This window comes from Oncorhynchus kisutch, linkage group LG3, assembly GCF_002021735.2.
Source record: "Oncorhynchus kisutch isolate 150728-3 linkage group LG3, Okis_V2, whole genome shotgun sequence".
Lineage (NCBI taxonomy): Eukaryota > Metazoa > Chordata > Actinopteri > Salmoniformes > Salmonidae > Oncorhynchus > Oncorhynchus kisutch.
Genome location: NC_034176.2, coordinates 40354099 through 40498277, shown reverse-complemented (window position 1 = coordinate 40498277; position 144179 = coordinate 40354099). Strand labels below are relative to the sequence as shown.

The window sequence follows — 144179 nt, the reverse complement described above, 5'->3', positions numbered from 1 at the left end:
AGGGAAGTGGTGAACACACCAGATACTGTCTGGTTTTCTGATCTACACCCCTACCTTGTTTTAAGGTATCTGTGACCAACAGATGCATATCTGTATTCCCAGTCATGTGAAATCCATAGATTAGGGCCCGAATGAATTTATTAGTGACTGATTTCCTTATATGAACTGTAAATCTGAACATGTTGCATGTTGGGTTTATATTTTTTGTTCAGTATATTTACATTATTACAGTTTTCAGAAAATAAGATGATTATGTTCACAGGATCCAGCTCTATGGTGGAATGTTTGTGTGTGGGTACATGTGTGGGTGTGTGTGCATGCGTGTGTGGGTGTGTTTTGTTTGTCAACATTGACTCACAGCACACTTAGCCCTTTATAGGCCAGATAGAGGCTGAACACATGAAAAATCAAATCAAATCAAATGTTATTTGTCACATGCGCTGAATACAACAGGTGTAGTAGACCTTACAGTGAAATGCTTACTTACAGGCCCTTAAGCAACAATGCGGTTTTAAGAAATATAATTGTTAAGTAAAAAAAAATAGATAAGTAAAAAATAACAAATAACAAATAACAAACAAATTAATGAGCAGCAGTAAAATAACAATAGCGAGACTATATACAGGGGGTACCGGTACAGAGTCAATGTGCAGGGGCACAGGTTAGTCGAGGTAGTTGAGGTAATATGTACATGTAGTTAGAGTTAAAGTGACTATGACGGTGGGGATGGTGTTCTTGGGGTCATAGAGTTGAGTTGATGCCAAAGAGCTCCATTTTGGTCTCATCTGACCACAACACTTTCACCCAGTTGTCCTCTGAATCATTCAGATGTTCATTGGCAAACTTCAAATTGGCATGTATATGTGCTTTCTTGAGCAGGGGGACCTTGCGGCCGCTGCAGGATTTCAGTCCTTCACGGCATAGTGTATTACCAATTGTTTTCTTGGTGACTATGGTCCCAGCTACCTTGAGATCATTGACAAGATCCTCCCGTGTAGTTCTGGGCTGATTCCTCACCGTTCTCATGATCATTGCAACTCCACGAGGTGAGATCTTGTATGGAGCCCCAGGCCGAGGGAGATTGCCAGTTCTTTTGTATTTCTTCCATTTGCGAATAATCGCACCAACTGTTGTCACCTTCTCAGCTGCTAGGTGATGGTCTTGAAGCCCATTCCAGCCTTGTGTAGGTCTACAAGCTTGTCCCTAACATCCTTGGAGAGCTGTTTGGTCTTGCCCATGGTGGAGAGTTTGGAATCTGATTGATTGATTGCTTCTGTGGACAGGTGTCTTTTATACAGGTAACAAACTGAGATTAGGAGCACTCCCTTTAAGAGTGTGCTCCTAATCTCCGCTCGTTACCTGTATTAAAGATACCTGGGAGCCAGAAATCTTTCTGATTGAGAGGGGGTCAAATGCTTATTTCCCTCATTAAAATGCAAATCAATTTATAACATTTTTTACATGCGTTCTTCTGGATTTTTTTGTTGTGATTCTGTCTCTCACTGTTCAAATAAACCTACCATTAAAATTATAGACGGATCATATCTTTGTCAGTGGGCAAACGTACAAAATCAGTAGTTGATCAAATACTTTTTTCCCTCACTGTATGTCTCAGATTCACAGTTTGACATTAGCGTTCAGATATTACTCAGAGAAATGACAAACACGTCTTCAATCCACAAACCCCTCAATAACTCAATACTTCTTATTTAATATGAAACTGTGTATACTTTACTCACCAGCTCTCCATCTCCCGGGAACGCCGCATAGCAGAGATAAGACAGATCCAACATAATTTCATAATCTCCATGCATCTCCCTCAAGGGTAAGCTAACTTACTGCACAGAGCCCAGAGCTGCCCTCATATTAGCCTGCAACAGAGCTCTCTCTCTCTCTCTCTCTCCCTTTCTCGTACTCTGTCTCTCTTTCATTAGGACCCCTGAGAGAGGAAGAGAGAGAGAAAGAGGGAGCTGAAATGGCCCTGTCTGGCTGAGCACACTGCTGCTGAGTGCACCCTCGGTCTCAGCCTTCCTCTACACTGACTCCCCCCTCCCTCTCATCTCCCATGTTTATTAGTGTGTGTGTTTCTTTTTAAACCCCCCCTTTTAAATATTCAGTCTCTCTGACTGTGAAGTCTAATTAGTAGTGGGAAATGGGGAAATGACTTCAGAATATTCTGACCCCTACACTAAAATTCTTACTAGATAATTGGTAGCTGTAGGATCAAGTGGGATGAAAACGTACATGCAGTATCTACATTCCAATTGAGTTCTACTGGATGAATAACATTTGTCCAAGACTGATATATGTGTAATTTTGATAAGACCATTATTAAAATTGTTTTTTTTCTTCAAATAAAGACATTCAGATTTAGAGATGACATGTAGGATAGGAAAGTAGCAGAGCTGCATGTCACCACAAGTGGCCGCCCGAAATAAGACTTCAGATGTTACTCTTCGGTTTTACCAGAGGGTGGTGCTCAGTTCCCACACACAAATGCACACGCACACAACATAGTCCAGACATAAAGAACTTGTAAAGTAACAAACTGAGATGAAGAGGAAACCCCTCCATTTGTTAAAGTCATATTTATTGATGCACACCAAAAACGTGGAATGTGGCTGGTGTTGGGAAAAGCAAATCTCTGTCGGTGCTGTAGGGGGTGCTATATAGCAAATCTCTGTCGGTGCTGTAGGTGGTGCTATATAGCAAATCTCTGTCGGTGCTGTAGGGGGTGCTATATTTAGAGATGGAATCCGCATCAGGGAAACAGCGCCACTGTCCGCCCCGGCACCTTTGTTATTGTTTTTGTTTTGTGGATGAAAAGGAGGTGAGAGCTTCGAACAGAGTGCAACATTTCTTTGCAGTACATATTCTGCTGTTCTAACGTGCGTGCAATGTCCGAGAGGGGGGAAAAAAGTGTTCCTTGTTGTAATATCCCAAACGGACTTGGGCATTTACTGCTATTAATAACTGGTTACCAACATAATTAGAAGAGTAAACAAGTATTTTTGCGTCATACCCATGGCATATTGTCTGATATACACATGGCTGAACTACTGTTTCAGCCAATCAGCATCCAGGACTCAAACTACCCGGGTTTATAATTTTCTTCATCCCCTGGTCAACACTGTGCTGTTCTTCATTGGCACAGTCACACATTACATAAGTGTAATCAAACAAAGCGATGATTCAGTCCATTCTTAATACAGAGACTATAGCGGAGTGTTAATGTGCTTTTGTGCTCAATATAGGCAGTGTTTACTTGGTCTGTGTTCGACTGGTAAAACAGTTTGTGTGAAAAGGAGCCATTGAATGCCACCGTCAAGAAATGTAAAAACATATTATTCAAAAAGTATACAATGTATTCCATGTGACTGAGTTGTTCTTGAGAAAGAATCACACAAAAACAGTGAAACTCTCTAAACTCTACTGTAACTTGATTGAAATGTGAAGAACGCTTGGCTTCATGAAAGCCACGTCACAGGTTTTACTACACCAGTAATACGCTCGGCGTTCGACGTCACCGGTCTTCTAGCCATCATTGATCCATCTTTCATTTTCCATTGGTTTTGTCTTGTCTTCCCACACACCTGTTTTCAATCCCATTCATTACCTGTTGTGTATTTAACACTCTGTTTCCCCTCATGTCTTTGACAGAGATTGTTTTATTGTCAGTGTTGTGTTTGTGCGCGACGGGTCCTTGTACCCATGTTTGTTCATGTCTGTACTTTTAGTGTAATGGAGCATGTTCCGTGGACATTTATTAAAAGACTCCATTTACACTCCATTTTGACTCTCCTGCGCCTGACTTCCCTGCCACCGATACACACTACGCTGACAGAATCTCTGACCAAAAAATATGAAGTCAGCAGGAGAGGACATTACGCTCATGGAGGTGGAGGAACTTGTCCGGGAACAAGCGAAGGTGATTGACTGTTTGAGCACCGTAATGGATCGCATTGTCCAGAATATGGATCGCTGGGAGAGACAGGGAGTTTCTCCAGCGCCACCACCACCACAACCGGAATCTCCCTTGAACGCTTTTTCTCCTCCGGAACCGAAGATCCATTTATCCCTACCCACGGGATTACAAAGGAGATACTGCCGGCTGAACTTGTATCTGGCCACGATCTCCCCAGTACCATCTGACCGTGAGAAGAGTTGTGCCCTCCTCTCATGCCTTACCGGGAAAGCCCTGGAATGGGCCAGCACTGTGTGTAGAGGAGGATGCGGCATTGGACCATTTTGAGGAGTTCACCCGCCATTTCCGGATAGTATTCGACCATCCACCCGAAGGCAAAGCGGCGGGTGAGCGCCTCTATCATCTGAGGCAGGAGACGAGGAGTGCACAGGAGTTTGCTTTGGAGTTTAAGACCTTGGCTGCCGGCGCTGGATGGAGCGACAGGGCTCTGATCGACCATTACCGTTGTAGTCTACGCGAGGACGTCCGTCGGGACCTGGCCTGTAGACACCACCCACCCCTTCGAACAGCTGGTGGACATGTCCATCAGGCTGGACAACATGCTGGCTACTCGTGGATGTCTAGATCGGGGTCTGGTTGTTCCATCCTTCCGCACCCTCTCTCCCAAACCTATGGAATTGGGAGGGATGGTGTGCAGGGAGACCGGAAGGGGTTCCCGCTCGAGCACCATTCATGGTCGCAGAGGGCACACTGCTGGTCGGTGCCGGGTTGGTTGCTCTGGGAATAGAGAAGGCAGGCAGGGCACTCTGGGATCACCCCAGGCGAGTAGGCACCATTCTCATCCAGAGCCCTCTGTTGCACTAATGTTTGTCTCGGTCTCTTTTCCAGATTTTTTTTTTCTCCCTGCATTCCCAGTATATGGCGCTAGTAGATTCAGGTGCGGCTGGGAATTTCATTAATAAAAGTTTAGCTCATAGTTTAAGGATCCCTATTCATGCCTTAGATAGTCGACCATTAGGGTCAGGGTTTATCAGGGAGGTAACAGCACCTTTGTGTATGATAACGCAGGAGGGTCACAAGGAGAAGATGAGTCTTTTCCTTATTGATTCTCCTGCGTATTCTGTGGCGCTAGGCCTACCCTGGTTAGCTTGTCATAACCCCACTGTTTCTTGGCCACAGAGGGCTCTCACGGGGTGGTCGCAAGAGTGCTCAGGTAGGTGTTTAGGGGTTTCCGTTGGTACTACTACGGTGCAAAGTCCAGACCAGGTCTCCACCGTGTGCATTCCCCCCGAATTTGGCTCTAGCCTTCTGTAAAAAGAAGGCGACTCAATTACCACCCCATCGATTGTGCGATAGATCTCCTGGTAGATGCTGCATATCCCAGGAGTCACGTGTATCCCCTGTCGCAAGCGGAGACTGTGTCTATGGCGACATATGTCTCTGAACCCCTGCGTCAGTGGTACATTCAGCCATCCATTTCACCCGTCTCTTTGAGTTTCTTTTTTGTGAAAAAGGATGGCGGTTTACGCCCGTGCATTGATTATCGAGGTCTAAATAAAATCACAGTGAAATATAGTTACCCGCTACCTCTAAATACGGTTATTGAGTCAATGCACGGGGCACGCTTTTTCACAATTGGATCCCAGGAGTGCGTACAATCTGGTGCGTATTCGGAACGGTGATGAGTGGAAGATGGCATTTAGCACCACCTCAGGTCATTATGAGTACCTTGTCATGCCATATGGGTTGATGAATGCTCCATCAGTCTTCCAATCATTTGTAGATGAGATCTTCAGGGACCTGCACGGGCAGGGTGTAGTTGTGTATATCTATGATATTCTGATATACTCCGCTACACGCACCGAGCATGTGTCCCTGGTGCGCAGGGTGCTTGGTCGCCTGTTGGAGCATGATCTATATGTCAAGGCTGAGAAATGCTTGTTCTTCCAACAATCCATCTCCTTCCTAGGGCATCGGATTTCCAATTCAGGAGTGGAGATGGAGAGCGACCGCATTACAGCCGTGCGTAATTGGCCGACTCCAACCATGGTAAAAGGAGGTGCAGCGTTTTTTAGGGATATCCGGGGTTTTGGTCAGGTGGCTGCTCCCATTACCTCACTGCTAAAGGGGGGCCCGGTGCGCTTGCAGTGGTCGGCTGAGGCGAACAGGGCTTTTGGACACCTGAAGACTCTGTTTATCTCGGTGCCTGTGTTGGCTCATCCGGATCCCTCTTTGCCATTCATAGTGGAGGTGGACGCATCCGAAGCTGGGATAGGAGCAGTGCTCTCTCAGCTTTCGGGTACGCCACTGAAGCTTCGCCCCTGTGCTTTCTTTTCGAAGAAGCTCAGCCCGGCGGAGCGAAACTGTGATGTGGAGAACCGAGAGCTGTTAGCTGTCATAGAAGCCTTGAAGGCGTGGAGGCATTGGTTTGAGGGGGCTAAACACCCTTTTCTCATCTGGACTGACCACCGCAATCTGGAGTACATACGGCAGGCGAAGAGACTGAATCCTCGCCAGGCAAGGTGGGCCATGTTTTTCACTCATTTTGTGTTTACTCTTTCTTACAGACCAGGCTCCCAGAATGTTATGGCAGACTCATTGTCTCAGCTGTATGACACAGAGGAGCGGTCCATGGATCCTACTCCCATACTCCCAGCTTCGTGATTGGTGGCGCAAGTAGTGTGGGAGCTGGACGCGAACATTGAGCTGGCATCACGTGCAGAGCCCTCTCCCCCTGAGTGTCCAGCTGGTCGTCTGTACGTTCCGTCTGCTGTCCGCGACCGATTGATCTATTGGGCTCACACGTCACCCTCTGGTCATCCTGGGATATAGCTCGGACAATGCGCTGTCTTGATGGGAGGTACTGGTGGCCCACTTTAGCTAAGGACGTGAGGATTTAGGTGGATTGTATTTATCATCATTAGTCATTTAGGTCAACATTGGATCATTCAGAGATCCTCACTGAACTTCTGGAGAGAGTTTGCTGCACTGAAAGTAAAGGGGCTGAATAATTTTGCACGCCCAATTTTTCAGTTTTTGATTTGTTAAGAGTTTGAAATATTCAATAAATGTCGTTTCACTTCATGATTGTGTCCCACTTGTTGATTCTTCACAAAAAAATACAGTTTTATATCTTTATGTTTGAAGCCTGAAATGTGGCAAAAGGTCGCAAAGTTCAAGGGGGCCGAATACTTTCGCAAGGCACTGTATATAATATTGAGTCTAATTGATGACATCACAGAGCAACCTGGTTCCATTTTATATTATTATGTATGTAAATCCAATACTCAATTTAGTATGATAAGTATTAATTTGTGGATGTCCATCACGTATTTCATATTAATTACAATTTGTATTATATGTTACGAAACTTGCAAAACTTACTATATACAAAACTTACTATATGTTACACATTTGCAAGACTTATTTTACGAATTCTAGCTAGGTGACTAAAGTTAGCTAGCTGGCTAATGTTAGCTAGGCTAAGCGTTAGGGGTTAAGGTTACAGTTAAGTTTAGGAGTTAGAGTTAAGCTTAGGGGAAGTGTTAGCTAAAAGGGTTACGTTAGGGTTAGGGGAAAGGTTAGCTAACATGCTAAGTAGTTGCAAAATAGCTAAAAAGTAGTAAGTAGTTGAAAAGTTGCTAATTAGCTCAAATTCAAAAGTTCAAAAATCCGTCATTCAAAAGTCCGTAACGGGTTTAAAATTTGCAATCTTCGGGTTGCTAGACGTTCGCATTATAATCCCCCCCCCCATCCAACAACCCTACTTTTGTTTTTCAGTGTAATTTATTACATCACAAATGTTGCAACTAATCATCACAAATGGAATCCCAGAAAAAAATAGAGAATATCTGAGAAATAAAAACAATGTTTCACATCAAAGGGCTTGAAATGGGATACACTAAAGCAGGGATGGGCAACTTTGACGGCAGTGGGGGCTAAAAAATAACTTATTATGAAGGGCCGCAGTTGCTTGCGGATCTGCGTACCCACATTTTTAGGATATCCGAGTGAGACTGAGAAACAAAATTAATGCGGGCCCCCCAGCCGGTAATTCGACCATGATAACAAGTTTAGATAGCTGGCCGCTAAACTAACTTTGAAATCAAAAAAATGTTAGCTGACATGGGCTAATTTACTGACTGTAAGTGACTGACATAAGAGAAAAACTGCTGATGCACAACCAAATTTCACCTTGTGTATTCTACTATTCTAACTCGCAACAGTATGTTGAGACTGAGTTCCAAATTTTAGGGAAATTGATCCGAGTTGCCCATCCCTGCCCTAAAGCAATCGTTACCAGAGATACCTCTCTAGTCATGCAAGTACTGTCTTCCTGTGACCTGGAAACATTTAATAACTGTTGGTATGTCAGTGAAATCACTCCATTAAAACCCCCCAAGAGCTGTGTGCTGACTGTAGAAATGAATGGATGTTGACCTCCTGCCTCCTAATTTGGTACTCACTTCCTGTGAAAGGTGTGTTGGCATGGCAACACACCCAGCTCGTCTTTGACTTTGAAGTCTTCCAGGCAGGCAGCACACGTCTGCTGTGAGAGTGACACGGGCAGAGGAGATAAGAGACAGGATAGGACAGGTTTAGAAAGCAAGAGAGAGAGAGAGAACAAGAGAATGAGAGGCAGAGAGTGGCGCATGGGAAGAAAGAGGAGACAGAAAAAAGGATGGGTTGAGGCAGAGAGCGAGAGAGAAAAAAGGGTGGGAGAAGAGAGGTGTCGAGTTTGAGGTGGCATCAGATATGTTTGATTATGTCCCTCTATTAAGATTTAGACAAACCTCATCATACCTATTCACAATCAATAACAAACGGAAGAGATACACTGCTCAAAAAAATAAAGGGAACACTCAAACAACACAATGTAACTCCAAGTCAATCACACTTCTGTGAAATCAAACTGTCCACTTAGGAAGCAACACTGATTGACAATAAATGTCACATGCTGTTGTGCAAATGGAATAGACAACAGGTGGAAATTATAGGCAATTAGCAAGACACCCCCAATAAAGGAGTGGTTCTGCAGGTGGTGACCACAGAGCACTTCTCAGTTCCTATGCTTCCTGGCTGATGTTTTGGTCACCTTTGAATGCCGGCGGTGCTTTCACTCTAGTGGTAGCATGAGACGGAGTCAACAACCCACACAAGTGGCTCAGGTAGTGCAGCTCATCCAGGATGGCACATCAATGCGAGCTGTGGCAAGAAGGTTTGCTGTGTCTGTCAGCGTAGTGTCCAGAGCATGGAGGCGCTACCAGGAGACAGGCCAGTACATCAGGAGACGTGGAGGAGGCCGTAGGAGGGCAACAACCCAGCAGCAGGACCGCTACCTCCGCCTTTGTGCAAGGAGGAGCACTGCCAGAGCCCTGCAAAATGACCTCCAGCAGGCCACAAATGTGCATGTGTCAGAAACAGACTCTATGAGGGTGGTATGAGGGCCCGACGTCCACAGGTGGGGGTTGTGCTTCACAGCCCAACACCGTGCAGGACGTTTGGCATTTGCCAGAGAACACCAAGATTGGCAAATTCGCCACTGGAGCCCTGTGCTCTTCACAGATGAAAGCAGGTTCACACTGAGCACATGTGACAGAGGTGACAGAGTCTGGAGACGCTGTGGAGAACGTTCTGCTGCCTGCAACATCCTCCAGCGTGACCGGTTTGGCGGTGGGTCAGTCATGGTGTGGGGTGGCATTTCTTTGGGGGGCCACACAGCCCTCCATGTGCTCACCAGAGGTAGCCTGACTGCCATTAGGTACCGAGATGAGATCCTCAGACCCCTTGTGAGACCATATGTTGGTGCGGTTGGCACTGGGTTCCTCCTAATGCAAGACAATGTGGCTGGAGTGTGTCAGCAGTTCCTGCAAGAGGAAGGCATTGATGCTATGGACTGGCCCGCCCGTTCCCCAGACCTGAATCCAATTGAGCACATCTGGGACATAATGTCTCGCTCCATCCACCAACGCCACGTTGCACCACAGACTGTCCAGGAGTTGGCGGATGCTTTAGTCCAGGTCTGGGAGGAGATCCCTCAGGAGACCATCCACTACCTCATCAGGAGCATGCCCAGGCGTTGTAGGGAGGTCATACAGGCACGTGGAGGCCACACACATTACTGAACCTCATTCTGACTTGTTTTAAGGACATTACATCAAAGTTGGATCAGCCTGTAGTGTGGTTTTCCACTTTAATTTTGAGCGTGACTCCAAATCCAGACCTCCATGGGTTGATAAATTTGATTTCCATTGATAATTTTTGTGTGATTTTGTTGTCAGCACATTCAACTATGTAAAGAAAAAAGTATTTAATAAGAATATTTCATTCATTCAGATCTAGGATGTGTCATTTTAGTGTTCCCTTTATTTTTTTGAGCAGTGTAGTATTCTTACCCCATGGAGATTCAACTTCTTAGGATCTCCTTTTAAAACAACCTCTCTGTAGCCAAACCTCTCACCCTGCGCATGGTGTCGTAGTTTACTGTTGGTGAACAAACCATTTAGAGAGGGTCTACTGTATATCATTAGCAATAGTATTTTGTACAAGCAGTCCCAGCCCCCTAGAGACATGCCTCAAATCAACCACTGTGCTTTTATTGGTTGGAGCAGTAAAGGTTCAATCCCACCAGTCGAAAATCAATTACATTGGTTTCCATTTCAAATGATGGTATTGGGCTCCCGAGTGGCACAGCGGTCTAAGGCACTGCATCTCAGTGCTAGAGGCATCACTACAGCCCTGGTTCGATTCCAGGCTGTATCACCACCGGCCATGATTGGGAGTCCCATAGGGCGGCGCACAATTGGCCCAGAGTCGTCCGGGTTAGGGTTTGGCCGGGGTAGGCCGTCATTGCAAATAAGAATTTGTTCTTAACCGACTTGCCTAGTTAAATAAATACAAATACAATCCCTGAATATAGCATTAAGGCCATTCCATCCCACCTAAGGACAACTCCCGATTGAAACACTAGCCCATGCATCCTGTGGTTTGACTGTTTGGCTTTACACTCTAGCCATTAAGGTAAATGAGGTCCGGAGAAATATCTAAGACCCCTCATGCACCCTTTCCCCCAGTTCACTACATGATTTTAGGCCTGGGATAACTCCTTGCATATAAAGCAAGTATCCTCACATTGTTGTATATGGCACAATGTTAGCAGTAATCAACAATAACAATAAACTGATCAAAACAACTACTTTCATGTTTTGCTGGGCTGTATACAAGTGTAAAAAACACAGCCATAACAAGGACCCACAAAATAACCACCATAACAGACACAGTTAATGAAATGGTCAAGATCTGAGTTGGAAAAAGTGTCTGTGTGTGTGTGGTAAACAATTTGGCTTTGACAATGTGATTCGTTATCGACAGGTAAATATGTACATGGCCATACAGAGAATCACATACCCAGTTTGAATTCTTATCAGTTCATATTCAAAATGGCAGTTAATTAACAGTCTATCGTTCACACTTTCTCAATAAGTATTCACGCAGTTTTCATAACACTATCAAAACTTCTCTATTGACTACCCTCTCTCCCCCCCTTTCTCCTCTGATGTATAGAACTACAAACTATACTGAACAAATATATAAACGCAACATATAAAGTGTTAGTCCCATGTTTCATGAGCTGAAATAAAAGATCTCCGAATTTTCCATGCGCACAAAAAGTTTATTTCTCTCAAATGTTGTGCACAAATATACTTTAGTCTTCCACCATTAAACAATACAGAATATACAATACCATTATGTTGAACCCTGCTCCCCTTGCTCCAGTGACGTCGGTCCTTACACTGTGGCAGGCAGCTTCCTGCCGCCTTATTTCCTGTCCTTCAGACACAATCATCCCCTCAGCTTAAAAATCAGGGAGTTCATTGTCAACAGAATAAAATGTCTCTCTTTCTCACTCTCTCTCTCTCTCCCCTCACCCCTGTATTCACTTGGTGTCCTTGTCACCTCTCTCTCTGTCTCTCTTTCTCTCTTTCTCTCTCGCTATGAAAAGGTACCACAGAGGTGAGCATGTGGACCACTCTGTGCAGCTGCAGAATGTCTGTGTACATGTCTGTCATGGGTGGACGACTTGTCGGAGTAGACCAGGCCCAGACCACAGAAGCACCCTACACAGGGGGTGGGAACAGGGTTGAGAACATAGCAGCACTTTCAGCACAGTCTCAGTGAAAAGGATTATGAGGCTTGCCAGTGCCAAGAGTTCAGAGGCATGTTGAAGAGGGAATAAAGGCATGGTTTAGACTAACTACGCACACACAACTGGGAAGACCCTGCCATCCCAGCTAAGGGTCAGGGTTGCCAGTGCTGCAGCTGTGTCCGCCTCTGATACAAGTCAAGCAGAGAAACTACAGGTACACACACACAAACAGAGAGAGAGAGAGACAAACGCACACACACACACCTTACTGTCTCTCAAATAAATGACAATGAAACACATCTCGGCTCCTTGGAAAAGTTCATGGCTAAAACATGACAGTTTCCAGACATCTCCAACTCAAAGACAACGGTACAGTAGACCGTGAGCTGTTCCATTCAGACTGAAACAAGGTTTGTCTACTAAGTTTTTGTTGGAGGCAAAGTTAAGAGACTTGCTAGATAACTACATAGATAATACACAACACAGTGGTGTCTAGGCAACTGGTCTATTTTATACAAGGCATAACCTGATGTCTACAATGGATCGTTTGATAGAACAGAGAACAGAAGAGATAATGTCATTGATAAAAACGCAATTTAAGCTGCTCGATTCATTTCAATTCCTTTCTTGTTTTGCCATACAATAAACCATATTAATAAGTGAAAAAACAATCTGACAATGAAAAATGAATATTGTCACACATGAATGTCAAGAGGATGATGGAAATTTGCTCAAAACAAATGAGGATGTAGTGCGCTTGTCCGGTAAGTGCTCTGGCCTTTCCCACTTAATCACTACAGTGGGGTTTCCTTTAACAGAAACACAAAGACCTTTACAATGCCCCCCCCCATTCCTCACAATAACCCCTCACTACTGACACACCTGCTTGTCAAAGACACACATCTACATATTTTTTTACTATATTTGTATGCACCATCTTCTCACTGCATGAAATCCATGCAGAGAAGGTTGGTCTACCCATGTGTGAGTGATTGTGTGTGTGTGTGTGTGTGTTCTCTGCAGCTTCTCAAGTGTGTGCTGTATGTAGCATTCAAGCCAGTCGATGACCAGCTCAAAGGTAGCGGGGGTGAGAGGTAGGTAAGTGAGACAAGAGGAAGGGGAAGACAGGAGTAACTGTGGGGGAGAGAAGAAGGTTGACCCATGGAGAATGAACAAGACACGGACAGGCTGACAGAGAGGTCTTTGTGTGAGCCAGGTCACATGACCCCTGCCTGCAAGTCTGAACTTAATTTCACAACACGCAATAGGCAAATATTCAGCCTAATTGTGTGCAGAATCGTTTTTAGCAGTTAATCAGGGATTTCATTTTGTTCCTGGAATTGACCTAATTGACCGCTGATATTTCGATTAACTCTTCAACGAAAGAAAACAACAATGAAATCTCTCTCTCTACCCCCCCCCCTCTCTCTCATAGCACTTCCATGGACTGGAATCAATACCCATGCCTCTTAGCTTCATTTACTCAGAATGAGAGGGGATCCTTCATTTACTGAAAGGCTTGGTGTTTCAGGTTTATTTTCTCCTGTCAGATTACTCGACTCTGCTGGAAGAAATCCATACCAGACACTGTGATGTCTGTCTAATCCTCCACACACACCACACACACTCCCTTACTCACTGACTTGCACACCAGCTCCAGTATCTCCTCTACAGCTGAACTCTAGGTGGACTAGGCTTAGTGTTGTGAACGAGACCAGGTTGATTGTCTTTGTTTTTGGTTAGTCTCGTGGCAATGTTTCTGTGTAGTCATAGCAGTCTCATCGTGAGTGGACATGTCAAAGGAGAGTGGAGAATGTTAGGGAACAGTAATGAACTGGAGAGATAATTGTAGGTTGCTCTAGGTCTGAACAGACACTAAGTGACTCATCCAGCCATTATACATTACATCTCTATGAATAATGATGACACACACACATTATTAACAGAGAATGAGAGCATTTATCATTAGTGTGTGTGTGTGTGTGTGTGTGTGTGTGTGTGTGTGTGTGTGTGTGTGTGTGTGTGTGTGTGTGTGTGTGTGTGTGTGTGTGTGTGTGTGTGTGTGTGTGTGTGTATGTGTGTGTGTGTGTGTGTGTGTGTAATCAGAGGTTGTTTCATGAAGGGCGGGGTGGTGGGGAGTAAAGTAGAGAGAAAGAGAGGGACAGAGAGAGATAAAGCTCTTCACAGATAGTGTTCTAGTCTGTGTATTCATATCTGTTCACATAACATCACTTGTGTCTCCTCTGCAGACTTGAATGTGGGTCAATTATGAATGCCTCTGTGTGTGTGTGTGTGTGTGTGTGTGTGTGTGTGTGTGTGTGTGTGTGTGTGTGTGTGTGTGTGTGTGTGTGTGTGTGTGTGTGTGTGTGTGTGTGTGTGTGTGTGTGTGTGTGTGTGTGTGTGTGTGTGTGTGTGTGTGTGTGTGTTTTATGAGAGGAGCCCCCCATGACCAATGACCTATTTTGCCACTCTCCAGAGGCACCCCATTGCCATGGCACCAGAGCCACCGGATGCAGGGGGAACTCTGCTTTAACAGTCTCATTCTAAAACTGTCCCCCTGCTCCAACAATCCAGAACTACTCCTCTATTCTAACATTCTAAATCTAGAACTGTGCCCTAGTTGGCACTAATGTCCTCACTCTGAACTGAGCGGATTTCTCAATGAGCCATAAGTGTGCAAGACACCATTACCATTTTCATAAACGGGGTACTGTGTAGTAGTGACTTTTGTACATTGAATGAGAGGTTTAAGAACTACACTGACACCGAGTCTGTACCACTGCCTCCTCCTACAATCAAGTATCTAGTATTAATCAGCTCATATGAACACAAGCACTCATCTGTGCTGCTGGTTTTCAAGAAAAAAATAAACGGACGACAACAAACACCAATAACCAAACGCAGGTCGGTCTGTGTAGAGGAAACTTTAGACACTATACAGACACACGCATAGACACATGGTGGATGCCAAAGTTCCATCCTCTGGACCTGCTCTTAGAAATCTTACGATCATAACTATTCTCATTTAGGGGGCATGTTAGAATTTCTATACCAGCTGTATACAGTCACATATTTCATTTACTGATGGTGAATACTAGTAGCTACAGTGCCTTGCGAAAGTATTCGGCCCCCTTGAACTTTGCGACCTTTTGTCATATTTCAGGCGTCAAACATAAAGATATAAAACTGTATTTTTTTGTGAAGAATCAACAAGTGGGACACAATCATGAAGTGGAACGACATTTATTGGATATTTCAAACTTTTTTAACAAATAAAAAACTGAAAAATTGGGCGTGCAAAATTATTCAGCCCCCTTAAGTTAATACTTTGTAGCGCCACCTTTTGCTGCGATTACAGCTGTAAGTCGCTTGGGGTATGTCTCTATCAGTTTTGCACATCGAGAGACTGACATTTTTTCCCATTCCTCCTTGCAAAACAGCTCGAGCTCAGTGAGGTTGGATGGAGAGCATTTGTGAACAGCATGTCTCAGAATAACATGTGCACACCAATATATAGTTATATATTTTATAAATGATAAAAATTAGAAATTTTATGTAAAAAATGTAATACTACTTGAACTAGCCAAACACTGGACGGACCACTGAGAGTCTGAAGAAAAGGTGTGAATTCCAAGCATCTTCATTGTCCAACCAAACCACTTTGAATTTCACCACAGTTATTTCTTAAAACATCAAGGAGATTACATGAAAGTTGCAGCGCTATGGCAAGGATCATGAACAAGCAAGCAAACAGCATTAATAAGAAAGCAATTAGATTACATGACAAAATAATAAAGGGTTTAATTATTGAAAAAGCAATAGCATGTCAAACCCAACTTGAGTGGCCCCCTAACAGGTTTAGTCGATAGCAAGTGCACTGCATAAATATAATGAGTGTGTGAATAAATAATTGATGGATAGATTAAACATGTAAAATGACTACCAGTTTAGAGCTGCAATATGTAACCTTTTGTGGGACCTGACCAAATACACATAGAAATGTGAGTTATAGATCAGTCATTCCAGTGGAGGCTCCTCAGAGAAGGAATGGGAGGACCATCCCCCTCAGTGAATTTCATAAAAATGTCAATTGTAAAACATAAAAAAAATATGGGTGAATAAGAGTAATCCAATATGCTGTAATAGAAATAAGGCCATGCTCATGAAAAGAAAAATCATCCTCCCTCATCTTAAATGGCACTGACCGCCACTGTGTCATTCTCATGGAAAGCAAGTCTAAGAAGCAGTAGATCTGTTCTGTGTGCTATTTCTATGCTATCCATTCTTACATTTCATTTTTGCATCTTTTACTTTCAGATTTGTTCACCAGCTTCAAACAGCTGAAAATACAATATCTTTGGTTATGGAAAATATATTTCACAGCGGTTTAAAATGGTACAATGATTCTCTACACTATACTTGCTTGCTTTTTTAAATAAACTGAAATTAGGTGAACTACAACCAGGAAATGGCGGAAATCCGACCATCACCCCTGGTGAGACAAAACCGTGGCTCATCAGTGAAGAGCACTTTTTGTCAGTCCTGTCTGGTCCAGCGATGGTGGGTTTGTGCCCAAAGGCGACGTTGTTGCCGGTGATGTCTGGTGAGGACCTGCCTTACAACAGGCCTACAAGCCCTCAGTCCAGCCTCTCTCAGCCTATTGCGGACAGTCTGAGCACTGATGGAGGGATTGTGCGTTCCTGGTGTAACTCGGGCAGTTGTTGTTGCCATCCTGTACCTGTCCCGCAGGTGTGATGTTCGGATGTACTGATCCTGTGCAGGTGTTGTTAGACGTGGTCTTCCACCGCGAGGACGATCAGCTGTCTGTCCTGTCTCCCTGTAGCTCTGTCTTAGGCATCTCACAGTATGGACATTGCAATTTATTGCCCTGGCCACATCTGCAGTCTTCATGCCCCCTTGCAGCATGCCTAAGGCACATTCACGCAGATGAGCAGGGACCCTGGGCATCTTTCTTTTGGTGTTTTTCAGTCAGTAGAAAGGCCTCTTCAGTGTCCTAAGTTTTCATAACTGTGACCTTAATTGTCTACCGTCTATAAGCTGTTAGTGTCTTAACGACCGTTCCACAGGTGCATGTTCATTAATTGTTTATGGTTCCTTGAACAAGCATGGGAAACAGTGTTTAAACCCTTTACAATGAAGATCTGTGAAGTTATTTGAATTTTGAAGTGTTTAAGGTTAAGTTTGGGCACTAACTTGAGGTTAAGAATTGACTCCGCATGGTTAAGGTAAGTGTTAAGATTTGGGATAAGCTTAAAACAAAAATATCAAAAACAACTTTCTATTGCTGGATTCAAACTTGCAACCTTTGGAATCAGAGGCAGATGCTTATGACCATCCGCCATCCCCATCCACAATGCCAGAGCAAAACCGAAACCTATTTGAAGGTAACAGCGCTCACTGTTGCCCCTAGTGGCAGGATTCGACATCATCACCCGACGTCCTCAGACATAGATGTACGTCAAATACTGATTTGTATCACAGGTGACCTGGCTGCTTATGCTCATTCCTTTAGATGTCCTTCCTGGTGACCCATTAGAGCAATAATGTTATTACACTATGTTGGGGATTAATCAGAATAGTTGGGTAACATAGATAAGATGTTTTATTTTTATTGCATGCTTATGTGAGATATGTCATTAGAATGTCTATTTTTGGATAATACTGTTGGCCGGTTGCAGTTAACTGTTCTCTGTCAGGGTTCAGTTACTTGGGCCTCAGAGAGGGGAGAGGTCAAGCTTGTCTTCATATGTAAACATATCTTTTAAACCATGTGAAGGGATGATTGAGGGGGGAACCAATTATCTCTTGGCTCCACAATGTCTGTGTGCCAGTCACTGTGTCTCTGTGAGCTTGTCCAGAATGGGAGTGTCTAAAATGACAATTGATATATATCCTAATGTCTTGGTACTATGTTGTAGCAAGAACGAGAAGTAGAACCTCGTTTTAGGAGAGCAAACTGAACGATAATTTATAGCTAATGCTGTCTGGCTATGGAATACTCCTCTCTCAAGTAAGGTCTTCCTTTGTAATGTTCCTAAGATCTGTTATTCGTCATGTGAGTTGAGATGGGTGTGTCTTGGCTATAAATGATACTAAGAACTGTTTTGTAAGGACTCTCAGAGAATTCATTTATAGACACTGAATTGATCTGAGAGTCACAGGGTTGTGATGGAGCTCATATAATTAAAGATGGACTTTATGATAACTCTGACTTGTGTGGTGGTTTGGTCTGATGATTTGGTAAATACAGGAAATTTCCACTACAACTATTATAAAACTATTATAATATTGTGATACTAACAATTACTTTGTGCGGCATAGTTCGTACAGATTATGCAGCCCACATTGATTTACATTGCTTTATCTAAAAAAACAACTATGTATGATCTGTTAAAGGCCTATTTAAAAAAAACTGTAGTTGTACTTGTAGTTGATTCCCTTCCATGGTTGAGACAAAGATGGCACCATTCTTAGCCTTGTTTGTGGACAAGAAATGTTGCAGGTTCTCATTTTCCTTGAATGTCTGTAAGAAAAGGCCATAAGCAAGGGAGTTGATAGTCAAAACCAGTCATATTGTATTCAAAAGAGATACTAAGAAAAAGTATTAATTTAAAGTCTGATTACAACTTCATGGTCACTCCATAATGGTGAACATTCTCTGTTAAAGCTTCTTGGGATAATGCCTATCTGACATCACTGTGGAACCCCTTGTACATTCGACTGGAATGGGCCTCCGCGGGGAAAGGGGAACGAGACATTCAAATAAAGTTTTTTAATTGCAACCATGGGGAGAGAATTCATCAGTCCTCTCGAATCAGCCCAGAAGAAGCATAAATGCACTTTATGAAGATGGAAACTGTTTTGCAATGAGTGTTGGGAGTTGTCAGGGTGTAGTTTAACTCAAGAGCTTCACTGAAATTCTGTCTTGATCAGAAGCATCTCTAAAATTTGAAGCTTGTATTCCCTGCCCTCTAGTGGTGGATTTTAGAATGTGCAGTATGTGGAAGTCTTCAGACCCAGTCCCAGACCGTATCCTTGACCTTATCCCTAGCACTTGACTCCCCTATAGAGGTGTGAAAGGACTGGGCCATACCTGTGGTGAGGTTCAGGGGCAGGGCCATCTGCTCAGCTGTGGTTTTGGTCAGCAGGTTCTCTATGGCCATCAGAAAAGTCAACGGCTGCATCCACAGACACGGGCCCCAGATAGGGAAGGAATCTCCTGCCTCATTGGCCTGAAACAAGAGAACACATAAGTCTATTAAAGAGTGTTTGGAACATGTAAGATGTTTACTGATGGTAAATGGACAAAAAGAGCATTAGACAGACAAGCCAGCTTTGCTCAGTAGCGCCTCTGACATGTAAAAGTTCTCTGCCACCCTGGCAAAGTCTGACATCTACAAATTTGATGAACCTCCGATGAACAGCATGCTGCAGGATAGATCACCTTTATTTAACCAGGTAGGCCAGGTGAGAACAAGTTCTCATTTACAACTGTGCCCTGGCAAGACAAAGCAAAGCAGTGCGGCAAAAACAACACAGAGTTACACAATGGAATAAACAATCGTACAGCCAATAACACAATAGAAAAATCTGTATACAGTGTGTGCAAATTAAGTAAGGAGGTAAGGCAATACAATAGGACAATAGTGGAGAAGTAATTACAATTTAGCAATTTACAATGGAGTGATATATGTGCAGATGAGGATGTGCAAGTAGATATACTGGTGTGCAAAAGAGCAGAAAAACAAATATGGGGATGAGGTAAGTAGTTGGTTGGCTGGATGGGCTATTTACAGATGGGCTGTGTACAGCTGTAGCGATCGGTAAGCTGTTCTGACAGCTGACGCTTAAAGTTAGTGAGGGAGATATGTCTCCAACTTCAGTGATTTTTGCAATTCATTCCAGTCATTGGCAGCAGAGAACTGGAAAGGAGGTGTTGACTTTGGTAATGACCAGTGAGATATACTTGCTGGAGCGCATGTTGCTATGGTGACCAGTGAGCTGAGATAAGGTGGAGCTTTACCTAGCAAAGACTTATAGATGACCTGGAGCCAGTGGGTTTGGCGACGAATATGTAGCGAGGACCAGCCAACGAGAGCATACATGTCGCAGTGGTGGGTAGTATACGGGTGATTGACAGAGTCGAAAGCCTTGGCCAGGTCGATGAAGACGGCTGTACAGTACTGTCTTTTATCAATGGCGGTTATGATATTGTTTAGGACCTTGAGCGTGGCTGAGGTGCACCCGTGACCAGCTCGGAAACCAGATTGCATAGTGGAGAAGGTACAGTGGGATTCGAAATGGTCGGTGATCTGTTTATTAACTTTCAAAAGACTTTAGAAAGGCAGGGCAGGATGGATATAGGTCTGTAACATTTCGGGTCTAGATTGCCTCCTCCTTTGAAGAGGGGGATGACCGTGGCTGCTTTCCAATCTTTAGGAATCTCAGACGATACGAAAGATCCTTCTATATCAGATACATTTGGTTTGCAATCACATAAAAACAAAATACAGAACATTTCTACTTGTTGGAGAGGAGAACAGGCACTGATGGAAAGCTGTAAAGGTCAAGTTTTGAGAAATCACATTTTGGATGATCATCCATGCACAGCTACGGGCTGCTAATGTTCAACCAGTTATTTTGATGTAATATTGGTATATACGTCTTGGGAGACAAAGTTTGGGGTACAAAATGGCCGAATTCCTCTTTGTGGTTTCAACATTGAGTATGAATGCATATAACCTTATATTGGTGGAAGTAGAGTGGTGCCTGATGGGCACCACTCTACGTCCCCCTGACTCTGTATACTTCAAATCAAAAATACAATTGTATTGGTGGCAACACATATTTTGCAGATGTTATTGTGGGTGTAGCAAAATGCTTATGTTCCTAGCTCCAACAGTACAGTAATACCTAACAATAGACGGGAAAAAAGGAATCAAGAAATATTAGAACGAGCAATGTCAGAATATAAATATACACTGGTATACAAAACATTAAGGACACCTGCTCTTTATGTGACAGACGGACCAGGTGAATCCAGGTGAAAGCTATGATCCCTTACTGATGTCACTTGTTAAAATCCACTTCAAATCAGTGTAGATAAAGGGGAGGATACAGGTTAAATAAGGATTTGTAAGCCTTGAGACAATTGAGACATGGATTGTGTATGTGTGCCATTCAGGGGGTGAATGGGCAAGGCAAAATATTTAAATTCCTTTGAATGGGGTATGGTAGTAGGTGCCCGGTGCACCGGTTTGTGTCAAGAACTACAATGCTGCTGGATTGCTCAAGCTCAACAGTTTCCTGTGTATGTTAAAAATGGTCCACCACACAAAGGACATTCAGCCAACTTGATACAACTGTGGGACGCATTGAAATCAACATGGGCCAGCATCCCTGTGGAACGCTTTCGACACCTTGTAGAGTCCGTGCTGCAAAGAATTGAAGCTGCTCTGAGGGCAAAAGGTGGGGCTGCAACTCAATATTAGGAAGGTGTTTGGTATACTCAGTATACACTCAGTGGACAGTTTTTTTTAGGTATACCCATCTAGTACAGGATACTTTGCCTCCAGAATTTCCTTAAATTCTTTGGGGAATTCTACAAGGTGTCGGAAAAGTTCCACAGGGATCCATGTTGGTCCATGTTGAAGCGATGGCAGATTGGATGGCGGTACATTCATGCTGTGAGCAGTCCTTTCCATCTCATCCCAAAGATGTGCTATTGGGTTGAGGTCTGGGGAATGCGCAGGCCACTCAAGTAAACTGAAATCGCTGTCATGTTCCAGGCAATGTTTCTCCCCTCCTTAATTGTCCAGGGTTGGTGACCGCTTCTTCTTGTTTTTACCAGATAGGGGTGGAACCCGATGTGGTTGTCTGCTGCAATACCCGACCCAAGCCCGATCGGCCCGACATTATACATAGGGTTAGGACCGGGTAGGGCCTGTTTTTCATCAATAACTAGGGTATGTTCAGGGCTTGGGTATCACTAAATTGTTCATAAACATTTTGAAGCTGAGCCATTTGCTCGTGCTCTGCTACGCAGTACAGTCATATCTGACTAAGATCATAACATTGTGTCAAACGAGCTTCAACCTCGTCAAATATAAGAGAGATTATTTCACAGAAAAGAATAAGGTTCCTTGAATTTTGTCGGAGTTGAGTGACGAAAAGTAGCTAACAGCTCTCTCGTCTCTTTATTGAGCAGAGCAGCCCAAGCAGAGCCATTGCTCTGGATACTCACAGACTCAGGGCCGCCATTAGCTGCTCCTCTCCAACAGAGGAAGTTATTTTTGATTTCGGTCATTCCAGGTCTTACATTAAGCAGAAGCAAATTGGGCTTGGGTAGGGTAGGGCCTGAACCTTGCGGGCATGCCCGTAAAGGGCTCTAATATGAAGTGGGTAAAACAGTATGTAAACATTATTAAAGTGACCAGTTTTCAATGATTATGTACATAGGGCAGCAGTCTCTAAAGTGCTGGGCTGAAAACCCGGTGGTAGCCAGCTAGTAACAGTGACTAAGGTTCAGGGCAGGGTACAGGTTGTCAGTGATGTGCACGCCGAGGAACTTTAAGCTTTTCACCCTCTCTTTCATATTTTTATTGACTTCCCTATAAGACAGATTTCTCAGACCTCCAAACCATCAGTGATGTCTCAGACCTCTAAAGGGAGGTTCAACTGTACTGCCTTTTGCTATGGAACCCTGACTTGTTCATCAGTCATGTTTTTGACTCTCTCTCTACTGCATCTGCTGTCTGCTGTCTGCATCTGCTGTCTCGACCTCTGAATGACCCTGCTGGTCATCTATGATCGTTTGAACATCTTGAAGAACAATCTGGCCTTAATGGCCATGTACTATCTCCACCTGGCACAGCCATCAGAGCCTGGTTCCTGTCCAAGTTTCTGCCTTTCTAGGGAGTTTTTTCTAGCCACAATGCATTGCTTGCTGAATGGTTTTTTTAGGTTGGGTTTCTGTAAAGCACTTTGTGACATCTACTGATATAAAAATGGCTTTATAAATATATTTGATTGAAATTTGATTAATGTACAAATAATTCTACAGCCAGACAGTGTTAGGAAAATAATAACTTTCTCTGCTGAACTTTGAATACTGGGATCTATACTGCACAGAACTATAAACACAACATGCAACAATGTCAAAGATTTTACTGAGTTACATAGGAGGAAATCAGACAACTGAAATAAATTAGGCCCTAATCTATAGAGTTCACATGACTGGGAATACAGATATGCATCTGTTGGTCACAGATACCTTAAAAGAAATGGGCCTAACAATGGGCCTGAGGATCTCGTTACAATATTTCTGTGCATTCAAATTGCCATCGATAAAATACAATTGTGTTCGTTGTCCGTAGCTTATGTCTGCCTATACCATAACCTTACCGTCACAGTGGGGCACTTTGTTCACAACGTTGACATCAGCAAACCGCTCACCCACACAACACCATACTCGTGGTCTGTGGTTGTGAGGCCAGTTGGACGTACTGCCAAATTGTCTAAGATGACGTTGGAGGCGGCTTATGGTAGAGAAATGAACATTCAATTCTCTGGCAACATCTCTGGTGGACATTCCTGCAGTCAGCATGCCAATTGCACGCTCCCTTAAAACTTGAGACATCTGGCCTTTTATTGTCCCCAGCACAAGGTGCACATATGTAATGATCATGCTGTTTAATCAGCTTCTTGATATGCCATACTTGTCAGGTGGATGTATTATCTTGGCAAAGGAGAAATTCTCATTAGCAGGGATGTAAATTTGTGCACAAAATTTGAGAGATAATTTGAGAGAGAAATAAGCTTTTTGTACATATGGAACTTGGATCTTTTATTTCAGCTCATGAAACACTTTACATGTTGCGTTTATATTTTTGTTTAGTGTAGAATGCAAGTCTCCATACATACCCTATACCAACAATGTTGACAATGTTGAAAGGTTTATGACCCACTACTCAAATAGAATAAAAGAGAACCTGATATAATCAGAGACTTCTAGGTGTTGGAAGCTTTGCGGAGGTAGCCATACAGTTTGGTGTTGAAGTTGGTGAGCTGTCTGAGGAAGCTTCTGTTGGAGATTACACCATTGTTGTCCTTCACGGCACAGATGGCATCCACCGGGTGGATGTTTCAGCATTGGGTTCTGTTTCAGCATCAGGTAGGCCAGAACCAGGGTGGCTGAACGGCTCACCTCAACCGCACCGTGCACCAGCACTATACCTCAGGGAAAGATGGGGTAGAGAGCAGTGGAGGCTCCATAGAGGAAGGGGAGGACCATCCTCAGTGAGTTTCATAAAAATAAATGTAAAACATTAAAAAAGTTATTTGAAGATAAAACTAAATATAATCACATCACCAAATAACTGATTAAAACACACTATTTTGCAAAGGTCTTCAGTAACCTCCTCAGCACTCTGTAGGGTAGCACCATGGTGTGCATGGAGGACAGCTATCTTCCGTCCTCCTCTGGGTACATTGAATTCAACACAAAACCTAGGATGCTCACTGTTCTCACCCCCTTCCATAGACTTACACAGATATTATGACAACTTCTGGAGGACGTCCTCCAATCTATCAGAGTTCTTGCAGCATGAACTGACATATTGTCCACCCATTGAATGGATCAGAGAATGAATTTAGTACTGAAAGCATAAGCAACAGCTAGCTAGCACTGCAGTGCATAACATGTAATGAGTAATTGACTCAAAGAGAGAGAAAGATAATAGTTGAACAGTCTTCCAAAATAAAGGAGAGGCAAGAGATAGTGAGCAATTTGTTTTCACTTTCACTTACTTAGCTAGTAAATGCAGCTAGCTAGTTCAGCCAACTGAAACACCCTGCTCAACAGAACGATGCTATGTTAGCTAGCTGGCTATGACTATCCAACACAACACTGGAACTCTTCCAAGTCAAGGTAAACTTCTGGTTTTATTCATTTATTGCCACCGGGGCCCGCCGGTGTAACTGCTTACGCATTAGTAAACCCAATACAATCATGCAGTAACGTTACAGTGTACAGTCAATACACTGTAACATTACTGCAGGATTGTAGCGGGTTTACTAACGCGCTAGTTCTATTAGCTATGCTGACTATGACATTACTTTAGCTAATATGGTGACAACGATGTAGGCTGTGTGTAGCAGTTTGGCTTGGAATGTTTTTTTTCCATCTGGTTACATACAGCTGATGTGTTGTGCATTTAAGTCCACCAGCGAAGGGAAGAGTTGATATGAGTGCACATGCGAGAAGGAATACAACGTGGCTGCTATGAAAGTGAACTGTGTTTACGCTTGATCGGGGTGTATTCATTCCTATGATTCTGTTGAAAAAACATTTCTTATAAGGAACAAAACAGGGATAAACCTATCTGAATTTGTCTAATAGAAACTGTTGGACTAATGATTACACCCTATATCAGCTAGATGCAGGCAAGAGTGTGCACGGCGGTATTGAATGTCACAGTCAGTGCATGTGTCTATCACCGCAAATTTGTCTCTCAACCTATGTGGACCTACGTTGTAAACTTTCATTCATAGGCTAGGTTATAGTAACCTCATGATGGGTATAGGGAAAATGTTAGTATCATGTAGTAGCCTAAACCTCTCTCTATTACATTGAACTGGGTGAATGGAATATGAATGACAGTCATCCAATATGCTTTAATATAAATAAGGCCATGCTTATTAAAAAAAATCTTCCTCCATCTTAAATGGAATCTACCGCCACTGGTAGAGGGTAGAAAGGGGGAGGGGGAGAGGGGAGAAAGAACATGGATTTTGCACACTAAGCACAGTGTGTTCACTTCTCCTCTGGAAACTTTTGCCTCCTTTTAGATTGGCCTTTCAGTGTGTTGCAGATAGAAATGTCATGTTGGCGAAGGAAACAACTCTTTAATGTACATTTCATCATACACTTGGCCATACCACACTTACTATACAGGCATTCCCCAATGTAACAACTTCTTACTCTGTAACAAGCTAGTACTTACAATGCTAGATGGAGTATCACTATTGAACTCACAAATTTTGCAACGTTCCACTTTGCTGAACCCAGAGGGCCCAGTGTGTGAATTCAGCGCAGTCTGGAAGTTGACAATCATGTAAAATATACAGGAGTCGTGGGCCTCCATGCCAAGGTACTTGATGTTCGTGCCCTGGTATGTCTCCGCCCCTTCTTGTCATTTACTGTGGTCTGCGTTCAAGACATGGGTGACACGATGGTTTGCCAGCTGGGCGACGTTCATAGCACTGTCGTTATGAAAACCACAAGTTTCAAGTTTATTAAAAAACATATTTCACAACTATGAAAATACTGTAGATATTTATACATGTTGAGGACAGGTCTAGAATAAACAAATAAATACGGTCTACAATGGACAAGTCATATCCAGGGCTGTGTAGAAACTCAAAGTTCTAGACACTGAAGCCTGGAGTTGATGCTAGATCTATAGAGAGATTGCCAGTTATTTGCTCTTATACAATCTGATATTATACAGAATTCACACTGCTGACGTCCACTTTGTGAACAGTGACCAGATTGGCCTATGCACTTTCACGATACATAACTCTGCTTTAGAGTGCATGTTACTTTAGGGCCCAAGTGCTTAAAAAAAGATTTACAATCCGCTCTCCTCACACCTGAGCCTTGTCCAAAACATGCCTTGGATTAATCTGTGGATCAATTCTTGTCCATTTTTCCTGACCATATTTTCCAGTCAACCAATATAAAAAGGACAGGTATTGTCACTGCACTTACTGGTCTCCAATGTAAAGTCTGCGCCACACTTTGTCTGCATGGGTGATGATGGCTTTCCCAGTGAAGCGCAGTCGTTCAATGTATGTCGTTCTGTCCTTGAGCTGTTCTTGTCTATTGATTTTCTGTATTGTCATTCTGTATTGTTTCACGTTTTGTGTGGAGCCTAGAAAGAGTAGCTGCTGCTTTTGCAATAGCTAAATGGGGATTCTAATAAAATACCAAAACACTGCCAGCCCTGGTGAAAGGTCAATCTCCACCTAACGAGGAGGGTGTCTGTCGTTCCAGAACAGGTGTAGTTGAGGTCAAATCTTTTTGTTTGGCTTCTAAAGTAGACAAATCTCTGCTACAATACCTCCATAGGTTACATAGAAATCCAGTTTCTCAAAGTGGTTTGAAGCCCGGTCCGACAGTTGTTGTTGTAGCTGCTGCCACCTTTCAGTGGAACTGGTTTTGGAAAGGGTAGTGTAAGGCTAAGCTAATCATTAGAACCATATAGGCTCCTATGGTTAAGATTAACTTAGCCTTAAAATGCTTTTGAGAAACTGGGCCCTTTAAAGCAGCAAAACTATTGATTGTAGATTAGTTTCAAAGGAATCCTGATGAGGAATAGAATGAACAAGTGTAGGATTAATAAAGTTGGTTTGCTTCAGTGAGTCTTCAAAGCCTTCTGACACACTGTCCCACAAATCAAATTCAATGAGTGTTCAAAATTGCTCAGCAAGAACATATGTGTTCACACCTTTTTAAAAAGATCTGAATGCTAGTAGTCAGGCAATGATATGTGCGCAGACATACACAGCAGTCTCAACTTCACTAAAAGACATGACATTTTTCTCATGGCTGGTTATTCTGAAAATAACATTTTTTAGGGAGGGAAACTATTCACAGAATTATCTAAATGGCATGTGCTTTGTCTCACCATCAGCACCCCTTCATTCAAAAATGTCCGTCATTCTCTCTCTCCCACCTATAAGATGACGAACTCTTGTTAATTGTGAGTGTTTACAGTATGTTTTCCAAAAAGACTACAATTGCATAAATACAACATATTAAAAAAAAGTCCTGACATTTAATGCAAGTCCTCAGTTTGAGCTATAGTCACTTCTAAAATCAGTCAGGCAAATATTTCCATCTAAACGTTGGAAACATGCACTTAATCAGAAACCTCTGTAGACATGACCTTTTACAGGTCTGTTACACACACATCAATCGAACTAATACGCAATAATCTTAACACACAAAAAAAAATACCAGCACATGGGAAAAAAAAGTTACTAATATGACAAACATAACATTTTGTTCCATGCAAAGCTTTAGAGATTGTTTATTTTTTAAAGATTTGAAAAAGCACCTGCCGATATTATGGCACTTGTGATTTATAAGAACCGATCACAGTCTAGGAAATCGTTGATCCAACCTCCTCATCCAATACTTTGACAATGCATCCTTCGTTTCCTCCCTCAAATAGTCACTGGTCCGAGACTGGATTGGTCAAAAATATGTGGTAGAATGGTCAGAGATCAGTTTTCCTTTTCATCCTTCTAAAAACTGATCCTAGATCTGCACTTAAACTGTCTACCACCAGTCAATGGAAATAGCATTGTGAAGAAGTTGTAGACCAACTACAAAACAGTACATACCAGGGTTGGGATCAATTCCATCTATTCAGAATGTGATTTGAAACTTGCTCAATATTTTAATTGTGCCAATTCTCAATTAAGTGGATTTCAATACATTTCTTTAAAATCGACCACATTGAAAAGCAATTGACCCTACCTTTGTATATCCTGAAGTGTCAAATAAACAGAATACATTACCCAGTACCGATTTGGAAGGCTGTGTGTGTGTGAATGCACCATTTGATTTCTGCTTGCAATGAGAAGTGGGTGACAATGTTGGGGTGAGTGATAAAGGGGAAATCTCATGGCAGTGCCATTAGTTCACATCATCTAAGAAAACATGGTGAATGGAACACATGGCCTTTAACCACAGATCTAGGATCAGATCAGCCTACTCCAAATCCTAACCGAAAACTTATCTGATCCTATACCAGTGATTAAGGGGAAATGTCTACCTACTTCGAAAGGAACATGGCGACACTACATTGCACGGGCATAAGTATGACATAAGACGCTTTAAGCAGTCATGGACACTAATGTCGGGTTATGAAAACTAACCCAACATCATAACTTGATATGTACAACCATTCAATTTTCCATCATGACTACTTTGAAATGGCATCTTATGTATGTTGTGATCACACCTGCATAAAGTATCCAAAGCTAGCCCGATTCCAAACCAAACCCTTGTTGACAATCAGCCAATCTAAACCTTTCCGATCCGGGAGGTATAGACAACAAACAAGGACTTAGAATTCATTGGAGTCCTAAGGGACCGGTTTAAATCTGAAATAAGGCCCACAACCTGACTGTGGAAGATTCAAATGTCACAAGAAAAGAACAGTAAGACCCGTCCATATACATAACTGGTTCAGTTCAGAAGGCCTTTTTCTCCAGCCGGTCCAGTATGGCCTGGATCCTCTGCACAGCCTCCTTCCGGGCCTGCCTTACCACTTCCTGTCCCTGAGTCTCCACTGAGTCCAACACCAGCAGCTCCTTAGTAAGCAGTTCCTCTAGGTACCTGTAACTCTTGTCCGATTTTTTACCCACAAACTCGTCCACATCCTCATGGAGCAAAAGCACCCGGGCCATGACCTGCTGGACTTTGGCCAGGCTAGGGTTGTGGATCACTCCCTGATGCTGGGCTGGAGCTGGGATTGGGGGTGGAGGCTCACCCTGGGAAGGCTTTGGCTCCTGCGCCCCTCCTCGCCCTGGTTTATTGTACATCTGGGGAGGTGAGCTGAAGTCGACAGGCTTGCCATTGGTGGGGTTAGGGGAGTGGGCCAGTCTGGGTTTGGGTCCCACCTGTGGGGCACGCTGGTGCTGGTGGGGTCCTGCATAGTGCTGGTCCTGAGGAAGTAAAAAAAGATTGTCTTAGACCAAGGGTGGGCAAACAAACTTGTTGGCTTGAGGGCCACATGATTTTGAAATTCAATTTGTTCCTCAAAATACATGTGCAGGCTAGAAAATACACTACTAAAAGTATGTGGACACCTGCTCGTCAAATATTTCATTCCAAAATCATGGGCATTGATATGGAGTTGGTCCTCCTTTTACTGCTATAACAGCCTCCCCTCTTCTGGGAAGGCTTTCCAGTAGATGCTGGAACATTGCTGCAGGGACTTGCTTCCATTCAGCCACAAGAGCATTAGTGAGGTCGGGCACTGATTTTGGGCGAGTAGGCCTAGTTTATTTTACTAGGCAAGTCAGTTAAGAACAATTTCTTATTTACAATGATGTCCTACACCAGCCAAACCAGGACGACGCTGGGCCAATTGTGCACCTTCATAAGGGACTCCCAATCATGGTTGGTTGTGATACAGCCTGGAATCGAACTAGGGTGCCTGTAGTGACGCATTTAGCACAGACATCCTTAAACCGCTGCGCCACTCGGGTGCCCAAAAGTGGTGGTTCCACTGGGGACAAATCAGGTTCTTCCACAACGATCTCGACAAACCATTTCTGTATGTACCTCGCTTTGTGCACAGGGGCATTGTCATGCTTTAATTGGCACTATGCATTGAGGGAGGTAGCGTTCTCCTAGCATCCGTCAAACCCAGATTCGTCCATCAGACTGACAGATGGTGACGTGTTCTCTGAAGTGATGAATCACACGTTTCCACTGCTCCAGAAGCGCAATGGTGGCAAGCTTTACACCACTCCAGTCGACGCCTTGTATTGTACATGGTGATCTTAGGCTTGTTTGTGGCTGCTCAGCTATGGAAACCCATTACATGAAGCTACCGACGAACAGTTCTTGTGCTGACGGTAGTGAGTGTTGCAACAGAGGACAGACAAGTTTCACACGCTATGCATTTCACTCGGCGGTCCAGTTCTGTGAGCATGTGTGGCTTCACGGCTGAGCCGTTGTCACTCCTAAAAGTTTCCACTTCAAAATAACAGCACTTACACTTGACCGGGACAGCTCTAGCACGGCAGAAATTTGACGAACTGACTTGTTGGAGAGGTGGCATCGTATGACGGTGCCATGTTGAAAGTCACTGAGCTCTTCAGTAAGGCCATTCTACGGTTTGTTTGTCTATGGAGATTGCATGGCTGTGTGCTTGATTTTATATACCTGTCAGCAACAGAAGTGGCTGAAATAACAGAATCCACTCATTTGAAAGGGTGTCCACTAACTTTTGTATATGTAGTGTATATTAGGATGATTATCATTTCAACCTACACTGAACTAAAATATAAAAACGCATGTAAAGTGTTGGCCCATGTTTCATGAGTGGAAATAAAAGATCCCAGAAATGTTCCATAGGCAAAAAAAATGTATTCTACCAAATTGATCACAAATGTATTTATATCCCTAGTAGTGAGCATTTCAAATGTTCCAAGATAATCCAGCCACCTGACAGATGTGGCATATCAAGAAGCTGATTAAACAGCATGACGAGTACACAGGTGCACCTTGTGCTTTGGACAATAAAATGTGCAGTTGTCACATCACAATGCCACAGATGTCTCAAGTTGAGGGAGCGCGCAATTTGCATGCTGACTGCAGGAATGACCACCAGAGCTGTTGCCAGAGACTTAAATGTTCATTTATCTACCATAAGCCGCTTCCAATGTCATTTTAGAGAATTTGGCAGTACGTCCAACTGGCCTCACAACCGCAGACCACGTTTATGGCGATGTGTGGGCAAGCGGTTTGCTGATGTCAACGTTGTGAACAGAGTGGCCCACGGTGGCGGGGGGTAATGGTATTGGCAGGCATAAGCTACAGACAAACACAATTGCATTTTATCGACGGCAATTTCAATGGACAAAAATACTGTGACGAGATCCTGAAGCCCATTTTTCTTTAATGCATCTGTAACCAGATGAATATCTGTTTTCTCAGTTATGCGAAATCCATAGATTAGGGCCTTATGAATGTATTTCAAAATTGGCCTATTTTCTCATTTGAACCGTAACTCAGTAAAATCAATGAAGTTGTTGCATGTTGTGTTTATATTTTTGTTCAATATATTTTTTAGACATTAAAATGTGTCCTGGAGTGTTTTTCTAAAACCCAAAATAACAATTGTAATATTTACTAGCCGGTGGGATGTGGCCTGCGGGCCGTAGTTTGCCCACCTGTCTTAGACGACTAGTGTATAATGAATGAATATAAGTTATTAAAATTCAGACCCAAAACAGCTACGGTACCAGAGGAAGTATTGAGCTTTTATCTGACATATCCCCATTTCTTCCAAGAAGTAAATTAGGCCCACTTGGATTTTATTTCAGAAACAATATGTGCAAATAAAGGAGGTGAGACAAAAAGCCACTTTAGGTCATTGAGATGCATCCCGTGTGTTCCACATGTACCTTGGCTTCATAGGAGGATGGGGCTCCAGTGCCTGTCCCTGGCCATGCTGGGGGTTGTTGGGGGTGGACAGGGGTCCCATAGTGGCTGTCTGGCTGCCACTGCTGGTGTGAGGGCCCATACCCACCCGAGTGGGCCCAAGCCTCAGCCTGCGGCCTATGGTGAATGGCCTGTCCAGTGGAGTATGGGGGGTTTGGTGGCAACGCAGGACCACCTTCCCCATAGTGCGAGTAAGACCCAGGAAGATAGCCAGAGGCCTAAAGAAGATCAAGGTATAAAATAGAAAACAAGATCCATTATACCCAACTGCCTTTACATCAGACACCATTAAACACTGCCCTGTACTGGTTGAATAAACTTACCCCTTGACAGTGTGGTCCAGGATAGTGGGGGTGCTGATGTTGGTGCTGGGCGTGTGGTTGTCCTGACCCCCCTGTGCTCTGCTCTGGTCCTGGGCAGCACTGGCTAGGGTACTGGCCTGGGGCCTGCCTGGGAGGCATCTGGTCTGCACAGTAGAATGGGTTGGACGGGTGGAAAGAACTTGCCGGATACTGGCCTGGACCAGGGTTATAGACACTGTGGCCATTTGGATATGCTTGCATTGCCTGGACAGGGAGCGAGGGGGAGAGAGAGAGAGAGAGAGAGAGAAAGTGTGTGCCTACATCCGTAAGTATGTGAAAGTGCATGCCAGACTACCGGTCTGTTAAAGTATGTGTGCGTGACAAAGTGTCACAGAAGGCCGAGAGCACTTTAGTCTTGAGATAAGGAATTCATTCCCATATATAGCCTTGGATTTAGAGGGCCTTTGCTATGACATAACATGAGGCTGTACTGCACCTGTGGGTTGTAAGGTGGCTGCACGTCAGATCCTGAAGGATATGCATTTGCATAGTGCCCTGCTGTGGAATGTGACTGGGGGTACCAGTAGTTTGAGGAGTAACCAGGGTATTGGGAAGCATCCTGTAAGCATACGGGGAGAGATTTATTTACCTGGCCTCCAAATCAGCACAGTTTGAACTAGTCATATTGACCTGAGTAAACCGTAACCCTAGACTTGTTTGACCAAAGTATCCAATAGTCAAATGCAGCAAGACTGACACTGATCGAATGTAAAAATGTTTCCTACTGTATTACATAATAGCTAGCTAGCAGCCATCACACAACATTAGCTAGTTTTGATAAGAGCACCGACGCTCGTTCTGAATATTAACACTTGCTTGCCGTTTGGTTTTGTAAACAAAGTAAAGTATCTTTCATATCAGCCTAAATTACTACACAACTTAATAGGATTAGGGTTCCCACGCTGACATGTTTCCATGTTACAGTGCTTGTTTATGGAAAAACAGAACATGTAAGGCCCTTGGACTATAAGAGGTAATGCAGGGAATGACTGCCCCCAGGTCTGAGGTAAACACAGGCTTATAAAAGTTTTGTTCTATAAGATAAAAGTCATGTTAACTGACAGATATTATGAATTATGAAGCCTTTGTGGGTTCAATTTTTTTTTATATAACTGCTTCAAAACTCACAAAAAAAGGTGAGGTTAGCTGATGAAGATTCTCATAGTACAAAAAGTATAAGATCTACGTCTGTGTATCCCACACTCCTTATTTTCGCCGTTTATCCCAAAAACCCTACAAAAAACAAATGTACCCTTAGGCTTCGTTCAAAACCATGGCAGAGTTGGTGCCTACAAAAATAAGCCATTACTATTGCTCTCTATTCTCATCAGAAACAAATGTGTTGACGTTAAGTCACCGATGGTCTATTGCGGTGTTCAAAAAAACTGGGAACTAGAAGAAAAAAAAAGAAGCTTTGACTGGGCAAAATATTTTTTTACTGTCATCCAACTTGGAATTCCAAACAGGAAACTCGGGCATCTTTCTACAGCTTTATTTATTTTTATTTCCAGGTTTAAAAAATGTATAATTATTAACAATAAATCAATACAGGAAGTACATGTAGGAACACGTGTGTGTATATATAAATAATATACAAAGGACAATTGGGCTAGGGGGTACAATATCACATTACACAAGGACCTTACTAAGGGACATAGATTTATAAAAACAGCTTTTTGTTCATATAGTATTTAATTATATAGTTCAATTTATTTTTGTAAGGTAAGAAAATGTGCTCTTTTGTTTGTAAATGTACATTTGTGAATGTGAAATTTGGCCAAAAGAATAATGAAATTAATGACATAAAATAGTTATATTATTTATATTGTAGGAAAATAATCCAAGCAGTACATCTCTCCACAATAGTGTAAAATCTTCATAAATGTGTTCTGATGTCTTGCCACAGTTTCCTTACATGAATATAATGCCCAAAAAAATGCAACACCATTTCTGGATGGTCATTACAAAAAGGTACAATTTGAGTTGATGTATTCCTTAAACTTCTTCATATAGTGGTTGGCAGGATAATATTTAAGAACAATTTTAAAGGAAACTTCCTTAATTTTGTTAACAAGTAGGTATGTGGCAACATTCAACTTTTTCCAACAGATATTATCACTAAATCCGTTCCAATAAAGGCATGAGAAGGTATAGATACCACATCCTGATTTAACAGGGGTTGTATCGCTCAGTTGTTGAATGGACCAAAATGGGTATCTTTCTACAACTCCTTTTGCGACCTGAATATGACTGACGTCATGATTTGACCTCGTTTTCCCCTCAAGTTCCTAGTTGTCTTGAAAGCCCCATAAAAAAAAGTAATGTTAGGACCCTTTGGTATTGGACTATTAGTTATAGATACCTAGTTAGCTATGCATTGTAGTCTCAACTGTTTGTCTAACTAGGCTATTTATCATATACTACAAACGAGATAGCTAGCTAGAAAATCTCAATGTCAAATATAGCTAAGCAAGCAGTATTGCAAATCTTACTAACTAGCTAGATTGGACGTACTGTCAGAAGACGGCTAGCTAGATAACGTTAGCTGGCTAAAATGTAGGCTAGCTAACTAGCTTGAGCTAATGACGTTAAATGTACACAGTACGAAACAAAGCTTGTTTACTGACATTAACCCGTGTGTTCTAAAATTAAAAACACAAGTACGTGTTGATATGAATTAGCTACACAATGTGACTTACCATAGCGTTACTCCAGTTCACGTTATTATTTTCTGAGTTGTAATTTGAAGGCCAGGCGGCTTTGGGATTCGACGGCATTTGATGATGCATAACCCAAGCAGCGTCCCCAGCACTCCTGTCGTTTGCCATACAAATAATCGTGATACAATTAACTGTCAAATAGGATAGACTGATATTGGGGACAAAACTGCTTTATTGAAACGCTCCAGTTAATGCATTGATCATGGACAGCAAAGTATGGAAACGTTTGAATGACAAGTATTTTATGCTTTGCCCCTTTAATTTTTCGCCCCTCCCTTTTCCCTTTTCACCACGTGCGTCAGTAGAATAGGTCGTTATCAATAAAACGTCACAATAACGTGCAGAGCGTTCGATTAGTATTGTTAAATCAATTTGAACTATTTGGTTGAAATATCATCACCCCTTGAAGAGCATCGTCAGAACTCAACATTTACGATTATTTCATGCAAAACAATTGTTTATATTTTGCTCTATCATAGTTATACCACAGAATTTCTAAACACAGACCACAACGTCGCAAGACTTTCGAGAACGCTTGCGAAACAGACCAGGCAGGGGTTTGGAAGTCAATGAGAGAAGTGAAAAATGATTCCTTTAATTGTTAATTTTCTCAATCTAAAGAACAACCTAGATTCGAGACAATTTCTTAAGTAGTTGAACGTGTTATTACTTCAACCTCGTGAAAGTGAGAAACTGAAAGGTTTTTATTTTCCTCAAAAACAACTTTATAGCGAAGGAGTGCCTTTTGATTTTGACCACCTGCACATGCGCAGTTCGGCGCGTGTTTCTACGCATGAGTTTAGACAACGTCGCCATGACATCGCCAATCTTTAACAATCTAATGTTGAGATGGAATTGTCAATCTGTAAAGCAGAAGCCAGGGGATTAATAAGAACAGTGGTTAAAAAAAGTGGCAAGAGTTGTGGAACAGGGAGAGTAAGGGAAGACACCTGTATAAGATCCAGGAAAAGGTGGGGACGGGGTGGTCCTCAGGCCGAGAGAGAGGGGAGGAAGGAAAGCGTAGTCACAAGGCTGAGACTGGGACAAACAAGGCTAAGTAGCACATTGAAAGTGGTGGGGAACATCCGACTTCACTGTCTCTGGTGCACACTCCAGTCCAGTTGCTGGCGATGATGCACCTTAAAGTTGGTTCAAAATTCAAAAGGCACTCGAAAATCCGAGCAATCTCTTTGCAGGTGCATGGCAACCGTTGAACAAAATAAAGGAAACCGCACACTGCTATTGGTAGTATCACTGATATTTAATAAGCTTAAGTAACGGTATCACGGCCCTCGTCAGAGCTTTTGTGATTTAAAAAAAAATTAGTACCCTTATGTAGACCTAGCCCCACCCACATCCGTTCCACGCATGGAAAGGGGTAGGAGGCAAAGGAAAAACAAATAAGTGCTACCTGATATAACATGCATCTCACAAACACTACAAAATTGTATAAATAAGACGCTTTAAACAATTCCATAAAACCACAATGAGGACACAGCAAGTTATCATTAATCATCGGGTACATCTTACGAAAAACAGAGTAATCTTAAATAGGTACATAATTCACGTTCAAATTCACAACATAACATACATAGACATTTCATCATTAAGTCCTTTAGGAAATAATGTCTGTAGGGTGAAAATCCAAAAACATTATCTTTTGCTCAGAGTATTATTAATATCACCTCCCCTGTCTGATATCTTAACTTTCTCTATGCCACAAAATCTAAAGGTAGAAATTTCATGCTTTAGGTCATAAGCTTATTAAATATCAGTGATACTACCAAGAGCAGTGTGCGGTTTCGTTTTTCCTTCACCTTAAAGTTGGTTGCCAACTGCCATATAAAATCCACAGAAGAAGAATAACATTGCCTACAAGTGTGATCTGTGATTTCTGTTGGAGAAGCAGTTTTTGCGTATCTTTATACTGTACTGTCTTTGGTTAATATAGCAAGTAGCTTTTCATGATCAGTAAACATAAACACTACATAAAGAGAGACCCAATGCAGCAACACATGACAATACAACATGGTATCAACACAACATGACAACAACACTACATGGTAGCTGCACAAAACATGGTACAAACATTATTGGGCACAGACAACAGCACAAAGGGCAAGAAGGTAGAGACAACAATACATCACGCAAAGCAGCCACAACTGTCAGTAAGAGTGTCCATGATTGAGTCTTTGAATGAAGAGATTGAGATAAAACTGTCCAGTTTGAGTGTTTGTTGCAGCTCGTTCCAGTCGCTAGCTGCAGCGAACTGAAAAGAGGAGTAACCCAGGGATATGTGTGCTTTGGGGACCTTTAACAGAATGTGACTGGCAGAACGGGTGGTGTATGTGGAGGATGATGGCTACATTACACAACATGTTGGAAATCAGGAATCCAACAATGAGTGGTTTGGAAGGAATCAGTGGCTAACTGCAAGCATTACAAAGCAATCATTAGCCTGCTATTCAGTGGAGCGGCTGTGTGGTCCCAAATCGAAGGTTAAGGGTCTCTTTTCCTTGTTTAAAATGATAAACATTCAACATTGGTCATGCTGTCAATGAAGCATGATTTGTGTCGCGCTCAAAACAACTTAACTGCAAAATCTGACTTTAGTTTGTTCAAGACAACTGAGAATGACAGACTTTGATGACAAAATTTGCCCATGAAGGACAGCCGCGCCACTTTCCTGTTCAAGTAAGCACAGCACAAAAGGTGAGTCCAAAAATGTCTTGTATGCTGCTGCATAAATGTTGGGTAGTAAGCTGTTAGTAGCCCATGTGCATCACCCTAATAATTTGGTCTATTTTCACCTCTTAATTTTGCTGACTGTTCTGACTTGGTGGTGCACATGTAGCCTATAACCTGAGAAATGTTATCATAGAATATTGTAAGAGTTTTCATTGTCTGCATATATGCCCCCTTTATTTATCCTATGGTGCTGACTTGGTGTACAAGAAGAACGCTGTGAGAACGGCCCATGTTCTGAATTCTGTCGCTGTACATTTCAAAAGTGCTGAACAAATAGTTATGTTGACTACGTCCGTCCTAGCTCGCTCATTAATGTCTTTATCGAAATTACAGATTGCCGCTTATCCACTTGTCATCCACTTATGCCATAGTTTGTACATCTCAATTGTCAGTCGAAACCACATTTGTTTAAGCAAGTCAGCCATATCAGCTATGTTTTTTTAAAGGCAGTAAATGAGGCTGAATGCGCTGTTTTGCTGATAGCCAGGTGTAGCACTGGTATAGCACTGGTATAGTGCAATTATTATTATTATTGTTTAGTGTTCTGTTGTGTAGTGACTTTGCTGGCATGCATCCCACATGTTTTTTTGTGGTCCCACCAAGATTTACATGCTAAAATTGCCACTGTATACCACTATTTAATAATAAAAAGAATCCCCACCCCAATCCAAGTCTGCACTTTCAGCTGATTGTTTCCTTCCAAATCCGTTGCGGTGGCATACAGAGCCAAAATGTTAATAACTTGGTCAATGTCCAAATATTTATGGACCTGACTGTATGTGCGAGTGTGTATATACACACACACATACAGTACCAGTAAAAAAAAAAAGTTTGGGCACACCTACTCATTCAATGGTTTTTCTTTATTTGTACATTGTAGAATAATAGTGAAGACATCAAAACTATGAAATAACACATATGGAATCATGTAGAAACCAAAAAAGTGTTTAACAAATCAAAATATATTTTGTTATATTTGAGATTCTTCAAAGTAGCCACCCTTTGCCTTGATGACAGCTTTGCACACTCTTGGTATTCTCTCATCCAGCTTCATGAGGTAGTCATCTGGAATGCATTTGAATTAATAGGTGTGCCTTGTTCAAAGTTCATTTGTGGAATTTCTTTCCTTAATGCGTTTGAGCCAATGCCAAGAACAGCGCAAGTAAGCAAAGAGAAAAGGTAGTCCATTATTGCTTTAAGACATGAAGGTCAGTCAATCTGGAAAGTTTCAAAAACGTTTAAAGTTTCTTCAAGTGCAGTCTCTAAAACCATCAAGCGCTATGATGAAACTGGCTCTCATGAGGACCACCACAGGAAAGGAAGACCCAGAGTTACCACTGCTGCAGAGGATATGTTCTTTAGAGTTACCAGCCTCAAACATTGCAGCCCAAATAAATGCTTCACGGAGTTCAAGTAGCAGACACATCTCAACATCAACTGTTCAGAGGAGACTGTGTGAATCAGGCCCTCATGGTCGAATTGCTGCAAAGAAACCACTACTGAAGGACACCAATAAAAAGAAGAGATTTGCTTGGGCAAGAAATATGAGCAGTGGACATTAGACCAGTGGAAAGCTTTGATTTTTATTTCCAACCGCCGTGTCTTTGTAACACAGCGGTGGTTCCCACCGTGAAGCATGGAGGAGGTGCGGGGGTGCTTTGCTTGGACACTGTCTGTGACTTGTTTAGAATTCAAGGCACAGTTAACCAGCATGGCTACCACAGCATTATGCAGCGATATGCCATCCCATCTGGTTTGCGCTTAGTGGGACTATCATTTGTTTTTCAACAGGACAATGACCCAACACACCTCTAAGCTGTGTAAGGGCTATTTGACCAAGGAGAGTGATGGAGTGCTGCATCAGATGACCTGGCTTCCACAATCACCCAACCTCAATGCAATTGAGATGGTTTGGGATGAGTTGCACCACAGAGTGAGGGAAAAGCAGCCAACAAGTGCTCAGCATATCTGGGAACTCCTTCAAGACAGTTGGAAAAGCATTCTAGGTGAAGCTGGTTGAGAGTGCCAAGATTGTGCAAAGCTGTCATCAAGGCAAAGGGTGGCTACTTTGAAGAATGTAAAATATATTAACACTTTTTTCCCATATGTGTTATGTCATAGTTTTGATGTCTTCACTATTATTCTACAATGTAAAAATAGTACAAATAAAGAAAAACCCTTGAATGAGTAGGTGTGTCCAAACTTTTGACTGGTACTGTATGTGTGTGATGGAATGTATAGACATTATGGGTAGTATGTGGACAGAATACATAGTACATCTGAAGAATACATGTATAGAATTGTACATGTACAGCAATAGTTGAATAGAATGTACTTGACTAGAATACAGCATATACATATTAAATGAGTAACGCTGTGTGTAAAAATTATTAACGTGACCAGTGTTCCAGATCTATGTACATAGGGCAGCATCCTCTAAGGTTCAGGGATGAGTAATCAGGTGGTAGCCGGCTAGTGACAGTGACAGTTTTTTTCCACCGACACCACACATTGTTTGTCCCATGTCTTCCTGCACACTTCTCACATCTTGGAATCTCCCTCCTACACTCTACTGCAACATGACCATGAGCTTAGCATCAGAAACACTGTTGTGGGTTTGGCACAAAAGCTCTCACTGAATAATTGACACATCATATCATTACTTTATCAGGTAAAGACTCTGATTCAAAAGGACAGACGATGTCTTTTCAGTTTCACCATTTCACCAAGCGGCGGGCGTCATAGACACAGGAAATTTGTCTTAAAAATTAAAGGGCTGCTTATTTAAAGGTATTACATTATTAGAAACATGCAATGTCCTAAATCTAAATCCTTAGTTCCAAACTGCCTCTAGAAGCAACATCTGCACAAGAACTGTTAGTCGGGAGCGTCATGAAATTGGTTTCAATAGCCGAGCAGCCGCACATAAGCATAAGATCACCATGCACAATGCCAAGTGTCGGCTGGAGTGGTGTAAAGCTCGCCGTCATTGGACTCGGGAGCATTGGAAACTCGTTCTCTCGAGTGATGAATCACGCTTCACCATCTGGCAGTCCGACGGATGAATCTGGGTTTGGCAGATGCCAGGAGAATGCTACCTGCCCCAATGCATAATGCCAACTGTAAAGTTTGGTGGAGGAGGAATAATGGTCTGGGGCTGTTTTACATGGTTCGGGTTAGGCCCCTTAGTTCCTGTGAAGGGCAGTCTTAATGTATACAATGACACAATGACATTCTAGACGATTCTGTGCTTCCAACTTTGTGGCAACAGTTTGGGGAAGGCCCTTTCCTGTTTCAGCATGACAATGCCCCCGTGCACAAAGCAAGATCCGTACAGAAATGGTTTGTCGAGATTGGTATGGATGAATTTGACTGGCCTGCGCAGAGCCCTGACCTCAACCCCATCAAACTCCTTTGGGATGAATTGGAACGCTGACTGTGAGCCAGGCCTAATCGCCCAACATCAGTGTCCAACCTCACTAATGCTCTTGTGGCTGAATGGAAGCAAGTCTCCGCAGCAATGTTCCAACATCTAGTGGAAAGCCTTCCCAAAAGAGTGGAGACTATTATAGCAGTAAAGGGGGGACCAACTCCGTATTAATGCCCATGATTTTGGAATTAGATGTTAGATGAGCAGATGTCCACATACTTTTTGTCATGTAGTGTATCTATATTAGATCATCAGAATAAATAGAATGAAAAAAATTCCAATGTTCCTTGCTATTGGTGCTTAAAGGGTTTAATATTTGACAGGAAGTCTTTCCCCGAGCGTGCATTACTTCAAGTGTGCTTCCTGTAGAGAGAATACAGGTTGTTGGAACCTTTCTACTACTAAGTTGGGGACTTTTGTTATGAAAATATCGGAAATTCCGTGACCCGGAAGTGCTTTTTTAGTGTTGCTGAAGAGATGCTTATTAAGACTCTGATCTTATTTTGAACGATTCATGGCTTAATACATTTTATACACAGCGATTAGCTACAATTTAACCGCAGAGATAGCTACACACGATCACAATGAACTACATGCCAGGGACCGCGAGTCTCATTGATGACATAGACAGTAAGTAGGGATAGCGAATGTTAGGCTGAGTGACGGCAGCAGTGTGAGCAAGTCCGCACTGTTTCCAACCTTCGGAAAACAGTGATGATGATCATGATTATTAGATACAGTTACAGTTATATTGTAAACCCCTTCTTGTAACTATTTATTCTCCAAACTCAGTGTTGGGGACAACGATTGGATACTTTGTATCCGCTTGCTGTCGCTCTACTATAAACAGTCATTTTTCTCTTGCAGAAAAGCATCTTGTACTTCTTCGCGATGGAAGAACGCTAATTGGGTTTCTTAGAAGCATCGACCAGTTTGGTATGGCAAATAAACCACCTAACAAATTCTATAGTAGTTTAAACACACTAGTTCACTTGGCATACTAAGTTAGCTCTAGTTTAGATCCCCTATGGATATATTCCATACATTGAGATGGAATTGAGTTTACTAAAATACCTACTACGTAAGCCTTGAAATAATGTGACCTATTCACAAGTAGCTACATTCAGGCAATCAAAGGGAAAATTATATCAACTGCACCATCTCTTAACCTCTCTTTCAGCCAACCTAGTTTTCCATCAAACAGTTGAGCGCATCCATGTGGGCAAGAAGTTTGGGGACATCCCCAGAGGAATCTTCATTGTGAGAGGAGAGAACGTTGTTTTGCTTGGTGAAATAGTAAGTATTCATCCATGCCACCCTCTTGTTCTTTATCAATGATTATTTAGCCTTCCTCGTACAGTATGCCTACACATAGAAATGTGTTTGTGTTAAAGTAGCCTGTTGATTAGGCCAGTTAATTGAGTCTATAGCAGTTTTCCAATATGCTCACATGATTCATTTTGCCTGAAACTTTAGTTGTCACCTCAGTTGCGTGGTTCACACACTGATCACACAGTTGATGATAATCAGTTGCTGGGGTTTACATGTGTGTGCCACTGCGATTGTTCTCCAGTAGGACATGTGTGACATGTAGGTTTACAGTATGTTTAATATGGTGTTTCCCTCTTTAGGACATGGATAAGCCGTGTGACACAGTCTTGCAGCAGGTTTCTATAGAGGAGATCCTAGAGGAGCAGCGATTGCAACAGCAAGCCAAGCAGGAGACAGAGAAAGCCAAGGTGACCGCACTGAAGGACAGAGGCCTATCCATCCCCAAGGCAGATAATCTTGATGAATACTGAAGGCACTTCTGTTCTATTTTCCTCTGTTATACTAGACTTCCCAGTTCTATGTTGAATACGGGATTATTTTGGCGATGGGGAGAAGAATGTGTGGTTTATAGAGGAAGCAGCATCACACTAAATACTGTACGGATTTCATTTTGATAATGGCTCATTGGTGCAAAAGCAAGCAATGATTTATGTGATGCATTTTTGTTAGATTTAATGACTGGCGTAATGCAGGAATTGAGGGTAGACCACACAAACGAAATTGTCTGGAAGACTACATTTCATGCGATTAATCAATTAAATATGATTTTCATACCACAAAACGTATAACTTGTCAATAGCACATAACGATGGGTTCTTTATGTTTGTGTAAACAGACTTAAACTCTAATGGTAAGATTTGTTTTCCAAGTGTTTATTTTAATACGGAGGTCCACTTTGTAGAAATTGTAACAGGACTCTTTACTTGCGTATGACAATGTAACACTGTTCTACTTCATCAAGCAATACAGTTTTGGTTCATTCCTCCAGGCAACCGCTTTAACACAGATTCTCTGGGTGATGTTTACTGTGGCACAGGTTGCCACGGAGCTATGACACTTCCTCACCAGTTGCGTTTCAATTAGCTCAGGAAGTGTTATGGTTCAGGTGCAAGCTGTGCCACAGTAAACCTCTTCAGCTGAGTCTGTGGTGAAACAGTGTACATACAGTAAGGGTCGTTTTTGTACTTGGAGTTGATATGAAAGTATACTGTTTAAGGTTCCCACAATCAAGGTTCAATTGACATTGTGTGGGACATTAGTGTGGGTCAAACGAAAACACCCTAATTGGTTGACAATAGAGCCACCCACAATGCAGGCCGTGGCTACAGGGTGCAGTTGGTGGCTAAAGGGTATGGGAATACTGAGACTTGAACATGGATGCAATCATATGACATACATCATTGTCCATTTTTGTCCGTCAAAAATACAACTCATCTCCACTTTTTTCAGATGTGTTCAGTCTAGTTGCATACTTAAAAAGATGGACAATTTGTGAATTTTTGGTCAGGAACTCTGTGTCATTTATCCGGTAACAGAAGACTCCTATTTAAAAAAGAATTGCGTCCATATGGAATTTTCAGACACAAAATTGTAATGTGGCCATGGCCTAATGCAACACACATTGAAAGTTGGTGATCAACGATGGCCACCGACTGCAGAAATCTGATCTGCTCGAACACGCCCAGTAGTTGAGTTCCTTTCAACTTTCAAGCATGTTGCACATTGACTGAATTTGGATCATATTTGGATCCCTTGTCTTCTTTCTGTGTTATTAGGCCTACTGATGTTTTAGTTTTTTTTTATACCATACTGCTCAATAGTTTCTCCTGTTATGAATAGAAGGAGAAAAGGGAGTGGAGGTAATACAAACACTCCCCCTAGTGTCCCAGGTGATGGTGCCAAATTCCCCAAATAACTAATAACTACACTGATCAAAAATATAAACACATGTAAAGTGTATTAAAGTGTATTTCTTTGAATTGTTCACAAATTTGTTTACATCCCTGTTTGTGAGCATTTCTCCTTTGCCAAGATGGCAAAGTGTTGGTCCCATGTTTCATGAGCTGAAATAAAGGATCCAAGAAATTGTCCATATGCACAAAAAGCGTATTTCTCTCAAATGTTGTGCACAAATTGGTTTATATCACTGTTTGTGGGCATTTCTCCTTTGCCAAGATAATCCATCCACCTAACAGGTGTGTCATATTAAGAAGCTGATTAAACAACATGCTCATTACACAGATGCACCTTGTTCTGTAAACAATAAAAGGCCATTCTAAAATGTGCAGTTTTGTCACAACATATTGCCACAGATGTCTCAAGTTTTGAGGGAGTGTGCAATTGGCATATTGACTACAGGAATTTACACCAGAGCTGTTGCCAAATAATTGAATGTCCATTTCACTACCATAAGCCACCAACAACATTGTTTTTGAGAATTTGGCAGTACGTCCAACCAGCATCACAACCACAGACCACGTGTAACCATGCCAGTCCAGGACCTTCACATCCAGCTTCTTCATCTGCAGGATTGTCTTAGACCAGCCACCGGGTCAGCTGATGAAACTAGGTTTGCACAACCCAAGAATTTATGCACAAATTGTCAGAAACTGTCTCAGGGAAGCTCATCTGCGTGCTTGTCGTCCTCACAAGGGTCTTGACCTGACTGCAGTTTGGCTTCGTAACTGACTTCAGTGGGCAAATTCTCACCTTGGATGGCCACTGGCACGCTGGAGAAGTGTGCTCTTCATGGATGAATCCGGTTTTCACTGTACTGGGCAGATGGCAGACATCATGTATAGTGTTGTGTGGGAGAGCGATTTGTGATGTGACGTTGTGAACAGACTGCCCCATGGTGGGGTTATGGTATGGGCTGGCACAAGCTACGGACAACGAACACAATTGCATTTTATGGATGGCAATTTGAATTCACAGCGATACCGTGACGAGATCCTGAGGCCCATTGTAGTGCCTTTCATCCGCCACCATCACCTCATGTTTCAGCATGATTATGCATGGACCTTTGTCTCAAGGATCTTTACACAATTCCCGGAAGCTGAAAATGTTCCAGTTCTTCAGTCATCTGCATACTCACCAGAAATCAAATCAAATTTTATTTGTCACATGCGCCGAATACAAGAGTTGTAGACTTTACCGTGAAATGCTTACTTAAAAGCCCTTAACCAACAATGCAGTTCAAGCAATGGAGTTAAGAAAATATTTACTAAATAAAATAAAGTAACACAAGAAATGTATTTAACAAAAACGAGGCTATACACAGGGGGTACCTGTACCGAGTCAATGTGCATGGGAAGCTTGGCCCCAGTGATGTACTGGGGGCACTACCCTCTGTAGCGCCTTACATACCAGATGGTGATGCAACCGGTCAGGATGCTCTCGATGGTGCAGCAGTAGAACTTTTTGAGGATCCATGCCAAATATTTTAATTCTCCTGAGGGGGAAAAGGTGTTGTCGTGCCCTCTTCACTACTGTCTTGGTGTGTTTGGGCCATGTTAGTTTGTCGGTGATGTGGACACCAAGGAACTTGAAATTCTCAATCCGCTCCACTTCAGCCCCATTGATGTAAATGGGGGCCTGTTCGGCCCTCATTTTCCTATAGTCCACGATCAGCTCCTTTGTCTTGCTCACTTTGAGGGAGAGGTTTTTGTCCTGGCACCACACTGCCAGGTCTTTGACCTCCTCCCTATAGGCTCTCATTGTTGTTGGCGATCAGACTTACCACTGTTGTGTTGTCAGCAAACTTAATGATGGTGTTGGAGTTGAGCTTGGCCTTGCACTCGTGGGTGAACAGTCCCAGGGTCCTTAGCTTAGTGATGAGCGTTGAGGGCACTATGGTGTTGAACGCTGAGCTGTAGTCAATGAACAACATTCTCACACAGGTGTTCCTTTTGTCCAGGTGGGAAAGGGCAGTGTGGAGTGCGATTGAGATTGCATCATCCGTGGATCTGTTGGGGCGGTATGCAAAATGGAGTGGATCTAGGGTTTCCGGCATGATAGTGTTGATGTGAGCCATGACCAGCCTTTCAAAGCACTTCAATGTCACTAATTGAGCATGTTTGGGATGCTCTGGATTGATGTGTACAACAGCGTGTTCCAGTTCCCTCCAATATCCAGCAACTTCGTACAACCATTGAAGAGGAGTGGGACAACATTCCACAGGCCACAATAAACAGCCTGATCAACTCTATGTTGCGCTGCATGAGGCAAATGGTGGTCACACCAGATACTAACTGTTTTTCTGATCTATGCATATCTGTATTCCCAGCAGTGGTGGTAAAAGTACTCAATCGTCATAAGATACCTTAATAGACAACAACTCAAGTAAAAGTGAAAGTCACCAAATAAAATAATACTTGAGTAAAAGACTAAAAGTATTTGGTTTTAAATATACTTAAGTATCAAAAGTAAATGGAATTGCTAAAATGTACTTAAGTATCAAAAGTAAAAGTGTAAATAATTTCAAGTTCCTTATATTAATCAAATCAGACTGCACAATTTTATTGTATTTTTATTGACATATAGCCAGGGGCACACTCCAACACTCAGACATAATTTACAAACAAAGCATGTGTGTTTAGTGAGTCCGTCAGATCAGAGGCCGTAGGGATGACCAGGGATGTTCTCTTGATAAGTGTGTGAATTGGACCATTTTTCTGTCAAAATGTAAGGAGTACTTTTGGGTGTCAGGGAAAATGTATGGAGTAAAAATTACATGATTTTCTTTAGGAATTTAATGAAGTAAAAGTTGGAAAATATATAAATAGTAATGTACAGATACCCCCCCAAAACGACTTAAGTAGTACTTTAAAGTATTTTTACACCACTGATTCCCAGTCATGTGAAATCCATAGATTAGGGCCTACTTAATTATTTCAATTGACTGATTTCCTTATATTAACTGTAACTCAGTAAAATCTTTGAAATTGTTGCATGTTGCATTTATATTTTTGTTCAGTGTATATAAACCTATTGTAGACAGGCAGAGCATCACCAGTGGTATAAATATTGGTATATAAATATATATATAATATATATATAAATACTGGTAGGTCTATGAGATCATACGATTTTGTATTTCATCATATTTTCATAATTATGTCAATTAAATAGAACTAGGTTAGGTTATCCAAACCATGTCATATGAAAAACAGCATATGACAGCCAGACACGGATACGCTATGGTCGTCACTAGCGTCTATACCAGAGAGGAAGAGGTGGAGAGGGAAAACTGGGCCCAAAATCTGTCTTCTCCAGCAGGTGACGTTTTTTTCCCTTCACTAATCAAGCGAGGAGTTTTTGTATGGAGGTCAATGAGAGAGTATTGAATTTGGTGAACAAAAAAATTGAATTGCTTATTTGCTACGTGTGGCTTATTTGGTCGAATATAAGTTTCGTTATGCTTAGGTTGTTATGAGTGTCCTGATATACGCAGAACATGTGACTTCCGGGCAACTTTGAGAAAAAAAAAACTTTATATCGGAGTTGTGCCTGTTGTTCACCCGATATCTGCCCTCTCATTGGCTAGAATGGTCCCACCTGATCTTGACTCCTCCCAACTGACTTCCATTTTTGAAAAAAAATATTTCCAATGTTTGAGCGGCCACTTGAGTATCTGGTCAATATAAAGGATAATACCTGTCTTTAACCACAAGTAATAAACCCTGCGCATTTCTTAAATGTATCTTTTTAAAATTGCAAACCTTATGCTTAACCTTAAATGAAGACAAAAAAGCACATTTTTGTTGCAAATTTGACTTTTGTGCCAGTGGAATCTGACTGTGGATATAGAAGTTAGTGGAAACCAATACTCTATTAACGTACATACGTCATGGGCCAATTCCGAATGGATGTGTGTGCAACGGGCGGTGGAATGGAATATTGGAACCAATTTGGTGGTTGAAGATTAGCGAACCCCTACTACAAATCACTCAATTTATATAGGCTGTGCATTTAGCCCCCCTGCCAAATGTAACCGAAATATTGACCAGACACACGCGGTAAACTGCTTGTAGCTTCGCCAAACGTGGGGGATATTGTTGGCCAAACCAAAAGAAAAAAACAAGCCCATTTTTTTTATTAAGCCTTTGCACCGAGAGGGGGAGCACCTTGATGTTCTAGTACACTTCACCAACTCCCCCCAGTGCTACTGTGCTGTGCTTCAGCCGCTGTTAGGAATGCGTTACTAAATGATGTAGGTCTTGCCGTGGTCTCGGGCTGTATTGATGGCTCAACCGTGATCTATCCTTTGATGGGATTCCGCGCCAAATTACGCACGAAACACAACGGTCTTCGGAATTGGAATGGAAATGCCCCCCCAACGCTGCATTCGGAGCCGACGATATGAACCATGCCTAGTTAATTTGACAAGGATTTCTCCTTTATCCAGTGTGTAGACCGTGAACGAGTTTGAAATGTATACATTTTATTCGGATTTGGAATAAAACGAAAAGCAATTCATCCGTGAAGAGCGAGGTGTTGCTGTCGATTTCTTTTTTTCATCTATTCAGCAAATATCTAAGAATTTTAGATGGAACTGGAGAATATTGTGGCCAATACGGTACTGCTAAAAGCAAGAGAAGGTAGGTCTTCAAATAGCCTAATACAATTACTGGACAATATTTACGCATAGAAGTGGTTTCGAATTCCATGTGGCGAATGCTACAGTGATGTAATCTACTTTGGCTGAGAACATGATATTTATACAGATGCTATGCTCTTCAATCGAACCTATAATATACATCATCACCATCATCAATATCAAACAGCATGTTTTATTGGTTAATTCTAGGCTTTTAAACCGTATATTATTTATCATTATCTCCATTGATTTCCATAGCCTTATTTCCAGGCCTAATATCAGTTTGACAGCTCTTACGTTACGGTGTGGGCAAAGGTCTCCAAATGCAACAAAACATCTAAATCAAATTGTTGACTGCGTGATTTATGATTAGACTATTGAGCAGCGATGAAACTGTAACCATTCAGCATTGCTAGAACTGGGGTCAAACTCTGATCTGATGATCATTTGCTTCAGTTGGCACATTTATGATGAAGAAATGACGTGATCTGAATCTAAGTTGCCATGGTGGTCTCCGTACAGCGAAATGCAGCCTGTTCCAATTCGCGACCCCAAACAACCCTGCGATTGGACACTTAGGTTCTGTCAATTTCATATTTACCGACTGTTTGCATCTGTGTTCAGCAGGTGGACAGTTTTAGAGTCGGGCTGCTTTGTTGTTGACATTCTTTGATCAAACACATACGCGTATACCTTCACTTTAGACTCGACCACTGATCGAACTGCTGAAATTAATGACACTGCCTTAGGTTACTAATGAGAATGTTTTGGCTCTTATCTCGTGTTAATGCTGCAAGCTTCCGTCTATCTGAATAAATATTACAGAAACTGACGAGGCTGTGTTGCTCTTACTCAGAGAAACACACCCACACACTGTTGTGCATGGTGTAATGTGGCTATGGGTTCTTTGGGCTGCATTGGGTCACAGACAGAGACTGATATTTGCAGTCAGTGTACCACTTCTGTACAAGGGTCCTTTGTTGTTTTGAAATGCTGGTTGAAACCATCTTATTACAGTGTAAAGAAACACCAGATCACAGATGATTCCAAAGAAAATCAGAGCATCAATCATAATCTCTATAGCACAGGTCAAGTATTTGGCAACCAGTCCTCAGGTGAACCAAGAAGATTAAAACCCAGTGGGGAACCGCGAGGCCTAAGGATGTGTGTGTGTGTGTGTGTATATATATATATATATATATATATATATATATATATATATATATATATATATTCTTCAAGGTAGCCACCATTTTCCTTGATGACAGCTTTGCACACTCTTGGCAGTCTCTCAACCAGCTTCACTGGGTAGTCACCTGGTATGCATTTCAATTAACAGGTGTGCCTTGTTAAACGTTAATTTGTGGAAATTCTTTCCTTCTTAATGAGTTTGAGCCAATCAGTTGTGTTGTGACAAGGTAGGGGTGGTATACAGAAGATAGCCCTATTTGGTGAAAGACCAAGTCCATATTATGGCAAGAACAGCTCAAATAAGCAAAGAGAAATAATAGTCCATCATTACTTTAAGACATGAAGGTAGGCAATGAGGAACATTTCAAGAACTTTGAAGGTTTCTTCAAGTGCAGTCACAAAAACCATCAAGCGCTATGTTGAAACTCTCTCATGAGGACCGCCACAGGAAAGGAAGACCCAGAGATACCTCTGCCGCAGAGGATAAATTCAGTAGAGTTACCAGAGTAGGTGAACGGATAATCTCCGCATGTGTGGTTCCCACCGTGAAACATGGAGGAAGAGGTGTGATGATGTTGGGGTGGTTTGCTGGTGACACTGTCAATGATGCATTTGGAATTCAAGGAATACGTAATCAGCAGCGCTACCACAGCATTCTGCAGCGATACGCCATACAATCTGGTTTGCGCTTAGTGAGGTACTGTATATATATATAATATTTATATTTTTAAATGTATATTTCATCTTTACAATAATTGTAATGATCTTCTGATTTAATCTCTTCAGTTTGTATTGGAAAGAGAAGGCTTAATACTAAAAAGAAAAAAATATATAATCAGGATTCTCTTTGGTGGTCTCTAGGTAGAAAAATCTAGCTAGCTCAGCAAGCCATTGGCTAGGCTTTCAGAAGTTGGACAGAAGGCCTCTGCCATTCAACTGTATTGGAGCAGAATTTGGTGTGACAGTGGAATGACCCAATCACATTTTGACTTACAATGGCAAAAAAACAGAAAAGTAATGTGTCTAGGCCAGAGCTCTCCAACCCTGTTCCTGGAGAGCTACCTTCCTGTAGGTTTACACTCCAACGGCAGATGTAATTTACCTGATTCAGTTTATAAACCAGCAAATTATTAGAATAAAATACGCTAGATTAGAGTTGGAGTGAAAACCTACAGGACGGTAGCTCTCCAGGAACAGGGTTGGAGAGACACGTAAACGACAGAGCACAAGAGAAAATAATCAGTGGAGGAAGCAGTAGTTTTCCCACGCTAATGCTAGTATCGTTAGCTAGCTTGTAGTGTGATAATGAAAATGCTAGCTTGTGTTGTAGTACTGTGACAATAGCGATGGCGGCAGCAGCAGCTGCTATCATCTTCAGGGTGGATGTTGTAGCTAATTTGTTAGCTACACCCTTTTCAAGATTCACTTTCAACCTTTGTTTACAAATTATCATCTGGTGAGTGGAACTGTTTTTTTTATGCAGCTCACCTGCTGTTAGGTATCCCTTTGTGAATAATGACTGTGAAACATTGTTCCATTTAAACTTTAGATCACTGGTTAGTGTGACGGAAATATATTTGCAATGGGAAGTAAAAGCTGGTTTGTTCATTTCATTTTATAAATGAAATGGTTGTGCTTTTGTATTGTTATGATTTAATGGGGCCTACTGGAGTGAATGGGCTGCTTATTCTTTATAATTATTTCATGCTCTGTGTGACTGCTGTTACCTGTCTATCAGCCGTGTCTATGTGTTTTACCAAAACTGTCTCTCCTTCAGCGCCATGGAGTGCACAGGTATTACGGTCACTGTCCTTTCAGCAACATAAACCTGTCACCTTCGATGTGACACTTGTTGTTGTCACCAGTAGCGATTTTAGCATGTAAATCTTGGTGGGGCAAAAAAACAAGTTGGATGCATGCCAGCAAAGCCACAACACTAAACAATACATTAATTGCACTATAATGGTGACAAACGGTGCCCACAAACTGTTAGGGCCTTCATAAAGCTGTACCAACAGCAGTCCCAACATCTTACCACTGCTACACCTGGCTATCAGTGGAGCCTTGTCTGGCACCGAAACAGCTCATTCAGCCTCATTTACTGCTTTAAAAAAAACAGCTGATATGGCTGACTTGATTAAACAAATGTGGTTTCTAATGACAGTTGCGATGTACAAACTATGGCATAAGGGGATGACAAGCGGATAAGTGGCAATCAATAATTTAGATTAAGACATTTATGAGCGAGCTAGGATGGATGTTAATCAGTATAACTATTTGTTTAGCATTTTTGAAATGTACAGTGACAGAATTCAGAACATGGGCCGTTCTTATAGTGTTCTTCCTTGTACACCAAGTCAGAACCTTAAGATAAATAAAGGGGGCATATAAGCAAAAAATTAAAGCTCTTACAATATTCAATGATTACAATTCTCTAAAACAGATTATAGGCTACAGTAGAACAATACGTGAAATTAAGAGGGGTAATTAAACCAAATTATTAGGGTGAGGCACATGGGCTACTAACATCTTACTATACAACATACACCTAGTATTACTTCCTTAGCTGCAGTATACATATCTCCCTGGCATTATTACATCATTTATGCAGCAGCATGCAATAACGTTACATTTTTGGACTCACCTTGTTGTGCTGTGTTCACTTGAACAGGAAGGTGGCGCGGCGGTCCTTTTGTGGGCAAATTTTGTCATCAAAGTCTGTCATTCTCTGGATTTATGGTGCTTTCAAAACAACTGGATTTACAATTCCAAATTGGATGACCGTTCAAAATGTATTTTCCCAGTCAGAGCTTGTTTATTCCCAACTTCCCAGTTAACTTGACTTGACTTCAGAGTTCAAGACTTCACAGTTCCGAGTTAACAGTTGTTTTGAGCGTGGTACAAATCATTCTTCATTGACATCATGGCCAATGTTGAATGTTTATCATTTCAAACTTGGAAAAGTGCCTCTTAATCCCAGATTTGGGACCACACAGCCACTGTCACTGAATCCTTCCAAACCACTCGTTGAATTTGCGATTTCCAATTTGTTGTGTAATTTGTTGCGTAATTTGTCCAATGGCCGATGAGCACCGATACATTTGATCTGTAATTTCTCTTCATTATTTATCTTAATTTGACAAGGATTAAAAAGGATTTGCCAGTAGATTGTCGACTTGATTCATGATGATGACTGCTAGCTAAGATTGTGAAAGTATGATTGACATGATCAGTCCGATCAAAGCTACTAAGCTATATAACGTGATTTGACGTCATTTTATCTGTGGCCAATGACCTTGAGTTTTCTTGGATGGGCACATCTAATGTAACATCCGAATGGCTAGAATTTTCAAGGTCTGCTCTTACACTTGGCAGTGACATAAAGTCCCCACGAGTGACAAAACACTGAGCCAATCACAGTGCAACGCTCTGTATTTTCTGCTGGCTTGCCCCACTACCACAGAAAGCACTGAGCTAGGTTGAAACACATGCATTTTGGAGCTGCCTTACTCAAGAAAACAAAAAAGAGACCATGTTTGTATGCAGCTTTATTAACTCAATGATATATCTTATTTTTTACATTGTTTGCAAATTGATATGTGACACATATTAATGCCACAATAACATATTAATGCCACAATAACATGCAAAACAGGCAAGCCCCCCCCCCCAAAAAAAAACAGGTGGGGCCCTGCCCTGAATGACGGGTTGTCACTATTGGTGATGGTGGTGTTATGCTACCATAGGTTGTGTAAACAGTGTGTTTTTTGTTTTGCTGGTCGCATTATTTTATGCTGGGTGTCACGTGTTGTGTCCATGCCGGTTCTATCTCTGTGTGTGTGGCAGCCTGAAGCACGGCCTGTTTGTTTCATAATGTCATTAAAAAGCATTGCTCCTCCTTCACTAGAACTAAAAGGGCCCGACTACAGAATATATAATATCGGACGCATCAAGTGATGCTATGTTTTCTGTTCTTGATCATTTTTGGGGGGGATACAAAGTATTAGAATATTTTTGGTCCCTCTGAATGCCTAGGTCCTATAGTCACGGTTCGCCGCTGTTCAAACCCATGGTATGACAACCCATGACATTCTTGTCGTCCCAGCTGCTCTATACCCGAGCCAGCATACGGGTTTGCAACTTGGCACAGTGTAACCATGGTCTGATACATCGCCGGCAGACGTGATCAACATAGATTTTCCCTGTGAAGAGCTGTGGTATAAGATATTGGTGAAGATGGCGCCATAACAACTGATCAACTGTTGAGCTTTCTTTCATAATTCTTTGCTGATTTCAGTGTGTTGTATATTGGATCCATTGAGTGCTTAGTTGTTTAGATTTGGCCTGGTAATGTTAGAGTTACTAGGGGCGTTATCTGACAGAGCACATAGTGTCAAGGGTTGTGTGAATGCCTGTTGGAGTCTGCGGTGTACAGGGACGCTCCTATCTGTGTGTGTACGCACGCTGGTTGAGAGGTCACAGACCAAGGACATAGCGAGAATGGGGAAGGGAGAACCATGTTTATTCCTGTTTATTTATGCAAGTATGTCTCAGCCAGAGCTGAGCGGAGAGACACGCATTCCCTGTCCAAATTCTCCCAGAGTAACAGAGACAACAGGAAGGCCTAGTTTACACTGCGCTTCCAGTGTTTACGCCAGTGTCCTCACACTTCCGAAATCACTGAAATAAAGTGAACCCTAGCCAAGCAGAGAAATAAAAAGCCATCAATATCCCCTTCCTTCTGCAACGCTGACCAGAGAGAAGGAGAGGCCCTCTTCCAGTACTTGGTAAATGCATCTCTCTGTTCTGCCTTCTTCCTTTTGAAGTAAGTAATCATCACTAATCTGACATGACTGGTTTGGTCTAAGCGTAAACTTTAGCCAATTCAGTTATGTTAGGTAAGTGATCACTCCAAAGAAGGATTTGTAAAAGGGGCCAGAGGATGGATTTGAACATATTCGGGCCTGCTGAAGAGGACTTTTGATGATGTCACAGTTGAGATTCCAGTAAGTCTATCTCACCTCCTCTCTCTCAAACACTAAGCAATAACGGAGTAGCGAGTAAGACCTGAGTGTTATTCAGAATCTGGAAAAGGCTAAACACACACAACAGTTACATTATTACACTGAGTATACCGATCATTACGAACACCTTCCTAATATTGTGTTGCACCCCCCCCACCCACCCTTTTGCCCTCAGAACAGACTCAATTCGTCTGGGCATGGACTCTACAAGGTGTCAAAAGCATTCCACAGGGAAGCTGGCCCATGTTGACTTCAATGCTTCCCATAGTTGTGTCATGTTGGCTGGATGTCCTTTGGGTGGTGGACCATTCTTGATACACATGGGGAAACTGTTGAGAGTGGAAAACAGCAGCGTTGCTGTTCTTGACTTAAACCGGTGCACTTACTACCATATGTCGTTCAAAGGCACTTAAATATTTTGTCTTGCCCAGTCACCCTCTGAATGGCACACACGCTCAATCCATGTCTTAATTGTCTCAAGGCTTAAAAATCCTTTAAATTGACTCCTCCCCTTCATCTAATTAAAGGTTAAATAAAAAAATCTAATCTATACTGATGTGTTTTGAGTACTCAGTGTATATCATGAATGTAGCCTAGTGTTAGCTGAAGTGAAAGGTTGCATGCAGTTTTGATGACAGATTGACTGCGTTGTGGTCATCCAATCTCCATCCTTTTCTCCCTGGTGTCCAGTAATTGTGTCTTTGTGGAGGATGCTGAGGGGATGATGCAGTGAAATCCAAATGTCCATTCAGCCATTTCACCTCTGCTGAGGATCACCTAACAGCTCCTATTACCAGTCACAGACCACAGCATTTCAGAGATGCTGACATGTTGAACATAGAAATGTTAAAGGTACAATCCATAAAAAATATTAAATGTACAATTCACAAGTTCTCTCTCTTCAAATGAAAACACAATGACTGCGCTTGTACTGTTCCGCTGCGTTTTTGCTTTTGCGCTTAAAGACCTTTCCCCTCAGTCCTCCAAAAAGGGTTAAGATAACAAAATGTTTTTACGTTGATCTTTTTAATAGTAGTTTGAACATTAGGAAAGCAGAAGTGTGTGTGAACCCAGTAGGTGTTTTACCTATGACTACCCTGAAAGGGTTATACACGGAGTGTACAAAACATTAGAAACACCTTTCTGATACTGAGTTGCACCCCCTTTTTGGCCTCCGAACATTCCTCAATTTATCAGGGCATGGACTCGACTAGGTGTCGAAAGCGTTCCATAGGGAAGCTAGCCCATATTTGACTACATTGTTTCCCACAGTTGTGTCAAGTTGGCTGGATGTCCTATGGGTGGTGGACCATTTTTGATACAGACGGGAAACTGTTGAGCTTGGAAACCCATCCCCGTTGCAGTTCTTGACACAAACCGATGCGCCTGGCTCCTACTCTGTATTGCAAACATACACAATCCATGTCTTAACTGTCTCAAGGCTTAATAATCCTTCTTTAACCTGTCTCCTCCCGTTCATCTACACAGATTGAAGTGGATTTAACAAGTGACATCACTAAGGGATCATAGCTTTCACCTGGATTCACCTGGTCAGTCTATGTCATGGAAAGAGCAGGTGTCCTTAATGTTTTGCACATTCAATGTATAACAGCGAGAACAGCAGTGTTTCTGTTAAAATACTAGGTGTCACGTTTACTTGATTTTAGGAAGCATTTCTTCAGAAATCCACTTCCTCTCTGTGCTGAGCTGTGGAAGGGAGGCATCTCCATTACAGAGGTGTGTGTGTGTGTCTCTCTTTAAGGAGTGTATGAATTCCTGTGTGTATGTAATTTGAGATAACAGATTAACATCCTTCAGTAGACCCTGAGTTTATTGTGTGTGTGTACGCGCTTCCCCATTCATAACTCTCACATTGGCAGCAGCCGTGGAACCGCAGCTTAAATGAACGCCAACAGCCGTTTTAAATGAAGGCCGGTAAAGGGAAAAGTTTGTTGTTGAATCCAGATGCTTTGTTGGTATTGCAGACTTGTAGCAACTGAACTGAAGCCTAGGTGCCAGCCTGAGATTTTTAGGTTCATGCCTAAACAACAAAACAGTCTAAGGACAGCATTGCCAATCCACTTCTTCTCTGTTTTCAGATAGATACTCCTGCCCTTGTAAGTGAGGAAGGTTAAACTAAGCTATGTTGAATGGATGACCTTTAACCTGAGGCAATTATGTCATGTTAAGCAGCTGCTCTAAATTAAAAGGGTGTTCTATAAACTAGAGCGTAGGGACAAAGTGTTCTAGAATAAAGGAACAAGTGTTCTATCTAGAATGAACGGCAAACATGTTCTTGACCATAGAAAAGTGTTCTTGAATGAAGGAAAATGATTATTTTCTCTCTTCTCACTCTCTCTCCAGCTAATGTCACTTCTCCCGGCTCTTACTGACACCTACACATGAGCCCCCCTCTCTTGCCTTTTACTGTAACCAGCCCTCTCACCCACTGAGCACCTACTGTCACCAGACGTCCATGGAAGTTGAAAAGTAGTTGAAATTTGGTCAGTCCGAATTTGAGCCAGTCAGTAGAGTAAAGAAAGTAGAGTTTAGTATTGGGCAGTACAATACAGTACTGTAAAGTAGGGTTTTAATATAATAGAGCACACTAGAGTAGAGTACAGTAATTTAAAGTATTGTTCTTTACTGTACTGAACTACAGTGCCTTCGGAAAGTATTCAGACCCCTTGACTTTTTCCACATTTTGTTACGTGTTACATTTAGCCTTATTCTAAAATGGATTAAATAAATAAAAAATCCTCAGCAATCAACACACAATACCCCATGCTTGCTAACCCAGCCTGCTAACTGCTAGCTTGCCCTGGTCTACTAGCTGCTAGCTTGTTTAGCTCCGGCCTACTAACTGTTAGCTTGTTAGCCTGCTAACTGTCTGAATCGCCGTGTCCCCAGCCAGCCCAACCACTCACTGGACCCATATGTTCATTTGGCTATGCATGCCTCTCTCTAATATCAATATGCCTTGTCCATTACTGTCCTGGTTAGTGATTACTGTCTTATTTCACTGTAGAGCCTCTAGCCCTGCTCAATATGACTTAACCAACCATGTTGTTCGACCTCCTACATATGCGATGACATCACCTGATTTAAACATCTCTAGAGACTATATCTCTCTCTTCATTACTCAATGCCTAGGTTTACCTCCAATGTACTCACATCCTACCTTACCTTTGTCTGTACACTATGCCTTGAATCTATGCTATCGTGCCCAGAAACCTGCTCCTTTTACTCTCTGTTCTGAACGTGCTAGACGGCCAGTTCGTATAGTCTTTAGCCGTACCCTTATCCTACTTCTCCTCTGTTCCTCTGGTGATGTGGAGGTTAATCCAGGTCCTGCAGTGCCTATCTCCACTCCCACCCCCCAGGTGCTCTCATTTGTTGACTTCTGTAAACGTAAAAGCCTTCGTTTCATGCATGTTAACATTAGAAGCCTACTCCCTAAGTTTGTTTTACTCACTGCTTTAGCACACTCTACCAACCCAGATGTCTTAGCCGTGTCTGAATCCTGGCTTAGGAAAACAACAAAAACGCTGAAATCTCCATTGCTAACTATAACGTTTTCCGCCAAGATAGAACTGCCAAAGGGGGCGGTGTTGCAATGTACTGCAAAGATAGTAAGACAGAACTCTGCAGGCTATCTAAGTCTGTACCCGAATAATTTGAGCTTCTACTTCTAAAAATTCACCTTTCCAGAAACAAGTCTCTCACTGTTGCCGCTTGCTATAGACCTCCCTCTGCCACCAGCTGTGCCCTCGATACCATATGTGAACTGATTGCCCCCCATCTATCTTCTGAGCTCGTGCTACTAGGTGACCTAAAATGGGACATGCTTAACACCCTGGCCATCCTACAAACTAAGCTTGATGCCCTCAATCTCACACAAATTATCAATGAACCTACCAGGTACAACCCCAAATCAGTAAACACGGGCACCCTCATAGATGTCATCCTAACTAATTTGCCCTCCATATACACCTCTGCTGTTTTCAATCAAGATCTCAGCGATCACTGCCTCATTGCCTGCATCCGTAATGGGTCTGCGACCAAACGACCACCCCTCATCGCTGTCAAATGCACCCTGAAACACTTCTGCGAGCAGGCCTTTCTAATCGACCTGGCCGGGGTATCCTGGAATGACATTGACCTCATCCCGTCAGTAGATGATGCCTGGCTATTCTTTAAAAGTGCCTTCCTCACCATCTTAAATAAGCATGCCCCTCTCAAAAAATGTAGAACCTGGAATAGATATAGTCCTTGGTTCACGCCAGACCTGTCTGCCCTTGACCAGCACAAAAACATCCTGTGGCGTTCTGCATTAGCATCGAATAGCCCCCGTGATATGCAAGTTTTCAGGGAAGTTAGGAACAAATAGACACAGGCAGTTAGAAAAGCTAAGGCAAGCTTTTTCAAACAGAAATGTGCATCCTGTAGTACTAACTCAAAAAAGTTCTGGGACACTGTAAAGTCCATGAAGAATAAGAGCACCTCCTCCCAGCTGCCCACTGCTCTGAGGCTAGGAAACACTGTCACCACCGATAAATCCACCATAATTGAGAATTTCAATAAGCATTTCTCTACGGCTGGCCATGCTTTCCACATGGCTACCCCTACCCCGGTCAACTGCCCGGCACCCCCCAAAGCAACTTGCCAAAGCCCCCTCCATTTCTCCTTTACCCAAATCCAGATAGCTGATGTTTTGAAAGAGCTGCAAAATCTGGACCCCTACAAATCAGCCGGGCTAGACAATCTGGACCCTCTCTTTCTATAATTATCTACCGAAATTGTTGCAACCCCAATTACTAGCCTGTTCAACCTCTCTTTCGTATCGTCTGAGATTCCCAAATATTGGAAAGCTGCTGCGGTCATCCCCCTCTTCAAAGTGGGTGACACTCTAGACCCAAACTGCTACAGACCTATATCTATCCTACCCTGTCTTTCTAAGGTCTTCTAAAGCCAAGTTAATTGCCTCGCCTGGTTTACCAACTACTTCTCTGATAGAGTTCAGTGTGTCAAATCGGAGGGCCTGTTTTCCGGACCTCTGACAGTCTCTATGGGGGTGCCACAGGGTTCAATTCTCGGGCCGACTCTCTTTTCTATATACATCAATGATGTCGCTCTTGCTGCTGGTGATTCTCGAATCCACCTCTACGCAGGCGACACCATTATGTATACTTCTGGCCCCTCCTTGGACACTGTGTTAACTAACCTCCAGACGAGCTTCAATGCCATACAACTCTCCTTCCATGGCCTCCAACTGCTCTTAAATGCAAGTAAAACTAAATGCATGCTTTTCAATCGATCACTTCCCGCACCCGCCCGTCCAGCATCACTACTCTGGACGGTTCTGACTTAGAATATGTGGACAACTACAAATACCTGGGTGTCTGGTTAGACTGTAAACTCTCCTTCCAGACTCACATTAAGCATCTCCAATCCAAAAATAAATCTAGAATCGGCTTCCTATATCGCAACAAAGCATCCTTCACTCATGCTGCCTAACATACCCTCGTAAAACTGACCATCCTACCGATCCTCGACTTCGGTGATGTCATCTATAAAATAGCCTCCAACACTCTACTCAACAAACTGGATGCAGTATATCACAGTGCCATCCCTTTTGTCACCAAAGCCCCATATACTAACCACCACTGCAACCTGTGCACTTTCGTTGGTTGGCCCTCGCTTCATACTCGTACAAGTCTCTGCTAGGTAAAGCCCTACCTTATCTCAGCTCACTGGTCACCATAGCAGCACCCACTCGTAGCACGCGCTCCAGCAGGTATATCTCACTGGTCACCCCCAAAGCCAATTCCTCATTTGGTCGTCTTTCCTTCCAGTTCTCTGCTGCCCATGACTGGAATGAATTGCAAAAATCTCTGAAGCTGGAGACTCACATCTCCCTCACTAGCTTTAAGCACCAGCTGTCAGAGCAGTTTGCTGCACCTGTACATAGATGGGCTGTTTAACAGATAGGCTATCTACCTACCTCATCCCCATACTGGTATTTATTTATTTTGTTAGTTTGCACCCCAGTATCTCTACCTGCACATTCATCTTCTGCCGATCTACCATTCCAGTGTTTAATTGCTATATTGTAATTACTTCGCCACCATGGCCTATTTATTTCCATAACTTACCTCATTTGCACTCACTGTATATAGACTTTTTGTTTTCTTTTGTTCTACTGTATTATTGACTGTGTTTTGTTTATTCCATGTGTAACTCTGTGTTGTTGTATGTGTCGAATTGCTACGCTTTATCTTGGCCAGGTCGCAGTTGCAAATGAGAACTTGTTCTCAACTAGCCTACCTGGTTAAATAAAGGTGAAATAATTTTATTTTAAAAATTATGACAAAGTGAAAACAGGTTTTTAGAAATTGTTGCAAATTTATACAAAATTAAAAACAGACCTTATTTACATAAGTATTCAGACCCTTTGCTATGACACTCAATTGAGCTCAGATGCATCCTGTTTCCATTGATCATCCTTGAGGTTTCTACAACTTCATTTGGTGTCCACCTGTGGTAAATTCAAATGATTGGACATGATTTGGAAAGGCGCACATACACCTGTCTATATAAGGTCCCACAGTTGACAGTGCATGTCAGATCAAAAAGCAAGCCATGAGGCCGAAGGAATTGTCCATAAAGCTTCGAGATAGGCTTGTGTCGAGGTACAGATTTGGGAAAGGGTACCAAAACATTTCTGCAGCATTGAAGGTCCCCAAGAACACAGTGGCCTCCATCATTCTTAAATGGAAGAAGTTTGGAACCACCAAGACCCTTCCTAGGGCTGGCCGCCCAGCCAAACTGAGCAATCGGGGGAGAAGGGCCTTGGTCAGGGAGGTGACCAAGAACCCGATGGTCACTCTGACACAGCTTTAGTGTTCCTCTGTGGAAATGGGAGAATCTTCCAGAAGGACAACCATCTCTGCAGCACTCCACCAATCAGGCCTTTATGGTAGAGTTGCTAGACGGAAGCCACTCCTCGGTAAAAGGCACATGACAGCCCGCTTGGAGTTTGTGGAAAGGCACCTAAGGACTCTCAGACCATGAGAAACAAGAATCTCTGGTTTGATGAAACCAAGATCGAACTCTTTGGTCTGAATGCCAAGCATCACATCTGGAGGAAACCTGGCACCATCCCTACGGTGAAGCATGGTGGTGGCAGCATCATGCTGTGGGGATGTTTGTCAGTCACAGGGACTGGGAGACTAGTCAGGATCAAGTGAAAGGTGAACAGAGCAAAGTGCAGAGAGATCCTTGATGAAAACCTGCTCCAGAGCGCTCAGGACCTCAGACCTGGCAAAGGTTCACCTTCCAAAAGGACAATGACCCTAAGTACACAGCCACGACAACGCCGGAGTGGCTGAACCCAATTCAACATCTCTGGAGAGACCTGAAAATAGCCGTGCAGCAACGCTCCCCATCCCCAGTATGTCATGGAAAGAGCATGTTCTTAATGTTTGGTATACTCCATGTATGTGGATGAGTGTACACTACCGTTCAAAAGTTTGGGGTCACTTAGACATTTCCTTGTTTTTGAAAGAAAAGCATCATGTTTTTGTCCATTTAAAATCACATAAAATTGATCAGAAATACAGTGTAGATATTGTTAATGATGTAAATGACTATTGTTGCTGGAAACGGTAGATGTATTTTTTATGGAATATCTACAGTGCCTTGCAAAAGTATTGATCCCCGTTTTTCCTATTTTGTTGCATTACAACCTGTAATTTAAATGGATTGTTATTTGGATTTCATGTAATGGATATACACAAAATAGTCCAAATTGGTGAAATTAAATTTAAAAAATGGAAAATGGAAAAGTGGTGCATGCACATCTATTCACCCCATTTGCTATGAAGCCCCTAAATAGGAGCTGGTGCAACCAATTACTTTCAGAAGTCACATAATTAGTTAAAAATAAAGTCCTTCTGTGTGCAATCTAAGTGTCATATGATCTGTCACATCATCTCGGTATATACGCACCTGTTCTGAAAGGTCCCAGAGTCTGCAACACCATTAAGCAAGGGGCACCACCAAGCAAGCGGCACCATGAAGACCAAGGAGCTCTCCAAACAGGTCAGGGACAAAGTTGTGGAAAAGTACAGATCAGGGTTGGGTTATAAAAAATATCAGAAACTTTGAACATCCCACAGAGCACCTTTAAATCTGTTATTAACAAATGGAAAGAATATGGCACCACAACAAACCTGCCAAGAGAGGGCCGCCCACCAAAACTCACAGACCAGGCAAGGAGGGCATTAATCAGACAACAAAGAGACCAAAGATAACCCTGAAGGAGCTGCAAAGCTCCACAGGGGAGAATGGAGTATCTGTCCATAGGACCACTTTAAGCCATACACTCCACAGAGCTGGGCTTTATGGAAGAGTGGACAGAAAAAAAGCCATTGCTTAAAGAAATAAATAAGCAAACACATTTGGTTCCAAAACACATATGGGAGACTCCCCAAAAATATGGAAGAAGGTACTCTGGTCAGATGAGACTAAAATTGAGCTTTTTGGCCATCACTGAAAACGCTATGTCTGGCGCAAACCCAACACCTCTCATCACCCCGAGAATACCATCCCTGCTGTGAAGCATGGTGGTGGCAGCATCAAACTGGTCAGAATTGAATGAATGATGGCGCAGAATACTGGGAAAATCTTGAAGGAAACCTGTTTCAGTCTTCCAGAGATTTGAGACTGGGACGGAGGTTCAACTTCCAGCAGGACATTGACCCTAAGCATACTGCTAAGAATCACTCGAGTGGTTTAAGGGGAAACATTTAAATGTTTTGGAATGGTCTAGTCAAATCCCAGACCTCAATCCAATTGAGAATCTGGGGTATGACTTAAAGATTGCTGTACACCAGTGGAATCCATCCAACTTGAAGGAACTGGAGCAGTTTTGCCTTGAAGAATGGGCAAAATTCCCAGTGGCTAGATGTGCCAAGCTTATAGAGACATAACTCAAGAGACTTGTAGCTGTAATTCTGCAAAAGCTGGCTTTTACAAAGTATTGACTTTGAGGGGGCGAATAGTTATGCATGCTCAAGTTTTCAGTTTTTTTTGTCTTATTTTTTGTTTGTTTCACAATAAATATTTGGCATCTTCAAAGTGGTAGGCATGTTGTGTAAATGTGTTTAATTCCAGGTTATAAGGTAACAAAATATGAAAAATCCCAAGGGGGAGAATACTTTCGCAAGTCACTGTACAGAGGCCCATTATCATCAACCATCACTCCAGTGTTCCAATGGCACGTTGTGTTAGCTAATCCAAGTTTGTCATTTTAAAAGGCAAATTTATCATAAGAAAACGATTTTGCAATTATGTTAGCACAGCTGAAAACTGAAAACTGGCCGCCTTTAGACTAGCTGAGTATTTGGAGCATCAGCATTTGTGGGTTCGATCACAGGCTCAAAATGGTCAGAAACAAAGAACTTTCTGGGGAAACTCATCAGTCTATTCTTGTTCTGAGAAATGAAGGCTATTCCATGCGAGAAATTGCTAAGGAACTGAAGATCTGGTACAATGCTGTGTACTACTCCCTTCACAGAACAGCGCAAACTGGCTCTAACCAGAATAGAAAGAGAAGTGGGAGGCCACAGTGCACAACTGAGCAAGAGGACAAGTACATTAGAGTGTCTAGTTTGGGCTTTTGGCTGGTCTGTGCGGGGTCCTTGATGATGCTGCGGGACTTCCTCAGGCACCATTTCAAGTAGATGTACTGGATGGGTGGCAGCATGGTCCCAGTCATGTACTGGGCCTTCTTCACCATCCGCTGAAGGGCCTTGCGGTTGTGGACAGAGCAATCAGGATGCTCAGTCAGGATGCTCTTGATGGTGCAGCTGTAGTATTTGGAGAGGACCCGTGGTGGCATGCTGAATTTCATCAGCTGCCTTAGGAAGTAACGTCACTGTTGTGCCCTCTTGACAAGCATGTTGGTCCATGTCAAGTCCTCAGTGATGTGGACGCCAAAGAACTTAACTGCTGATTCGCTCTACTACTTGATGTGGATTGGGACATGATCTTTCTTCTGCTTCCTGAAGTCAACAATCAACTCCTTTGTTCAGCCGACGTTGAGGGAGAGGTTGTTGTCCTGGCACCACAATGCCAGTTCACTTACCTCCTCCCTATAGGCTGACTTGTTGTTGGTTATCAGGCCTACAACTGTGGTGTTGTCAGCAAACTTGATGGAGTTTGTGTCGTGCAAAGCCATGCAGTCGTGGGTGAGCAGGGAGTATAGCAGAGTGCTGAGGACACACCCCTGGGGGCCCCTGTGTTAAGAGTCAGTGTGGAGGTGGTGTTGTTGCCAATCCTCACAGCCAGTGGTCTGCCTGTCAGGAAGTCCGGGATCCAGTATACCAATTATAATGGTATACTTTTTTTTTTGCAAAGAGCAATTTCTCAAGCAAGAGGGGGAAATTGTAAACTAGCTTTTATTGGCACAGAGGTTTGGAATTCTCTTTTTTATTGGTCTATTAACAAATTTACCGCCTGGTGAAAATCTAAATATATTTTAGATTCTTCAAAGTAGCCACCCGTTGCCTTGATGACAGCTTTGTACACTCTTGGCATTCTCTCAACCAGCTCACCTGGAATGGTTTTCCAACAGTCTTGAAGGAGTTCCCACATATGCTGAGCACTTGTTGGCTGCTTTTCCTTCCCTCTGTGGTTCGACTCATCAAAAACACATCTCAATTTGGTAGAGGTTGGGTGATTGTGGAGGCCAGGTCATCTGCTGCAGCACTCCATCACTCTCCTTCTTGGTCATATAGCCCTTACACAGCCTGGAGGTGTGTTGGGTCATTGTCCTGTTGAAAAACAAATGATAGTCCCACTATGCGCAAACCACATGGGATGGCGTCTCGCTGCAGAATGCTGTGGTAGCTATGCTGGTTAAGTGTGCCTTGAATTCTAAATAAATCACTGACAGTGTCACCAGCAAAGCACCATCACACCACCTCCTACTCCATGCTTCACAGTGGGAACCACACATGTGGAGATCATCCGTTCACCTACTCTGCATCTCACAAAGACATGGTGCTTGGAACTAAAAATCTAATTCGGACTCATCAGACCATGGGACAGATTTCCACCAGTCAAATGTCGATTGTTCGTGTTTCTTGGCCAAAGCAAGTCTCTTCTTTTTATTGGTGTCCTTTAGTAGTGGTTTCTTTGCAGCAATTTGACCATGAAGGCCTGATTCACGCAGTCTGAGACTGTTAACTGAAATGAACGTATCCTCTGCAGCAGAGGCAACTCTGGGTCTTCCTTTCCTGTGGCAGTCCTCATGAGAGCCAGTTTCATCATAGTGCTCGTTGTTTTTTGCGACTGCACTTGAAGAAACTTTCGAAGTTCTTGAAATTAAAGTAATGATGCACCGTCGTTTCTCTTTGCTTATTTGCTTACAGACCAGCTGGCTGCTGTGTTTACGGACATATTTAATAAATCCCTATCCCAGTCTGCAGTTAAACGACTATCGTCCTGTTGTACTCACTTCCGTCATCATGAAGTGCTTTGAGAGACTAGTCAAGGATCATATCACCTCCACCCTATCTGACACCCTAGACTCACTCCAACTTGCTTACCGCGCCAATAGGTCCACAGACGACGCAATCGCAATCACACTGCACACTTCCCTAACCCATCTGGACAAGAGGAATACCTAGGCTTGATTACCAACAACGACGAGACAGCCTACAGGGAGGAGGCGAGGGCCCTCGGAGTGTGGTGTCAGGAAAATAACCTCACACTCAACATCAACAAAACAAAGGAGATGATTGTGAACTTCAGGAAACAGCAGAGGGAGCACCCCCCTATCCACATCGACGGGACAGTAGTGGAGAAGGTGGAAAGATTCATGTTCCTCGGCATACACATCACTGACAAACTGAAATGGTCCACCCCTAACAGACAGCGTGGTGAAGAAGGCGCAACAGCACCTCTTCAACCTCAGGAGGCTGAAGAAATTTGGCTTGTCACCAAAAACACTCACAAACTTCTACAGATGCACAATCGAGAGCATCCTGTCGGGCTTTATCACCGTCTGGTACGGCAACTGCTCCGCCCACAACTGTAAGGCTCTCCAGAGGGTAGTGAGGTCTGCACAACGCATCACCGGGGGCAAACTACCTGCCCTCCAGTGCACCTACACCACCCGATGTCACAGGAAGGCCAAAAAGATCATCAAGGTCAGCAACCACCCGAGCCACTGCCTGTTCACCCCGCTATCATCCAGAAGGCGAGGTCAGTACAGGTGCATCAAAGCTGGGGCCGAGAGACTGAAAAACAGCTTCAATCTCAAGGCCATCAGACTGTTAAACAGCCATCACTAACATTGAGTGGCTGCTGCCAACATACTGACTCAAATCTCTAGCCCCTTTAATAATTAAAAATTGGATGTAATAAATGTATCACTAGTCACTTGAAACAATGCCACTTTATATAATACCCTACATTACTCATATCATATGTATATACTGTTCTCTATACCATCTACTGTGTTTTGCCTATGCCGTTCGGCAATTCGCTCATCCATATATTTATATGTACATATTCTTCCTCATTCCTTTACACTTGTGTGTAAAAGGTAGTTGTTGTGAAATTGTTAGATTACTTGTTAGATATTACTGCATGGTCGGAACTAGAAGCGCAAGCATTTCGCTACACTCGCATTAACATCTGCTAACCATGTGTATGTGACCAATAAAATTTGTATGATTTCTTGCCATAAAATGGACTTGGTCTTTTACCAAATAGGGCTATCTTCTGTACACCACCCTGACCTCACAACACAACTGATTGATTCATTCAAACAGATTAAGAAGGAAAGGAATTCCACTAAGTAACCTTTAAAATGCAGACCTGTTAATTGAAATAAATTCCAGGTGACTACCTCATGAAACTGGTTGAGAGAATGCTATGAATGTGCAAAGCTGTCATTGAGGCAAAGGGTGGCTACTTTGAAGAATATCAAATATCAAATATATTTTGATTTCTTTAACACTTTTTTTTGGTTACTACATGATTCTATATGTGTTATTTCATAGTTTTGATGTCTTCACTATTATTCTACAATGTAGAAAATAGTAATAATATAGAAAAACCCTTGAATGAGTAGGTGTGTTTAAACTTTTGACTGGTAATGTATATAATATACAGTAACACAGAAACATCATGTTTTTGACTGCACTGGGCCTTTAACTGGCTGTGACTCCTTTACCAAACACTAATCAATTATTTTAATGAAAGATGCATTTAAACAATTACTTGTTAGTATTGAATTAAAGCACTAACAAATACCTACAAAAACATACATAGCATTAAGACTTGGCCCTGTCTGTAAAAAAAGATTGACTCATTTACCACGTGACCTTGACCAAATGTAAATACAGTATCTGTCTCATGCAGGAAACACAACTGTAGTGCTGCAAGCACCAACCATGCTCCAGCTAATTGCAGTTAGAATGTGAACCATGCACTATCAAGCTGCAGTTTTTTTTTTTCGACAGATGATGTAGATGGATCTGACCTCAGGCCTAGTTTATGAGAAGCCTTTGTTGTAAGGTGAGAAAAAATGCTGCTTGATCGTATTATAGCACAAGTCTCAGCAAACCAGAAGTGCAAACAAAACGCTTCATGCTCTTTAAAGATTGAGTCAGTGGTCGGCAATAGGCTTGTGTGTGCTTATATCGAAGTACAGTTGAAGCTTGGCAGCTTTCTCAGTTTTCCTTTTTGTAACATTGGATTTGGCAGTCCTCTCATATCTTTAGAGGGTGAGTCAACGAGGGCAAATTGAAGTGAAGTGAGCAGGTTATTGAATTGAAATCCACCTCTGTGTCAGACATCATTAGCCACTTTTTCAGTAGTTTTTACTAAACAAGCTTATTCTCGTGTCCTGTCTTCCACGATCACTTATCTGGGAGGTCAGTGACAGTCAGGGAAAACCGCAATGAACACGTATTTGCTATCCAGTGCATTTGTGAGGGAAAAGAGATGAGAGGATGCTATTAGACGGAATTTTGACACCGCCATCAAGTAGTGTGTCAATGATCTGTACACACGCATGCGCACAAAGCTTGGAGTGTGTTCCCTCAGGGCTTCTCTCGGAGGGCTGAGCCATGACATAATGGTGAGGAGTTTTTATTGGGGAGACAACTGAACAACATTAATGGGAGGGGAATCAAATCCATAAGAGGAGAGTTGAGGACCAGGCAGGCCAGCCAGTTTCCCCTCTGGGTGGTTAAGTTTGTTTGCATGGCGATAAAAAGAAGACCAAGGGAAAAGGGTTTCCCATACGAGCTCTCTCTCACGCATAGCTACAGAGCAATGACTATCCGACTCTTACTGGACAGCCCCCACCCTCCTAAAGTTGAAAGGTAGCTCGAGTTTACTACTTTGCTTGGAGAATTGTCTCTTATGTGAGTGCCTGTCCATGCATCTCTGTTTAATCTCTTTTCGACCTAATGAATATTTGATGTTTGTAAATTGGAAACTGCTCGACTCTGACAAGAGTTTCACTTGTGTACTTTCGCTGCACACACACACACCAGAAAAGGGAATGAACATGTATCAGTTATGGGGTAGATGTTGACCAACGCTGGCCTTTTGGTGTTGTGAAATTTGGGCTATTTTCCCAGTTCACAGACCTTATCAGAGTTCTCTATTTAAAGGCTGTTTTTGGTATTTCTGAGTCCCTTGGTATGCCCCAGATCCATTGCTCATTTTAGAGCTCCCAGCACGACATGAGACATGGTAGAATAAGGGAGAAGAGAGAAGATGAGGGTTACAGGTCAGATGCTTATGAGGGGAGGGTAGGAGAGTGAGTGAACAAACGAGGAGAAGAGATGAGAGGATGAGCTGGTAGAAGAAAGAGGATGGATGAGATGAGCATTCAGAGGGAGGAAATATGTGTGTGTGTGTTTACAGAGGAAAGGAAATGGGGAACAGCTGGAAAGGAAGCAGAGAACCTAGAGAGGGCTATCGTAATCACTTTAACCCTGTTTCCGGGATTGCTGTGTGGCGAGTTGCTTTGATTTTGTCTTGTTGGTCTGTATTTTTGTATCTCTCTGTGTGTGTGTGTGTGTGTGGCTGTGCTGTGCTGTGCTGTGCATTTGTTTGTGTGTTGTGCTTGTGCTGTTATGTTTGTCTGTGTTGGAGACCGAGAAATAGAGTAGGCCTATCTGCTTGACAAAAACCAGTTGGACAGAATCAGTGCTAGCCTAAGATTGGATCAGTTCAAAGGTTTAGTCTGTACCATTGTTCCTATTGCAGGGTTCATAGCAGTAGGCCTAGTGCTGGCTGCCCCTTTGGACTGTTCTGTTACTCTCCTGTAGCTGTATAGCATGTGTCACCCAGTGTGCCCTCAGCTGTGAGCTGTCACACAGTTGCTTAATATGTAGCTTCAGCCCAGAGAGTGAAGCTTGGGTGATGAGCATGTTTTCTCACATTACGTGTGTGGTATATTTATAGAACAGGAAGCTTGTGGTACCTGACTCTTCCCATACTGGAAGTGTAATCCCCCCCTCTTGTTCTCGCTCTCTCAATCTATCTCACTCTCTCTCTCTCTCTCTCTCTCTCTCACACACACACACACACACACACACACACACACACACACACACACACACACACACACACACACACACACACACACACACACACACACACACACAGACAGAGAGTGTCTAAGATAGACCAGCATCAGAGCACGGTGTTTGTGTGATCAGGGACCGGTCTAACCACCTCTGTCAGGGATCTCTCTAGGAAGGCCTATTCATGACATCACCCTTGTTTTTTTACTCAGTGTACATTGTACTTGTAGTGATCATGATTTGTATTCAGTTTATTCTCACTTACATATCATGCTGCAGAGTGTAAAACCTGTCTTGTCGTTATTATTCCCCAGTATGTTTTTGTATTATTCCATTGTATGATCTCAATTTGAAAAATGTTCTCACAAAACTCAAAACATAGGTCATTGTCAGTGTACCAAGCTCTGCTTCAAGTTTTAGCAGCATATACAGTGTATTAGGAAAGTATTCAGACCAATTGACTTTTTCCATATTTTGTTACATTACAGCCGAATTCTAAAATGGATGATTTTTTTTCTCTCCTCAATCTACACACAGTACCCCAATAATGACAAAGGAAAAACTATCACATTTACATAAGTATTCAGGCCCTTTACATTGAAGCAGCTTTGGCAGCGATTACAGCCTTGAGTCTTCTTGGGTATGACGCTACAAGCTTGGCACACCTGTATTTGGGGAGTTTCTCCCATTTCATTTGCAGATCCTTTCAAGCTCTGTCAGGTTGGATGGGGACCGTCACTGCACAGCTATTTTCAGGTCTCTCCAGAGATGTTCAATCAGGTTCAAGTCCGGGCTCTGGCTGGGCCACTTTAAGACATTCAGATACTTGGCCCGAAGCCACTCCTACGTTGTCTTGGCTGTGTGCTTAGGTTCGTTATCCTGTTGGAAGGTGAATGCTCATCTTTCCCTCGATCCTGACTAGTCTCCCAGCCCCTGTCGCTGAAAAACATCCCCCACAGCATGATGCTGCCACCACCATGCTTCACCGTAGGGATGGTGCCAGGTTTCCTCCAGACGTGATGCTTGGCTGTCAGGCTAAAGAGTTCAATCTTGGTTTCATCAGACCAGAGAATCTTGTTTCTCATGGTTTCAGTCCATAAGGTGCCTTTTGGCAAATTCCAAGCGGGCTGTCATGTGCCTTTTACAGAGGAGTGGCTTCCGTCTGGCCACTGCCATAAAGGCCTGATTGGTGGAGTGCTGCAGAGATGGTAGTCCTTCTGGAAGGTTCTCCCATCTTCAGAGGAACTCCTGAGCTCTGTCAAAGGGACCATCGGGTTCTTGGTCACCTCTCCGACCAAGGCTCTTCTCCCCCAATTTCTCAGTTTGGCCGGTCGGCCAGCTCCAAACTTGATGAAGGGCACTGTGTTCTTGGGGACCTTCAATGCTGCAGAAGTACCCTTCCCCAGATCTGTGCCTCGTCACAATCCTGTCTCGAAGCTCTACAGACAATTCCTTCGACCTCATGGCTTGGTTTTTGCTCTGACATGCACTGTCAACTGTGGGACCTTATATAGACAGGTGTATGTGTGCCTTTCCAAATCATGTCCAATCATTTGAATTTACCACAGGTGGACTCCAAGTTGTAGAAACATCTCAAGGATGATCAATGGAAACAGGATGCATCTGAGCTCAAATGAGCTCATAGCAAAGGGTAAGGTATTGTTTTTTTCCGTTTTTTTATACATTTGCTAAAATTTCTAAAAACCTGTTTTTGCTTTGTCATTATGGGGTATTGTGTGTAGATTGATGAGAATTTAAAAAATGTAATCCATTTTAGAAATAAGACTGTAACGTAACAAAATGTGGAAAAAGGGAAGGGATCTGAAAACTTTCCTAATACACTCTATGTATTGCATTGAACATAATGATTTATTTTGTGTTCTTTACTCATCAATGAGCAGAGCCAGGAGTTTTTCTTAGTCAGGTGAGGTCACATTATCAGGCTATAACTTGATGGGACTGGCCCGATCTATGAAAGATATTTATTCTATGACCCCCACTAAGTAGTTTAGCATGTGCCACTGAGAAGAATAGTCCTGTGTGAATGCTACAGCCATACGTACGTCATTGATGTTTGCATAAAGCACACTAATAGATGTTACAGCTGCTTGGAACATCCCATTATTATTGTGACGATATAAGACATTTAAACACCAGGTCCGTTTATTCGCCATAAAAGTGCAAACAATGACATCACCTCAGTGGAACTGGGTAGCAATGAGCTCTTCCTCCCATAGTCCCCATTCACTCTGATGGTTAGGCAGAGCATTTCTCAGTATCCAACACACACACACTCTTTGTTTGACTGGAAGGATAGAGATCTCTTATCACTGCTTAATGTCCTTCTGTGGATAAATATTTGTTTTGGCTAACCACTGGATCCCTCAGAGTCAACAACACTCCCTTGATATCACGTTAATCCAATTTACTAACCTGGTAATTCACCCTGTTAGTCTCCCATTAGCAGTGTGTGTAGATGAGACCTGAAAGAACTCTCTCTATATGCTCGACCTCAATGCAAAATATTTTTCTGGATCAGACAGGATGACATTGTTGAGAGCACTAAACCTTGTATTACAACAGTATTGACTTCCTGGTTGTAAGAAAGACTCGGGTCACACATGACTTCCTCACAGTACTGAGGAAGGTGGTGGCTTCACCTAGCTCTGCTGATGGCCTTGCTGCTGGGTCTTAGGTTCAAATCAAAATCAAATCAAATTGTATTTGTCACATGCGCTGAATACAACAGGTGTAGACTTTCCAGTGAAATGCTTGCTTACAGTACGTGCCCTTCCCAACGATGCAGAGTTAATAAGAAAATAATTAAATCATTTCTCTAATCTGGCTCCGGTGGCATGCATTGAAATGCGTGGCTTTCTTTTTGGCAAAATTACTACGAATTAACGGACTTCTAAAATGAAGGTGTGGGATGTTCCTTGTATGACAAGAAATAACTAGCAGGGCTTTGTCCTCCTGCAGATAGCATAATCTGTCAGTTCACAATTCACCTGTGGTAACTAGAGGTCGACCGATTAATTCGAATGGCCGATTTAATTAGGGCCGATTTTAAGTTATAACAATCGGAAATCAGTATTTTTGGACACCGATTTGTCCGGTTTTTAAAATATTTTTTTTACACCTTTATTTAATCTTTATTTAACTAGGCAAGCCAGTTAAATGGCTGCAGGGGCAGTATTGAGTAGCTTGGATGAAAGGTGCCCAGAGTAAACAGCCTGCTCCTCAGTCCCAGTTGCAAATATATGCATATTATTAATAGTATTGGATAGAAAACATTCTGAAGTTTCTATAACGGTTTGAATGATGTCTGTGAGTATAAAAGAACCCATATGGCAGGAAAAAACCTGAGAAGAAATCCAAACAGGATGTGAGAAATATGAGGTTGGTCGATTTTCAACCCAGCCCCTATTAAATACACAGTGGGATATTGGTTATGTTTCACTTCCTAAGGCTTCCACTAGATGTCAACCGTCTTTAGAAAATTGCTTGAGGATTCTACTGTGAAGTGGGACAGAATGAGAGAGGTCTGGCAGCAGTCACGCGCTGGTCACACGCATTTCATATCAGAGGTAGCTGCGTTCCTTTGCTTTTCTGAAGACAAAGGAATTCTCTGGTTGGAATATTATTGAAGTTTTATGTTAAAAACATCCTAAAGATTGATTCCATACTTCGTTTGACATGTTTCTACAGACAGTAACATAACTTTTTGACATTTCGTCTGCAACTAGGGAACGTGCTTCATGACTTTGGATTTGTTTACCAAACGTGCTAACAAAAGTAGCTCTTTGGACAAAAATTATCGACATTCGAACAAAACAAACATTTATCGTGGAACTGCGATTCCTGGGAGTGCATTCCGATGAAGATCATCAAAGGTAAGTGAAAATGTATAATGCTATTTATGACGAATGTTGACTACCCAATATGGCGGATATCTGTTTGGCTGCTTTGTTGTCTGAAAGCTGTACTCAGATTATTGCATGGTTTGCTTTTTCCGTAAAGCTTTTTGAAATCTGACAGCGGTTGCATTAAGGAGAAGTGTATCTATATTTCCATGTCTAAGAATTGTGGCTCTCTGCAATATCACCGGATGTTTTTGGAACTAGTGAAGATAACGCGCCAATGTATACTGAGATTTCTTTATATAAATATGCACTTTATCAAACAAAAAATACATGTATTGTGTAACATGAAGTCCTATGAGTGTCATCTGATGAAGTTCATCAAAGGTTAGTGATTAATTTTCTCTATTTGTGCATAAATACTTCTTCCCCCCTTTTTCCTCTCTCTACCCTACTGATGTTACATTTGCAAAAACCTTGGTTAGACATAGAGATTCCAGGAACATCAGAAGGTGGGGGGAAATTAACTTTATTCTGGTAATCCGACCAATTGAACATATGCGGTGGTACTTAATGAATAGGATGTCAGTCCGGGGGTCATCTGAGATATCCTCATCAATGATAAGATGACATAAACTCTACAGTGGAAAGTCTACACATCAGAGTTATCGGATTCACATGGAATTGTTGTTCAATTTAAATGTTTGAATATGAAATTATTCGTGATGGGATGAAATGTGATTTTAGCTTCTAAAATGTGAGATTTGGGTTTTCATAAGATAGGTCTCTGCTCAATCAGTGGCTCGCCCCTGTGAAGGGACATGTGCTATAAAACTTTTCAAACACGCCCTCCTCTCCCTTCCTATATAAGCCCTTGACGACAATATAACCTCCTGTTCCGAGGATGTGAGGACGACGGTCCGATGTCAGAATGGTTCAGAAAATAACTACAGAACGAAGCCAACATCAGTGTGAGCTTTGGTTGCGAATGGTATGAACTTTGAACTCTTATTCACTACAGAAGTGATACCTCCTAGCCGTTGAGTTAGCAACAGCAGTTGCAAACGCAGGTTAGGAAGGAACAGACAGAGTATCCCGTCTACCACACAACGACGTTACTACAAAGTATCCAATTGATCACCAGAGACATTCTTCAAAGGACTCGGTTTGGCAACATGGCCTTCTGAGCGCAGCTCAGAGTAAATATCTATTTTATTTTCCTTTTCCAAATGGGCGGTAATTTACAATGCATAAGATACTGTATTTTTGATAGCACAGCTTCACCCTTTGTTCCTCAGTCTTCCCGCTCTTTCACTCAAACCCAGCCCTTTTCTTTTGTGTAACAAGCTGTCATATCTGTTCCGCCCGCCAGGGACGTTTTCCTTTATAACGTCATTTTTAACCAAGTTATGATTTAATTACGTGTATGTGTAATTCTGTGTGATTAGTTAGTATTTAGTAAATAAATAATTAAACCCAATTTTGTATTACTGATTCAACTTGTTTGCCAGGGTTCGTGCAGATAACCAAGAATTTACAACTTTCAGATGAGACTAAATTAAGGTGACGATTAATATTGACTGCTATTGATGTAAAATATTACTAGGTCTTTAAGAATTTATTCGGAAGATAACAGCTCTATAAATATTATTTATTGGTGCCCCTACTCTCTAGTTAATTACATTTATATGATTAGCTCAATCAGGTAATATTAATTACGGAGAAATTATTTTATAGAATAGCATGTCATATCACTTAATCCGGCATAGCCAAAGACGCAACACCTCTCTTTGGCTGGAAAAATGGCTGTGTTTTTCTGTGGCTTGGCTCTGACCTAACATTATCATTTGTGGTGCTTTTGGTGTAAAGCCTATTTGAAATCGGACATTTTGGTGGGATTAACAACACGATTACCTTTAAAATTGTATAAAATACATGTATGTTTGAGGAATTTTAATTATGCGATTTTTGTTGTTTAACTTTGGCGCTCTGCACTTTCACTGGCTGTTGTCATATCAATCTCGTTAACTTCTTAGGGCTGCAATCCCGTTTTAATTACCTAAGGCTCGTATTTATGTGTGTTATCATGTTATAACTAAGTCTATGATTTGATAGAACAGTCTGACTGAGCGATGGTAGGCAGCAGCAGGCTCGTAAGCATTCATTCAAACAGCACTTTTGTGCGTTTGCCAGCAGCTGTTTATGACTTCAAGCCTATCAACTCCCGGCTAGCTAGTTAGCGGGGTGCGCGCTAATAGAGTTTCAAGTGTCACTCGCTCTGAGACTTGGAGTGGTTGTTTCCCTTGCTCTGCATGGGTAAAGCTTCTTCGAGGGAGGCTGTTGTCGTTGTGTTTCTGGTTCGAGCCCAGGTAGGAGCGAGGAGAGGGACGGTAGCTATACTGTTAAACTGTCAATACTAAAGTGCCTATAAGAACATCCAATAGTCAAAGGTTAATGAAATACAAATGGTATAGAGAGAAATAGTCCTATAATTCCTATAATAACTCCAATCTAAAACTTCTGACCTGGGAATATTGAAGACTCCTGTTAAAAGGAACCTCCAGCTTTCATATGTTCTCATGTTCTGAGCAAGGAACTTAAACGTTAGCTTTCTTACATGGCACATATTGCACTTCTACTTTCTTCTCCAACACTTTGTTTTTGCATTATTTAAACCAAATTGAACATGTTTCATTATTTATTTGAGGCTAAATTGATTTTATTGATGTATTATATTAAGTTAAAATAAGTGTTCATTCAGTATTGTTGTAATTGTCATTATTACAACAACAACAACAAAAAATGTCCGATTAAACGGTATCGGCTTTTTTTGGTCCTCCAATAATCGGTATCAGCGTTGAAAAATCATAATCGGTATACCTTTAGTGGTAACATGGCGGCTCAACACCAGGCAACAGAAAGAGCTGGCCGCTACCAACCGAGAGATTGTTTGTGAGGACATTACCTCTGCTCTCGACTTGTAAATTAGTCACTCGAATTGCTTACTTCTAAAGTGGATGCCTATTCAACTAAAGTGGAAAGTCTGGAGAAGACAGCCAATGCGACAGAGGTGTGACCTGGAAACAGCATAAACTAAGGGCAAATAAATCTCATAAAAGACTAAACGGAATATTTTATTTTAGCTCATAAAACATGGGACCAACACACTTTACAAGTTGCATTTATATTTTGGTCCAGGATATTAACACTGTGTTGACATCATGCCAATTTAATGAACAATGGTCAATATATTAACTTGTCACAAGGACTGGGGCTACTTCCTTGTGGGGCTACAGTGCATTGAATTCATACATGGGCAAAATATAGCTATATTAGATGGAAGCTATTCCCCTACATGATATGTTTTGCTACTGCTAAGGAGAAATGGCCAGTCCCGTATGGGCTAATTTCTTTTTTTTTCTTTTTTTCTTCCTGTTGATTGCTGTCCCCTTTTTTTTTTAGGACAGGCTATTTAATTAATCTCCCTGGAAGGACTTGGCCTATAGGCTATGATGAACAATTGTGAAGATCTACTGTACAGTACCAGTCAAATGTGTGGACACACCTACTCATTCCAGGGTTTTTCTTTATTTGTACTATTTTCTGCATTGTAGAATAATAGTGATGACATCAACACTATGAAATAACATGTATATGGAATCATGTAGTAAACAAAAAAAGTGTTAAACAAATCCAAATATATTTTCTATTTGAGATTCTTCAAAGTCGCCACACTTTGCCTTGATGACAGCTTTGCACACTCTTGGCATTTTTTGTTACACATCCATGAGCTTATCAATATTAAAGATAACAATTCTATAATTAATATAGCATTCCTTTCTGAAAAAAAAATCTAAACACAATGCATAATGATGCATAATAAACTCAAAATCACCGTCTTGGGTAAAGGCAAAGACCAAGAAGTCAGAATCACTTTCCTTAATGTATCCATAATTGTCTTTATTAATGTGTATGATCCTACATTTTTTGATTCTCTGAACAGCATATTGTTAAATTAACTGAGTTCCATTGTGTTATTATGTCACGCCCTGACCTTAGAGTGCCGTTTTATTTCTCTATTTGGTGAGGTCAGGGTGGGGTGGGCATTCTATGTTTTGTATTTCTTTAGTTTTGGCCGAGTGTGGTTCCCAATCAAAGGCAGCTGTCTATCGTTGTCTCTGATTGGGAATCATATTTAGGTAGCCTGTTTTCCCACCTATGTTGTGGGATCTTGTTTTTTGTTAGCTCTGTGAAGCCGGCAGAAGTTCGTTATTCCTTTTATTGTTTTTGTTTGGTGTTCTGAGTATTAAAGATCATGCACACTTACCATGCTGCACCTTGGTCTACTTCTTCAGACGATCGTCACATACAGTGAGGGAAAAAAAGTATTTGATCCCCTCCAGAAAAACGCATGTCAAAAATGTTATAAATTGATTTGCATTTTAATGAGGGAAATAAGTATTTGACCCCCTCTCAATCAGAAAGATTTCTGGCTCCCAGGTGTCTTTTATACAGGTAACGAGTTGAGATTAGGAGCACACTCTTAAAGGGAGTGCTCCTAATCTCAGTTTGTTACCTGTATAAAAGACACCTGTCCACAGAAGCAATCAATCAATCAGATTCCAAACTCTCCACTATGGCCAAGTCCAAAGAGCTCTCCAAGGATGTCAGGGACAAGATTGTAGACCTACAATGGGCTGGAATGGGCTACAAGACCATCGCCAAGCAGCTTGGTGAGAAGGTGACAACAGTTGGTGCGATTATTTGCAAATGGATGAAACACAAAAGAACTGTCAATCTCCCTTGGCCTGGGGCTCCATGCAAGATCTCACCTCGTGGAGTTGCAATGATTATGGGAACGGTGAGGAATCAGCCCAGAACTACACGGGAGGATATTGTCAATGATCTCAAGGCAGCTGGGACCATAGTCACCAAGAAAACAATTGGTAACACACTATACCGTGAAGTACTGAAATCCTGCAGCGCCCACAAGGTCCCACTGCTCAAGAAAGCACATATACATGCCCATCTGAAGTTTGCCAATGATCATCTGAATGATTCAGAGGACAACTGGGTGAAAGTGTTGTGGTCAGATGAGACCAAAATGGAGCTCTTTGGCATCAACTCAACTCGCCATGTTTGGAGGAGGAGGAATGCTGCCTATGACCCCAAGAACACCATCCCCACCGTCAAACGTGGAGATGGAAACATTATGCTTTGGGGGTGTTTTTCTGCTAAGGGGACAAGACAACTTCACCACATATAAGGAAAGATGGACGGGGCCATGTACCATCAAATCTTGGGTGAGAACCTCCTTCCCTCAGCCAGGGCATTGAAAATGGGTCGCAGATGGGTATTCCAGCATGACAATGACCCAAAACACACGGCCAAGGCAACAAAGGAGTGGCTCAAGAAGAAGCACATTAAGGTCCTGGAGTGGCCTAGCCAGTCTCCAGACCTTAACCCCATAGACAATCTGTGGAGGGAGCTGAAGGTTCGAGTTGCCAAACGTCAGCCTCGAAACCTTAATGATGTGGAGAAGATCTGCAAAGAGGAGTGGGACAAAATCCCTCCTGAGATGTGTGCAAACCTGGTGGCCAACTACAAGAAACGTCTGACCTCTGTGATTGCCAACAAGGGTTTTGCAACCAAGTACTAAGTCATGTTTTGCAGAGGGGTCAAATTCTTATTTCCCTCATTAAAATGCAAATAAATGTATAACATTTTTGACATGCGTTTTTCTGGATTTTTGTTGTTGTTATTCTGTCTCTCACTGTTCAAATAAACCTACCATTAAAATTATAGACTGATCATTTATTTTTCAGTGGGCAAACGTACAAATCAGCAGGGGATCATATACTTTTTTCCCTCACTGTATTAGGAGAGACGAAAATGCAATTTTGGACTTGCGGGAATAATCTAATAAAACCAACTACAATCCACACGCAACCAAGGCTCTCCAACATACAGTATACTCTCTAATTACAACCTCAGTGATGCCTGGCGAGCACATAATCCAAATGCAAACGAGTACACTTTCTACTCGAACAAGCATAAAACATCATCCCGAATCGATTTTATATTTTTATCTATACCTCCATTTTCTCAAATTAAGAAAATATTTAAAAATTTGACCTATGAGCTTGATCACCGATCACCACGCCTAGTACTGCCAATTAGACATTTCAGAATATTTTCAAAGAGCCACAAGGCTCAACATTTCATTACTACAAAATACTGCATTCTGTAATTAATTTGAAACTGAACTAAATGAATTCATAATGATCAATAAAATTTGTCGATGACCTCTGAATTTTATGGAATGCAACAAAAGGTTTTATGAAAAATAATGCAACTGCATTTGCGTCTGGGTTGAATAAATCACAATTAAAGACATCCTACTTAGAAATGTTGTTAACTGCATTAACAGAGCGTTCTCAGCAAACACTTTTTCAGACCAGTTAGCTACTACTCTTTCCAAAGTCAAGACAGAACTTAATTTATTGATAAGACAGAGAGCAGAATTTGCCATCCATCGAGTTGTTAGACTCAATCATTACTTCCATGGTAATCGTCCCAGTAATTTACTGGCCAACAAGCTACACAGAATCCAAGATGGCGTAGCAGTAGGTCGTCCTGTCCTGTCGTGTCCCTGTATATATCGTTTATTTTTCTTTTTTTACATATTTTCTCCACATATCTCTTTGAAAACATTTTGCTAAACCCTAAGCTTCCAAATACTCTCCTGCAACCCGACTCACCCAATGTAGCTATTTTTCCTAAAGTATTTATATTTACTTCGGGACCCCTCAACTGAAGCTAGCCAGCTAACCAGCGGGTATGCTAGCGGTCTCCAGCTAACCGGTCATCAGCTAACCTGTAGTTCGGAAAGCTCTCGCCTGTTCGTACAACGCGACTTTAACCAGAGCACAACGGACCTATTTATTTTTCATCCCCGGATTCCCACCGCAAACGGAACATCTTTCAGCTGGATTTTTCAGCAACTAGCTATCTAGCTAAACCGCAACCTCGGATTACTCCTGGCTAGCGTTTCCACCCACTTAGCTTGAAGCTAGCCCGGCCGTAGCACCTGTGCTACCACCGTAGCATACTCCTGAGCTACAATACCCGGGCCCACGACCGGTCTACCGATGTCATCGCATGAAGAGGAATAAACAGACTCACCCCATCGCGACGTCCCCCAAAGGCTAACTCTCTAGCCCTCGCTATCTCCCTGCTTGCTAATTCGGCCTGCTAGCTTGTCCAGCTCCGGCCCGCTAACTGCTACCTTGTCTAGCCCGGGCCTACAAACTGTTAGCTTGTTAGCACAGGCCTGCTAACCGCCTGAATCGCCGCGTCTCAAATGCTCACCGGACCCATATTTACTTTCTATCTCTTTTGACTTTTAATTTGTTTATACCTTCCGGAAACCTGCCTCACCCAATGTGATACGGAATCGCTATTATTTTTTATTTATTTTTGAACACACTCAAGAACCTCCAGAAGCTAACCAGCTAACTAGCTACAAGCTATTTAGTCATTGTTAGTTTTTTTTAACCTGGATAACACTCGCCAGGCCAGCTTCCCTGCCCCATCCACCGCTGCCCCCTGGACACTGATCTCTTGGCTACATAGCTGATGCACGCTGGACTGTCCATTAATCACGGTACTCCATTCTGCTTGTTTGTTCTATCTGTTGGCCCCGTTGCCTAGTCTACGCCATTTTACCTGCTGTTGTTGTGCTAGCTGATTAGCTGTTGTCTCACCTACTGTTTTAGCTAGCTTTCCCAATTCAACACCTGTGATTACTGTATGCCTCGCTGTATGTCTCTCTCAAATGTCAATATGCCTTGTATACTGTTGTTCAGGTTAGTTATCATTGTTTTAGTTCACAATGGAGCCCCTAGTTCCACTCTTCACGCCCCTGATAACTCCTTTGTCCCACCTCCCACACATGCGGTGACCTCACCCATTACTACCAGCATGTCCAGAGATACAACCTCCCTCATCATCACCCAGTGCCTGGGCTTACCTCCGCTGTACCCGCACCCCACCATACCCCTGTCTGCGCATTATGCCCTGAATATATTCTACCATGCCCAGAAACCTGCTCCTCTTATTCTCTGTCCCCAACGCTCTAGGCGACCAGTTTTGATAGCCTTTAGCCGCACCCTCATACTACTCCTTCTCTGTTCCGCGGGTGATGTGGAGGTAAACCCAGGCCCTGCATGTCCCCAGGCACCCTCATTTGTTGACTTCTGTGATCGAAAAAGCCTTGGTTTCATGCATGTCAACATCAGAAGCCTCCTCCCTAAGTTTGTTTTACTCACTGCTTTAGCACACTCTGCTAACCCTGATGTCCTTGCTGTGTCTGAATCCTGGCTCAGGAAGGCCACCAAAAATTCAGAGATTTCCATACCCAACTATAACATCTTCCGTCAAGATAGAACTGCCAAAGGGGGCGGGGTTGCAGTTTACTGCAGAGATAGCCTGCAAAGTAATGTCATACTTTCCAGGTCCATACCCAAACAGTTCGAACTACTAATTTTGAAAATTACTCTCTCCAGAAATAAGTCTCTCACGGTTGCTGCCTGCTACCGACCCCCCTCAGCTCCCAGCTGTGCCCTGGACACCATTTGTGAATTGATCGCCCCCCATCTAGCTTCAGAGTTTGTTCTGTTAGGTGACCTAAACTGGGATATGCTTAACACCTCGCCAGTCCTACAATCTAAGCTAGATGCCCTCAATCTCACACAAATCATCAAGGAACCCACCAGGTACAACCCTAACTCTGTAAACAAGGGCACCCTCATAGACGTCATCCTGACCAACTGGCCCTCCAAATACACCTCCGCTGTCTTCAACCAGGATCTCAGCGATCACTGCCTCATTGCCTGTATCCGCTACGGAGCCGCAGTCAAACGACCACCCCTCATCACTGTCAAACGCTCCCTAAAACACTTCTGTGAGCAGGCCTTTCTAATCGACCTGGCCCGGGTATCCTGGAAGGACATTGACCTCATCCCGTCAGTTGAGGATGCCTGGTCATTCTTTAAAAGTAACTTCCTCACCATTTTAGATAAGCATGCTCCGTTCAAAAAATGCAGAACTAAGAACAGATACAGCCCTTGGTTCACCCCAGACCTGACTGCCCTCGACCAGCACAAAAACATCCTGTGGCGGACTGCAATAGCATCGAATAGTCCCTGTGATATGCAACTGTTCAGGGAAGTCCGGAACCAATACACGCAGTCAGTCAGGAAAGCTAAGGCCAGCTTCTTCAGGCAGAAGTTTGCATCCTGTAGCTCCAACTCCAAAAAGTTCTGGGACACTGTGAAGTCCATGGAGAACAAGAGCACCTCCTCCCAGCTGCCCACTGCACTGAGGCTAGGTAACACGGTCACCAGTGATAAATCCATGATTATCGAAAACTTCAATAAGCATTTCTCAACGGCTGGCCATGCCTTCCGCCTGACTACTTCAACCTCGGCCAACAGCTCCGCCCCCCCGCAGCTCCTTGCCCAAGCCTCTCCAGGTTCTCCTTTAACCAAATCCAGATAGCAGATGTTCTGAAAGAGCTGCAAAACCTGGACCCGTACAAATCAGCTGGGCTTGACAATCTGGACCCTCTATTTCTGAAACTATCTGCCACCATTGTCGCAACCCCTATTACCAGCCTGTTCAACCTCTCTTTCATATCGTCTGAGATCCCCAAGGATTGGAAAGCTGCCGCAGTCATCCCCCTCTTCAAAGGGGGAGACACCCTGGACCCAAACTGTTACAGACCTATATCCATCCTGCCCTGCCTATCTAAGGTCTTCGAAAGCCAAGTCAACAAACAGGTCACTGACCATCTCGAATCCCACCGCACCTTCTCCGCTGTGCAATCTGGTTTCCGAGCCGGTCATGGGTGCACCTCAGCCACACTCAAGGTACTCAACGATATCATAACCGCCATCGATAAAATACAGTACTGTGCTGCCGTCTTCATCGACCTTGCCAAGGCTTTCGACTCTGTCAATCACCATATTCTTATCGGCAGACTCAGGAGCCTCGGTTTTTCGGATGACTGCCTTGCCTGGTTCACCAACTACTTTGCAGACAGAGTTCAGTGCGTCAAATCGGAGGGCATGCTGTCTGGTCCTCTGGCAGTCTCTATGGGGGTGCCACAGGGTTCAACTCTCGGGCCGACTCTTTTCTCTGTGTATATCAATGATGTTGCTCTTGCTGCGGGCGATTCCCTGATCCACCTCTACGCAGACGACACCATTCTATATACCTTCGGCCCGTCTTTGGACACTGTGCTATCTAACCTCCAAACAAGCTTCAATGCCATACAACACTCCTTCCGTGGCCTCCAACTGCTCTTAAACGCTAGTAAAACCAAATGCATGCTTTTCAACCGGTCGCTGCCTGCACCCGCATGCCCGACTAGCATCACCACCCTGGATGGTTCCGACCTAGAATATGTGGACGTCTATAAGTACCTAGGTGTCTGGCTAGACTGCAAACTCTCCTTCCAGACTCATATCAAACATCTCCAATCGAAAATCAAATCAAGAGTCGGCTTTCTATTCCGCAACAAAGCCTCCTTCACTCACGCCGCCAAGCTTACCCTAGTAAAACTGACTATCCTACCGATCCTCGACTTCGGCGATGTCATCTACAAAATGGCTTCCAACACTCTACTCAGCAAACTGGATGCAGTCTATCACAGTGCCATCCGTTTCGTCACTAAAGCACCTTATACCACCCACCACTGCGACTTGTATGCTTTAGTCGGCTGGCCCTCGCTACATATTCGTCGCCAGACCCACTGGCTCCAGGTCATCTACAAGTCCATGCTAGGGTAAAGCTCCGCCTTATCTCAGCTCACTGGTCACGATGGCAACACCCATCCGTAGCACGCGCTCCAGCAGGTGTATCTCACTGATCATCCCTAAAGCCAACACCTCATTTGGCCGCCTTTCGTTCCAGTACTCTGCTGCCTGTGACTGGAACGAATTGCAAAAATCGCTGAAGTTGGAGACTTTTATCTCCCTCACCAACTTCAAACATCAGCTATCTGAGCAGCTAACCGATCGCTGCAGCTGTACATAGTCTATTGGTAAATAGCCCACCCTTTTTCACCTACCTCATCCCCATACTGTTTTTATTTATTTACTTTTCTGCTCTTTTGCACACCAATATCTCTACCTGTACATGACCATCTGATCATTCATCACTCCAGTGTTAATCTGCAAAATTGTAATTATTTGCCTACCTCCTCATGCCTTTTGCACACATTGTATATAGACTCCCCCTTTGGTTTCTACTGTGTTATTGACTTGTTAATTGTTTACTCCATGTGTAACTCTTTGTTGTCTGCTCACACTGCTATGCTTTATCTTGGCCAGGTCGCAGTTGCAAATGAGAACTTGTTCTCAACTAGCCTACCTGGTTAAATAAAGGTGAAATAAAAAAATAAAATAAAAAATGGGGCGGCAGGTAGCCTAGTGGTTAGAGCGTTGGACTCCCCGAGCTGTCTAGGTAGAAATCTTTAGTTCTGGCCCTGAACAAGACAGTTAACCCACTGTTCCTAGGCCGTCATTGAAAATAAGAATTAGTTCTTAACTGACTTGCCTAGTTAAATAGAGGTCAAATAAAAAAATAAATAAAAAAATGATCAATTAGCTGATATAGCAACTATTGTATCTGAAACAGGGGAATTACAATCAAAAGGATTGTCCCAACTTTATAAAGAACTGTACACCTCTGATTGCAAATCCAGACTAAGTCCTTTCTAAAAGTATTAACAACTCCTCTTCTCTCAACAGAAGAAGCCCAAATCTCTCGTATTGAACTTGAGCATTGGCAGTGGTGTAAAGTACTCAAGTAAACATACTTTAAAGTACTACTTAAGTAGTTTTTTGGGGTATCTGTACTGTCGTGATGTTGTATTCGTTAATGTGACGACTGTTGTTCAGTGAATGATTAACTGAATCAAGCAATTATTAACTCATTAACCTGGGGCACCATGGGAACACTAGTTTTTATTGAGTTGCTATTTCCAAAATTAACTCAAAGAATATCAGAATATCGATATTTAACAACAGCCGCTAATTAACCAGTTGCCTCTACAAATCTCGTTCTGAACGTCGTATAGCTCGTGAATCTGCATGGACCCGGGTCTCACCAATGAGTTCGTACCACACCAATCTTAGTTGAATATATATTTACTAAAAAGCAAAAATTATGATAAAAGATACACATAGACAAAACACATTATAGGCTATTGATTAGAACTTAAAATAACGGGCCAACACACTATGGCGCGTGTTACCCAAAATGGGGATTTCAAAGAGAGAGAAAAAGAGAAAGTTCACGAGAGAAATATACATTTGGATGAATTTGTCAGCTATGCTTATTCTAACCCTAGCCTTGCCCCAAACTGCCGCTCTTATGGGTCAGAATATAATGATGTAATTACATAGGGTAGACCTCCGAGGATTCTCTGCGTGGACCGTTCAGCTGCTCGATGACGCACTACTCCGGCGCACCTCTCTGATCGTCCTCCTGATGTCAGTGTCCTTTTGGCTTAGGAGTCTGTTCCCTCACCCCTTTGCTCTGGAAGGGGTCTTCTGAGGACAGACAGCTCTGTAGCTCAGAGCTCACAGCATAGGAATGAAACCCTTTAGATACCACGATTCGATGGGAGATGGAGGCTAGGTGGTTCGACTTGAATTCACCTGCTTAGACACAGCTACTCATCCGTAGCTTGGGTAGAAAAGGATTTCTTTGTCTTCAAACTTGCGTTGCGTTCTGGGTTCGTTGATTTTTTAGACCTTTGCTGCAGCTTGGGTCAACCAGTCCTCCTGTAAATTCTATACTCACAGGTTTTATACCCTTGGGTCAGAAATGGGCGTACCCGCCTTTAGGGCAATTCTGTGGGCGTACCAAGTTAATGAGGCAAGGTCTAGATTTGATTCAAATCCAATTTTAGACAACTAACTAACTAACTAACTAACTAATTTCATCTTCCCCAAACAAAACATTCTCTTTGATTTGGATATTTTCCATGCAATGTACAATGTATAAACATCAAACATATACTAGGAAAACTCTTCACATTACGGTTTTCGTAATAACATCATCTATTAACCTTTAATAACAAAACATTCCATCTATCGTCATGACCACCATTTTGGCTGACGGAAACCATTGTTCCAAAGTCCCTTTATTTCATGTTTAATGTTCTGAGGCTGGTTCTCCATAGTAACAGAACAAAGGAATGTGTCTGTGGCCTGAGATTTACCAGGGGCGTGAGGGGTCATAAAAGCCCCACATCTTCAGACCCCTAGATTTCTCCTCCTCTGTTGGTGTTGAGAGATAATCTGTAAGGTTCTGGTCTCCTGTAACCTGACCTGTAACCTGACCTGATCAGGACAGTCATGACAGTACTTTACTATTTATAATTTAGCCAACTTTAACTTCACTACACTCCTAAAGAAAATAATGTACTTTTAACTCCATACATTTTCCCTGACACCCAAAAGCATTCATTACATTTTGAAAGGAAAATGGTCCAATTCACGCACTTATCAAGAACATCCCTGGTCAGCACCTACTGCCTCTAATGGACTCACTAAACACAAATGCTTAGTTTTCTAAATGTAATTCTGAGTGTTGGAGTGTGCCCCTGGCTATCCATAAATACATAAAAAACAAGAAAATTGTGCTGTCCGATTTGCTTAATATAAGGAATTAAAAATTATTTATACTTTTACTTTTACTGCTGATACTTAAGTATTTGAGCAATTACATTAACTTTTAGTCTTTTACACAAATAGTATTTTACTGTGTGACTTTCACTTTTACTTGAGTAATTTTCTATTAAGGTATCTTTACTTTTATGATAATTGAGTGCATTTTTCACCACTGAGCATTGGATAGCATGAATAAAGGCAAATCACCTGGATCGAATGTTATTCCCCCTGAGGTATATTTAAAATTAGGGAATCAATTAGGTCCGCTATTGCTCAAAATTATTAACACAGCCATTCACAAAGTTTCATTTGGAAGATATGTGAATACAGCTCTAAGTTTGCTTTTATTTAAAAAAAGATAAGATTGACACCCAGTGTTCTCACTATCACCCCTTATTCCCCCCCCCCTTTTTCTCCCCAATTTTGTGATATCCAATTGGTAGTTAGTCTTGTCCATCGCTGAAACGCCTGTACGGACTCGGGAGAGGCAAAGGTCGAGAGCCATACATCCCCCGAAACATGACCCTCCCAAGCCACAGTGCTTCTTGACACACTGCTCGCTTAACCCGGAAGCCAGCCTCACCAAAGTGTCTGAGAAAACACCGTACAACTGGCGACTGTGTCAACGTGCCTGTGCCCGGGCCGCTACAGGTGTCACTAGAGCGCGATGGGACAAGGACATCCCGGCCGACCAAACTCTCCCCTAATCCGGATGACTCTGGGCCAATTGTGCGTTGCCTCATGGGTCTCCCGGTTGTGGTCGGCTGCGACACAGCCCTGGATTGAATCCAGATCTATAGTGACACTTCAAGCACCGCAGTGCCTTAGACCGCTGCACCACTCGGGACTTTCACCCCCTATCTTTGATAAACACAGATATTTAACTGTTTTCCAAAATGTTGTCGTCTCGAGACTTACTTACCCGAATTGGTCCACACGGACCCAAGCAGGTTTATTAAAAAACATTTATCCTAGGATAACCTCAGACTTTTACATATCTTAAATGTTTAAATCAGGAACAACAGCTCCTCGGGCTGTTTCATCTATTAATGCAGAACAAGTTTGTGATATAATAGAATTGTCATATCTCTGGTCTGTCTTGGAACATATGGGAACTGGCTCCAATTTCATTAACATGATTAAAATACTATATGCCAATCCCTCAGCCATAGTTATAACAGGTAATATCTGTGCCGTTCAGAATCACTAGAAGCAGCATGCAAGGCGATCCAATTTCTCCTTTGGTGTTTTTATTATCAATGGAACACCTGGCCCAGGCCATTCGTCAATTGAATGAAATGACACCAATTTCCCTCAAATCTACTGATCATTTCATTATACGCAGATTATATTTTACTATATCTAGACAATGTATCTCAATCGTTCCCGAACACATTGAAGATCATAGGTAAATTCAGCTTAATCTCAAATTGTAAAATTAATCTAACCATATCTGCCCTACCCCGATGGAGTACTCCATCTCTACTTATGGAATCCCAATTGTTTCCCATTTAAAATATTTGGGAGTAGATATATTCCCTTCCTCAGATAAAACCATTGCCAGAAACTTTAGCAGAACACTTAAATCAATTAAATCCTACCTCACTAAATGGACTAACTTCCCAGTTGCTTTCATTAAAAAAAAATCAGCTGTGTAGTGTTAGTGCATAAACCAGAACTTGCAATCTTTGGTGTCCCAAGGACCGAGTTTGGGATACGCTGGCTTAGCAGGACAGGAAAATTGTCAAAATCACGCACTTATCAAGAGAACGTCCCTTGTCATCCCTACTGCCTCTGATCTGGCGGACTAACTTAAAAAAAACATACTTGTAAATGATGTCTAAGTGTTGGAGTGTGCCCCTGTCTATCCATACATAAAAATAAAAATAAATAGAATTGTGCCGCCTGGTTTGCTTAATTATAAGGAATTTGAAATTATTTTGTACTTTTTTACTTCTCATACTTAAGTACAGTGGGGAGAACAAGTATTTGAAACACCGCCGATTTTGCAGGTTTTCCTACTTACGAAGCATGTAGAGGTCTGTAATTTTTATCATAGGTACACTTCAACTGTGAGAGACGGAATTAAAACAAAAATCCAGAAAATCACATTGTATGATTTTTTAGTAATTCATTTGCATTTTATTGCATGACATAAGTATTTGATACATTAGAAAAGCAGAACCTAATATTTGGTACAGAAACCTTTGTTTGCAATTACAGAGATCATACGTTTCCTGTAGTTCTTGACCAGGTTTGCGCACACTGCAGCAGGGATTTTGGCCCACTCCTCCATACAGACCTTCTCCAGATCCTTCAGGTTTCGGGGCTGTCGCTGGGCAATACGGACTTTCAGCTCCCTCCAAAGATGTTCTATTGGGTTCAGGTCTGGAGACTGGCTAGGCCACTCCAAGACCTTGAGATGCTTCTTACGGAGCCACTCCTTAGTTGCCCTGGCTGTGTGTTTCGGGTCATTGTCATGCTGGAAGACCCAGCCACGACTCATCTTCAATGCTCTTACTGAGGGAAGGAGGTTGTTGGCCAAGATCTCGCGATACATGGCTCCATCCATCATCCCCTCAATACGGTGCAGTCGTCCTGTCCCCTTCCTCATGATCATTGATGACCCATGAGGTGAGATCTTGCATGGAGCCCCAGATCGAGGGTGATTGACCGTCATCTTGAACTTCTTCCGTTTTCTAATAATTGTGCCAACAGTTGTTGCCTTCTCACCAAGCTGCTTGCCTATTGTCCTGTAGCCCATCCCAGCCTTGTGCAGGTCTACAATTTTATCCCTGATGTCCTTACACAGCTCTCTGGTCTTGGCCATTGTGGAGAGGTTGGAGTGTGTGGACAGGTATCTTTTATACAGGTAACGAGTTCAAACAGGTGCAGTTAATACAGGTAATGAGTGGAGAACAGGAGGGCTTCTTAAAGAAACACGGTCTGTGAGAGCCGGAATTCTCACTGGTTGGTAGGTGATCAAATACTTATGTCATGCAATTAAATGCAAATTAATTACTTAAAAATCATACAATGTGATTTTCTGAATTTTTGTTTTAGATTCCGTCTCTCACAGTTGAAGTGCACCTATAATAAAAATGACAGACCTCTACATGCTTTGTAAGTAGGAAAACCTGCAAAATCGTCAGTGTATCAAATACTTGTTCTCCCCACTGTATATTGTAGAAATTAGACTTTTTATACTTTAAGTATATTTAAAACCAAATACTTTTAGACTTTTACTTATGTAGTATTTTACTGGGGGACATTCACTTTTACTTGAGTCATTTTCTATTTAGTTATCTTTACTTGTACTCAAGTATGATAATTGAGTACTTTTTCTACCACAGATCTAAGTGATTCTGAACGGCCCTTTAATTGGAACAAAATTTGGAAAAATATGACCTTGCCATCTCATAAACCGAACTATCAACTTATACATTTTTAAGTTTGTATCAGACGTTATTTAACATCAAGGAAACTTTTTACGTTGGATGGAGAAATGTTTTGTGGGGGAATGGGATGGGAGGCTCACTTCTCTTAGTTTTTTTTCCTTTACATACTATTTTGTTATTATCAGGATAGATAACAGTAAAATAAAGAACGGAGTAGCAGCAGCATATTGTGTGTGTGTGTGCGTGTGCGTGTGCATATATATATATAATGTGGTGTAGTGCGAGTTTTATTTGTAGGTGAGGGAGCAGATTTAAAATGTTGTATTACTTGATAATTTCCTGAATCAAAGTTTGTACTGACAGATGTAGCCAATTGAATAGCCTATCATTATAGAATATACATAAAATGCATCCTCCAATTGCAACTACTGCCTATGCCCACACATTGTCTACAGAACATTTTTTAATTTTAAAACCCTCAAACACAAAGTTAGGCATAGGTTACCTAATTTAAAAACAGGCCATCATCACTGTCAATTGTGAATGATAATTCTTCACGTTTTACTGGTGAAACGTCCAAAATGCATCTTCATGCCAATCATTTGATTGATCTCAATCAGTGTCATCGAAATATGCATTTAGATCTTCTTGAAATACTTTCGTGAGTGAATTAGAGCAGATGGTGTTAAATCAAATCAAATCAAATCAAATTTTATTTGTCACATACACATGGTTAGCAGATGTTAATGCGAGTGTAGCGAAATGCTTGGCTTCTAGTTCCGACAATGCAGTAATAACCAACAAGTAATCTAACTAACAATTCCAAAACTACTGTCTTATACACAGTGTAAGGGGATAAAGAATATGTACATAAGGATATATGAATGAGTGATGGTACAGAGGAGCATAGGCAAGATACAGTAGATGGTATCGAGTACAGTATATACAAATGAGATGAGTATGTAAACAAAGTGGCATAGTTAAAGTGGCTAGTGATACATGTATTACATAAGGATGCAGTCGATGATATAGAGTACAGTATCTACGTATGCATATGAGATGAATAATGTAGGGTAAGTAACATTATATAAGGTAGCATTGTTTAAAGTGGCTAGTGATATATTTACATCATTTCCCATCAATTCCCATGATTAAAGTGGCTGGAGTAGAGTCAGTGGCATTGACAGTGTGTTGGCAGTAGCCACTCAATGTTAGTGGTGGCTGTTTAACAGTCTGATGGCCTTGAGATAGAAGCTGTTTTTCAGTCTCTCGGTCCCAGCTTTGATGCACCTGTACTGACCTCGCCTTCTGGATGACAGCGGGGTGAACAGGCAGTGGCTCGGGTGGTTGATGTCCTTGATGATCTTTATGGCCTTCCTGTAGCATCGGGTGGTGTAGGTGTCCTGGAGGGCAGGTAGTTTGCCCCCGGTGATGCGTTGTGCAGACCTCACTACCCTCTGGAGAGCCTTACGGTTGAGGGCGGTGCAGTTGCCATACCAGGCGGTGATACAGCCCGCCAGGATGCTCTCGATTGTGCATCTGTAGAAGTTTGTGAGTGCTTTTGGTGACAAGCCGAATTTCTTCAGCCTCCTGAGGTTGAAGAGGCGCTGCTGCGCCTTCCTCACGATGCTGTCTGTGTGAGTGGACCAATTCAGTTTGTCTGTGATGTGTATGCCGAGGAACTTAAAACTTGCTACCCTCTCCACTACTGTTCCATCGATGTGGATGGGGGGGTGTTCCCTCTGCTGTTTCCTGAAGTCCACAATCATCTCCTTAGTTTTGTTGACGTTGAGTGTGAGGTTATTTTCCTGACACCACACTCCGAGGGCCCTCACCTCCTCCCTGTAGGCCGTCTCGTCGTTGTTGGTAATCAAGCCTACCACTGTTGTGTCGTCCGCAAACTTGATGATTGAGTTGGAGGCGTGCGTGGCCACGCAGTCGTGGGTGAACAGGGAGTACAGGAGAGGGCTCAGAACGCACCCTTGTGGGGCCCCAGTGTTGAGGATCAGCGGGGAGGAGATGTTGTTGCCTACCCTCACCACCTGGGGGCGGCCCGTCAGGAAGTCCAGTACCCAGTTGCACAGGGCGGGGTCGAGACCCAGGGTCTCGAGCTTGATGACGAGCTTGGAGGGTACTATGGTGTTGAATGCCGAGCTGTAGTCGATGAACAGCATTCTCACATAGGTATTCCTCTTGTCCAGATGGGTTAGGGCAGTGTGCAGTGTGGTTGAGATTGCATCGTCTGTGGACCTATTTGGGCGGTAAGCAAATTGGAGTGGGTCAAGGGTGTCAGGTAGGGTGGAGGTGATATGGTCCTTGACTAGTCTCTCAAAGCACTTCATGATGACGGATGTGAGTGCTACGGGGCGGTAGTCGTTTAGCTCAGTTACCTTAGCTTTCTTGGGAACAGGAACAATGGTGGCCCTCTTGAAGCATGTGGGAACAGCAGACTGGTATAGGGATTGGTTGAATATGTCCGTAAACACACCGGCCAGCTGGTCTGCGCATGCTCTGAGGGCGCGGCTGGGGATGCCGTCTGGGCCTGCAGCCTTGCGAGGGTTAACACGTTTAAATGTCTTACTCACTTCGGCTGCAGTGAAGGAGAGACCGCATGTTTTCGTTGCAGGCCGTGTCAGTGGCACTGTATTGTCCTCAAAGCGGGCAAAAAAGTTGTTTAGTCTGCCTGGGAGCAAGACATCCTGGTCCGTGACTGGGCTGACTGGGCCCTGACTAGATATACTTGAAGATTTGGGCAACTTTATCTACTTCCCCAGAATCAAATCAAATGTTATTTGTCACATACAGTGAAACGCTTACTTACAAGCCCTTAACCAACAATGCATTTTTACGAAAAATAAGTGTTAAGTAAAAAAATAATAAATTAATGTAACAAATATTTAAAGAGCAGCAGTAAAATAACAGTAGCGAGGCTATATACAGGGGGTACCGGTACAGAGTCAATGTGCGCGGGCACCGGTTAGTCGAGGTGATTGAGGTCATTTGTACATGTAGGTAGAGTTATTAAAGTGACAATGCATAGATAATAAACACAGAATAGCAGCAGTGTAAAATAGGGGGGGTGCAATGCAAATAGTCTGGGTAGCCATTTGATTAGCTGTTCAGGAGTCTTATGGCTTGGGGGGTAGAAACTGTTTAGAAGCCTCTTGGACCTAGACTTGGCACCCCGGCACCGCTTGCCGTGCGGTAGCAGAGAAAACAGTCTACGACTAGAGTGGCTGGAGTCTTTGACAATTTTTAGGCACTTCCTCTGCTTGTATAGAGGTCCTGGATGGCAGGAAGCTTGGCCCCAGTGATGTACTGGGCCATACGGACTACCCTCTGCCTTGCGGTCGGAGGCCAAGCAGTTGCCATACCCAGGCAGTGATGGAACCAGACAGGATGCTCTCGATGGTGCAGCTGTAAAATAAAATTGAGGATCTGAGGACCCATGTCTCCTAAGGAGGCCCTCTTTATGACTGTCTCGATCCATTATAGTATGTTGGTGATATGGACACCAAGGAACGTGAAGCTCTCAACCTGCTCCACTACAGCCCCATCGATGAGAATGGAGGCGTGCTTGGTCCTACTTTTTCTGTAGTCCACAATAATCTCCTTTGTCTTGATCACGTTGAGGGAGAGGTTGTTGTCCAGGCACCACACGGCCAGGTTTCTGACCTCCTCCCTATAGGCTGTCTCATCGGAGTCGTGCCTGGCCATGCAGTCATGAGTGAATAGGGAGTACAGGGGGGGACTGAGCACGCACCCCACGTGTTGAGGATCAGCATGGCGGATGAGTTGTTACCTACCCTTAGTGACCTCGTCAGATGAACTTTTTATGTCTCTGTGTCCAGTATGAAGGAAGTAAGAGGTAGTTTTGCGAGTCAATGCTCACTAGCGTTAGCACAATGACTGGAGGTCTATGGGTATCTGCAGCTAGCAGATACCCATAGACTTCCAGTCTTTGCGCTAACACTAATTAGCAATTGCGCTAGTGCTAGTTAGCAACTTTCGTGAAACTGCACGCATAGACATAAAAATGATATCCATGAGTTCATATGACTCTGGGGAAGTAGATAAAGGGCCCCATTGACAAAATCTGAAGTATCCCTTTAACAAACTATTAGCCTTTTTTGTTTCAATCAAAGCATTGACCTGCCTAGTGAGTTTTGGCGCATGAGAATTTGACTTCAGCTAACCTAATAAGTAATAAGTATAACTATTAGGCATAGGTGCCGGAAGGACAGTGCCAGGATCGCGCAATGATCTTTAAGATGTTGAACCAACTTGTGGTGCTGAAGGATAGCTCGGCCATTCAGCCAATTCTGGAATAAAGAACAACAATTTGCAGTAGGCCTATAGCCTAATAGGACTATAACTACTGTGTGGTGTAGCTATTGGTTGGCTATAGCCTAATAGGACAATATACCTACAGTGTGGTGTAGCTATTTGTTGGCTATAGCCTAATAGGACTATAACTACTGTGTGGTATAGCTATTTGTAGGCTATAGCCTAACAGGATTATAACTACTGTGTGGTATAGCTATTTGTAGGCTATAGCCTAATAGGATTATAACTACTGTGTGGTATAGCTATTTGTAGCCTATAGCCTAATAGGATTATAACTACTGTGTCGTATAGCTATTTGTTGGCTATAGCCTAATAGGATTATAACTACTGTGTGGTATAGCTATTAGTAGGCTATAGCCTAATTTAAATACAAATACATATAGCTTAATATAATTTGCACTTTTTGCGAGGAGTGTTATTGTGAGTTACTGTTTGCGTTGTATTGTGTAGCTTACATGCTGTATCCTAATTACACTTTGATTTGATTAGCTTGAACACATGGTTACAATATACACTATTACAGAATAAAAGAAAGCAGAGGTGAACTATAAATTCATATAATTTATTTGCATAGATCAAACATGATATCAAATCAATTGACCAAGTAATAAAGATAAATCATTACTATGTTGAATTTCAGGAAATTTGTTTTAAAACAACCATAAAATCAATCTTTTGGTGGTGTATTCATGCATCTCAATAAACTATAACCTAAATGCATTTTTACCTCCAACTTGGCCCAATTCACATTCCCAATTGCCCACTCTGACATACCAAGAATATCCCAACCAGGGCTACAGCAACGTCCAGAGAGGGTCAGGCTCCGTGGGCTTTGCAGTGGCCACTCTGGTTTGGGTGTCCTCGGTAGAATGGTGTCACCGTAACCAAGTGGTCACATATCATTCTTGGTTCCACTGCGCGAGAGGGGGCTCGTGGAGTTTTATGAACATTAAGACACTATTTGGCCCAAGTGGTCGGGCCTCCAAAGTGCACACACAGGTAGCCTATAGTTCTTCATCATTCTTGCCGCTGGCGAAGAAACCATCATTTACTATGCCTACCTCTAGGCTGCTTCACATTATTATTTGGTTTGTCATTCAATCGTTTTTCATGGAATTTTAGTGGTAATGAAATATTATTTATTTTTGAATTCATCAGAATACATTTTACAATGTGCGTTCTCAAATTTTGTGAAAACAAAGTGAGGGATCTATCCTCTTCCTTGCTCTGGCAGCACTCCACCCCTGGGAAGGACCAAGGTAAGTGGAACAGAAATGGAACTGGACAACAATGTGCCTTCCTCCAATGAACATCGGAGGAAGGCATTATTAGCCCACCTTCTATCAACTCTATTTTTGTGTTAGACCACTGTCAACACACTGAGGGGAAATTGGTGGGCATTGGGTTCTACCTTACACATGGTTAAATGAGGATTCCCACACTATGTGCTAACAAGTTTAAATGTCACACGCACAAGTACAGTGAAAACGAAATTCTCTGACTTTCAAGTTCACCTGCATACACACAGTTTGCAGATGTGGGTTTTTTATTGTGTGTGTCATACAGTCTAGAATTCAGGATGTGGTTTTTTAGCTGTCACATCCGCAGTGTAAGATTGTGTAGTGTGTTGACTGTGTGTGTGTGATTTCACACACACACACAGGACAGAACTCTGAATCTACAGTGTCTTAAGAGAGTATTCACACCCCTTGACTTTGTCCACATTTTGTTGTTATAGCCTGACTTTAAAATGGATACAATTGAGATGTTGTGTCCCTGCTCTATACACAATACCCTATAATGTCAACGTGGATGTCACGTCCTGACCTTAGTTCCTTTTTTATGTCTCTATTTTTGGTTTGGTCAGGGCGTGAGTTGGGGTGGGCATTCTTTGTTTTTGTTCTATGTTTTGTATTTCTGTGTCTATCGTTGTCTCTGATTGAGAGTAGCCTGTTCCCACCTGTGTTTGTGCGTAGTTGTTTCCTGTTTTGTGTTTTGTCACCTGATAGGACTGTTTCGTTTTTTCATTGTTTCACCTTTGTTATTTTGTGTTCAGATTAGTAAAGTTAACATGGACACATACCACGCTGCATTTTGGTCCGATCCTTTATATTCCTCATCAGACGAGGACGAGAATCGCTACAGTGGAATTATGTTACAAATTCATTTAAAATGAAAAGCTGAAATATTTTGATTCAATAAGTATTCAACCGCTTTATTACGGCAAGACTAAATAGGTTAAGGAGTAAAAATGGGCTAAAGAAGTTACATGATAAGTTGCATAGAGTCTCTGTATGCAATAATAGTGTTTAACAGATTCAACCACGAAGACCAGGGAGGTTTTCCAGTGCCTCGCAAAGAAGTGCACCTATGGTAAGTTAGGTCAAAATGGGCAAAAGAAGGCACTGAATATCCCTTTTGAGCATGATGAAGTTATTAATTACACTTTGGATGGTGTATCAATACACCCAGTCACTACAATGACACAGGCATCCTTCCTAACTTAGTTGCCAGGGAGGAATGAAACCGCTCAGGGATTTCACCATGAGGCCAGTAGTGACATTAAAACAGTTAGAGTTTAATGGCTGCGATAGTAGAAAACTGTGGATGGCACAACAAGTTTGTAGTTACTCCACAATACTAACCTAAATGACAGATTGAAGAGAAGGAAGCTTGTACAGAATGCATACAGTATATAAAAAAAATGCATCCTGTTTGCAATAAAGGCCAAATATACACTGGAGTTGTTTACCAAGACGACATTGAATGTTCCTGAGTGCCTAGTTACTGTTCTGACTTAAATCTATGGCAAGACTGAAAATGGATGTCTAGCAATGAACAACCAATTTGACAGAGCTTGAAGAATTTTTTTAAGAATCATGTACAAATATTGTACAATCAAGGTGTGCAAAGCTCTTAAGAGATTTACCCAGAAAAACTCACAGCTGTAATCGCTGCCAAAAGGGATTTTAACATGTGTATACTTAGTGATGTGCATACTTATGTAAATTAGATATCTCTGCATTTAATTTTCAATACATTTGCAAAATTGTCTAAAACAATGTTTTCACTTTGTCATTATTGGGTATTGTGTGTAGATGGATGAGAAAAATAATTTCATCCATTTTGAATTCAGGCTGTAACACAACATTTGGAATAAGTCAAGGGGTATGAATAGTTTCTGAAGGCACTATATGCTGTTTTTGTTAACAAACACTCTCAAGTTACGACACTGAAACTTTTGTTCCTTTGTTTAATGCTATTGCCAGGGAGTTCACATATTATTTAACCCAATGAAGTCTTTTTGCATAACTATTTTGAGTAATAGACTTTCTTGGCAAGATCTCTGGATGTTTTGCGCTGTTGAAGTGGTTCCCACATAGTCCCAAAGAAGGGACAATCTGGTTGCAGTGTGTGTGTGTGTGTGTGTGTGTGTGTGTGTGTGTGTGTGTGACTGTGTCCTTTCCTGGCCTCTGTCCTAGCCTTAACTCAACTCTCCGCACTCCAAATACTCCTAAAACTATACTTTCTGTCTTACACACACACATGCACGTGGACACACTCTACAAAGTTCCCTTTCACTCAGGAGTAGTAAGATGATGGTACACACACCTTGAGTACTGTACACACACAGATGTTTAGGATGACGGTAACTCAAGGTCATTTACGTAACCCCGGTTCTCTGATAATATAAGTGATATTTCTCACTATGAGATTCAGTCGACTCACTAAGACTCTCGGAAGAAAACCAATGACAAGCGTCTCTTGGAGACCGCCATGTTGAGTGGAGAATGAGGTGAGTCCCTCACCTAAGGAGCCACTCGTTCTCCCTCTTGTCATTCTCAAGCATGCTTCCATCAGACGTCTTGTCGTGTCGTGTCCCTTGTATATATCGTTGTTTTAACATATTTTTCTTCGCATATCTTTTAAAACATTTTGCTAAACCTCAACTTCTAAATACTCTCCTGCAACCCGCCTCACCCAATGTAGCGCGGATCTGCTTTTTTTTCCTAAAGTTTTTATATTTACTTCGGATCCGGAACCCCCCTCAACTGAAGCTAGCCAGCTAACTATCAGCAAACCATTGCTAGCAGTCTTCAGCTAACCGGTCATCAGCTAACCTTTAGCTCGGAAAGCTCTTGCCAGTTCGAACAACGCGACTCTAACCAGAGCATAACGGACCTATTATTTTTTTATCCCCGGATTCCCACCGCAAACGGAACATTTTCAGCTGGATCTTCACAACTAGCTAACTAGCTAACCGCAACCCTGGATGATTACTCCTGGCTAGTGTTTCCACCCACTTAGCTTGAAGCTATCCCGGCCAGAGCTCTTGTGCTCCCACCGAAGCATACTCCTGGGCTACAATATCCGGACCCACGACCGGTATATCGATGTCACCGCATGAAGAGACATAAACAGACTCACCCCATCGCAACGTCCCCCAAAGGCTAACTTTCTAGCCCTTGCTATCTCCTTGCTTGCTAATTCGGCCTGCTAACTGCTACCTTGTTTAGCCCCGGCCTACTAACTGTTAGCTTGTTAGCACAGGCCAGCTAACCGTCTGAATCGCCGCGTCCCAACCACTCACTGGACCCATATTTACTTTCAATCTCTTTTCGATTTTTAATTCGTTTATACCTTCCGGTAACCTGCCTCACCCAATGTGATACGGAATCGCTATTATTTTAAATTTTTAGAACACACTCAAGAACCTCCAGAAGCTAACCAGCTAACTAGCTACAAGCTATTTAGTCATTGTTAGCCACTGCTAGCGGCTTTTACCTTTTACCTTCTGCACAGCCAGCCAGTTTTTTTTACCTGGATAATACTTGCCAGTCTACCTTCCCTGCCCCATCCACCGCTGCCCCCTGGACACTGATCACTTGGCTACATAGCTGATGCATGCTGGACTGTCCATTAATCACGGTACTCCATTCTGCTTGTTTATGTTTTATCTGTCGGCCCCAGCCGCACTCAGGCTCTGTGTGTAGTTAATCCGACCCTCCCTGCCTAGTCAACGCCATTTTACCTGCTGTTGTTGTGCTAGCTGATTAGCTGTTGTTGTCTCACCTACTGTTTTAGCTACTGTTTTAGCTAGCTCTCCCAATTCAACACCAGTGATTACTGTATGCCTCGCTGTATGTCTCTCTCAAATGTCAACATGCCTTGTATACTGTTGTTCAGGTTAGTTATCATTGTTTTAGTTTACAATGGAGCCCCTAGTTCCACCCTTCATACCCCTGATACCTCCTTTGTCCCACCTCCAACACATGCGGTGACCTCACCCATTACAACCAGCATGTCCAGTGATACAACCTCTCTCATCATCACCCAGTGCCTGGGCTTACCTCCGCTGTACCCGCACCCCACCATACCCCTGTCTGCGCATTATGCCCTGAATATATTCTACCATGCCCAGAAATCTGCTCCTTTTATTCTCTGTCCCCAACGCTCTAGGCGACCAGTTTTGATAGCCTTTAGCCGCACCCTCATTCTACTCCTCCTCTGTTCCGCGGGTGATCTGGAGGTAAACCCAGGCCCTGCATGTCCCCAGGCACCCTCATTTGTTGACTTCTGTAATCGAAAAAAGCCTTGGTTTCATGCATGTCAACATCAGAAGTCTCCTCCCTAAGTTTGTTTTACTCACTGCTTTAGCACACTCTGCTAACCCTGATGCCCTTGCCGTGTCTGAATCCTGGCTCAGGAAGGCCACCAAATATTCTGAGATTTCCATACCCAACTATAACATTTTCCGTCAAGATAGAACTGCCAAAGGGGGAGGAGTTGCAGTCTACTGCAGAGATAGCCTGCAAAGTAATGTCATACTTTCCAGGTCCATACCCAAACAGTTCGAACTACTAATTTTGAAAATTACTCTCTAGAAATAAGTCTCTCACTGTTGCCGCCTGCTACCGACCCCCCTCAGCTCCCAGCTGTGCCCTGGACACCATTTGTGAATTGATCGCCCCCCATCTAGCTTCAGAGTTTGTTCTGTTAGGTGACCTAAACTGGGATATGCTTAACACCCCGGCAGTCCTACAATCTAAGCTAGATGCCCTCAATCTCACACAAATCATCAAGGAACCCACCAGGTACAACCCTAAATCTGTAAACAAGGGCACCCTCATAGATGTCATCCTGACCAACTGGCCCTCCAAATACACCTCCGCTGTCTTCAACCAGGATCTCAGCGATCACTGCCTCATTGCCTCTATCCGCTACGGAGCCGCAGTTAAACGACCACCCCTCATCACTGTCAAACGCTCCCTAAAACACTTCTGTGAGCAGGCCTTTCTAATTGACCTGGCCCGGGTATCCTGGAAGGACATTGACCTCATCCCGTCAGTTGAGGATGCCTGGTCATTCTTTAAAAGTAACTTTCTCACCATTTTAGATAAGCATGCTCCGTTCAAAAAATGCAGAACTAAGAACAGATGTAGCCCTTGGTTCACTCCAGACCTGACTGCCCTCGACCAGCACAAAAACATCCTGTGGCGGACTGCAATAGCATTGAATAGTCCCCGCGATATGCAACTGTTCAGGGAAGTCAGGAACCAATACACGCAGTCAGTCAGGAAAGCTAAGGCCAGCTTCTTCAGGCAGAAATTTGCATCCTGTAGCTCCAACTCCAAAAAGTTCCGGGACACTGTGAAGTCCATGGAGAACAAGAGCACCTCCTCCCAGCTGCCCACTGCACTGAGGCTAGGTAACACGGTCACCACCGATAAATCCATGATTATCGAAAACTTCAACAAGCATTTCTCAACGGCTGGCCATGCCTTCCGCCTGGCTACTCCAACCTCGGCCAACAGCTCCGCCCCCCCGCAGCTACTCGCCCAAGCCTCTCCAGGTTCTCCTTTACCCAAATCCAGATAGCAGATGTTCTGAAAGAGCTGCAAAACCTGGACCCGTACAAATCAGCTGGGCTTGACAATCTGGACCCTCTATTTCTGAAACTATCAGCCGCCATTGTCGCAACCCCTATTACCAGCCTGTTCAACCTCTCTTTCATATCGTCTGAGATCCCCCAAGGATTGGAAAGCTGCCGCAGTCATCCCCCTCTTCAAAGGGGGAGACACCCTGGACCCAAACTGTTACAGACCTATATCCATCCTGCCCTGCCTATCTAAGGTCTTCGAAAGCCAAGTCAACAAACAGGTCACTGAACATCTCGAATCCCACCGTACCTTCTCCGCTGTGCAATCTGGTTTCCGAGCCGGTCACGGGTGCACCTCAGCCACGCTCAAGGTACTAAACGATATCATAACCGCCATCGATAAAAGACAGTACTGTGCAGCCGTCTTCATCGACCTGGCCAAGGCTTTCGACTCTGTCAATCACCATATTCTTATCGGCAGACTCAGTAGCCTCGGTTTTTCGGATGACTGCAATTACTTTGCAGACAGAGTTCAGTGTGTCAAATCGGAGGGCATGCTGTCCGGTCCTCTGGCAGTCTCTATGGGGGTGCCACAGGGTTCAATCCTCGGGCCGACTCTTTTCTCTGTATATATCAATGATGTTGCTCTTGCTGCGGGCGATTCCCTGATCCACCTCTACGCAGACGACACCATTCTATATACTTCCGGCCCGTCCTTGGACACTGTGCTATCTAACCTCCAAACGAGCTTCAATGCCATACAACACCCCTTCCGTGGCCTCCAACTGCTCTTAAACGCTAGTAAAACCAAATGCATGCTTTTCAACCGTTCGCTGCCTGCACCCGCACGCCTGACCAGCATCACCACCCTGGATGGTTCCGACCTTGAATATGTGGACATCTATAAGTACCTAGGTGTCTGGCTAGACTGTAAACCCTCCTTCCAGACTCATATCAAACATCTCCAATCGAAAATCAAGTCGAGTGGGCTTTCTATTCCGCAACAAAGCCTCCTTCACTCACGCCGCCAAACTTACCCTAGTAAAACTGACTATCCTACCGATCCTCGACTTCGGCGATGTCATCTACAAAATTGCTTCCAACACTCTACTCAGCAAACTGGATGCAGTTTATCACAGTGCCATCCGTTTTGTCACTAAAGCACCTTATACCACCCACCACTGTGACTTGTATGCTCTAGTCGGCTGGCCCTCGCTACATATTCGTCGCCAGACCCACTGGCTCCAGGTCATCTACAAGTCCATGCTAGGTAAAGCTCCGCCTTATCTCAGTTCACTGGTCACGATGGCAACACCCATCCGTAGCAGGTGTATCTCACTGATCATCCCTAAAGCCAACACCTCATTTGGCCGCCTTTCATTCCAGTTCTCTGCTGCCTGTGACTGGAACGAATTGCAAAAATCGCTGAAGTTGGAGACTTTTATCTCCCTCACCAACTTCAAACATCTGCTATCTGAGCAGCTAACCGATCGCTGCAGCTGTACATAGTCTATCGGTAAATAGCCCACCCATTTTTACCTACCTCATCCCCATACTGTTTTTATTTATTTACTTTTCTGCTCTTTTGCACACCAATATCTCTACCTGTACATGACCATCTGATCATTTATCACTCCAGTGTTCATCTGCAAAATTGTAATTATTCGCCTACCTCCTCATGCCTTTTGCACACAATGTATATAGACTCCCCTTTTTTCTACTGTGTTATTGACTTGTTAATTGTTTACTCCATGTGTAACTCTGTGTTGTCTGTTCACACTGCTATGCTTTATCTTGGCCAGGTCGCAGTTGCAAATGAGAACTTTTTCTCAACTGGCCTACCTGGTTAAATAAAGGTGAAATAAAAATAAAATAAAAAATAAATGCTTCTCTTACAAGCAGGGAAATGCGGTGAGATATCTCACTCATATTATCAGAGAACCGGGGTTATGAAGGTAACGTTGAGTTCTCTTTCAGATATTCACTCTCTCTCACTATGTGATCTGGCCATTTCCTGTATTGCAAACCTGCTCTCCGAAGCCAGGGTAGTCCCAACATCAGCAACCCTCAGAGGCTCTGAAACTGAGGAAGTACACACCACGTAGGTGCAGAGACAACCCGTCTGGAAAACAACTCATAACAGAGTGAAGGGAGGCCCAACATTGTACATGGTGTCTCAAATCTCTAAGAAGAGATTAGGCCCCTCCGAAGGCTGCCAGCCTTGCTATTATAGATGTATAATAGCCTCCATTATCCAACAGGATAGCTGTAGAAGAGTGAAGGGCCCATCCTCGCAGATGGGTGCTCAGGGAGGAAAGAGCATTGCGCTCTTGCCAAAAGCTCTCTTTCTATCCAAGTAGACATGCAATACTGGATCTAAACCAAGTTCTGGCCTGGCTATGCAGACGCTCGCAAGCAGTTTGGGTGAAATTATTGAATAACATGTACATTACCAGACAAAGGTTTGGACACACCTGCTCATTCCAGGGTTTTTCTATATTTTTTACTATTTTCTACATTGTAGAATAATAGTGAAGACATCAAAACTATGAAATAACACATATGGAATCATGTAGGAGCCAAAGAAGAAAGAAAAAGTTCATATATTCTACATTTGAGATTCTTCAATGGAGCCACCCTTTGCCTTGATTCTCTCAACCAGCTTCATGAGGTAGTCACCTGGAATGCATTTCAATTAACAGGTGTGCCTTGTTAAATTATTTTGTGCAAATTCTTTCCTTCATTTGAGCCAATCAGCTGTGTTGTGACAAGGTAGGGGTGGTATACAGAAGATGGCCCTATTTGCTAATAAACCAAGTCCATATTATGGCAAGAACAGCTCAAATAAGCAAAGAGAAACGACAGTCCATCATTATTTTAAGACTTGAAGGCCAGTCAATCCGGAAAATGTCAAGAACTTTGAAAGTTTCTTCAAGCGCAGTCGCAAAAACCATCAAATGCTACGATGAAACTGGCTCTCATGAGGACTGCCACAAGAAAGGAAGACGTCTGCTGCAGAGGATAAGTTCATTAGAGTTACCAGTCTCAGAAATTGCAGTCCAAATAAATGCTTCACAGAGTTCAAGTAAGACACATCTCAACATCAACTGTTAAGAGGAGACTGCGTGAATCAGGCCTTCATGGTTGAATTGCTGCAAAGAAACCACTACTAAAGGACACCAATGAGAAGAAGAGACTTGATTGGACCAAGAAACACGAGAAATGTACATTAGAGCGGAGGAAATCTGTCCTTGGGTCTGATGAGTCCAAATTTGCGATTTTTGGTTCCAACCACTGTGTCTTTGTGAGACACAGAGTAGGTGAACGGATGATCTCTGCATGTGTGGTTCCCACCGTGAAGCATGGAGGAGGAGGTGTGATGGTGTGGGGGTGCTTTGCTGGTGACACTGTCAGTGATTTATTTCAAATTCAAGGCACACTTAACCCGCATGGCTACCACAGCATTCTGCAGCGATGCACCATCCCATCTGGTTTGCACTTAGCCCCACTATTTTTGTTTTTCAACACTAATTGAGATGGTTTGGGAAGAATTGGCCCTCAAAGTGAAGGAAAACCAGCCAACAAGTGCTATGCATATGTGGAAACTCCAAGACTGTTGGAAAAGCATTCCAGAGAATGCCAAGAGTGTGCAAAGCTGTCATCAAGGCAAAGGCTGGCTACTTTGAAGAATCTAAAATATATTTTGATTTGTTTAACACTTTTTTGGTTACTACATGATTTCATACAGTATGTGTTATTTTTGAGGGGGATATCTTTAATTGGTATTTATTTTCCTCCTTTTTCTCACCAATTTCATCATATCCAATTGGTAGTTACAGTGTTGTCCCATCGCTGAAACTCCTGTATGGACTCAGGAGAGTCTAAGTTCGAGAGCTTTGCGTCCTCCGAAACACAACCCTGCCAAGCCGCACTGCTTCTTGACACAATGCACACTTAACACGGAAGCCAGCTGCACCAATGTGTCAGAGAAAACACTGTACACCTGGCGAATGTGTCAGCATGCCCACGGCCGGCTAAAGCGAGATGGGACAAGGACATCCCGGCCGGCCAAACCATCCCCTAACCCGGATTGTGGGGTCTCCCGGTCATGGCCGGCTGCGACACAGCCCGGTATTGAACCAGGATCTGTAGTAATGCGATGCAGTGCCTTAGACAGCTGCGCCACTCGGGAAGCCATTCAATGTATTTTTTCATAGTTTATGTCTTCACTATTATTCTACAATGTATACAATGGTAAAAATAAATACAAATGTGTAGGTGTGTCCAAACTTTTGACTGGTACATGTATGTGTACTTTTATTTAGCAACGCACGCGAAACGCGGGCGGTGTAGTCAGCATGTAAGGGTGGGGTAACAATGTACCTAGGATAACCCCTGGGCAAACTGTAGGCATGAGTGGTGGACTGGCACACTCACTTTGCAGACACAAGGGCAATCTGTAAATCAAAGGAACAGGGCTGGCTCTAGCATTTTGGAGGCCCTAAGCATGGCTCAAAAGGCTGCTGCGAAAAGCCTCAAGTAAAGTAGACCTGTCCAACACGGGTTAAAGGCTTGGAAACTGGATGTAAGCGACGTGATCCTTTCATAAAGTGTATCTGTGTATTGTTAAAGGCAGGTTGGCATTTATTCAATCAATCAATCACATTTATTTCTAAATCCCTTTTTACATCTGTAGTTGTCACAACGGGTTTATACTGAAACCCAGCCTAAAACCCCAAAGAGCAAGCAATACAGATGTAGAAACATGGTGGCTAGGAAAAACTCCCTAGAAAGGCTGGAACCTAGGAAGAAACCGAGAGAGGAACCAGGCGCTAACGGGTGGCCAGTCCTACAAAGTGTAAATGTGACCGACCGGCTCGATTTACATTGAATAAAATTGGAGACTCAGAGCTAGAAAATGGTATATCATACACTACAGTTGAGGAACAATGGAAAAGTTATTCTGCTTTGAAAGTTGATTAACTTGTAACCCCACTTTTGAGAAAATTGTCCTTGAATAATTTGGTACACCTACTAGAGAGCTCTTCTTTGTCAACACCCATTCAGCATCGTTCACACCCTCTTAAGCCTTAACCCCACCCGTCTCTTCAAGGATTCACATATGAGGCCATGTGCTAAACAGAGTGAGTAGGGTAGTGTACTAAACAACCAAAGATTTCAAGACTAAAGGCTGGTTTATACTACGTCTATCAGACATGTCTGTAGACAATTGTCGCAGTGACATCATGAACATTCTTTTGTTGTCCGACATCGAACTTCCATAACGTTGTCGTTATGGAAAAGTATAAACACAAAAATTACCATAAATGGTGTATTTTAACACCAACAAACCCATCCGTTTAAAAATGAATTTTAGTATATGTCACTGTAGCAAATCAGGAAACCAAATCAACTTTCTAAACAATGTTTTGGTTAGTTTCTAGCTTGTTAGCTAGCTAGCTAACCATAAGTTGCCTGGCTAGCCAGTTCAACTAATAACCATATCATATAGCTGACAAGGTATTAACTTTAGCTCATTTGATTAAGATCATTATTTACAAGTTAATGGCGAGCTAATTACAGAAAATAGGTTACAGTTGTGAGTGTCACGAAATAAAAGCAGGGCATTCTACCCGGAGAATTTTAGAACTTGGACACTGTCTCGCTGGCATAACGTTATGTCCTAATTTGACCTTGGTGCAGGTCATGTTGTTCTTCACATTGCCTTCTCTGGTAAAAACACACTATATCAAATAAAATCTAAGTTTATAAACTCAGCAAAAAAAAGAAAGGTCCCTTTTTCAGGACCCTGTCTTTCACGGATAATTCGTAAAAATTCAAATTTATTGACAGATCTTCATTGTAAAGGGTTTAAACATTGTTTCCCATGCTTGTTCAATGAACCATAAACAATTAATGAACATGCACCTGTGCAACGGTTGTTAGAACACTAACAGCTTACAAACGGTAGGCAATTAAGGTCACAGTTATGAAAACTTAGGATACTAAAGAGGTCTTTCTACTGACTCTGAAAAACACCAAAGAAACATGGCCATCCCTGCTCATCTGCGAGAACGTGCCTTAGGCATGCTGCAAGGAGGCATGCGGACTGCAGATGTGGCCAGGGCAATAAATTGCAATGTCCATACTGTGAGACGCCTAAGACGGAGCTACAGGGAGACAGGACGGACAGCTGATCGTCCTAGCAGTGGCAGACCACGTGTAACAACACCTTCACAGGATCAGTACATCCGAACATCACACCTGCGGAACAGGTACAGGATGGAAACAACTGCCCGTGTTACACCAGGAACGCACAATCCCTCAATCAGTGCTCAGACTGTCCACAATAGGCTGAAAGAGAGGCTGGACTGAGGGCTTGTAGGCCTGTTGTAAGGCAGGTCCTCACCAGACATCACCGGCAACAACGTCGCCTATGGACACAAACCCATCGTCGCTGGGCCAGACAGGACTGGCAAAAAGTGCTTTTCACTGACAAGTCGCGTTTTTGTCTCACCAGGGGTGATGGTCGGATTTACTTTTATCGTCGAAGGAATGAGCGTTACACTGAGGCCTATACTCTTGCAGCAGGATCGATTTGGAGGTGGAGGGTCCATCATGGTCTGGGACGGTGTGTCACAACATCATCAGACTGAGCTTGTTATCATTGCAGGCAATCTCAACGCTGTGCATTACAGGGAAGACATCCTCCTCCCTCATGCGGTACCCTTCCTGCAGACTCATCCTGACATGACCCTCCAGCATGACAATGCCACCAGCCATACTGCTCATTCTGTGCGTGATTTCCTGCGAGACAGGAATGTCAGTGTTCTGCCTTGGTCAGCGAAGAGCACGGATCTCAATCGCATTGAGCATGTCTTGGACCTGTTGGATCGGAGGGTGAGGGCTAGGGCCATTCCCCCCAGAAATGTCCAGGAACTTGCAGGTGCCTTGGTGGAAGAGTGGAGTAACATCCCACAGTAAGAACTGGCAAATATTGTGCATCCACGAGATGAGATGCACTGCAGTACTTAATGCAGCTGGTAGCCACACCAGATACGGACTTACTTTTGATTTTGACTCCCCCTTTGTTCAGGGACACATTATTCCATTTATGTTAGTCACATGTCTGTGGAACTTGTTCAGTTTATGTCTGAGTTGTTGAATCTTGTTACATGTGTAAATACAAATATTTGACAGTGAGAGGACGTTTCTTTTTTTGCCGAGTTTATGTCACATGCACAGGATACAGAAGGTGTAAACGGTACAGTGAAACGATTACTTGCATAGTGGAGTCTTTTGTTTAGACATGTAGCTAGCTAAACAATTAACCATAATCCCAACTCATAACGTTATTACCCTGCACGAATCTGCAGGTAGCTAACCAACTACACTGAACAAAAGTCTAAACACAATATGCAACAATAAAAATAAAAAAATGTTACTGAGTTAAGGACATCAGTCAATTTAAATACATTCATTAGGCCCTAATGTATGGATTACACACGACTGGGAATACATATATGCATCTGTTGGTCACAGATACCTTGCCTCATGCAGCACGACACATCTCTTTTGCATAGAGTGGATCAGGCTGTTGATTGGGGCCTGTGGACTGTTCGCACAACCATTGAAGAGGAGTGGGAGAAGTTGCTGGATGTTGGCAGGAATTGGAACATGCTGTCGTACACGTCGATCCCAAACATGCCCAATAGGTGACATGTCTGGTGAGTTTGCAGGCCATGGAAGAACTGGGATATTTTCAGCTTCCAGGAATTGTCAAATCAAATCAAATCAAATCAAATTTATTTGTCACATACACATGGTTAGCAGATGTTAATGCGAGTGTAGCGAAATGCTTGTGCTTCTAGTTCCGACAATGCAGTAATAACGAACAAGTAATCTAACTAACAATTCCCCAAAAAACTACTGTCTTATACACAGTGTAAGGGGATAAAGAATATGTACATAAGGATATATGAATGAGTGATGGTACAGAGCAGCATAGGCAAGATACAGTAGATGATATCGAGTACAGTATATACATATGAGATGAGTAGTAAACCAAGTGGCATAGTTAAAGTGGCTAGTGATACATGTATTACATAAGGATGCAGTCGATGATATAGAGTACAGTATCTACGTATGCATATGAGATGAATAATGTAGGGTAAGTAACATTATATAAGGTAGCATTGTTTAAAGTGGCTAGTGATATATTTACATCATTTCCCATCAATTCCCATGATTAAAGTGGCTGGAGTAGAGTCAGTGGCATTGACAGTGTGTTGGCAGTAGCCACTCAATGTTAGTGGTGGCTGTTTAACAGTCTGATGGCCTTGAGATAGAAGCTGTTTTTCAGTCTCTCGGTCCCAGCTTTGATGCACCTGCACCTGTACAGATCTTTGCGACACGGGGCTGTGCATTATCATGCTAAACATGAGGGGATGGTGGCGGATGAATGGCACGACAATGGGCCTCAGGATCTCGTCACGGAAAATCTCTGCATTGAAATTGCCATCGATAAAGTGCAACCACCACCATGGGACACTCTGTTCACAACGTTGACATCGGCAAACCGCACATGTGAGCATTTGCCCACTAAAGTTGTTTACGACGCCGAACTGCAGTCAGGTCAAGACCATGGTGAGGATGACGAGCACGCAGATGAGCTCCCTGAGTCGGTTTCCAACAGTTTATGCAGAAATCTTTCAGGTGTGCAAACTAACAGATTCATCAGCTTTCAGAGTGGCTGGTCTCAGACACTCCCAGTCCTGCAGGTGAAGAAGCTCGATGTTGAGGTCCTAGGCTGGCGAAGTTACAATTGAGGCCGGTTTCACGTACCACCAAATGTTTTAAAACTACGTTGTAGGCGGCATATGGTAGAGAAATCAACCTTACGTTCTCTGGGAACAGCTCTGGTGGACATTACTGAAGTCAGCATGCCAATTGCACACTCCCTCAACTTGAGACATCTGTGGCATCTGTGGCACTGTGACAAAACTGCACATTTTAGAGTGGCCTTTTATTGTCCCCAGCACAAGGCGCACCTGTGTAATGATCATGCTGTTTAACCATCAGCTTCTTGATCTGCCAGACCTGTCATATGGATGGACTATCTTGGCAATGGAGAAATGCTCACTTCCAGATATGTAAACAAATTTGTGCATGAATTTTGAGAGAAATAAGCTTTTTGTGAGTAGGGAATATTTCTGGGATCTTTTATTTCAGCGCTTGAAACATGGGACTAACACTTTACATGTTGCATTTTTATATTTTTGTTAGCGAGTTAACATTAGGCTACAACTAGCAATGCAAATGGCTCTGAGAATAATATTACTGCACAGATCATACACGTAACGTTAGCTAGCGAGCCAGCCAGCTAATGTTAGCTAGGTAGCTAACAGTACGCTTTAACTTGCAATGAAAACGACTTTATGCTTCGGTCACGGATGCCATGGTTGCCCTTAGTTTGAAGATGTAATCCAGAGAGAAGTGTGTTATGTCTCTCGACTCCCTCTGTAAATTTGCAATCAAACACTTCTCCATCTCCTTAGCTGTCACAATCTGCTTCTAACGGGCATTCCACGGACTTCAAAACCCGGTGCTCTAGAAAGTTATTAGCAACACCTTTGCAGTTCTTTGTGATATCTTTCAAAAAAAGCTGCATTAGAATGTATTACCTACACATACTGAGCAGATCACGTTATAGACAGAAGTGTGCTACATGGCAGCCCAATCGAGCTCATCTCTCGGCATGTCCAGCCCATCCATTATCTCAACCAATCATGGCTAGCGGGATGGTTCCTGTCTTTTTCCGTGGCTCATAATTTATCAATTTTATTCATATTTTCAGATGGCATACATATTTGTTATGAAGGCACATGAAAAGTCACATGTTCCAGAATGCATTTCTGCCAAAAAACGCATTTTGATAAACATTTGTTGACGTTCAAATGCCTCTGGAACAGTAGTGACATAAGACTAGTTTCCTGAAACGAGTCACAAATATGATGATTTTGGTCATAAATTCGGTCTAGTCTAAAATGGAGTTTGAAACATGCATCACAACAGGTAAATTAAGTTTGGGTTTTTATTTTACAATGTCCATTTACCCACTAACATGGGTGAGCAGCTGCGGTGATTGCTCTCCAATAACCCAGGTGCTCCGAATTTGTTTACATAAGACAAGACGTCGCACATTTTTTTTACTTGAGAAATACTGCACCAAACACCTCATGGGAGACAAACATCTTTAACCAAATGCAAAATCGGTCAGGAAACACACCTCCAAGACTGAATTCTGTTTTTCTAATGATGAGCAAAAAAAAAGGAAACATCCCAAGGCCAGATCGTTCTTCAAGATCATGAAATGTTCATAGATGACCAGCAGGGACAAATAATAATCACATTGGTTATAGAGGGGTACAACAAGTCAGCACCCAGGAGTAAATGTCAGTTGGCTTTTAATAGCCGAGCATTCAAAGGTTGAGACAGCAGGTGTGCTATAGAGAAAGGGAGAGAGAGGGTCTAAAAAGCAGGTCCTGGACAAGGTAGCACGTCCAGTGAACAGGTTCGATGGCATACACGATAGCTGCAGGCAGAAAAGCAGGAACTGGATCAGCTGCACGACAAAGTAGCACTTCCGGTGAACAGGTCAGGGTTCCGTATCCGCAGGCAGAAGAGTAGAAACTGGATCAGCAGCTCGACTAGGTGGACTGGGACAGCCAGGCGTCATCAGGCAGGTAGTCCTGAGGCATGGTCCTAGGGCTCAGGTCCTCTGGGAGGGGAGAGAGAGATGGGACAAATAGCAGGAGCATACCTAAGGTCACACAGGACACCAGATAAGACAGGAGAATTACACCAGATAGGACAGTATGACCCTAGCCCCGCGGCACATAGACTATTGCAGCATAGATACTGGGATGATGCAGAATAGATACTGGGATGACTCATGTACTGGAGGCAGCTCTGCAGAGTGGTCACTAGCTGGCACAGCCACAAAGTCATGATTTCAACCTTAACCTTGAGCTTAACCACACTGCTAACCCTAACCTTACATTTTTGTTTATATACATTTTTACAATATTGCCAATTTTGACTTTGCAGCTGGCCCATCAAGTTTCATGAAAATAAACGTCAACCTGCTTGTCTAAACTTAATCAGGCGGAGATTCCTGCCTGAGTAGGACCTTAACAGTGAGAACCTTCCCTCTGTCCAAAAGGTCCTGCAAGAAGCATAAAATCTTGGATAATGAGCTTATTTCAGTCAAACCATTTAAAAGAAATTCCCCACTTGTTTCCATACAGTGAGTGCTTAGAATGGTTCCTGGCACTGGATAGTCTAAAGGACCTCGTGTGGCAGATTCAACCTCTCACGGGCCAGGCTCAGAGGACCATAGTGTCTGGGTGAGGGTGGAAAATCTCTGTTGGCTTGGGTTAGAAGAACCCTGCATAAAGGCAATTGCCAGGGCTCATCATAAAGCAGGACAATGATCTCCGCTAACCCAATCTGAGGGATGAGCCAAGACGGGGATTCCAGCTGGACAACCAGTTCCTTCCTACATTCAGTATGTCTGGCACATGAGTCACCCCTAGTGAGGGCACGACAACGCCTTTTCCCCCTCAGCAGGCTGAAAAGATTTGGCATTGGCCCTCGGATCCTCAAAGTTCTACAGCTGCACCATTGAGAGCATCTTGACTGGCTGCATCACCGCTTGGTATGGCAACTGCTTAGCATCTGACAGCAAGGCGCTAGAGAGGGTAGCTCCCTGCCATCCAGGATCTCTATACCAGGCGTTGTCAGCGGAAGGCTCTAAAAATGGTCAAAGACTACAGCCACCCAAGTCATAGACTGTTTTCTCTGCTGGGACCGAAAGGCTCCTGAACAGCTTCTACCCCCAAGCCATAAGACTGCTGAAAAGTTTATCAAATAGGTATCCGGACTATTTGCATTGACCCCTTTTTTTTGCACTGACATTCTTATACTGGCTCTGCACATTCACAGGTCACTACCCAACCCACACACTCACACATACACAACTTTCACACACACTTTCACACTCTTCACATACAGTGGCTTGTGAAAGTATTCAACCCCTTGGCATTTTTCCTATTTTGTTGTCTTACAACCTGGAATTCAAATGGATTTTTTGGGAGGTTTGTCAATGCTTTTAGAGCCACCTTGTTTAACAATAACAGCTGCAATTCTCTTGGGGTGTGTCTTTATAAGCTTGGCACATCTAGCCACTGGGAGTTTTGCCCATTCAAGGCAAAACTGCTCCAGCTCTTTCAAGTTGGATGGATTCCGCTGGTGTACAGAAATCTTTAAGTCATACCACAGATTCTCAATTGGATTGAGGTCTGGGCTTTGACGAGGCCATTCCAAATCCAAGACATTTAAATGTTTCCCCTTAAACCACTCAAGTGTTGCTTTAGCAGTATGCTTAGGGTCATTGTCCTGGTGGAAGGTGAACCTCCATCCCAGTCTCAAATCTCTGGAAGACTGAAACAGGTTTCCTTCAAGAATTTCCCAGTATTTTGCGCCATCCATCATTCCTTCAATTCTGATCAGTTTCCCAGTCCCTGCCGATGAAAACATCCCCACAGCATGATGCTGCCACCACCATGGTGTTCTCTGGGGGATGAGAGGTGTTGGGTTTGTGCCAGACATAGTTTTCCTTGATGGCCAAAAAGCAAAATTTTAGTCTCATCTGACCAGAGTACCTTCTTCCATATGTTTGGGGAGTCTCCCACATGCCTTTTGGGAAACACCAAATGTTTTTTCTTATTTATTTCATTAAGCAATGGCTCTTTTTCTGGCCACTCTTCCATAAAGCCCAGCTCTGTGGAGTGTACAGCTTAAAGTGGTCCTATGAACAGATACTCCAATCTGCACTGTGGAGCTTTGCAGCTCCTTCAGGGTTATCTTTGGTCTCTTTGTTGTCTGATTAATGCCATCCTTGCCTGGTCTGTGAGATTTGGTGGGCGGCCCTCTCTTGGCAGGTTTGTTGTGGTGCAATATTCTTTCAATTTTTTAAATAATGGATTTAACGGTGCTCTGTGGGATCTTCAAAGTTTCTGATATTTTTTATAACTCAACCCTGATCTGTACTTTTCCACAACTTTGTCCCTGACCTGTTTGGAGACCTCCTTGGTCTTCATGGTGCCGCTTGCTTGGTGGTGCCCCTTGTTTAGTGGTGTTACAGACTCTGGGGCCTTTCAGAACGGGTGTATATATACTGGGATCATGTGACAGATCATGTGACATTTAGATTGCACACAGGTGGAATTTTTTTAACTAATTATGTGACTTCTGAAGGTAATTGGTTGCATCAGATATTATTTAGGGGCTTCATAGCAAAGGGAGTTAATACCTATGCGGGCACCACTTTTCTGTTTTTATTTTTTTGAAACAAGTAATTTTTTTCATTTCACTTCACCAATTTTGACTATTTTGTGTATGTCCATTACATGAAATCTAAATAAAAGTCCATTTAAATTACAGGTTGTAATGCAACAAAATAGGAAAAACAGCAAGGGGGATGAATAATCTTGCAAGGCACCCAAGAGGTAGCAGGGCAGGACACGGAGTGAACTGTTGGCTGCTCCTCTCTGCAACTGGGGCGTACTTGCATGATGCCTTCACTACATACGAGGTGCGCGGTAATGAGCGTCGTTGTACAAAATAGCCTTCAGAGATTGGATCGTCTCTAACCAATCAGAGTATCAAAGCCAATGCCGAATTTTGCCCAATCCATTGGTTTCTGGGACCAATCAGACAGTCTGAATGTGTCCGATTGTGTTTGCGTTCTAGAAGGTTCGTGGAGGGAGTCAAATCCAGACTCATTGCGGAAAAGAAACAAACATTTGTGGGCGTAGTGTTTGGCAGGAGCAGTCTGCGTAGACAGGCAATGGGCGTACCCCTAGGTCAGGTGCCCCTTCGTTCCTGCTGGATTGCTGGTCACCCAGTTACTACTGGCACTAGTAAACTGCCCCTCTATCTGATGCGGAGCCTCGTCCAGGGGGAGAGTGGAGACCAGGTCGCCACGATTTCCAGATCTACCAGGCAGGTTGTGGCAAGGCCAGTCTTGCCGCATTAGCTAGTCTGTTTCAGGCAGTCTCATGGACCGGCTTACCGCGTGGTGGGACCGGTTCAGTTAGTAGGCACAAAGCAACTTAATGCTAGACAAACTAGACAACTAGTGGCATAGCTTAAGCTAGCATGGGCCAGTACAGAACTTACAGGCCTTGTTAGAGAGCTGCCTGAGCATGTGTGTTTCCCATGGGGTACGGCTGCCCTTTATAACTACAGGAGAAAGGCATTGCTAACCGGGTTATGATGCTCATGACTCAACACTTTATCATGAGGTGTTTGTGTTAGCTAGCTAGTGTTCACCCAGTGGGCTAACAGCCTAGCTAACGCTAGCTATCACATGGGGCGAAGCATGCTAGTGTGGTTAGCTTGCTTTCCAGAAAGCTAGCCAAGTTACCTTGTGCCTTGCGGCGTGGGATAACCAAGTCTCAGTAGCTAGCTGTGTGACGCTAGATACCACAGGAGACGAAGCAAAAATGTTCCTTTAGGTGAGAGCCGAAATACTGTACTTGCACTTGGCGGCATAACCTCGCAGCACACCTGTAAGCAGTTAACCTTATAATGTGAGGGGCTCCCCTCATTTGCCATTCGACCTGTCTGTCTCTACCTGAATTTACCCTTTTTTTGCACTAACTCTATGCACACACACTGGACTCTACCCACACACTCTCTCATTTTTACTTTGACACCGCAAAGTGCGTGTGCACGCACACACACACACACACACACACACGCACGCACACACTTCATACAACCCACACACATAACATGCACACACATACATACTGACGCCACACCCACACTTTCACACTCACCATATACACTGCTGCTGTTGTCTTATCTATCCTGTTGCCTAGTCACTTTAGCCCTACCCATATGTACCTTACATATCTACCTCAATTACCTCGTACCCCCTCGTACCCCTGAACATCAAGTCAGTACGGGTACTCCCTGCATTATTATTTTAACTTTTTATTTATACTTGTTATTCACTTTGTATTTATTCCTTGTGTCACTATTTATATTTTTATAATATTTCTTATCTTTAACTCTGCATTGTTGGAAATGGACCTGTAAGTAGGCCTAAAGCCTTTCAGTGTTAGTCTACACCTGTGGTCTACGAATCATAAAATTTGATTTGATGATGGTGGTGGAAAACACTGTCTCGGGCACCACTCCAGAATCTCCCATAAGTGTTCAGTTGGGTTTAGATCTGGTGACTGAGATGGCCGTGGCAAATGGTTTCATGGTTTTCATGCTCATAAAACCATTCAGTGACCACTCGTACACTGTGGATGGGGGCATTGTCATCCTATGGGGCAAAGCCATGGTAGCCAAAATAATGGCCTGCCCAGCATTTTTATACATGAACACCAAGCATGATGGAGATGTTAATTGCTTAATTAACTCAAGAACCACACCTGTGTGGAACCTACTTTAAATGTACTTTATATCCCTCATTTACTCAAGTGTTTTCATTATTTTGTCAGTTACCTGTAGTTCTCTCTGACAGAATTTTTACTTTGCTCTGCTCACGTTGATGATGTCAGAGCTGTAAACCAGAAATATGAAACAAAGGGAGTAGTCCGCATGGAACAAATTAGACTGACGGGTTCCTGTACGCAATGAACTCTGACCGAAGTGTGTGTGTGTGTGTGTGTGTGAGAGAGAGAGAAAGGGAGTGATACACTGACAGAATGTGTTGACAGAGGAGGAGAGAGAGAAAGGGGAGAGGATAAAGAAAGTTTATACAAGACTTTTTATGACTTTATTCATACTTTTACAAGCCAACCTTGTCAAACAGAAAGCAGTAACAAACCCAGACATTGTGCTCGCCAAGGGTTTCTACTTCACTTACTGGCACTCCAGTCTCCTTTTCACCTCATTTAACACCTGATTTACTTAGTAAAAGGCAGTAGGTGGTCCAGGTATGTCATGACATAGTATAATTGGGTGGGGGGGGGCTTTCCTCTTTTGTTCTCTATTGCTTGTCTATTGTACCTCAAACGAGAGGGGAGGCCGATGACATCACAGATTCCCATCAGACTAACTCCTTGAATGCCCTACTCCTAGAAGTTTGCAGTTGTCTAAAAAATTTTTTATCGTTTAGTGTGTGTACTTTACTGTACTTATACTTGGAGTATCGCTTTTCAACTGTGAAAGTTTCAACAACAATTGCTGGAGGACATCTTTAAACATTATACTATGATTATAAATCTGAACCTATTTGTTTATTATAGTGTCACATATTTCCACAAAAGCTTAGCACTATCACAAAGTGCCAGATGCATTCCATTCCAGGCAGTCTTGGAATGTTCATGTCAATGTTTCTCCTTCATTAAGCAGCTATGGTCGCCCGCCCTGGAAGTAACAGAATTATAAATCATGTGGAAGTAATGGGGTCATCTTTTATGCTCCCACTATGGCCCAGACAGCAGGAGAGGTTCAAAGACACTCACAGACAGACAGGAAGTGACTTATCAGCAAGCTTACGAATCCACTGCAGAGTTGATGGAATATTTAATCATGGGTAAGGGTAAGCAATCTTCCTGTCTACAGTAGTTAGCATTGACTGATACAGACTCCTAGCTAGGTTGTTATTGTAAAAGAGAATTGAATGTGCTCCCAGAAAGAGACCATTCTTTGGTTACACAGCTACCATGTAGTTACATGTAGTTTAATTTCATGCTGTAATTGCATATACAGTGCCTTCAGAAAGTATTCATACCCCTTGACTTATTCCACATTTTGTGTTACAGCCTGAATTCAAAATGGATGAAATATTTTTTCTTCTTCACCCATCTACACACAATACCCATAGTGAAAACATGTATTTACACATTAAGCAAATTTATTGAAAATGAAATACAGAAATATCTTGTTTATATAAACATTCACCACCCTTTGCTATGACACTCCAAATTGAGCTCAGTTGCATCCGATTCCCTTTGATCATCCTGGGTCATCCTTGACAACTTGATTGGAGTCCAACCTGTGGCGAATCCAATTGTTTGGACATGATTTAGAAAGAAATGCACCTGTCTATATAAGGTCCCACAGTTGACAGTGGATGTCAGAGCAGAAGCTATACCATGAAGTCAAAGGGAACTGTCCGTAGATCTCCGAGATGAGGCATATATCTGGGGAAAGGTATAAAACCGTTTCTAGAATGTTGAACGTTTTCAAGAGCACAGTGGTCTCCATCATTGGGAAATGAAAAACAAAGTATGACTACGTATGTAAAGGAGATATTTCTGTTTTTCATTTTCTATACATTTACTAACATTTCTAAAAACATGTTTTTACTTTTTCATTCGGGGTATTGTGTGTAGATGGTAGATGAAAATGATATGTAATCCGTTTTGCATTCAGGCTGTAACTCAGTGTGGAGTAAGTCTATGGGTGTGAATACTTTCTGAAGGCACTGTAGCTACACTGTAATTATACTTGTAATGTCTTTAATGTGTCTTTGTCAACACTTTAGTGTGTAATGTATTCCTGTCTGTGATAGTGCTGAGAGATTTAACAAAAATGCTGGTTATTTTTTGTTTCTTCATCAACTAATTGACCAACATCAGATCAGTTATTTGAATTCTATTTGTTCGTTTTTTTTTTCCCGTGAGCTTTAACGCGCAGTTTCTCTAGAGATAAATAAGAAAGTCTGAACTGTGTGATGTAGTAGGGAGTTGTAGGCTTCAACAGGCCAATATTAGCAGAAAACCTGATAATTAACTACAATGCCCATAATCCATACCTTCTACTTGTCCGGTCTGTGTGGGGCAGACACAGAGAGGAAGAGAAGAGACAGAAAAACATACAATATCGCTACTTAAAAATGTGATAGTTGGTATTCAGCAGTCAGATTAAGATTTGGAATGAAGTAGTGGTCATCAAATAAAACAAATGTAATATACACAACTGAAATATTTTATTAAAGTAATGTGAGTAAAGGATGGTTAATAAGTGATAAGCAGTAATGGGCAGTCACTACCATACAATATTCAAACCACGTAATGCATAGTGCATCTAATGTTTTTTTAAATAGTCGACCTGAAACCGAACCTCAAAAAAGCACTTATCACTCAGCACTAGTCTGCGAGTCTCTTTGTCTGACTTGGTTATTGTTTTTAATTATGTTTTTAATCTGTGAAGTGAATTCATGGCCGCCCCTCAACCCAACATTTAGTTTGGGCTCTTTTCGCTGGAAGTACTTGCATGCTTGTAATGTTCTGAAATGTTCATCCCTGGTTCTGCTGTTTCTTAAGTCCTGTCAGCAAGTCTTATAGCACCGCCTGAATTCTTGGATGAGATTCTATGACTGTCCGTTACTGCTAACAATTAACTGCACTGACATAGGTACTACTCGAGTTTGCCAAGCAGTTAAAATGCAGTTAAAAACACCACACACACACACACACACACACACACACACACACACACACACACACACACACCTCTGTGGGAGCAGTCCTGAGCCTGTTTCTTCCTGTAGACTTTGTCCCTGTTTGTTTCAGTGGTGTGCACTGAAACAAACAGAGTTTCATTTGCCCACAGACACACTCGTGTTCATTGTGCTTTGATCAGTGTAGTAGTTTTCTCAATTACTTTTAAAGGGTGCGTTTCTGGTTCCTTTTGTATTGTCCTAACCGTAGAATTCGACATCTATTTATATGGTCCCTAGACATGTTTAGCTAAAACAATGTGGCAAATATGGTGCTCCAATTCTCTACAGGGGGAACAACTGTTATGCTAAATAAAAACACAATGCATTTGACTCCTGACAAGTGTGCATCGACTGAGTACAAACTCTAAATGATGCAGTACAGTTCAACAGCCCCAATTCAAATGCACCATCCTTTACTTCGCCCCAGATATGTGAATGCTGACCCAGAATGTATTTTCTCTACTAGGAAACAACAGGAAGGTTGTTAGTCTTGTTAACAAAATGTTTTCAAACCTGTGACCTTAAATTATCCTAGGAGGAGGTAATTGATTGGTCAGTAGCAGGGAAAGAGGTCACTGATTGGCCATGAAAGCAGAAGTGCAGTTCAGTCACTGACCAGAAGTCAGCATGTAACAGTGATGATTCCGTAGGGTCGAGCGAGACTGAGAAAGAGGGAGAGATTAGGTAGGCGATTGAAGGGAAGAGACAGACAGAGCTAGAAACAGTTGGAGGAAGGGAGCGACTGAGAGGAAGAGAGACAGAGTAGGTTAGATTCAGAGGGAGGAAGAAGGTGTATTGTGGTCAAGTACATATTGTGTTGAATTGAAAGACAGGGTGGAGGGCCACTATTTAGACATAACGTTGACCTGAGATTGACCCTTCACAATAAATAACCTCTTCTCTCCTCTACATGTCTACTTGTTCATCGTTCATTGTTTTACCCATTGAATCATAAAGGGATGTATTTTTGTTCTCTAACGTCTGAACGTAACTAGGGAAGTGCTCTGGGTAAAAATGTCACAGTTGGCCTCTTGGGCTCTGTCGCAGCCGGCCACGACCGGGAGACCCATGGGGCGGCGCACAATTGGCCCAGCGTCGTCTGGGTTAAGGGAGGGTTTGACTGGCAGGGATGTCCTTGTCTAGCGACTCCTGTGGCGGGCCGGGCGCAATGTACGCTGACACGGTCGCCAGGTGTTTCCTCTGACACATTGGAGTGGCTGACTACCGGGTTAAGCAGGCGTTGTGTCAAGAAGCAGTGCGGCTTGGCTGGGTTGTGTTTCGGAGGACGCACGGCTCTCGACCTTCTCCAGTTGTTCGTACGGGAGTTGCAGCGATGGGACAAGACTAACTACCAATTAGCATATTAAATTGGTGAGAAAAAATATATATAAATAATAACCTCCCCAAATTAAAAATAAATAAATAAAGTAACGAAATAAAGTGTCCCAGTTACTGTTGCTAATACCCAATAGTCATTTTAGAATGTTTAAGGTCAGGGTTAATAATTCAGTAATAGGTTTGACTTGTTGGAGTTATATCTCCATTATATCCCATGGTTGGGGATGATGTGACCCAACCAGGAAAATCTCTGGGGCCTAGTTATGCCTCGGAGTTGTTCCTGAAAGGCTTCCCTCTGCAAGGGTTCCACTGCATAGCTTTCACCTATCCAGTCAATGTCAGATCAGTGAGGTGGGAGGGGAGGGGAGGAGGCATGGCCATTATGTAACCCAGGCCAGACAGAGGCCTGAGGAGAAGGTCTGTGGCAGCAGTCAGTGTGTGAGAGAGTTGGGGTTTGGTAAAGGGGAAGGGATGTGAAAGCTGCTAAAACATTCACACACACAGTGAGAGGCAAACACATGACGTCCTTGTTGGAGCATTCCTCGATTATTGCTTAAAGATGTAGCTTTCGCTCTCTCTCTCTCCCTCACTCTCCATCTCTTTCTCTCCATCTCTCTCATTGTTAAGGCATCCTGAGTGTGAGAAAGGGAAGGGGAAACCATCATTATCAACATTTCAGAATCAAACATGGCTAATATTCTGATATTGATGAGTGTGTGTGCTGGGAATATATGCATGGTTATTCAGTATTATAGAATATGCTTTGGCCAAGCTCTGTGTTCCGATGGGAATCGGACTGGCCGGGATGTATTCTCTGTTACACACACATACACCCACACTGTTCTGCTTCGGGATGGCCACATTCCCCGGAGCATGACATAGAGGAAGAAAAGAAAACGGAGGAATAAAAAGTGAAAGAGAGAAGGGATTTAAAGAGAAGCTGAGACGTTATGTAAAAATGATACATGTACACACTCAAGAGTTTGAGCTGAACTAATTTGTCAGTTGCAGAGCTCTCTCTCTCTCGCTCTCCTTTCTCACATACTGTTTCCGTATGTGTTTGTGCCTCTGTGAAATGGCTTGTTCCTCTCATCCACTCATCCCTTCTTTTCTCTCTTTCTCTCTGTAGGTGGAGGAGGGAAGCGGAAAGGGAGGAGTAAGAAATGGAAGGAGATCCTTCGCTTCCCCCACATCAGCCAGTGCACTGAGCTGGGCAACAGCATCGGTATATTACTGTTGGTGTGTGTTTTTCGTTTTACTATCCTAGTCGGGACCAGAAGTCCCCACAAGGATAGTAAAACAAACGGCTGTGTGTGGGTGCAAGTATTACATGTGTGTCACGCTGCTGCTGTGCGGTTCATGTATTGTAAGTGTTTGTAAACGTGCCTGGGTCTTTCCAAATGTGTGTGTTATTTCTACAGATAGGCCCTGATACTAGTTTGTGTGTGTTTCTGGCAGATCGGGACTACATGAGCCTGTGTGAGAAGCAGCCCATCGGCAGACTGCTGTTCCGCCTGTACTGTGAGACCAGACCTGAATTGCTGCGATGCATCCACCTACTGGACGCCATGGTAACACACACACACACGCACACACTTCTAAATGCATCACTTGGATTAAACAGTCATCCAAACAGCACTAATCATGTTCAGTTGACTGAGAGATTACAATCAAATTGAGTAGTGATTATAATAGCAGCCTCCTCCCTTTACTCTGTCTAGACACAGTGTCCCAGATTACAGGTTTTAGATGTGAAAATGCCTCTAATCGTCAGAGAAGAAACACTCCGAATCAAATGCCAATAGTAACCAGAAGCCAATAGTAACCAGAAGCCAATAGTAACCAGAAGCCAATAGTAACCCCCGAACCGTCTGCCCCGTTTTCTTGTGTCTAGACGGAATGCCTCGCACATGACACATTTAAGTATTTTGAGTAAAGCCCAAAATATCACCGTAGGCATGTGACTGGACAGAATGAGAGGATTGTTTCTGGTCAGACCCCCTCCCGTTTTCACCCCTTCCCACCAACCTAAAAATGACCATCACACTCTGAGGGAAACTACCCTCGCCACATATGTGCACCAACAAGAATGGGTCAGCTGCAGATGCATTTTTGGAGAAAGATCTGAGGGTAATTGAAGATTTTATGAGAGCGAACCTGTTGAAATAATGAAATTAGATATCTAGCTTCCATCACCCAAATACTCTTGTTGGGCCATTTGGAAAGTTGCTAAATTGATGGACGGGTAGGATCAATGTCCAAAGGAAAGTTTGTGTGTTGTAGTTTTTGTGAGTGTGTCCATGTGCTTCTAATGTATAAACGAGGGTGTTAGTGAGGGAAAAGAGCACAGTAGCTAGAGAGAGAGAGGGAGAGATGTAACAGCAGAAGGAATGCGCCTGGGGGTCCCTGTGTTTCCTCTGACGTCAGTGCAGGAGGGAGGGGTGTATGTGTGATTGCTGCCCAATTTTGACTTGCTATTGTTGGCAAGATACTGCATTGTAAGACACAAATGCACGCACACACACACAGAATAAGCCACCCAATTGTTAGCCGAAGGGGTTAGCCGAAGGGAAATGGAGACGCCCCGTTGGCCTTTTGGCAGACTTTTTATTTATTTATCTATTTTTATTTAACCTTTATTTAACTAGGAAAGTCTTACACACACAGGCCAGAGAAACAGATCTAATGGCAGAAGTATGGCCTTTTCACCCAACGCCTTTCTTTCTCTGTCTGTCTGTGTCTCAGAGCAGAGTAGACCACTATAGTAGAGAAACTCTAGGTGTGTGTGTCGGGGGGGATCTGGTGACGCTGGTCTGACACACTGTGACACTAAAAGACCTCAAGGAATCCTGCCGTGTTGACTGTGGTTGCCAGGCAACATAGGGTCACATATGGGGTCCCAGGCAGCGTGTGTGTCAGAGAGAGAGAGAGTGTCTGTTAATAACAGATTGTGGGTTAAAGAGGTGTTTGTGTGTTTCAGGTCAGGTGGGCTAGTGGAGAGAACATGATTTGATCCTAGCAGAACTCAGCTAGGCGACACACGTCTGTACGCAAGGAGTGCGAGGGACAGACCTTCCTCAAAATAGTAAAAAGAAAGTCAAAGATAAATCAAGAAATCTGTAATCAATTTCGATGTTTTTAGTCACGCAATTTTACATCTACCTAAAATGTTTGGAGCAGTGTTTCTCAAGTGAAGAAATTGCATGAAAGCTGGTAGTCTCTCGTTGAATGACAACAAACACTTCATCCACTTGTCACCCCAGCCACAAAGTCAAAATTGGCTATATTGTAAAAATCTATGTTGTGTACTCAAACAAGCCTAAAAAAAAAACAGACAAACACCAAAACGAACAAAAACGTCACAAGCTTTCATCATAATATATGCGCAAACTGTTTTGACTGGGAAGCGTGCGACAGGCTAAATCAAATCAAATTCTATTGGTCACATACACATATTTAGCAGGTGTTATTGCAGGTGTAGTGGAATGCTAATGGGGATAGAGAGGTGAGAGAATGATCAGGGAGTGAAGGATTAACAGGCTATGCCACGACCCCTGGCAATGCTGTACCGCTCCGTGCTCTCTCACTCCTGGCTGATAAATACTGTAGCTGCTAAGGATATAGATAATGACTGATCATTTTAACTCAAGGCAGTCCACACTATGCTGGTCTAGTCGCATATGCTGCATGTTTCCACAACACTGGTAGCCACACAATAATGTCATTCAAAACATGATCTCGTCCATACATTGCCCCTGATAATGGAATAGTATTGTATGTCCAGTCGCACCTGGGTCGAAATAGTATGTGTTTTCTTTCAAATACTAGATTTGCATACCCAGGATGCCAGTTGGATTGCGGTTTGCACTTTTGGGACTATTCCATTGGTTGAATTATGCTGGGCAATATATTACGATAGTGCATTAAGCAAATCTTATTCGGCGCTATTGTTATATTATGATGTACTGTGTGTATAAGTGTATAATGACGCAGTGTTCTTTAGGATGACTATGAGCTGGCGCCTGATGAGAAACGGAAAAGCAGAGGAGGTGAAATTATTGGGAAGTTCCTCACTAAACAGGTGAGTGAAGTCTCTGTGGGAGGATTGATGAATGTCGATGGGTGAAACAACTGTTGGAGCAATATAACATGTTTGTTGGTCAAATTGTATTTGTCACATGCTTCGTCAGCAACAGGTGTAGACTAACAGTGAAATGATTACTTACATGCCTTTCCCAATACAGAGAGAACATTTAAAAAGTAATAGAAACATAATAACACAAGGAATAAATCCACAATGAGTAACGATAACTTGGCTATATGCACGGGGTACCAGTACCGAGTCGCTGTGAAGGGGTACGAGGTAATTGAGGTAGATACAGTGGGGCAAAAAAGTATTTAGTCAGCCACCAATTGTGCAAGTTCTCCCACTTAAAAAGATGAGAGAGGCCTGTAATTTTCATCAACTATGACAGACAAAATTAGAAAGTGGTCAGTGGTCTTGTATGTCTTCCATTTCCTAATAATTGCTCCCACAGTTGATTTCTTCAAACCAAGCTGCTTACCTATTGCAGATTCAGTCTTCCCAGCCTGGTGCAGGTCTACAATTTTGTTTCTGGTGTCCTTTGACAGCTCTTTGGTCTTGGAGTTTGGAGTGTGACTGTTTGAGGTTGTGGACAGGTGTCTTTTATACTGATAACAAGTTCAAACAGGTGCCATTAATACAGGTAACGAGTGGAGGACAGAGGAGCCTCTTAAAGAAGAAGTTACAGGTCTGTAAGAACCAGAAATCTTGCTTGTTTGTAGGTGACCAAATACTTATTTTCCACCATAATTTGCAAATAAATTGATAAAAAATTTTACAATGTGATTTTCTGGATTTTTTTCCCCTCATTTTGTCTGTCATAGTTGAAGTGTACCTATGATGAAAATTACAGGCCTCTCTCATCTGTTTAAGTGGGAGAACTTGCACAATTGGTGGCTGACTAAATACTTTTTTCCCCCACTGTATGTGTCAGAGCAAGGCCCTAGATATTGTCAAAGACTCCAGCCACCCTAGTCATAGACTGTTCTCTCTGCTACCGCACGGCAAGCGGTACCGGAGTGCCAAGTCTAGGTCCAAGAAGCTTCTAAACAGCTTCTACCCCCAAGCCATAACACTCCTGAACATCTTATCTAATGGCTACCCAGACTATTCGCATTGCACCCCCCCCCCCTTGATTTAAAAGAGTTAGTGAAAATGGGGGGTTCAATGCAGATAGTTTGGGTACTATTTAGCAGTCTTATGGCTTGGGGGTAGGAGATGTTCGGGTTCCTGTTGGTTCCAAACTTGGTGCATCGGCACCGCTTGCCATGCGGTAGCAGAGAGAACAATGTATGACTTGGGTGGCTGGAGTCTTTGACCATTTTTAGGTCCTTCCTCTGACACCGCCTGGTATAGAGGTCCTGGATGGCAGAGAGGTTAACCCCCAGTAAAGTACTGGGCCATACACACTACCCTCTGTAGCGCCTTGCGGTCGGCTGCCAAGCAGTTACCATACCTGGCGGTGATACAGCCAGTCAAGATGCTTTACAGCTGTAGAACTTTTTGAGGAGCTGAGGGCCCGTGCCAAATCTTTTCAGCTTCTTGAGGGGGAAGAGGTATTGTCTTGCCTTCTTCACGACTGTGTTGGTGTGTGTGTGTGTGTGTGTGTGTGTGTGTGTACCATGTTAATTCCTTAGTGATGTGGATAAAGAGGAACTTGAAGCTCTCGACCTGCTCCACTACAGCCCAGTCAATATATTTGGGGGCGTGCTCGGGCCCTCCGTTTCTTATAGTCCACGATCAGCCCCTTTGTCTTGCTGACATTGAGGGAGAGGTTGCGGTCCTGGCAACACACTTCCAGGTCACTGACCTCTTTGACCTCATCGTCGTCAGTGATCAGGCCTACCACACTAATTCCTGTGTCTGTGTGACTGTGACTGTGTGTGTGACTGTGTGCGTGTGCCTGTGTAGTCGTCAGAGTGTGTGGAGGCAGCAGAGAGCCTTGCTGAGCAGTGTAGAGAGAACCTGGAACTTCACCCCTGCAAGGAGATCTTCAGTGACTGTCGCAAGTAAGGGAATCTTTCTTTGGTCTCTCTCCTTTTTGTCAACTATGATATTCTTGTGAAGAAACAGCTTGACCTTAGCTTATCGCTAGCCTCGTCCCGTACCCCATGTGCTGAAGCCAACTCTCCTATCATTTCTATCAAGTTGCTGCCATTTCGAAGCGTCAAACGTGACTTTCATTAGCACACTGGTAACAGTGGGAGAAAGGAAGTGGTTGGTGTAGCAGGTGTATATGCAATGTGTGCAAGAGACTGGGGATGAGGTTGCATAAGACAATGAAGGAACACGGAGAGGAGTTGGCTAAAGCGCAAACACACTGGACCATCAGCTGGCTTCCCTCTTACTGCAACTGAAGCTGTTGTCTGTCGCCTCAGGGCTTTAACCTTTTTGTTTGTTGTCTGTTCTTCAGGGCTCTCCATGACTACCTGAGACGAGCTCCCTTCTCTGACTACCAAAACAGCATGTACTTTGACCGTTTCCTACAGTGGAAGATGCTGGAGAGGTAATGTGCTGCTTAAACTAAATCTAACAGAAACGGTTGTTTTTAGTGATTATTGAATGGCACGGTGCTAGCTTGGGGGGCCACGGGTGCGACCGGCGTAGGGACCACGCAACGATGACGTCGCCTACCACAAAGCAAAGTAAAAGCTTTCTTTAAAGCTGAGAGCCGCGATAGGCACAACAGCGTCACCGTCCATCCCAGGCACTTTTGTTATTTTTACGAGGAAATGAGCATCCAGCATGGTGGTAAACAAAATCCCAGTACATGTAATGTTGTTCTATCACGTGTGCAATGATTTCTGAGAAGAAAACTGTCTGTCGCTATACCCCCTTGAGGGGCCCGCTGGCCTGGGACAGGAAGCAATTCGAGGGAAAAACAGATTCTAAAGCGCATTCTGCTGCGAGCGGTTGCATGTGACAGAGGGAAGAATCTAAAGATACCTTACTAGGAAGGTTTGCTAATATGACTAGGGCTGTGCCTTTGGCCTCTGGACCGCAAAAGAAAGTTGATGTGGAAACTAAATGGAACAGGAGAGAAATGCTGGTTTCAATGGCATCTTGACGAAGTCTTGACAAAATCATTCCCATTTCTAAGTTTGGATTTTGGCCACCTTTTTTGAATCAATAGGCTATGAAGTAAAACATCCATATTGCAAACAACGAAGTACCTGTTTTCAACATGCAGACTGCCCTACAGCTCAGCTGGTTGGCCAAATAAGTTGAGAAATAAAGTTGAGAAATAAATAAGGTAGCTGGGATTCTCTATCAGTGGACATCAACACTCTGTGATTACCCGCGATTCCATGTAGAAATGTTGTGCATTGACTGGGCTTCATAAGAACATGTTTGAGGAGCTGCGAGTGTGAGCTGTCGCTGCGTGCTCAAACTAGGCTCTATATGCGGTAGAGAGCTCTGTTACCCGACCCGGGCCCGGGTTAGGACCGGGCAGGGTATCACTAAATTGATCACTAACAAAAAAAACATTTTGCTGACCTATTTGCTCGTGCTCTGCTACGCAATAGAGTCATATCTGACTAAGATCACAACATGGTGTCAGAAGCGCTTCAACCTCGTCAAATATAAGACGGGAGATAATAATATCCGTTGACGGCTGAACTGCGGTCTCAGCAGAGCGGCCCAAGTGGAGCCGTTGCTATGGATACTCACAGACTTGGAGCCACCATGAGCAGAACATGTGCAGAGTGAGCAGGGAGTGAGTGATGGACAGAGAGAAGCAGCTAATGGATTTACTACTGGAGGAAGTTTGCTTCTCATTCCGGGCCGGGCCTTAAATTTGTCAGAAGCGATCGGGCCTGGGTAGGGTAGGGGCCTATGGGTAGGCTTTAAATTGATGCCCGTACAGGGCTCTAGTATGCGGTGCGCGTCTCATAAAATAAGATGCATGACAAACGAATGAAATTACACACGCTCCAATTTAGTTATGCTAATTAACCAATAGCTAGACCGGTAACCGTGACAGGTAAAAAACATGTTTTGCAGACTAACTGTTAACGACCCTAGTGATGATGCCTAATTTGCGTTTATCATAGGCCATATCAGCTATGAATTTAATTGATTTGGTCAGAAGGGCCCCACGAGAGCACCCCGCCCCCTATGTGCAGAGACTCTCTAGCTCTGTGCCTGGTACTATGTTATTTACTGTGAGATGTGTTTTCAGACAGCCAATAACTAAAGACACGTTTCGACAGTACCGAGTACTGGGGAAGGGAGGATTCGGAGAGGTGAGGCACAATTTTCCATTTAGAGAATTATTAGAGAATTGTGTGTGTGAGATGAACTGGCCTATGATATAGTACTTTGTGTTCTCTCAGGTGTGTGCGTGCCAGGTGCGAGCCACAGGGAAGATGTATGCCTGCAAGAAGCTGGAGAAGAAGAGAATTAAGAAGAGGAAAGGAGAGTCCATGGCCCTTAATGAGAAACAAATACTAGAGAAGGTCAACAGCAGATTTGTTGTGAGTCTCTTCCTATTATTTGGATACATGACCACGCAATACATGTCCACACACTTTCACTTTATTCTCTCTCTCTCGTCAGTCTCTCTCTCTCGTCAGTCTCTCTCTTTCGTCAGTCTCTCTCTCGTCAGTCTCTCTCTTTCGTCAGTCTCTCTCTCTCTCTCTCTCTCTCTCTCTCTCTCTCTCTCTCTCTCTCTCTCTCTCATCAGTCTATCTCTTTCATCAGTCTCTCTCTCTCTCTTGTCAGTCTCTCTCTCTCCTTCTCTCTCGTCAGTCTCTCGCTCTCGTCAGTCTCTCTCTCTCTCATCAGTCTCTCTCTCTCTCATCAGTCTCTCTCTCTCTCATCAGTCTCTCTCTCTCTCATCAGTCTCTCTTTCATCAGTCTCTCTCTCTCTCTTGTCAGTCTCTCTCTCTCCTTCTCTCTCGTCAGTCTCTCGCTCTCGTCAGTCTCTCACTCTCGTCAGTCTATCTCTCTCTCATCAGTCTCTCTCTCTCATCAGTCTCTCTTTCATCAGTCTCTCTCTCTCTCTTGTCAGTCTCTCGCTCTCCTTCTCTCTCGTCAGTCTCTCGCTCTCATCAGTCTCTCGCTCTCGTCAGTCTCTCTCTCTCATCAGTCTCTCTCTCTCATCAGTCTCTCTCTCTCTCATCAGTCTCTCTCTCTCTCTCTCTCATCAGTCTCTCTTTCTCTCTCTCTCTCGTCAGTCTCTTTCTCTCTCTCTCTCTCTCTCGTCAGTCTCTCTCGTCAGTCGCTCGCTCTCTCTCTCAACAGTCTCTCTCTTGCTCTCTCGATCGTCAATCTCTCGATCGTCAATCTCTCGATCGCCAATCGCTCTCTCTGTCTCTCTCATATCAATCTCTCTCTCATCAATCTCTATAGGTGAGTTTAGCATATGCCTATGAGACCAAAGATGCTCTGTGTCTGGTGCTGACCTTAATGAATGGAGGGGATCTGAAGTTCCACATCTACAGCATGGGGACTCCAGGCTTTGAGAAGGACAGGGTCCAGTTCTATGCTGCCCAGATCTGCTGTGGCCTGGACCACCTACACCAGGAATCGATCGTCTACAGGTGGCAGCTTGTTATCATAGCAGTTTCCCTTAACACAGATCTAGGTTCACATTGCAACAGATCTAGGATCAGATGGGGGCAACTACCTACTCCTACATTTAGAAAAATTAGCAGTGGATTCTTCTGATTGTCATTCACTATACAAATGTCTCCCGAGATCACATGATGTCATCACATGATGTATTGGTTTTAGTCCCAATGTCCAATGCCCCAAATGAACTTTTTTCTCTTTCTTCAGGGATTTAAAACCAGAGAATATTCTATTAGATGATAATGGTGAGTTGCCTCTAGCCTAACTACTGGGATTAGGACATTTGAACTCCGAGGCTCTCTGTTAAATAGGACTGATCTTTGACCCCTGACCTCTCTGCCCCTGTGCCATAGGACACATCCGGATCTCAGATCTGGGCCTGGCCATCAAAGTACCTGAAGGGGACCCCATACGAGGCAGAGTGGGAACAGTGGGTTACATGGGTAAGCCACCTTACCTTCATATGTTATTACCACACATTAAAATTAATTTCTCATTTCTAATGCATCGGAATACAAAACCTGACACATTTTTTACCATACGAAAATATTATCGTTAAACCTGTTGTACTGTGCTGTGTGTGTAGCTCCGGAGGTGATCAACAACGAGCGCTATGGGATGAGTCCAGACTGGTGGGGGCTGGGATGTCTCATCTACGAGATGACCGCCGGACGCTCACCCTTCCGCGCACGCAAAGAACGAGTGAAGAGGGAAGAAGTGGAGAAGAGGGTGCAGGAGGGAGAGGAGGAGTACAGCGACAAGTTTACAGAGGACACCCAGGCCATCTGTAGAGTGGTGAGAGACCATTGATTGATTGACAAGACGTAGGCTTAGTTAGTGTCATCAGGAACTGCACGCTGTATTTGGTAGTCACCCTGAGTAGCTGAGCTCATGATATTTGAAAATGACTGACTGTACATTCTATCATCTCTCCCCCACTATTCTCTCTCTCTCCTCATCTCGCTCTCTCCCGCCCCCGTCTCGCTCTCTCCCGCCCCCGTCTCACTCTCCCGCCCCCGTCTCACTCTCTCCCGCCCTCGTCTCACTCTCTCCCGCCCCCTGTTATGCTCTCTCCCGCCCCCGTCTCGCTCTCTCCCGCCCCCTGTTACGCTCTCTCCCGCCCCCCGTTTCGCTCTCTCCCGCCCCCCGTCTCGCTCTCTCCCGCCCCCCGTCTCGCTCTCTCCCGCCCCCCGTCTCGCTCTCTCCCGCCCCCCGTCTCGCTCTCTCCCGCCCCCTGTTACGCTCTCTCCCGCCCCCGTTTCGCTCTCTCCCGCCCCCTGTTACGCTCTCTCACGCCCCGTTTCGCTCTCTCCCGCCCCCCGTCTCGCTCTCTCCCGCCCCCCGTCTCGCTCTCTCCCGCCCCCCGTCTCGCTCTCTCCCGCCCCCCCATTCGCTCTCTCCCGCCCCCCGTTTCGCTCTCTCCCGCCCCCGTTTCGCTCTCTCCCGCCCCCCGTTTCGCTCTCTCCCGCCCCCCGTTTCGCTCTCTCCCGCCCCCCGTTACGCTCTCTCCCGCCCCCGTTTCGCTCTCTCCCGCCCCCCGTCTCGCTCTCTCCCGCCCCCCGTCTCGCTCTCTCCTGCCCCGCACGTTTCGCTCTCTCTCTTCCACCCTGTCTCGCTCCCTCTCTCCCGCCCTGTCTCGCTCTCTCTGGTCTCGCTCTCTCTCTCTCTCTCTCTCTCCCCGGTCTCGCTCTCTCTCTCACCCGGTCTCGCTCTCCCTCTCTCTCTCATCCGGTCTCGCTCTTGCTCTCTCTCTCCCGCCCCGTCCGGCTCTCGCTCTCTCCTGCCACCCCCCGTCTCGCGCTCGCCCCCGTCGCTCTCTCCCCCCCCTCTTTCTCTCCCCCCCTCTCTCCAGCTGTTGACCAAAGATCCTAAGCAGAGGCTGGGCTGTACAACGGACGGGTCAACAGGGGTGAAGGCTCACTGCTTCTTCAGGAACATCAACTTTAAGAGACTAGAGGCAGGCATCCAGGAGCCCTCCTTTGTACCTGATGTAAGTAGAGGAGGAGGAGGGTGGCAACTCTTGTCCTGCTTCAGCTCTAGAAACAACACCAGGAAGTGTTGTAATATTGGAACCAACCAACTGTTCCAATTGTTTCAATCCGTTGCATTCATGAATGGGTGAATATGTTATTTAGACCAGGGATCATGACCTCTACTCCAAATAAAGACTCTCATACTTCTTCCTCTTCTGCCTCTTTCCCGTTGTGCGTTTCTTCTCTCTCTCAGCCCCGGGCGGTGTACTGTAAGGATGTGTTGGACATTGAGCAGTTCTCTACAGTCAAGGGAGTAAATCTGGACCAAACCGACAACGACTTCTACTTCAAATTCTCTACAGGCTGCGTGTCCATCCCATGGCAGCACGAGGTGGGTGAACTAACTGGGACGTCTTTCCCTCTCCTCTGGCCTCTTCTGAGAGGTAGTCTGCAAGGTAACCTGAAAGACTGAATAATTGGTGGTCTTGTCAGTCAGTGGCAGTCAAATACTGTCCTTACACGATCTCTCTGTTTCTCTGTCTCTGTGTGTATAGATGATAGACACAGAGTGTTTCAGTGATCTGAATGTGTTCGGGCCCCAGGCGACCAGAACCCCAGATCTGGACTGGAACACACCCCCCGAGCCTCCCCGACGCAGCCTGCTGGACAGGATCTTCAGGAGACATGTGAGGACACAAACACACACACCAACATACTCAGTCTCACACAGAGTTTACACTGCACAGTTACATCCACACACTGATACTGAGATAACACAATCTCCCTTTCTCTCTCTCTCCACCCTACAGCACCCTGAGGTGTCCATCGCCAACAGTCGCGTGTCTTCCTGCAGTGTGAACTCAGTGGACTCCATGTCAAACTCTGCCCCCTAGTGGCCATGGCTCTGTGTGGCACCACACACAGACAGGAGGAGCTGGAAGGATCTTCCCACTGCTGATTGGTTTACACCTGGCCTGACCAGCTGTCAGTCTTCCGGAGGCACCCAACCCAAGCCCATGGTCAGTCTAGGGGAAATGCTGACCATGACCCGGACCTGAGACCCATGGGGAATTATTGGAGGGACGTTTCAATAACGCAAAGACGTTTTGAAAACAATGCTCAGAGACTTCACTTACCTTCAGGATCGCTGGAGTAGAGAAGAGCCACTGACTGTGTTGATGAATAAGAAAAAACTAGCTAATTCAGGGGATCCACTGTCTGAGAAAGACCACAGGAAATACAAGATGGGGTTTTTGTTGCTGTTTATTTTTTATTTTTAAAGAAATCAAATTATTTGCATAAATTCACATTCACACTCAAATGCACTCTCTGTTCATTTATTCCTCTCCCCCCACCCCCCTCTCTCTTTTTGTCTCTTTCTCCTTTTCACCTCCCTCTCCCCTAATCACTTATAAACGTACATGCAACCAACAACATCACCAACCTCAAGACACAATGTGCATATTGCCTTGTATACCCTCAGGCCAAAGATATAGTTCAGTTATGTATTTGTGTTATTGTTGCCATATCTGTTTTGGAGGAGGAAGGGTGGATTTGCCTGGTCTTTATTCAATCACATATTAAACTTGAGGCAGCAGCTATGCTACACCTAAGTCACAATCAAACATGTGTTTGCATACAACAGGCTGCCCCCCCCCCCCCACGCACACACACAACTGTGCTATTAGAATTGTAACCACAATACTTGTCTTGTTTTCTGCACTTTTCCCAAAGAGTGCACCACCTTGAGAAAAAGTAGATTTGTCAAACCAGTAAGCCACCATTTATACACCAATTAAGATGTTTTTACAGTAAAGATGTTATTGTTTTACCTCAGACATTAAAGTAATATTACTGTGATGTAAATGTTGTAATCTCCATTGAGCCAGTGCTGTTTTGTGTTTGTGTTGCCATCACGACCATGGGTGCATCTCAATAGTCTCAACAGGGAAGTTTTCTCTCCTCCTTTTCTTCAGCTGCACTGATCCTAAAGGAAAGGTGAGGAATCCTGGAAGACATATGACCTTTTTCTACAGGAAAGGAGCTTTAACCAATCCAGTGCGGATAAAGGAGAGGAAGCCGTGTTAGACTATTGAGGTTCCGGGGCTCTGGTAGAGGAATTGGTAAAGGGACCACATGTCACCTCACAATGGGAAGCCTTCCAACACACTCGAACCACAGGGAAGAACAGCTCTGGTTTTAGAATTTGATGTCTTATTTTAAGGAAGACTAAATATTTACAGAAAACAATTGAACTTACACATTTAGTCTTGGCCAGTTATTATTTTATTCGTAAATCATTTCACAAATTGAAAATCAGAAGTGCCTCCTCTTTAGCCTGATCTTCTAGATGACTCGCACACAAATGTTTGCACTTTGTTTCTCTCATGATCGATTTGTTTCTTTATGACACACACACACACTGTATTTGGCTGGTGGTGGAGGCTGGAGAGTGAGGAGAGAGAGAGAGAGGATAAGGAGGATGAAAAGGAGAGAACGAGGGAGGATCTCTTCCTGCTATTGTTGTACATTACAGTGCTGAGTGTACAGAATGTAAAGCCAAACCCACTGTGCTCTGCAGCTCCGAATAAATAAACCCTGTGCTGCCTTAGCATCTCTGTACCATCTGTGTCTGATGTCTGTCTGTGTAGCAAATACAAGAGTCGGGGCATTCTCATACGGATGGATCGATACAAGAGTAATTCGTTTCATAATAACATTTCCACAAGATTATTGATACCATTTTCACTTTATGGGCCGGTTTTATAGTCCCAGATAATAGTAATCCAAAAGCAGGCCAAATTCAGTATAAATACATTTGAACGGTTGATTGAAAGGAACGATTTTGCTATGAGTTGAATTTGTCTAAAATTATACCAGTCTCCAGTGGTAGCTAGCATTACAAGGCTCGCTATCGAGACCTAGTTAGCCCACACTGCAAGACTTAAGATAACTTGGTTAGCTTGTTGGAAAGCAAGCTAGCCATGCTAGTTAGCAGTTCTACCTGCACATACTGTAGCATTGCTAGCGCTCTCCTCTTGTTTAGTTTAACCTACATTCACTCATTTGTATTAAATAAACCGGCAAAGTTTAGGTTGATGGCTTTAAGGTTGTGGGAGGATAACAGCCCGAAGTCTAACTAACCCAAGATAGGCCACAGCCTGTTGTTTCCAATGGGAGCATAGTGGGCAGAACAAGCGAGAAGATAGGCAGAGCCAAGCACGAGCTAGCGAGAGCCTATTGGCGTGTCCTAGCATGTATTTGCAAATGTTCTGTTAGTGAACGCCTACTCTGTGAAGTGTGTGTGACATAACTAAATTCAGCCTTGCACTCCTAAACAATGCAATTTTTAAAACTTTGGCAAGTCTAAAGTTGACTAAACTTACTCCACTCTGTTCATAACAGATGTTAGATTTGGAAACAGAAAACTGTACTGAGATCAAGTGCTTCATCGATGAGAAAATTAGCAGAATGTAGGCCAAAATCTTCTCCCACTGCAGTCCACTGGGCTTCCTCTCACCACCATATTTGGTAGTGAGTGGAAATGCCAACCGGATGCTTCACATTTGACATCCGGTGTAATCCGGTGTCTCATTGATCTGTGCCGTGCTCTCTCTTGGTAGCTATGAGCTAGCCTCCTCCCATTGTAAGCCACCGGGCGCACATGTTGTTTTTTATGACAGGCGCTACTACACTAGCAGGCCCTGTTTTTTACAATGGCCATCCCAGGACGAGCCAGGCCATGCACTCAAAACCCCACGTTCTTGCATTTGCAGCTCCTGGATTGCGGGGAAGGATTCGGGCCGAGCTTAAGGAGGCTCAAACGTACCTCCATCTCTGACCCCCCTCTCACCTCTGAGCCACCAGCCAAGGCTGAGGTCCAGTTCCCCACAACCGAGCCCAGCTGGGGCAAGATTATGGATAGTCTCAATTCCTTTCCCTCACTGTCTTGACGAATTGACAATGGGATTAATCCCTCGACTTCACGGATGCGATCGAAGGTGGGGACAACAGTATCCCTCCCTCTCAAGCCCTGAGAGGGGAAGGGAGGGGGGAGATTCCCCAAATCAAATCAAATCAAAATGTATTGGTCACATACACATGGTTAGCAGATGTTAATGCGAGTGTAGTGAAATGCTTGTGCTTCTAGTTCCGACCATGCAGTAATATCTAACAAGTAATCTAACAATTTCACAACAACTACCTTATACACACACACAAGTGTAAAGGAATTAATAAGAATATGTACATATAAATATATGGATGAGCGATGACCGAACAGCATAGGCAAGATGCAGTAGATGGTATAGAGTACAGTATATACATATGAGATGAGTAATTTAGGGTATGTAAACATTATATAAAGTGGCATTGTTTAAAGTGACTAGTGATACATTTATTACATCCAATTTTTTATTATTAAAGTGGCTAGAGATTTGAGTCAGTATGTCGGCAGCAGCCACTCGATGTTAGTGATGGCTGTTTAACAGTCTGATGGCCTTGAGATAGAAGCTGTTTTTCAGTCTCTCGGTCCCAGCTTTGATGCACCTGTACTGACCTCGCCTTCTGGATGATAGTGGGGTGAACAGGCAGTGGCTTGGGTGGTGTAGGTGTCCTGGAGGGCAGGTAGCTTGCCCCCGGGGATGCGTTGTGCAGACCTCACTACCCTTTGGAGAGCGGTTGTGGGCGGAGCAGTTGCCATACCAGGCGGTGATACGGCCTGACAGGATGCTCTCGATTGTGCATCTGTAGAAGTTTGTGAGTGTTTTAGGTGACAAGCCAAATTTCTTGCTGTTGAATATGTTGAAAACATATTTCAAAAATGCAGGCGCGACACAAAACGCAGAAATAAAAATATAAATCATGCCTTACCTTTGACGAGCTTCTTCTGTTGGTACTCCGATATGTCCCATAAACATCACAAATGGTCATTTTCGGTCGATATATATCCAAAATGTACATTTATTTGGCGCGTTTGATCCAGAAAAACACCGGTTCCAACTTGCGCAACGTGACTACAAAATATCTCAAAAGTTACCTGTAAACTTTGCCAAAACATTTTAAACTACTTTTGTAATACAACTTTAGCTATTTTTTAAATGTAAATAATCACTAAAATTGAAGACGGGATGATCTGTGTTCAATACAGGAAGAAAACAAACTGACGCTACCTTTCTGGTCACGTGCCTCTAACAAACAGTAAACTTGAAGTGAGCCTCGTTTTGAACAGGGTTACTTCTTCATTACACAAAGGAAAAACCTCAACCAATTTCTAAAGACTGGTGACATCCAGTGGAAGCGGTAGGAACTGCAAGAAGGTCCCTTAGACATCTGGATTCCCAATGAAAGCCCATTGAAAAGAGAGTGACCTCAAAAAGATAATTCTGAATGGTTTTTCCTCTGGGTTTCACCTGCTACATAAGTTCTGTTATACTCACAGACATGATTCAAACAGGTTTAGAAACATCAGAGTGTTTTCCATCCAAATCTATATGCATATCTTATCATCTGGGGATGAGTAGCAGGCAGTTGAATTTGGGCATGCATTTCATCCGGACGGGAAAATACTGCCCCCTGTCACCAAGAAGTTTTAAAACAGTGTCCAATGAAGGGCCAGAAGTATACCGAATGGTGTCGTCTGCGTAGAGGTGGATCAGAGAATCACCAGCATTGATGTATACAGAGAAGAGAGTCGGCCCGAGAACAGAACCCTGTGGCACCCCCATAGAGACTGCCAGAGATCCGGACAACAGGCCCTCCGATTTGACACAATGAACTCTATCAGAGAAGTAGTTGGTAAACCAGGCGAGGCAATCATTTGAGAAACCAAGACTGTTGAGTCTGCCAATAAGAATGTGGTGATTGATAAAGTCGAAAGCCTTGGCCAGGTCGATGAATACGGCTGCACAGTAATGTCTCTTATTGATGACGGTTATGATATCATTTAGGACCTTGAGCGTTGCTGAGGTGCGACCATGACCAGCTCGGAAACCAGATTACATAGTGGAGAAGGTACGGTGAGATTTGAAATGGTCGGTGATCTGTTTGTTAACTTGGCTTTCGAGGACCTTAGAAAGGCAGGGTAGGATAGATATAGGTCTGTAGCAGTTTGGGTCTAGAATGTCTCCCCCTTTGAAGAGGGGGATGACCGCTGCAGCTTTCCAATCTTTGGGAATCTCAGAAAGAGAGGTTGAACAGGCTAGTGATAGGGGTTGCAACAATTTTGGCAGATCATTTTAGAAAGAGAGGGTCCAGATTGTCTAGCCCGGCTGATTTGTAGGGGTCCAGATTTTGCAGCTCGGGCGAGTTGCTGTGGGGAGTGCAGGGCTGTTGACCGGGGTAGGGGTAGCCAGGTGGAAAGCATGGCCAGCCGTAGAGAAATGCTTATTGAAATGTTCAATTATGGTGGATTTATCGGTGGTGACAAGTGTTTCCTAGCCTCAGTGCAGTGGGGAGCTGGGAGGAGGTGCTCTTATTCTCCATAGACTTTACAGTGTCCCAGAACTTTTTTGAGTTTGTGCTACAGGATACAAATTTCTGCTTGAAAAAGCTAGCCTTAGCTTTCCTAACTGCCTGTGTATGTTGGTTCCGAACATCCCTGAAAAGTTTCATATCACGGGGGCTATTCGATGCTACTGCAGAATGCCACAGGATGTTTTTGTGTTGGTCAAGGGCAGTCAGGTCTGGAGAGAACCAAGGGCTCCTGGTTCTACATTTTTTGAAAGGGGCATGCTTATTTAAGATGGTGAGGAAGGCACTTTTCAAGAATGACCAGGCATCCTTTACTAAAGGGATGAGGTCAATATCCTTCCAGGATACCCGGGCCAGGTCGATTAGAAGGCCTGCTCGCTGAAGTGATTTAGGGAGCGTTTGACAGTGATGAGTGGTGGTCGTTTGACCACGGACCCATTACGGATGCAGGCAATGAGGCAGTGATCGCTGAGATCTTGGTTGAAAACAGCAGAGGTATATTTGGAGGGCATATGGTGTCACATATGGCGTTCAGGGCACAGCTGGGGGCAGAAGGTGGCTTATAGCAAGCGGCAACGGTGAGAGACTTGTTTCTGGAAAGGTGGATTTTTATAATTAGAAGCTCGAATTGTTTGGGTACAGACCTGGATAGTAAGACAGAACTCTGCAGGCTATCTCTGCAGTAGATTGCAACTCCCTTTGGCAGTTCTATCTTGTCGGATGTTATAGTGTTATAGTTAGGGATGGACATTTCAGGGTTTTTGGTTGTCTTCCTGAGCCAGGATTCAGACACGGCTAGGACTTCCGGGTTGGCAGAGTGTGCTAGGGAAGTGAATAAAACAAACAAACTTAGGGAGGAGGCTTCTAATGTTAACATGCATGAAACCAAGGCTTTTACGGTTACAGAAGTCAACAAATGAGAGCGCCTCATGAATAGGAGTGGAGCTAGGCACTGCAGGGCCTGGGTTAACCTCCACATCACCAGAGGAACAGAGAAGGAGTAGGATAAGGGTACGGCTAAAGGCTAAAATAACTGGTCGCCTAGTACGTTCAGAACAGAGAGTTAAAGGAACAGATTTCTGGGCGCGATAGAATAGATTCAAGGCATGATGTACAGACAAGAGTGACGATGAAAGAGATATTGTCTCTAGGAATATCATTTAAACCAGATGATGTCACCGAATGTGTTGGAGGTGGAATTAAAGTGTTCACTAAGGCGTATTGAGCAGGGCTAGAGGCTCTACTGAAATAAGGCAATAAATACTTACCAAAACAGCAATGGACAAGGCATATTGGTGTTAGGGAGAGGCATGCATAGCCGAGTGATCATGGGAGTCCAGTGAGTGGCTTCAGGAAGCTAGAGGGCCGGGGCTAGCAGCTAGCAGAAAGGCCTTAGAAGGACGTTGCGACGAAAGAAAGTCTATTGTGGCCCCCTCGTGCTGAATATGTCGGCAGATGGATCAGCAGGGCTCCGTGTGGTAAACCAAGCCAATTGGCAAAATAGTTATAGTGGCCGAAGAATTTGTCCTTTGGGCCTCTTAAGCTAACAGTCCGGTGTGCTCTAGACAGCTAACGTTAGCGGGCCACGGCTAGCAGTGCCGCGGAGCCCGTTTGAGTACCCCCTTCAGCAGATTTTGTCGGTAGTCCAGTTGTGAAGGATCGGCGGGGTTCCGTGCCCCGTACCGGCAGTAGAAGTGGGTCCGGGCTAGTTGGCAAAAAGGGTATTATAGCCCAGGAGTGGCTGTTGGGCTTCTTCTGCTAGCCGGCATTACAGGGGTATGGCTCTAAATATATACAGCAACACCTCCCCCATAAGTGTTTCTGTCTAGATGGTGTATCCTTGTATTGGTACTGCTGTATCATCAAATGACTGATCTAAGTGATTCTCAGAAATGGCTATTATATGAATGTTATCTGATGTTAGCAAGTTATTGATTACATGAACCTTATTTCTAAGGATACATTTATTAATATGAGCTATTTTCAGCACTTTCCTGGGTAGCTTGTCAGAGATAGACATAATATGGAAAAGAGCAAACAAAGCAAGAGACAAAAACATATACATTCAGCAGTCCTTTAATAATCAATTGGTGTGTGTGTGTGTGCTGCGGGCTTGAAGCTACGAACCCATAGTCTTAGCTCTCTCATCCTTTCCAGGCTTCTGGGAGGGAGGGTGGACAATGAGCCTGTCATAGCAGATGTAAGCAATGTCCCCACTCGCTCTGGCAGCTTTCATGGCTGGGATAAGTTCTTTCCTCTTCTGGCGCACAGCTTCAGGATAGCCCTCGTTTAGGAAGATTTATGTTCCTCTCAAGTTCTTGGCTCTTTCCAGAACAGCGACCTTGTCCTTGAACCTCAGGAACTTGACCACTATCGGCCTGGGCCTGTCACCTGGGCCAGTGGTGGGTTTTCCAGTCCCGTGGGCATGCTCCACCTCAATCTTCCGCCAATCCATGGTCCCAGCTATAATGGCTAACCGCGTCACGGGCTGCGTTCAAGCCCTCAAGAAACCCCGCTAGCTTGATAGGCAGCTAGCTAGCAGCTAGGCTAGCTGTTACACCAAATAGCTCCTCAGACCTGGCCTCGGCAGGATCACTGGACAG

General features: G+C 43.3%; 3 protein-coding genes across 4 annotated transcripts; 2 read left to right on the top strand and 1 right to left on the bottom strand.

The window, feature by feature from the left end:
• Positions 1-27911: 27911 nt before the first annotated feature.
• LOC109882862 (BAG family molecular chaperone regulator 4-like) lies at positions 27912-35693 on the bottom strand. Its single transcript, XM_020474955.2, has 5 exons — positions 35402-35693; positions 33139-33261; positions 32664-32906; positions 32304-32558; positions 27912-29831 (listed from the first exon to the last, which is right to left on the bottom strand). The coding sequence occupies exons 1-5, from the start codon at positions 35528-35530 to the stop codon at positions 29358-29360; spliced, it is 1224 nt and encodes a 407-aa protein (XP_020330544.1). The 5' UTR covers positions 35531-35693; the 3' UTR covers positions 27912-29357.
• Positions 35694-41997: 6304 nt separating this feature from the next.
• Positions 41998-44911, top strand: lsm1 (LSM1, U6 small nuclear RNA associated). Its single transcript, XM_020474944.2, has 4 exons — positions 41998-42230; positions 42468-42536; positions 42781-42896; positions 43232-44911. The coding sequence occupies exons 1-4, from the start codon at positions 42185-42187 to the stop codon at positions 43400-43402; spliced, it is 402 nt and encodes a 133-aa protein (XP_020330533.1). The 5' UTR covers positions 41998-42184; the 3' UTR covers positions 43403-44911.
• A 4152-nt stretch (positions 44912-49063) lies between these two features.
• Positions 49064-137728, top strand: LOC109882842 (G protein-coupled receptor kinase 5-like). Of its 2 annotated transcripts, none has more exons than XR_004205674.1 (16): positions 49064-49531; positions 124601-124696; positions 124930-125042; positions 127475-127552; positions 129467-129564; positions 129969-130061; positions 131739-131802; positions 131893-132033; positions 132911-133101; positions 133340-133377; positions 133486-133575; positions 133719-133927; positions 134985-135122; positions 135359-135560; positions 135660-135791; positions 135915-137728. XR_004205674.1 is itself a non-coding variant. In XM_031806051.1 (16 exons), the coding sequence occupies exons 1-16, from the start codon at positions 49480-49482 to the stop codon at positions 135996-135998; spliced, it is 1755 nt and encodes a 584-aa protein (XP_031661911.1). In that variant the 5' UTR covers positions 49066-49479; the 3' UTR covers positions 135999-137728. The 2 variants fall into 2 exon arrangements, 1 of the variants encoding a protein (XP_031661911.1); XM_031806051.1 differs by having other exon boundaries at positions 49066-49531; positions 135359-135496.
• The last annotated feature ends 6451 nt before the right edge of the window (positions 137729-144179 follow it).

Coding starts and splice junctions, on each gene's coding strand:
- LOC109882862 (XM_020474955.2), bottom strand. CDS start 35,530: ATGGCAAACGACAGGAGTGCTGGGGACGCTGCTTGGGTTATGCATCAT. Junction 33,262..35,401: donor TGAACTGGAGTAACGCTATG/GTAAGTCACATT, acceptor GTATGCTTACAG/GATGCTTCCCAATACCCTGG. Junction 32,559..32,663: donor CTGGACCACACTGTCAAGGG/GTAAGTTTATTC, acceptor GATCTTCTTTAG/GCCTCTGGCTATCTTCCTGG.
- lsm1 (XM_020474944.2), top strand. CDS start 42,185: ATGAACTACATGCCAGGGACCGCGAGTCTCATTGATGACATAGACA. Junction 42,537..42,780: donor TAGAAGCATCGACCAGTTTG/GTATGGCAAATA, acceptor CCTCTCTTTCAG/CCAACCTAGTTTTCCATCAA. Junction 42,897..43,231: donor TTGTTTTGCTTGGTGAAATA/GTAAGTATTCAT, acceptor TTCCCTCTTTAG/GACATGGATAAGCCGTGTGA.
- LOC109882842 (XM_031806051.1), top strand. CDS start 49,480: ATGGAACTGGAGAATATTGTGGCCAATACGGTACTGCTAAAAGCAAGA. Junction 49,532..124,600: donor ACTGCTAAAAGCAAGAGAAG/GTAGGTCTTCAA, acceptor TTCTCTCTGTAG/GTGGAGGAGGGAAGCGGAAA. Junction 129,565..129,968: donor ATCTTCAGTGACTGTCGCAA/GTAAGGGAATCT, acceptor TCTGTTCTTCAG/GGCTCTCCATGACTACCTGA.